The 144,179-nt window shown below is 39.7% G+C and overlaps 1 protein-coding gene and 1 long non-coding RNA gene across 3 annotated transcripts; one reads left to right on the forward strand and one right to left on the reverse strand.

Moving 5' to 3' along the window:
* Positions 1 to 16,274: 16,274 nt before the first annotated feature.
* On the reverse strand, positions 16,275 to 89,180 carry WDR11 (WD repeat domain 11). 2 transcript variants are annotated; one of them, XM_074959237.1, is made up of 29 exons: positions 88,967 to 89,180; positions 84,544 to 84,655; positions 76,468 to 76,621; positions 69,639 to 69,812; positions 67,912 to 68,098; positions 63,952 to 64,117; positions 60,902 to 61,016; positions 59,494 to 59,689; positions 58,137 to 58,240; positions 56,819 to 56,995; positions 53,909 to 53,993; positions 48,341 to 48,447; positions 41,984 to 42,059; positions 39,854 to 39,962; positions 39,412 to 39,536; positions 38,741 to 38,888; positions 32,719 to 32,825; positions 31,373 to 31,487; positions 30,473 to 30,644; positions 28,528 to 28,636; positions 25,837 to 25,899; positions 24,491 to 24,556; positions 23,346 to 23,517; positions 22,842 to 22,937; positions 21,319 to 21,484; positions 20,255 to 20,352; positions 18,468 to 18,613; positions 17,932 to 18,014; positions 16,275 to 16,709 (listed from the first exon to the last, which is right to left on the reverse strand). In XM_074959237.1, the coding sequence occupies exons 1-29, from the start codon at positions 89,050 to 89,052 to the stop codon at positions 16,555 to 16,557; spliced, it is 3,669 nt and encodes a 1,222-aa protein (XP_074815338.1). In that variant the 5' UTR covers positions 89,053 to 89,180; the 3' UTR covers positions 16,275 to 16,554. The 2 variants fall into 2 exon arrangements, with proteins under 2 accessions (XP_074815338.1, XP_074815336.1); XM_074959235.1 differs by having other exon boundaries at positions 56,819 to 56,998.
* Positions 89,181 to 89,279: 99 nt separating this feature from the next.
* On the forward strand, positions 89,280 to 92,137 carry LOC141991700 (uncharacterized). Its single transcript, XR_012640438.1, has 3 exons — positions 89,280 to 89,467; positions 90,694 to 90,791; positions 91,618 to 92,137. It is a non-coding gene; the product is annotated as an uncharacterized LOC141991700 (long non-coding RNA).
* Positions 92,138 to 144,179: the final 52,042 nt, after the last annotated feature.

The following is a 144,179-nucleotide window of genomic DNA, read 5'->3' on the forward strand; positions in this document are numbered from 1 at the left end:
ATGTGCACAACTTTGCGTTTATGAACATTGAAATTCATCTGCCAATATGTTACCCAATGACCCAGTTTAGTGAGATCCCTTTGTAACTCTTTGTAGTTAGCTTTGAACTTAATATATCTTGAATAATTTTGTACCATCTGCAAACTTTGCAACCTCACTGTTGACCCCTTTTTTCAAGCTCATGTATGAAAATGTTGAACAGCACCGGTTCCAGTGCTGAAAACAGGCAATTTATTCCTACCCTTTGTTTCCTGTCATTAACCAGTTACTGATCCAGAAACTACACCCTAATGACAACAAGAACTCTTGGCCTGTTTGGGATTAGACAAGGTATGTAGATTTCAAAGTAGCAGCCGTGTTAGTCTGTATTCGCAAAAAGAAAAGGAGGACTTGTGGCACCTTAGAGACTAACCAATTTATTTGAGCATAAGCTTTCGTGAGCTACAGCTCACTTCATCGAATGCATTATGCTTATGCTCAAATAAATTGGTTAGTCTCTAAGGTGCCACAAGTACTCCTTTTCTTTTTACAATGTATGTAGAAACTCTTTTTCTGCACACAGTTCTGTTTTGGGGGATCAGACCACTACTACGACCAATACAATTCCACAATCTTGATGGCTAGACACAAGGTCCTGTCAAGACAAATTCCCCTTCAGGCCAGGGAGCATGCAGAAATTGGGAGTGGCATGAAAAAAATGGCTAGAAGATTTGTGCTGATTCCTATCAATTTCATACTGGGGAGTCAAGCATTCTGGATGCAGTAATAGGGAGAGGTGCTAGGAACTGATGAACACTAATCAGAAAACACTGATTTATAGTGTTAGAAGGACTGGCTTAAAAAAAAAAATCCAGAAGCCATAAAATATGTTTGTGATTAATAGAAAAGATTGTCTCATCCTTGAAAAGTCAACTTGAATTTATGTTGACTTACAAATATTCGGAACCCTTCTCCTGTTACAAAGCTAATTTTGGCAGTACTGAATGTAGAAAGGGGAATAGAGTTGCTGTATTCATATTTGCATAACATTACCCAGAATACCTTTCTAAGTCACAGCTACCTGGTGTCTGAACTCTGGAGGAAAGGTTCAAGGTTTGTTATGATGACCTGTTTGCAAAGTTTTATCTAATGCAACTGGGTTTTATAAAAACTTTTAATATTTTACATTTAAACTGTTCTTTCTATCTCCAAAGCTCCGAAATAGCTTTACAAACCATGGGCATATGTCTTTCCTGAAATTCCCATTTGGCATGGGCATATGTCTTCTCTATGAAATTCCCATTTGGCACTCCGGCCATACCTCCTTCTGAGACAGAAAGTACCCAACTACCTAGAATATAGAACAAGAATATTTCTGGGGGCTGTGGAGGCAAGGATATTGAGCTAATCTCTATTTTTAACAAAAGCCCCAAAGGGAATTGTAAAGTAGCACAGAGCAAATAAGAGACTGAGACTGAAAAGTCTCATTTGAAAAACCTAGATGATGTAAATTGTATGGCACGCCTCTGCCTTGGAAAGATGAAGGAATAAATCCACCTGTGTTTCTTGGAAGTCTATGTATTTGATAACTGAAGTTTAGAATACAAGCCATCACCTGCATTCATGCTCAAACTGTTCCACAGGTGCTTTAAAAAGAATGGTCCAGATTCATCCCTGGTCATTAGACTGACAGATTTACACTGAGGATAAATTTGGTCCAATGCGTTGGACACTATTAGAGCAATGGCCTTGTAGATAAATATGGAAGCTATTATGAATTCAGCAGCAGTTCATAACTGTGCACATTGGAACTGACTGAGAGCTGGAGTACTAGTCAAAAGACCAGCGTCAGCTGCTGATTCTGAAAAGTGTCTTGGAATCTTTAACTCACACATGGAGAGTCTGGGATAAAAGTTTAAGTCGCCATCTAAATGAGACATTTTCTATTTTATGCTTTTTTCCTTTAAGGAGCAAAGTAAATACACAACCAAAAAGAGCACAAAAGAAAATTAAAATCAGAATTAACTGGAAAAAATACCATTAGTAGACATTTTTATAGGTTCTTGTAGAGGCTTTGAATACCTAGGTACATGACATTTTGTAACTGAGAAGTTGTTTTTAAATCACACAATATTCAGAATTTTTTTAAAAGGGTATTCTGAAAAACTGGCATCAGAAATTGCAATAATTTGCTTAAGTGTTAGGAATGCACAAATGAGCCGTCCAAGAATTTATTCAGCCTTGACCTTATGGAGGCTGCCAATTCCTTGGCAAAAACATAAATCAAAAACTCTTCTACTGCAACAGCATCTTTCAGTAACTCAGTCATTTGCCTGTCTCTAGGGTCTCTAGGATTTGCACTTCCATAAATATAGTTGGGGTGTGTTTTGTACAGAAAGCACAGATTTGACCAGGAGTAATTTTAGAACATGAAGTGCCAGATTATAAAACAATTCTTACTGGGGTGTGTATACCTCCCCATGGAACTTCCTGTCCTCCCTGAAATACACACCTCCCCTTCCCCCATTAAAAAACAAAAGGTTTATTGCTTCTGCTTCATGGAAGATAAACATAGTTTGGGCTGATCGAGCCTTAAAAAAAACTGTACATTTTTAACACTGTAATCAATAACGTAAGGCAGCGCTGGAATATTTTGGACCAAGCTCTTCTATTTCCTTGCTTATGTATAAAGGATGTTAAGATAATTAGGGTGTGGACTCTAGAGTAAACAATCACACTTTAAGTATCAGTATTAACTTTTTAATTGGTGACCATTTTAATAAATGGAATAGGTAAGGGAGTTCTAACTTCAAAATAAAAGGGTAACTGGACCCACTTAGCAAATGAAATTAGCCAGTGAGTCAAAAATGGCCAAGGCAATAACACCCTAATTTATATTCAGTTGAGATATCACATTATTAAATTGACTAAATATATGTACCTGGCATTCCTGTTGACATAAAATCGCTGAAGTGGTGTGTTTAATTGGATGACTGACCTACAAACTTGACCCATAGAAAGGAATTACTTTCCCTTTGGAAAGAACAACAGGGCTCAGGTCACTAAGCACCAAAATTCAGTCAAGTGGATTTGCTGCCAAAGATGAAAAACCAAGGAACTTATATAATATGGTCCACTTACTTCAGCAAAAAAAATCTGGTTTCTCATCTCTAAGACGAATGACTACATTATCACCGTGACAACATTATTCATAATTGAGATCTAGACAGGGGTGAAAGTAACTTAAAGGAAAGTAACGTACCGGTACTCGGAGTCCTGAATAGGGGGTGTGGCCTCAACCGGAAGAAGCAGGGCCTTTAAATACCCAGGCCCTTTAAATCCAGATTTAAAGGGCTCGGGGCTCTGGCTGTGAGCCCCAGGGCCTTTAAATCAGTCCGGAGCTACCAGCTGCAGAGGCGGCTGGGAGACCCGAGGCTCAGGGACGATTTAAAGGGCCCGGGACTCTGGCTGCTGCTACCGCAGTGAAGCTCCAGGCCCTTTAAATCACCACCGGAGCCCTGGGGTACACCGGAGCCCTGCCACTGCTACCCCAGGGCTCCGGCAGCTTGGCTCCAGTGGCACTTTAAAGGGCCCTGGGCTTCCCGCAGCGGCCGGAGCCCCTGGCCCTTTAAATCATCACCAGAGCCCTGCTGCCACTACCCTGGGGCTCCGTTGCTGCAGGGAGCCCCGTGCCCTGGGGAAGCCGGTCTGGTCCGGCACAGCGTACTGGCTCTTCCCGGTATGCCGTACCGGATCGGACCAGCTTACTTTCACCTCTGGATCTAGAGTACCTTGTTGCAAACCCCGTAGTGACAGAACTGTTCAGTTGCAGAGTGTACTCTCTGCAAAATGTGTCTCTGTGAAATACTTATTAATATGAATATGTCCTCAAGAGTGAAGACCATATGAAGCAGACTGGCTCTTCACAGTTAAGCCTTGGGATTTCAGTTTCACTCTGGTGAATTGTGGGAGTTCAGGAAACGTTACCGGCAATCTCTTCATTAAAAGTCTGTATTGCTATTAAAAAGTGTAATAAATAGGTTAAATCAAAACTCTGATACACATTGGCTTCTATTAGAACAGGCACATGCCCAGTGGTAAATTCATTAGTGGTCTTGTTCACTTCAAAAGAATTCAGACCAGCTTTTCTATACAGTTGGCACATTAGTTCCATGGTAAAATGTAAAGGATAAAGCAAATATCATTTTTCTTCAGTTGTGACCCCACTTAACACAAACATATAACTGAACCAAAATCCAACATATTTTGGAGTATGGGGAGGGAGGGAGGCAAGAATTTGAATAAAACAATTGTTTAAAGGGAACCATTTTATACTCTTCCAGGAGATTCAATTTCAATTTAGACATTGAGCACTACATTTTTATCAATACCCACAAGTAAGATATTATGAGACACAACTGCATAATGAGGAATGTATTAACAGAGCCATCTGAAATGCTAGTGGAAGCTAGAGACAAGGTGGGTGAGTAATACCATTTATTGGACAAACTGTTTCCCCAGCTGCAGACAGGAATCCGCTCCCCCTCCCCACCCAGAAGCAGATTTCTGCTGGCAGCTGGGGAAACGAAGTTGGTCCTGTAAAAGGTATTACCTCATCCACCATGTCTCGCTAATATCCTGGGACCAACACAGCTACAACAGTGGAGGCTAAGTCACACAACACAGGATTAATTTCCTGCTTGTATACAACACTGCGAGTGACAAACTAAAAGGTAAAAAACTAGATGGCAGACAGATGTGAGGAAGGAAATTTCAGAGAAAGCACAAGCACAAATACAGGATCATCATCCTCAATACGGAGAGCAACTAGGGAAAACGGTTATAAAATCCTGTCCTGGTGGCACACTCCACTAGATTCTGATGAGTCTATAAAACTGGTTTGGGGAAGTGCTAGAGCGTGTGGAGATTCTGTGTGTATTTAATGGGCATATCCAAACATTTGTAAGTATTGGCTGCTGTTAAGAGAGCAAGTGTGTTTGATAACTTCCTCTAATCTCCCAGATGGCCCAATAGCTATACTATCAGAGTACCCAGGAAATGATCCTACCTCTAGACTGCAGTCGAGTGATCTTACACCTGTAGTATTAATAGTGGGATGATTTAATTGGGGATTGGTCCTGCTTTGAGCAGGGGGCTGGACTAGATGACCTCCTGAGGCCCCTTCCAACCCTGATATTCTATGATTCTATGAATAGCAACAAGATTGGTCTTGCCATGCTGGAAACAAAATGATGTCTCAACAATTACCCATTGGTATGGCATGGTCTGGGCAATGGAAAAGTTTGCTCATGGGAGACAGATATGCAGAAAGTGGGTTGCCTTCTATTTCAGATTCAGATAAGGAGCTTAATGATGTGATAATTATGAGTATGAAACATTCCCCTCAAGTCCAGTGTATAATAAAAATGAATAATAATGTATAGTCTTTGCATCCTACCTCTAGACTATGAAAAAGGCATCTGAGACAATGATTGCTCTGGAAAAACAAACGATCATCAGAATTACTGTCAACTAAAATATGTTGTTTGTGGCTTGTTATTAGCGCTTGTAAGGGAACCAGAAGCTAGACTAGTCTAATACAGCATAACATCACCTCCTGTTGTGGTACAGAGAAAATAAAATGTCAACAAGATCATTTTTTTCTTTAAAAGCCCCTTTTTTTGGCACCTGGTTTCAACCATGCAGGATGCTAGTACTCTGAATAACTCTCTGTAAAACAGCTATGGAAATGGAGGGTATCAAACTTATAGGGAAATTACATTGAAATAAGAAAATGTTATTTGCCAAATGAAGCAAAGGCACCTATGAAATAGAATAAACACACCTTCATCTTATGGTATTTGACTCATAAAAAAGAAAACCTTTAACTGAGGTTGATTAAACCATTAGAAAAATTAAACTATTCGAAATATCATTGCCGTTGTCACTGTGCTCGTGTTACCCCAGAATTTGACATTCCTGCGTGTACCCCGGAATTTGATAGTGCCGCAGTCAGCCATCTTGTGTATTCAGCCACTTCCAGCTGAAAACCAAACATCACATAGCTAGGAAAATCTTAGGCTCTGAGAGGAAAGGCCAAATAACTGCATGTTTGGAGTTCTGCTATCAGAATGGGAGAATAAAACAAAAAAGTGAATGTATTGTAAGAATGAAAGGAATGTTTGGACGGCTGACCTTGGTCTTGAGTACCTCTGTCACCTTTGACATGTAAGTTTCATTATTATTATGACTAGAAATGCTTTAATAATAAGAGATTATTATTTGCTGAAAGTAAAAAAATTGGTAACACATTAGGGAGTCACTATATGTTATGTGCTTTGTTTAAAATTAGCTATACAAAATTAGGCAAAGCAATTTGCTTTAGAGCAGTCCAAAAAAACCTTTCCTCTGATCAAAAATTTAACACCTAAATTCCCCAGTAGCTAAACAAAAGGGAGGGCCCCCAAAAGCCTGGCTTCTAATTCCTCAAAACCATTTCAAACTTTTCAAATAACTACAAATATTTAAAATGCTCTAAACCTACCGCTACAGCATGTGTATACACACAATGCTTAAAACCTAATAAAAAAGTTTTATTTAAAAGCCTCTTGCTTGTGCCAATAATTTATCAAACAAATAAGCTGTGCCCCCATTAATTTATTCCTAACAGTGCTTAACAAGAAACAGTTAAATTACCTCTGCTGTGAGTTCTAAAAACTCTGGGTAACATTAGTTTTGAAACTTTTACAGCCACCACGCACTATATTTCTAGCATTTAGACCCTGTAATCTCAAGTCATTCCCACGTACCTGCCAATTATGGACACTTTACAATCCCTCCTGTCCCTCCAACTTTTGCTCCAAGGCCAGATATTGATCCTTTGTTCCAGTAAATAAAAAAATTAGGACCAAATATCCCTTTGAAAATAATGGAAATTCACTCACTGACATCATGACTCCAACTGACCCAAGATCTTGGACATAGCTATTGGAATTGACCTTTATATTCCCTATATTTAGGACAGCGACTATTTACCCCCTAAAAGTTTATGTTGGTTATTGCCTATTGGATATGACAGTTGTTTCCCCCCTTCAATATTTATTTTTTTCCTTTTCTCCAATTGGTATTGCCTAAGCCAGAAAGCCATTGGAATTGTTTAAGAAAATCCATTATAAAAATCAGAATTAAACTCAATGAAGATACATTCTGAAGGCTTCAATTAGGATAAGCTTATGATATTCCGAATACAATGCCAGACAAGTGATGGGATAAAAGATTGTACCCTTTTCTGTTCTGTATTGGATGGTAACCAGAAGTGAGCTGTAGCTCAGGAAAGCTTATGCTCAAATAAATTTGTTAGTCTCTAAGGTGCCACAAGTCCTCCTTTTCTTTTTTCAGAAGAATGTGGTATCAATTATAATGTATCATAATACACACTGTCCTACAACCTACAGTAATATGCTATATTTGGCCCTTTTCAGTATTTACATTTAAATTATCCGCTCATTTTATTTCATTACAGCTTAATTCACTGCTATGGATTGAAGGAACAGCATTGTACTATATCACACTGGAAGAATCAGGGTTCTCTATTATAGAATACAGGGACCATTCACATTTTGATACTTATTTCTTAAAAAACAGGTTGTGTTCATCCTGCACCAACCTCCCTTCGTATTCTTTGCTTTTGTCAAGATTTACAATATAGAAATTAATAATTTCCCTCTCAATTGTCAGAATGTACTTTTGTAGAGTCTCTTGAAATGAAGCAGACATACTAAGTTCTTGTCAAAAGCCAGGCAGAATAAAACAGGCAGAATCTGTCTTTGGATCACCCTTCCGAAATAGGAAGATGGACTCTATCCAGTCTGGTTAAACCTATCAAGTTCTGCATCTTGAATCTGGCACTGTTTAATGCTTTAGAGGAAGACAGCATAGGAGGAAAATATTTTGCAGAGGAATGGCAAGACAAGTCAAAAATACCCTGCATTTGCAGTAGCTGGGTTGTCCGTTAGAGAATTTAGGGATGAGATTTCAGATCAATTTAGGGAATTTAGACATATATCTTCCCTTAAAATTACGGGAAGATGTATATCTAAATCCCCTAAATCGCTTAGAAAATCTCACCCTAGGATATTAAAAGCGTTGAAGCCCTTGCTTAGGCTTTAGAGTCTGGAATACCCTTTTCTAGTATCAAATAGGCACCTTAAAAGGTAGGTATTTAAACCCTTTCAAAATTTTGGCATGTTAACAACGTAGGACAAGCCCAAGATGAAGATCCTGGCATCGTTCAGATAAAGAACAAACTTGTGTGTTCATACATACGGCACATACTGGAAAATGAAAAAGGAAGGACCCAGGATCATGAAGGGAAACACCATAAATGAGCCTGTTTATTTCTACTGGTACTATTTCTGTTGCGAAATACCCTAGGTGCTTTCCAAACAAAAGAACATTTTTTCAAATGTGCATTTTTAAGTTTCCCCAAACAGGAGTTTCCTTCCAACTTCACATTTTTAAGGCCTTTCCTGTGGTTCTCGTGCCATCGTAGATACAGTAATTAACGAACTCTAATTCACTGTGTGGGGATTTTTGCCAGCAGGGTGCCCCATTGACTTCAATAGGGCTGGGCTCTGGCACTGCCACGTACCCACATGCAGACAATTGCAGCATTGGGGACTAAATCTGAAATAATGTTTTAAAGAATTTATTTTACTTTTCACTATTTTTGCTGGGGTTTTTTGGACAATGAAAATAGATTAAGTTTGACTGCTTTTAGTCAGTTGTCTTTTTGGTTCCCATGCTTTAGCACATTTCAAAGAGGACTGTTTAACGACCCAGTTCCATGGAATTGTACTTTAAATTTATGATTTAAAAAAAAAAAAGCTAAGATTTCGCCCTTAAGTACATGCAAGTATCCCTTCAGAGTCTATTCATTAGTGTTCATTTACAATGTTCTTTTTGTTTTTGTTTTAGTATTTTAAAATATTTTGCCTTTTTTTTCTCCTGACAGTACATAAGAGCATCAAAAGGATTTTCTATTTTTTGCCCCAGTTTAATTAACCACTGTACATTCTGATCCTTTAACTGATTTGCTTCAGTACTACTCCTACTGGGAAATTCATTCTAATATTTGGCATCTGTTCCCAACTGTCCTTTCTGAACAGACAGGGAAAAGTTAATTTTCATTTGTAGCATCATTTCTCTCTTTTGCCAACAAATTACCTGTGGCATCTTTTACAGCCTTTTGGTCTCCCTAACTGTGTAATTGTTTCCCCTTTCCATAATGTCTTAACTAGGGTCACATTTTTACTTTACCAATGATCTCATTTAGGCCAGGATTATGCAAAGACACATTTAATTAAAAGCATTAGTAGTGAATAAAGTTAAATATATGAAAGTCTTTGAAGGATTGGGACCTTAACAAACCCAACTTGATTATTAGTCCCGTAAATTAACTTTCCTTACCTCTGCTTATATTTCACAGTTCCTTATTCACCTGTATTGACACAGAACATATGACCAGCTTACTCCTACTGAATAACTTATGCTGATGTAAAAGAAACTACTGTGGAGAAAGGTGCTACTTAGTGTGAGCAAAAGTTTCACAATCTGTCCCAAAGCTTGAAGAACAGTAGATTGCTAAGAGGCTTTCCCTGATGTAATTAAATTGATCCTCAAAAGCATAAATGAGTCCTAGTTATTGGACATTTGTTATTTTTTTTCCATAAAGACAAAATGTAAATATATTCCAAAGGGATTAGCCCGGTGGAAGCCACTTATAGTGCAATGCAGGGAAATTTCAATTTAAGTAGAAAGTCCTATTAAATGCACTGAAGAGAATCATCCTACTTCACTAATAACTGGAGTTTTGCTATATCCAAGTTCATTTTAAGTGGATTTCACTGAACTGTAGAAGCCATCTGATGCAAAGCAAAGCAAAAATAGTTTTCCATCCATTGCATTTGGAGATGCAACGCTAATACTACTGGAATAAGAAGTGAATCCTCGTGAAGGGTGAGGGCCTGAACAAAAACCCTGGATCCAATCACCTCCTTAAATTTGGGGAGATTTGTTTCTGGGTGCAGACTTTGGGTGCCATCTCTACCCATATGTGCAGAGCAGTCCCTTGGGTAGGGCGAATCAGGGTGACTGCTCAGGGCCTATGCAATTAGCGGGTGCAGTTGGTCCCAGAAGACATAGGCCTGGGAAGTAGGAGTTTGGGGGGTGCTGCTGCCCCGCATGCCTGGGGTCCTGGCTGCTGCAACTGCCAGCAGCAGCAGGTGGCCCAGAACCAGGCCGGATCCATCCCACCAGCCCAGAAGCTGATGCAGAGTGGGGCCCTCAAGCCGGTGTGGGGTGATTTGTCCCAGGCTCCGCACCCCGCTAAGGATGGCCCTGCATATGTGAATTAAGTTACATTGCCTAAACTACAGTTGAAAAGACATGAAACATTAAGGGCAGAAGATGTCAAACACATCAGTCAAGTACATAAGTGCTTTCCATCTTCTCATAGTATAGTGTCACTTGTGACCTATATAAACAAAAATCAAACTCAGGAGGGGCTAGAGGAGGAGCAAAGGAGAAACATCCATGAAAACTTAAAGACAATCACTCGATCAACAAAACGGTTACTAACTTTCTCGTAACTGTTGTTCTTTGAGATGTGTTGCTCATGTTCATTCCAATAGGTGATTCCCAATTAGATGTGTGCGTGCCTAATTGGAATGGACATGAGCAATCACTCGAAGAAAAAATGGTTACTAACCTTCTTGTAACTGTTGTTCTTCAAGATGTGTTGCTCATGTCCATTCCAGTTAGGCGCGTGCACATCTAATTGGAATCACCTCTTGGAATGGGCATGAACAATCACTTGAAGAACCTCACTTTCTCACATCTCCCACCTAGAGCCAGTTAGAACTCACTGCTATAGCAGCTCATAGAACCCACTCTAAAGGCAAATGAACTTTCTTAAATATTTAGACTAAGATACACTTGTTTTTGGAGATCATGTATAAATAAATTGGAAGAGCTCTTTCATTTTGATAACTGATACAAGAATCTATTCAAAACTCAGGATGCACACCCATAAAAGACAGACATTTTAAAAAAACCAACCACCTTAGTCTTGGACTTTAATTCTCTCAATATCATTGTTCTATTTGGTCAACTTGATCATGCATGCAAATAAGCAATGTTTCGATTAAGAAAGCTCCTTGCTTTGTTACTCTGATCCAGTAGACAAATAAAGGCAAAATTCTTCCGGATCTGCATACTGCAATTTTTGCACTTGCTCAGCACACAATGTTTACATTGTGAATTGGATGTGCTGTATGAGTGAACAATCATAGCAATTGAAAAAGAGCTATTAGCTCATTTGTCATCCTTCTACCAGTGCTGGATTGCTCCCAAGACTAATTTTTGTCAGAATTTTGTCCAGTCTCTTATGAAGTGTTCCAGTAAGCAGGACTCTCATCAGTTATAACTTGGTGGAGTATCCCAAAGTTTAAGATTGCCCTATGTCTTTAAAACAAAATGGAAATATCTTTTTTATTTTATTAGATATATTAACTGAAATTATCCACTTCAGAAATTAAATTGTTGATATATGACAGCTACAGATGAGATCCAATGAAGCTAAATTTAATAGATTTAGTAGTTTCTGGTTTGTATGTGATAACCGAGGTTTTGATGCTTTCATCAGATACAGACATGTCTTCCCCACACATTATTACATCATAAAAATATGGAAAATTCTTTGGATAAAAAATATAATTTGTGCATACAGCAGTATCAAGAAATCGAACAGCAAACTAGACCACATTTAAAAGGGCTGGCATGCAAACAGTTTTCTTCTGTGCCTTAGTTCTTTCCTTTTTGACTCTGCTTAAATAGGTGGCACTCTGCCTTCTGGCTGAGATAAAAATGGAATAACTGTTGCTCATATCAGACTAAAAAGCATTTAGTGCCTTGATATGAGTTCATAGGTGCTCCATGATACATGGGTGCCATAAGATTGATTACCTCCCATTCCAGACTCCTTAAAGGATTCCATTCTCAAGCAGGACTCATTCTAGTAACAGTATTTTCCTGAATTCTAGTTTAAAGATAAACATTTGTTAAAAAAACAAACAAACCCAAAATATTAAGTCTTTGCCAGATTGTAATTATTCTTTTATGCTCCAAATCAATTGCTAGCTGAATCCTTACTGAATTGCATTTAGCTTCAGCTAGTGATCATCCAAAATAAACAAATTCATTGTTCAAGGGTCATGAATGTTCTCTTCTCCCTGGCCCCAGGGTCAGCTCCTGCAAAAACAACTAAGATCCTAGACTAGTTACTCAGGCATTGATCACATCATCATCCTGGATTGGATTTTCTTGATGTACAATAATATGTCTTTATCTGGTTGCAAAGTCTCTAAATTGGCACACTCTCAAAGATGTTTTAAATTTCAATAAATTTAATGATTCATTTGCAATATAATACTAATCATTTTTATACTGCTATGCATCCTAACAGTTTGTCATTTTCCATAGATATATGCCCATCAAATATATATGTAGTATACACATCAAAGTATTTCAGATGCCTACCGAATTTTAGACACTTAATTCATATAATTAATTGTCAATTTACACAGACTACCTCTATTGCAACATAATATTTTATAATGCAACTCTAAAGGCTTGCTTATATTAAAACACAGTTGTTAGAGAGTACACTCTGGACATTTCATTTAATCTTAAAACAAGAACGTTATCATCGATGTAGGAGCCATTTTTTAAATAGTTTGAACTTCATTTGTTTTATCACACGATCAGGCGATCAAACAACAGTTTCAAATTAAAATCTTACTACAGCTGTCCCCCAACATTTATGCAAACTTTTCTCTGATTCCGAGAACGGTAGCTGGGACTGAATGAGCTTCAGACAACAGCTGCACAAATTTAAAAAAGCTTATGTAGTTATGTAGAGTCATACACAAGTAATTCAAAGAGCTAAAAAAATAGACAACTTTTCATCCAATGAGACTAAAGGCTGTCTTCAATGGGTGAAGAAGGGATCACTACTGTAAGTCTACTTGTGTTCTAAAAAGTGTATTTTGCAGGCTCCCCATCAAGACACTCAAACAGCTTGGTCAGACTCCTTAATTAGAGGCAGGGGTTTTGGTCCTTCTGAAGTAAATTTCAAAACTGGCAAAGGGCGCGTTCAGAAAACCAACAGGAAGCTTGATTTGATATAAAAAAGCTGCTAGTTATATAGATATTCAAAGAATTATGGAGCATATTTGTTTGCAAACTTAATTCCTATATGTTTCTTCACTGTTACTATGGTGCAGCAGCATCATACTTAAGGCTGTGTTAGAGAGTTCTGTTTTGATGGGTGCTTTAAATCTTTATTTTGTAAAAATTTCAATGAAATGACAAAAACCAAAACACACAGAATATAGATAGCAAACACCATTTGAAATTCTTCATGGAGGTTTGATAATAAAAGAAATACAAGAAACAAGATACAAAAAACAAGAGAGTTTAAAAATCACCCATTTTGGCAATTATTTGATTGGACAATCTCACTTTTATTTGTACCATTTTGCAAGAAATCTCACACGCTCTAGGACCTGTCCTTTGGCCACATTTTGCTGTACTGATTCTAGAATCTCAGTTATACATCAGGAATATCAGTCCACAACGTATTTTACAGTATTTAAGCCATAATGGCAAGTTTGTTCACCAAAATGAACTCAACGATTTTTAATTTGACAAAGAATCTGCTGTATTCAGAATGCTGTCACTCACTCGTAAGGGAGACACACAGCACACCAGAGTGAGAGTCCTTCACTCAATACCCCTGAAGCCTAGACAAAAGTTGAGCTGGGAAAGAAGAGACTAGGAGCTTAGTGACAGAGACCTCAGAGTGTTACAGCAAAATAACTTCCCAAATGCATGAAATGTGTGACAGCCAGATGTACTGATCTGTTGATATAATCGATATCAAGGCACATAGTCATCATTAAGCTTTCATGTTAGAGTGCAAATTTTGAGGAAGCTGAGGTACATAATGCTTTCTGATATTGGTTGGAGATGGAAGTGAAAGCCTTATGGAGTGTTTGAGTGTGTTACTGACAGTGTAGACAACAGAAAGGTGTAAAGGGATACACGTCTTTCCCCTAACTTCTTTCCATGCTTTTAAGGTTTTGAGTGGATGGGGTGTGTCTTACTGTAATTTTAACCAAAAAAGAAAAAGGAGATACAGGCAGCATTTGGCTAAGTATAGAGATTGCAATATTTTTGAATTAAATCAAACACACCACAGTGGTTGTCAGAGTATTTTTTAATTACATTCTGTGACTGTGTTCATATCCAAATGGATTTTAGGAATGATTTTTACACTGTCCATAATTTGTGCATAAAGATAACAAAAATCAGATAACCTTGTGCAAGATGTACAACCTTCATACTTAAAAACGAAGCACACAGAAACACATCCAGTAGGAGGAAGGCCTTTTCAATAAGTTTTTTTTCATAACATGAAATCACAGATTTAAAATTCAAACTGTACACTAAAGCATATGCAGAATTTTTTCAGAGACTTACTGAGAAATGCCTATAAGGATTTGCCTAAGGACAGATTCTGATATGCTTACTCACACTGAAAAGAACATGAGTAATTCTGGATACACTCAGTGTAAGTAAAGGTGCCAGAATTTAATCCTTAGTAGTTACATTAACTTTTTTTCAACTATGAGTTAGGCAAAATAAATGCTTAAGGCAAATTTTATTGTATATATTTTTCAAAGCTAACATAATTATATGTACTTTGTTTATAATACACTAAAGGAATGTACATTATGGTATGTGGAACATGTGGCAGGAAGAAGTCAGATACATTATAGTTAAAACATTCAGTTTCCTGTTTATAGAAATGTTTTTCTATTTATATAAAACCCACCATGTACTGAAATTTTATCATACATGCCACTTTGGCTTACAGTTAAAAACATTTCTGGAGTTAGAGATGTAAACAAATATGGAGACATGGGGAAATTTTATGTTCTGTTACTTTTAATGTGTAATGCATGAAGTCAAAACAACTGCTAAGCTACCACTCTGAAGATTTAAGGGCTTTGCTTCTTTACAGTATCACATATTCAATTAGTTAGTGACAGTAACTTAATTTTAAGTGATTAACGGTTCCTTAACTGAATAGTTTCAGTATCCTTTACCTTCATTTTGTGAGTCCAGTGTCACAATCCAGGCAAATCATATTTCAGCAGACTTCTTGTAAAATGCTTCTTAATCAATGCAATCACAAAATAGATATGTTTGCCACAAGCAACAGTAATGCAAAGAACATGGTCAAACAAGCAGCTAGGATGTTCTGGAAACTACCCTATGCTGAGGCTCAAATACTGTATGGCTGGCACAGCAATCAGGAGCAGAGATGCTGCCAGAGGCATTATCTGTTACGTTAAGTCCTGTCAACCAGGGGATCCCTCCTCACAGTAAGGTAGGGAATGACATACTGAAGTCTATAATTCGTTATTCCGTAAAATGCTTTCTCTACCAACTGATGATGGCAGCACATTCAACAGCGAACTATGCCACAATAGCTCCTGAACCACTGAAGAGGCGCAAGAGCATGCGTGTTAGCAGCCCTTTCTCCTAGTGATCTTGAATGCTGTGGAGAGATCCTGCCCTGCAGCTTGTGTGGTAGGATCTGTTCCTCTCCTTTTAATCTTAAGAACTGAACAGTACAGTGCACGGCAGCATTTAGTCCTTAAGGCATGGAGGAGGTTCACATTTAAAATAATATGGAATGGAATGTGTTAAAAATTATAACCACACTAATGCGCTGAAGAAAACACTTTTTGATGGGTTTTGAAAAGTTAAAAAGGAGAAATTTGTAAGTACTTTTTAAGGATTTCTTGTACTTAAAGTTTTCAAAGGTAATATGCACAGCTAACTTCGAGAATGTCAAAACACGCTGGACTTAGCCAAAATAATTATGGGGCTTGGGCAAAAATTATGGTTTTCATGGCAAGAAAACCACTGCATGTTTTTGTGATTTACATTTATTCCTTGACTAATTTTTCTTATTAATGTACAGAATCCATAATATATGCACATAAACTCACCTATGATCTATTCCAAATATCTATAAAGGTCTCTTAAAAAAGTAAAAGTAGCCCTCCCACAAATTTAACAAATCTTTTAGCAAATTCTGGAACCTTGATCTCTGTGCCTAGGATCAAAAAGTTAAAAGCATTTCCAGTTCTATGATTTTTCAGATGTTTCTATGCCTCTTCTCAGAAGTGAGAATAATTAAAAAAAAAAAATCTGAGATAACTTAAAAATAAATTCTGTCTTAACTAGTTCTTATCATTGTCTCCACATACATTTTTTAAAAAAAAGTCTCATCCAAATGAAACATCCTATATATATGATCCCTAATGTAATGGTCCAAGAGAAAGGATATTTTCATACAATGGAATCTCATTAACCTTGGAAATATAACTAACAAATACCCCATCGGATGGAAATCTTATATTTTTATGACAGACGAAGTTGTCACTCTTCAGTCACTTCCTCTTCAGGTTGTTTAAGCTCATTCAATAAATCTTTACCAGATGCTCCTGCTTTTGAAGCAAACAGAATAGCACCCTGTTTAAAACCCAATGTCTTCAAACTTCTGGCATAATCCGCAAATACTACATGGATTAGTTTATGTAAATGACGGTTAAGGAAAACAGAACTGAGAGATAATGGAGAAGGCTCAGAACCAGGCTTTTACCAACCCCTGTCTAAGCAGGAAACGCTGAACACTGCTGTTAATCACTTGTTCACTTCTGGAACAAGATACCAAATATCATCTAAATATAACCTCTAAGCACAAATTAAGGCAAAAGTCCTAATGCACATGATTTACAAATAGCTGCTCAGCACCATTTTTCCAGATCGTCTAATGGCAGCAAATTAAAAACAGCAAAATTTTGATGAGGATCTATGGAAATTAATTTGAACACCCAGATACAACAATACAAAATTTAATATCTTGTCTTGACATATATGAGTTTTCTTATGGTACACAGATCCCATTTTTAGCAAACAGACTGCAAGATATTGGCAATAAAATAATTTGGGATGATCTACAGGACTCACTTGTGGCTTTGTCAGCTGGGAGCACCCAGGTCATCCCAAAATTCATGTAAATAAAAATCTTTATAATGGCTACAATTTTCAAGATTCAACATGTTAGCAGAAGTATACACTGGAAGAAACAAGTTCTCAGGTGGATTTTTTATTGTTAAGCTTTCATCTTACACTACACTTCGATTTATAACTTACATAATTCTTACAAGCTCAAAACTGATGATCTTTTTAGTAAACTGATGATCCTTTAGCACACACTGCAGGGGAGTGTGCCAAAAGACCTGAAATTCAATGTACATTGTGGCATACAATTTTTAAAAAGATAACTGCCTTATCAGCCTAGCTAGCTCAACCTCGCTATGTGCCCAGCAGTAACCAGCAATTTAGCCGAAGTTCCATCCGCATCAACACTCTGCCATCTGCTCCCTTCTCCATTCCCAAATTTAAAGGTGTGAATTTAGGTAGTAGTATCCATAGGTTTGCTCTTATTCTTGCTCCCTTGTTTGTTTCCCAGAGCCACTGATTTAACAGAATACAGGAAGAGCCTGGTATTATGATTTGGGTGTATATTTTCTCTCCACGCATTTTCTTATTCTGTTATTCCTTCAAGAAGTGCAGTACACACCCTGGGGGACATAATTATTAGGAGTTTCTTTTCCTGTACAGACTAGCTGATTTTTTTTTAATATATATATAAATGTATATATATATATAAAATGTGTGCGTATGTGTGTGTATGTGTATATATATATACACACACACACACACACACCCCGTATATCTTTTGGAAAAGGATATTTGTATCTTCATTAACTTCAATTGTGCCATACTTCAGACACACCTCAACAAATAAGGCAGCTCTATCAAAATACCTCATGCTGTTGAAAAGAAAAAACAAACAAACTGTTAGGACAGGAAGATTTAAAAGTTCAAACCTTTTTGATCTGGCTTTTCTAACTCTATAATTCAAGAGTATTCAATGAGTTGATCTTTGATGCTAAAGTTTTGAAAGGACAAGGTTCAATTTACTAGCTCTGAGTAACAGCTGTTATAAAATGTTAGCACTCGTTTAGATGCTGGCACCTTTAAAAGCTGCTGAAAATTTAAAATGCCAACATGTTCCCTTGAAATTACAGAAAAAGCATCAGTACAAGCACATAGACAAGGATGACATGCTGTTGAAGTAACTGTCAACTAAATAAAACAGAACGAATTGTTCAAAAAATGAATTAAATGTAAGAAGTTCACAGAAAAACACATATTTCCTGATCATACGTTCAGCTGACAATTTTGGACAAAGCAGTGTAGAGAATGTGCTCATTCAGTTCTACCTGTGCAGCATCTCTGCAACTCTTGTAAAACACCCTAGCGATAAGAGGACAAGGATGGCCTTGGATTTCTGGTTAACTTGGGGAGAGCAAAGGTGATCAACCCAACGTTTCAAGACATCAGCACACTCCTCTGAATTCAAACGAACCTTTGGGAGATAAAGAAGACCCAAGTCTGAATGCACCAACTGCTATATAACTAAAGAAAACATTTCTATGACAAGCCACGTACAAGTTTACTACATTATTTTATCTGATTGTAACTTCATTACAACTCAGCAGATTCTTACTCAGAGTTTCTCTCAAGTTACCACTTCCCAAATGCACTGGTCCCTAGAATGGTAATAATGAGGAAAATGAGAAACACAAAAAAGTTCTCAGATTACTTAAACCTTGACATAGGAAATCAGGCTTGCTTGCTATGCATTCCATTACATGTACCCCTGATGGTATGCAGAAGTCTTCCAGGGGGTACATCAACTCATCTAGATATTTCCCTAGTTTTACAACCGGCTACATAAAGAGCACTTGTGAAGTCAGTACCAACTAAAATTTCATACAATGACTTGTTTATACTGCTCTGTATACTGTACACTGAAATGTAGAGTACAATATTTATATACCAATTGATGTATTTTATAAGTACATGGTAAAACCAAGAAAGTAAGCAATTTTTCAGTAATAGTGTGCTGTGACACCTTTGTATTTTTATGTCTGATTTTGTAAGCAAGTAGTTTTTAAGTGAGCTGAATCTTGGAGGTACGCAAGATAAATCAGCCTCCTGAAAGGGGTACACTAGTCTGGAAAGACAGAGCCACTGCACTAACAGGATTCACTGCAATCAAAAGTGTCAAGGAATTAAATACAATGGGAGAAATGTCAACTTCTCCTGAAGATCTAAAAAACCAAAACGGGCAAATAAAAATGGGACTCATCGATTTGGAAAAATCTATATTGCCCCACTCCCTTACCTCTTCCAGTGAAATAGCTAAACAGATTGAAATTTTTATTACTTTAGGATAGACACCCATGAAAGTGAAATATATTATCTTTTTATTATTTTAATTTTTTTCCAGACATTAAAATAAATCACATAAGGGATATACAATTTTACAAAAGAAAAATGTAGACAACAATCAGAACAGGTTATTAAAATGTCTTTGACAAATCTTTGGTGACAAACTCGAAAACTGGGAATTTTGACCATTGTTAGTCCCCAATCCTACAATCCGATCCATGCAGGTGGGCCTCTGTGCCCATGGGGAGACCTTCTGGGGCTCCCTATGGGAGAAGGTGTCTGCCGGCAATGATCCAGTTGCAGGGTTGGGACATTATAGCTTAATGCATTGGAAAGAACTCTTCTCATTGATATGTTTCTGAATTGATACTGAATGTTCTTCAAGTCTGACGGACCTCGAAATCCACACTAATCTCTATAAATATACATCTTGAGGCAGGCCTTTTATGTTCATAGTTTAATTTATACTTATTTTATTTCCAATGTTCTGCAAGCTGTTAAAGTAAAGAAAATTTCTTTTACGACTAAGTAAAAGATATAGAGATAGTTACAGGTGGCATTGTTGACTAGGTCATGGGAAAAAATGTAGACCGTAACCAATGAATATAATAACAATGAACAAAGTCATCAGTGTACTTTAGTTGCGAGCTAACTGAATCATTGACAGTATATAAACAAAACCAAATGCCACTGCAGTTTAAAATAAGCCAAAAATTGATGCAGGGCTTCTTTGTACTATCTGGGTAATAATCTGGATTGAGCAATTACATACTTTTGCAAGCCATGCTGCACGGTTCCATTCTCCATAGGTTTGCAAATAACGACACGCATCAGCAGCTTTATCTATTAGACTGAGCAACTGCACTCCCTCTGGAAAATAGAAGTAGATTACCTAAAACTTGACTCTCAACTAATGGGAAAAAAAAAAGTTGCTCTTTAAATGCAACAGATCCCCCCAGAAAGGGTCCCTTGCTGCCTCTTGGGATACAGGAGCTCCACAAAGTCTCCAGTTCTTAACACCCACCTCTTCATGCATTGTAGAGCTTTGGAGCTCTGAAGGTTATCCACGACACCATCTCCCTTTGCCTTACATGACATTTGCAGAGCTTAGAAATGCTCCACAAAGTTCTAACCTCTCCTCTGCTTCTCTTTGCCTCAAACAGACATGCTAAGGAGATCACTGGACCATGTAGACTTAATCGGTGTCACAGAATTATACCAAACAACAAGCCCGATTTCTGCAAATCATCCTTTAACTTTTTTTTTTTTTTTTTTCAAAAAGTAGCCTAGGCCCTAAAAAAAAAAATATTAACAAAACAGAGTAATATGCTTAAGAAATGTCTAATCACCTATAAACATAAGTAGTTCCACCACATGACTTCAGAAATTCCAGTCACCTTACAACAAGCATCTATTACATGAGGTAGAAAAACACAAAGATATAGTTCTAAGAGTCTGTTTATATATTAATGGGTTTGAAACAAACTGAAATATAGAAGGCCTTTCATTTCCAACCTGTGTGTTTTAATTTTATCCAATAAATATGCTTTTGTTTTCATTAGGAATGTGACAGCAACCTTCTTTGGGAATAGCAATAAATTGCAAACAGATTCATTTCTGGAATATGGTTTGCAATAAAAAAATAGACTGACTTGTTCAGCCTTCTTTTGAAGTACTTAAAATTATGTCTAATGCTTTTTGTACATCTGCAAACCCTATAAAACAAGCACCCTATACGGTTTACTGTAAAATGAGGCTGTCTGTCTAACCATATTAATTTCCATAATAATTATCAGTATTGATTGCTTACAAACAAAAGGAAAACACATATTTTACCTGCTAGCTTTCCATTTGCTATCATGTTGGTTGCTACCAGTTTAATGGTGCTTTGAGAAGGACCTGATGAAGTGACAGTAGTGACCAAACATGCCTTGAGTGAATCACAGTAGTAATGTGGGTTTTCTGCATTTGTCTCTAATAATAGTTGTACTGCTCTGTCAGTCTGGTGAGAAAAAATAAAATTACATCATCTTAAAAAAACCCCCACTTTTGTTTGGATGTTTTTTTTTTAAACAAAAACAAAAAAACAACAAACAGTTATAGTAACAGAGATAAAAGGAAAAAATCTATTTTTTCAAGTTTGTTTACTAACTTGACTATAGTCCCAATTCAAGATTGCACCTTATTTAGCACACATGCTCACTTAAGCACACTTAAGCACACTTAAGCACACATGCTCTGAATAGGGATAGGGTTAAAGCACAAGCTTAAGTGCTTTCCAGAAAGAGGGCCTACATAGGGGAAACAGTCAGTCTGGTGAGAAAAAATAAAATTACATCATCTTAAAAAAACCCCCACTTTTGTTTGGATGTTTTTTTTTTAAACAAAAACAAAAAAACAACAAACAGTTATAGTAACAGAGATAAAAGGAAAAAATCTATTTTTTCAAGTTTGTTTACTAACTTGACTATAGTCCCAATTCAAGATTGCACCTTATTTAGCACACATGCTCACTTAAGCACACTTAAGCACACTTAAGCACACATGCTCTGAATAGGGATAGGGTTAAAGCACAAGCTTAAGTGCTTTCCAGAAAGAGGGCCTACATAGGGGAAACAGTAAATTGCGTATGCAGTTTTCCCTGTTTGTGTGGTCTTTCACAGAGCAACAGAGGAAAGAAAAGCAACTTAAAAAGTAGGGGTGAAATAAGACTGTATAAGCAAAGAAACTGGTCAGGTACCCAAAGGGTGGTACCTGCAATAACCTAGCACATTTTTTTTGAAATTCACTGTATTTAAAGTTGATAGGTTAACGAATTATGGAGAGATATGAAAGGCATTATGTATACTTAGTAAAATCTGATTTTAGGCTGCACTGGTTGTGTTGGTATATTATCTCTTTATTCATGTCAAATCTTTTAGATCTGACAGGAGTCATTGACACCACTATGTCTTCTTGTAAACTTGCATACCAATACTAGCAGTTTTTCCCTGAAAATACTAAGCTATCTGAGCAGCTTGATTATTTTCTTTCAGAGAACTCAAAGGGTAGTATCTGTTTGGTCATCTGACTGAAGAAAGATCCACGTGGAGTTCCAAAAGAAGGATGGGTGTTGAGGTGATTTTCGTATGTGGATGACACTTAACTCTGTTTCCATTTCATTGGACCCAGATGGTGCAGTGGAACAACACACCCAGCTGTCTAGCCAAGACTGGGTCTTGCCTGCAGGCTAGGTTGAAGAAACTCAGCCTAGATAAGACAGACATAACGTTGTCTGGATAGAGGAAGTATTGAAAAGAACACACAAAACCCACAGAAACAGGTAAGGGACATTACAAACAAACAAGCCACCCACAAACCTGCCCCAGGAGAAGAAGTTGGTCAGCACATTTCCTGGTGTGGTCATAGGTTGATCTTTTAACCTCCTGTAGATGTACCCTTTCAAGCTGAAATTTCTGCAGAGAAAAATTAAAATGATTACAAATCTGAGAATAAACTAGCTAACATATGAAATTTTCCATAATATGAATTGGAAACACCTGCAAAAATATGTGATCTTAAAAATATATATAAATTTGAAGTACATACAAATGATCTTATAAGCCTAGAATACTATTTATTTATTAAACCACAAAAAAAGCCCAGCCTTTAAATAGCACTGAGTGCTTTAAGTTCACAATAACAAGTACACTGAGATAAGGGTAAAACTCCATTATTAACACACAGTCATGCACCTTTTACTTTGAAATAAAAGTGAGGCATTTATATGTAGGAGCTTTAAATTCAAAAGGGAAGAAATGCTCGTCATTTTGTTGATTTAGTCACACACCTACTAAATACTATTTATAAACGGTTTTCAATACCTGGAAGTAGGAATTTTCACACAGTATGTCATAGCATATATCCAACGGGTTGATTAATTTTTCTTGCAGACTATCTGTAGTTTTTGTAGTTTGTGCTTTTTCCTGAGAGAAACTGTACAAATAATGGGAAGCAACACTCCAAAAATGCAGTTCTGATTCATCCCCATAGAGTCTGAGAAGTCAAAAACCAAAATGAAGCAAACCCTACCATTATACGTTGTAGCTACAACATCAGACTAGTTTAAATTCCCAGCACCCCCCAATACAATCACTTGTAACCATAATACTTATTCATTGTAGATTTTTTTCCACATACTACTAGTAATTGTTCTGTATTTTAAAATAATTTCTTTATTCAGAGAATAAGGTACATTCTTTTCGGCATCACAAATATTGTGGGTTACCAATAAGACTTATATATGACATCACAAACAATGATCTCTTTGGAAATATGTTCGACAAACTAGGAAGTAGCAAGTTGGAGGAAAGACTTTTACAAGGCTAGTTAAAGCTCAGTAAATCCCTCCACAAACTAGTTTAGCGAAGGCATTCAGAACCTAATCTATCCTTAACTTAATTTTCTGGGTTGCTTTATGCTTCACCAGGAAAAAAATCAATCATAAAAGCTACGAAGCAACTAAAAATGCAGAACAGGTTAAAAATTATCATTTGAGCAGAACAACAACATGACAATGGTCATGGAATTAAAAAAGAGCCCCACTTTCTCTTTTCCTTTGCTTGCATATGGGCCTAGGTTTTAGGTTGTAAACTCTTTGGGAGAGAGATTGGATTCTATATTCTAGTAAAGTACCGAATACACTTTTGGGCATTGTACAAGTAACAACTACTATTCCACTGTGGGCACGGTCGTTTCTTATACCTTTCTAAAATGCAATTCTGTTCAATCACGTTAAAGGAGTCTTTTCACTGTAATATAAAACTCAGTGCAAATACAAATAATTCACTAAGATAATAACTTAGACCCCATCCTTGAAATACATACACATTCCTAACTTTATGCACATCATTAGTGTCATTCATTTTAATAATACTATATACATGCTTAAAGTTAAGCACATTTGTAAGTGCTGACAGGGTCAGGATTATTTAGAAAAACCTTTCGACTTTATCTGAATCTCTGTTACCTTGCAACCAGCAAACATCTCTGCAACAGAGTAAATTCAGGATCAAGCACAAGTTTCTTGACGTCACTGCAAAAGCAGAAAGTCATATCTGATCTGTATGTAATATGCTGTGCTGGATTTTTAAAAAACAAGTACTGTATATTACATCTAGGAATTAAAGTTTACAAATGAAAACAAGACTTTTATTTCTTCTTGTCAGACAAGGAAAGTAGAAGTTTATCTCATGCTGACCTGAACAAAGGCCTCTATCAAATAATATTTCATCACGGCAATAGGAACTATACCAAGTTTAAGTATGTCGAAATCTTTACAGGAGCAATTCACTGTTTATCAGTTTTAATAGTTAAAATCAGTCTGTCAAGAATGCCTTCCGACTTACATGTATTGCAATAAATGTGAACTACCAGAAGAGTATACCTGAAACTGTAATATTGGTTTGCAGCAATTCTAAATATTATAAAATTAAATTAATAACAATGTCATAATTATGTAAATATAATCTGGATGGTGTCACTGGACATCAAATACATCTATTATAAATCTATGAATTCAGGTTTTGCATGCATTTTTCTGCATACAAAAGAAAATTAGTCTTTTTTTTGGGTTGAGGGGAAGAGCTTCCAGTTTCTTGGCTGCAAAGACTGCCTTAATAGTTTAAATGAACGTACTGCCATCTGTTGGCTATGCAACCAGGGAGACTGATGTAATATCGTCAGAAGTATGAACTTCACCCATGAAGAGTAACTTATCTTGAAAGGGTAGGATTTTCAAAAGGACCAATGTGATATTTTTCTGGTTAGGGTTTAAAATTCTGCATAATGTTTCGAATGATACATTTTTTTTTAATAGGCTGCACCCATTTGGCCCAGACAGCACTCTGAGGAGCAGACATGTTGAGAAACAGGTGCTAATAAACTGTGAATGCCATCTGAATTTAAATGCTGAGTATTCTTGGGCCTCTGGCTGGCAGCCACCGTTGTCTGTGGCATCAACAATGTGACAACCTAAATGTCTCAAATTAGACATGAGTTTCATCCCACTTTAATGTTTAATACAGTAAATTATTCTGACTGTCAAGCCAATATTAAACAATTTGTTTTAAGAAAGAGCTCCGATTTGGTAAGAATGCTACCGTTAACTTTTCATTAGACAAAGCAGGTCATGAAGTAAGTTAAATTTCATTTATTGTAACAAGTACTTATCTTTAAGCACAATCAAATGTTTTAATACAAAAATAAAGTTATTCCACAGTGGCTGCTAAATGAAAAACCAATCATTACAACTTTTGCTGCTGCAATCTCATTCAAAGCAGTATTTTGTTAAAACATTAATAAAATGGTGCTTACTTGGACAATGAATTCAACTGTTTTTGAAGCAGATTTTTAATATTTTCATTCTCTGGATAATCACTGCAAATAAAACATTTGATTTAACAGGAATATATATTCTAAGAATTTTATATTTCCTCATAACTATATTGGCAATATTATCTGAAGTGGTGGAAGAGTGTTGGCTATGTACAACACGAAACATGGTGGAAGCCAATTTAATGTTCTCATGTCCTTAATAAAAAAACAGTTTAGACAGAAAATCTTGGACATCAGTTACTAGTTTCCAAGTACTATTCATGGCCTGTTCTTCATTCCTGCTCACCCTCATTACTCCCACATCTGTGTTATTGTCTCCTTTCTCTTCGCATTTCCTTCTTACCCACTTACCTTTAGGTCTCCCCCTTTTTATGTTGCTTGCCCATTCCTAATCCTCAATCCCGCTTGTCTCAAGTTTTTTTCCTATCTCCTCTTCTTTCTCTATTGCTTACTCCTGCTTATTTTCAGCAATAATAAATCCAATCTTGACCATCCTCTTATTCTTACCTTTTATGCCCAACGTACCCACTGTTACCATGGCTTTCCCACACTGGTCCCTCACTCATCAATCTCACCCCCATTTCCACCTCTTTTTCAACTACAGTAGAACCTCAGAGTTACGAACACCAGAGAGACGAACTGACCAGTCAACCACACACCTCATTTAGAATTGGAAGTATACAATCAGGCAGCAGACACAGGGAGAAAAAGCAAATACTGTACAGTACAGCATTAAATGTAAACTACAAAAATATAAAAGAAAAGTTAAAAAAACATTTGACAAGGTAAAGAAACTGTTTCTGTGCTTGTTTAATTTAAATTAAGATGGTTAAAAGCAGCATTTTTCTTCTGCATAGTAAAGTTTCAAAGCTGCTTTAAGTCAATGTTCAGCTGTAAACTTCTGAAAGAACAACCATGTTTTGTTCAGAGTTATGAACAACTTCCATTCCCGAGATGTTCAGAACTCGGAGGTTCTACTGTATTCTAGAATGCCCGCTTTCATAAAAAGACCATCCCCAATCTATTCACCTCTCACTCCCTTACATCTTGAACTCATAGAAACCTAGATTTCCCCGTACAACAATGTAGCCTTAATTTTCAAAAGTGGTTCATGAATTTGGGTGCCTTACTTTTTAGGTGCCCAACTTGAGAAACCCGAAAGGGACCTAGTTTTCAGAGGGTGGGTGCTCAGTACTTCTGAAAACCACTCCCTTTAAGGAGTCTCTGGTTAGGCACCCAAAAATAGAGGCCCTCAAAATCACTACTCACTTTGGAAAATGTAGGCCAGCATGCTTGCAGCTGTTCTTTCTTATGGCAGTCTTTACTTCTCTCACATCCTCCAAACTGAGGGCTTGCCCACACAAAAACTTAGTTGTCAGCAAGCTAGTGTGTGAATCTACCCCACACTGGCCTGCTGTACAATAAGTGTCCGAGTTGACCCTGCTGCTGTGCACTGAAATTCCCAACTGAGCTTTAATGTATTCTGTTTCAAGGCAGCATAGATCAAAGCATACAAGGGAATTTTTAGAGCATGGCAGCACAGTCCACCTGGACACTTAGAGCACGGCAGGCCAGTGAAAGGTATAGTCACACTCCAGCTAGCCATGAACTAAGTGTCCATGTAGACAAGCCCTGAGATGGCTCCCAAAGGCTGCAGTGGAAGTGTCTATCTTCTCTTCTCTTGCTGTTTGCATCCCCTTGCTCTTTCTCATTCCATTTCCATTTTTGATCAATACCCCATTCAACTCCCTATTCCCTTCCCTTCAAAGCTGAAATCATCTGCTCCCCAATGGACTCACTGCTCTCCATCTCATCACAAACCGTCATGCTTCTCTTTGAGGAGTTCAAGCTTCATGATGGCGTCCTGCCTAGCCCCTTTAGCTTCCACCTCCTTACCATCTCATTTGACTTATGTACTTCATAGAATCATAGAATATCAGGGTTGGAAGGGACCTCAGGAGGTCATTTAGTCCAACCCCCTGCTCAAAGCAGGACCAATCCCCAATTAAATCATATATATTTTCATTTGCATTAAGGCCATATTAATAATATATATCATGCAAATAAGTTTGCATATATTGACCATATCATTTTGCACATTGATTATCTTCTTAGATTGCAAACTCTTTAGGGCAAGGTGTGCATCTTCCTATGGTCTGTATGTTGCCCTGAACAATCCTCATGGGGTCTAAGCTACTTCCCTATAAATAATAAATGTTACATCCTGATAAGGTGCTCCATTCCGATAGGAATCTGCACCACTAAAGAGGAAACATGATCATTAGTGTAAGGGAAAGGGCACTTGGAATTACTCTCTAGTGGCCACCTCTAACTTTGAAATCACCTGCTTTTAGAATGAAAACATATTTTTGTTTTTTTGATGCAATATGTTGCATGAGTTTCTAATTCAGAGTACAGACAATTGCTATTGTCTTAAAAACGTAGGGGCTGTTTTCAAAGATGAAGGTAGGTTGGTGCCACTTGAAATAAAACAAACCTTTGACCTCACATCGCTCTGGTCTGATGAGAGGGAAGTATTGCCCCTCCATTCCGACTACTCGTTAAGTGCTGAAGTTCACTCATTTAACAACCTCCTCCCAAAGAATACACAGGGGACCTGCATGTGATAACAGTTAAAAGTTTGAACAGAAAATTAAAACAAAGCCTTACATGTGTAAAATATCTAGAGTACATTTATCATTCCATGGCTGATGCAGCAAGAAGGCTTTTAAAGCTAATGAGGCCCTTGGAACAAGGAGATAAGGGCACCACACAGGCTCTGAAATAGAAGAAAGAAAGTGAGGAGGGAAATGAGTCATATTCAAGATCTATGAGTAGCTAACCTCTAATGACATATCATTTAACAACTATAAAATATATAGGTAGCTGCCTGTAACAGAAGATAAAATATTAGATGTTAGGCCAGATTGTAATCCCAGATGTACAGCATGGATCATTGCACATGGAAGTCTGCTGCTACACATGAGCAAAAAGATTTTCTAGGAGATACAGTTAGTCACTAGACATTTACAATCAGAACCTGGTCTCCTCGGTCTTTGGCTTTTAGTTTAGTTAAAATCTGGTTGCAGATGAACTTGCAAAGTAAAAGTAAAATTTGAGTTAAGCAGAGATGTATGTGGCAGGATGCTTCTATAAAGCAGATGTGAAAGAAATTCATACAAGATATGCCAGAATGCCTCATCCTTACACATCACAATTACTATGGACTCCAGTGAAACTGAGTCTTTATCACAGTATTCAGGAATATCTGTACTGAAAACAGGAAGCATCAATATGGTTTTATAGGGAGGGAATTAAACTAAACGTATATCAATACTGAATGCCTCAAAAAGTCTGGTCAGTAGGGATACTTGTGCTTAACTCTTGCCATAATGAATAAGACTGGTGGTCCATCTAGTCTGGTATCTAGCCTCTGACACCAGTAAGATACTCCAGAAGAAGGGGTTAGATTCCCTGTCCTAGAAAATTACTGAATAATCTGCTCCTATGGGAAGTTTCTTTCTAACCTCCAACTATTAGTGGTTTGCTTAAACACAAAACTATGATGGCTTTTATTTCTTATATTTTCTATCTTATCTCATGTAACCTGAGAGTGTTTTCATTATTGCTATAAATGTCTAATCCTTTTTTGAATCACACTAAATTCTTGGACTCTGTGATACCCTGTTCTTTAAGCACGACAGGTTAATGAAATAAATATGCATTGACAGAGTTTAATTTTCAGGTCTCAAAAGATAATTTATGATAACTAAACTATCCTTCAATGATGCTGATCCCACTGTTACTTGTCTTTCGTCAAAACTATAGCCTTCATAGTGTCAGGAGAAAACAATCCATTTTTATTTTAGACAAAGTTAGCAAAGTATATTAAATCAGAATATCTATCAAACACAGCATCAAATGATGATACTCTTACTCTCATTAAGTAATACCTTACTCCACAAGTAGTCTCAAAGATTTTAATGGGATTGGCCACAATTTGAAAAAACTGGATCATCTTCAAGTGACGATTTTATGTATTAACCATTTTAGCTGCACAGTTCATCCCAAAGACAAAAGAATGTAAAAGCAATTTTTTGTAAGAACTTATGCTAGCTAAAAACATGTAAAAAGTCAGATAACAAGGCTGTCAGAAACTGATGCACTTCTACAATTTCATGGAAACATCCACGTTGGCCAGTCATTGAAACAGTCAATGAGCAGGATTCAAACTCTGGAAATATACAGCAGTATAACAAAAGCAATTTTTCATGTATCACAAACATGACTAAAACTCATGCTGTGTATGTGAATGACTGTTCTAATGCAATGAATTTATACATTCATTTGCTGCATATTTATGCAGATAAAACTAAAAAAGCAAAATATGAGTTATTTAGAAATATCAAAAGCTGTATATCCTATTATTATAAAACTGATCCATATTCCCAAAGTTTCTGGTGTTTGTAAGCTACCTCATCTTCTGTCTTAGACTGACAGTTTTAAATAGTAAAGACTATTTTGCACACCCTTCCAAATGAAATATACTGTGGTCTGTAGTAAAAGAGAAAATTCAACACACATGAGCATTAGGTGCTCTTGAGATCTCTCAGACCTGTTAATTCTTGTTCATCCATTCTAAAACATGTTGACTTCATAGTTGTCTCTAGAACTCTGATGCACCCATCATCTGATGCCAGGATCACTTTGTCTGAGGTACACCAATCCACATCCAGTATTCGGAAGTTGACATTTCTTCCACTTCTTAAACTGCTTACCATCTGCACCTTGAAACATTAAGACATTTTCGCTTTTAGTAATGCTGTTAATCACACTGGTCAAGATTCTGTGTTGTGCCTCCCAGAGGTGTTTCACAGAACTCGCAAGAACATTCCTCAGACATCATTCCTCGGGGAAAGGATTACAGGGTCATAGCCTACTCTGCCTGTGAAATCCATGGAATTCAAGTGTCTATGGACCTCTGGAGGGAGGAATGCAACTCCAACTACGTAAGATGAATCCCAGAATTTTTAAGAGCATTTTCCCTAATACAGATTTTTCTTGCAGGAGGAGAAGCATGGCCAATGTTAATATAAGTGTCTGGCCTTCTCATATCCTCAAGTGAGTTAAAACCAAGCTCTGAAGATAAGACAACTTTACAATTCCATAAATGTAGATGTTCATTAAACTTTGATAAAGTTTTTGGAAGGGAGATTTTTCTACTTCTAAGTGAGAGTTCAAAACAACATATACAACTCAAACTCACGGGAAGAGTGGTAAAATTGTATATTTCAATAGAGTGTCAGCTTTCATAATGAAAGGCACTTCTCAAGTGAAAACAGATTGAAAAAATTAAAAACGAGAAGTCCTTTGTGAAAGGCTGGGTAACTATTATACCAATGTCAGCAACAGATTAAGTATTATTTTAATCAGATTGCTTGGGCACCTGACAGTCTCTAATTCAAAGCAGCATATTTTGTACACACGGGAATACTGATAAGAAATAGATGTGCACCTCTTTTGTGTCCCAAACTTCAGCTCCATCAGTGTACATTGTTATCACTTTTTGATTTCCTTTCCCAGGGGCAAAGCGTATTTTTCTCACCCAGCTTCGGTGTGTGGGGATCCCCCTGGGGACAAAAGGACAACAGGTTCAATTTCATTCTCAGGAACAGATATGCCACAAGTTGTTAATATAAATTCTCCCTTAAGCATTTACACTTTAATCCTGTATAAATTTGTAGAACTAAACTTCCAAGGCTACCTAAATAGATTAGCAAAAGCCCCACAAAATATCAAAAATTGACAGCGCTATTAAAAAAAAGTGGTCATGGGAGTGGAGAACATTTAATACTATTAGTTATCAAAATTTATAATGAAATAAGATTTCTTGGATTAAACATAACAGGCAAGCTCTCTGCTTGGTGTGAATCATCATCAATTTCATTTAAGTCAATGGAACTATACCAGTTTACACTAGTGAGAACATTCTATATCACAGAACCAGAAATTAATGGTGAATTTGGTATAAGTGATCATGACTTGATCACATTTATAATGTCCGAACCAGTGATGTATATACTTGATGCTTTAAAATGGCCAATTTCACAAAGCTGAAACCAATTATGAGCCAGATCAGCTGGGAAGAAGAATTTAATCAGAAAAATGTGAATGATAATTGGGAATGGTCTAAGGAAACTTTACTAGATGCCCAAAAAGCCACAATCCCACACTGAGGAAGACAGTCATATTGGTTAAAAAACAAAGACCTGGTTTAGGGGGTAAGTGAAGGCAGCTATAAAAAAAAAAAAATCATATAACAGATAGAAGAAAGGAGTGAGTTGATTACAGTCTAGAAGTACCTATATGGGGAACAAATATTTGATAGTGGGCTCTTCACTCTAGCAGAGAAAGGCACAAGAAGATCCAAAAGCTAGATATTGAAGCGACACAAATACAGACTAGAAATAAGGAGTAAATTTTAAAGAGTGAGGGTAAATAAACAAAGGAGCAATTTACCAAGGATCATGGTGGATTCTCCATCACTGGCCATTTTAAAATCAAGATTGAATGTTTTTCTAAAAGATATGCTCTCAGAATTATTTTGGGGGAAGTTTTGTGGCCCGTGTTAGAGGTCAGACTAGATGATCACAATGGTACCTTCTGGCATGGGAGTTGTAAATCTATTAACATGGCCCAATATCTCTCTGGTTAATCACTCTCTGCTAGGACATGACTGAGAATTTTCATTTTAAAAATACAATCTTGAATCGTCTATTGCAGAGAAAAAATAAAAAAATAAAAAAGTTTTACCTTTCCTTCATTTCATATGAATAAGTAAGATTTTATCCACACTCATACCTGGATACTCTTGCTTTCAAATCCCAGAAGTTTAAGTTTCCATCAACATCTCCAAGAACCAACGTATCTCCTTTCCATGCAATACAAGTAACGCTACCCATGCTTCCCTGCAAGTATTTCAGAAGAAGAAGAAAACTGTAATTAATAGTAGCATACATCAGCATAAACGTATCAGTACGGATATTTCCTCTTTTTCCATAATAGATAAATCTAATGGGCCAAATTCTTCTCTGTTACAACAAAGCAATTCAGCTGAATTTAATGGAGTTGTTCTGGGTCAGAGGACAGAATCTGCCACATCATATTTTTGAAGACCTTTTGTCCTGAATGAAGTGTTTTGTATTTTCACCTTTGGGATTTTAAAGCAATGAAAGATTTGGGGTTTTAAAGCAATGAAAAGCTTTTGTGTCCCTAGCTGCATGTAAACCCCAAGCGACAGGACTGAACTATCAAACACTCACAGGACCAACAAACTATACTAGGAAATAGAAATAAGAAGATTCCAATTTGATAGATAAATTTATCTGAGCCTTCATGTTTGATGCCGGAAAGTGGCTGCACTTCAGAGAAGCAAAAGAATTGTTAAAAGGTCCCAAAAAGAGAGCTCTGACCCATTACAAATCTGTAGTGAACCAGAGCCCTTTCTGTTCAATTCACGATTTGAATGTCACTACAAAAGAAATTACAGCTGAACAAATGATTAACTTAAGAGAAACTCATACCAAGGTTAATTATTAGATGGCAACATTCAGTTTTTGAACACTGAAATACAACATGAAATTTTAATCTAAAATGACAAAAGCTGTAATTAGTCTGCACCTAGATATTAATATTTCTTGTTCTACAAATTGGTCTCAAGTTTTTTGTTTTTTTTTCAGGTCACAATGTAAAAACCATGATTGAAAAAGTGTTACGTGTAGCTCAGATAATGCATTTTCCAACCAATAATTCTGTTGTGCCCCAGAAGTAGGAAAAACGATGATCTAGTAGACAGGCTACCAGACTTGAACTCAGGAGACCTCAGTTCAATTCCTAGCTCAGTAAAGGCTTCCTGTGTGATCTTGAGCAAATCACTTAATCTGCCTATGTCTCAGATGGGAATTGCAGGGGTGATATGAAGACAAAATTCATTAGTGACTGTGAGGTGCTCAGATTCTATGGTGACGAGGTCCATGTAAGTATCTAGATGAATAGTTAGGTTTTCCACAAATTTACTGATATAAAAACAACCCATCATATAACATGAAAAGTGACATCCTCCCAACTTATGACTAAAAAGTGTCTGCAAACATTTTTCTCCTTGTTTGACAGGTTATAATGTATTATTTACCTGTAAAATTGTCTCTGAAGATAGGAGCTTACAAAAAAAATATCCGAGATCTTGGGTCACTAAATCCATTGGCACAGACAGTGCCAATGCTTAAAGACTCCTGCCTCACTGTGGGTAGCAGCCATAAGCAAGAGACACACAGAGCTATGCGTAGTGTGTTATAGTCTCCAATGAGCCTTTTTCACTGCAACCATACGAGAGTCAGGGAACCTATATTCTAATTTGATTGTTATAACCTCTGTAAAGTGAAAGTGAGAACTAACAGTCATTTAATCTTCTAAAATAGGGGTTGTCAAGCTTTTTCATAATTTGGACTGGTTTCAGAGTAACAGCCGTGTTAGTCTGTATTCGTAAAAAGAAAAAAGAAAAGGAGTACTTGTGGCACCTTAGAGACTAACCAGTTTATTTGAGCATGAGCTTTCGTGAGCTACAGCTCACTTCATCGGATGCATAGCATATCGTGGAAACTGCAGAAGACATTATATACACACAGAGACCATGAAACAAAACTTCCTCCCACCCCACTCTCCTGCTGGTAACAACTTATCTAAAGTGATCATCAAGGAGGGCCATTTCCAGCACAAATCCAGGTTTTCTCACCCTTCCTCCCCCCTCCCCCCCAGACACACATACAAACTCACTCTCCTGCTGGTAATAGCCCATCCCTCTTTGAAACCTCTCTTTATAATGCACATGATAATCAAGGTGGGTCACCTTGATTATCATGCGCATTATAAAGAGAGGTTTCAAAGAGGGATGGGCTATTACCAGCAGGAGAGTGAGTTTGTATGTGTGTCTGTGGGGGGGGGGGGGGAAGGGTGAGAAAACCTGGATTTGTGCTGGAAATGGCCCTCCTTGATGATCACTTTAGATAAGTTGTTACCAGCAGGAGAGTGGGGTGGGAGGAAGTTTTGTTTCATGGTCTCTGTGTGTATATAATGTCTTCTGCAGTTTCCACGATATGCTATGCATCCGATGAAGTGAGCTGTAGCTCACGAAAGCTCATGCTCAAATAATTTGGACTGCATCTTAAACTGTGTTATGGGCCCTCATTCTTTCCTCTGACAATGATATGGAAAAGTAATTTTAGAAAAATATTTGAAATAGTTATAGCTTCTTCTAATAAAATTTAGAAGCTGAAAACGAGGAGATTCAGCACTGTACATCCGGTCAACTCTGCATGGACCATCAGCAAGGGTTCCATTTACCACTGTGTCATGAACCAGAGCTTAGGGTCACTATTCAAAAATGATGAAGAGCTGGCCAAAACCAAGACCATGCATCTGAACTCTGGACTGTCTGAAACCCAGATTTTGTGGCTTTAGCACACCTCTAGAAATAGTGTGTATTTAAGTATCTTTATCCCAATATTTTGTATTTGCTTTACTCCTAAACATTTAATCTGTTGAGAGGTATTAATTAAGAGAAAAATAATTCTTAAGAGACATCTGGTCTGGAATACTTTAATTTTACTGGATTATGCTGAACAAACTTTTTAGACTTTCTAGTGAACTACTTTTGTCTTAAGCTAAAACTCAAAGTATATGAAGAACATCTATAAAATTGTTCTGTCCTAGTCAACTTGTAATGCTCAGATATATTTTAAAATTGCTGTCTAAGCTACCAGACATAAATATCATAAACTATCTGTATGATTATATGGGTAACTTTTGCATGTATTGTTATAGCTATATATACATGCACACAATATACATAAATTAAAAAAAAATATTTCAGTAGACCTCTGTCTTTAAAAATGCTTTGTTTATGTAATGGCAGGTAAAAACTCACCACCTATTTCCTAAATTCTGCAAATGTACTCTGCAAATACATAATTTTTCATTAAATCCCAAGGAAAAGAAATCACACAATAAAACAGCAATTTTTCCATTGTTTTTTTCTATCCCCGTGCCCAAGTCTGCTCTAAATTATTTACTAAAGCCATCAAAGACTGGATCTTTAATACCTGGTCTCTCTCTGTGAAAGCTGCCACTATCTCTGAAAACAGACAACCTGTCACATGGAACAGAATGATTTTTGCAATATTTTGACTGCTGGCCTAAACAAGGAGAATGGGATAATAAAATGAGTAACATTTAACAATGTTACTTAAATGTTTTGAAATGTATAGGATAAGAGGTGTCAAATGGAGAAATATTCGGGTTTCTAATGTTGCAACATGTATTTTTAAGAAGCAGTCTGAAGACAAACAGGTTTTTTAAATAGATAGGGTGTAAGTACCTGCAGGGCAAGCTGCATTAACTGTTCAACAAGGAAGACTTCATCTTTCCTAGAGCAACCCAATTACTTTAGGAGTCACAGGAGAGCGTGATCTTGGGTTTCAATCCTTTTCAGAGCCTATATTGCCAACTATACCATGAAACTTTTGCCTAGTAAGACTGACTACTAGCCATTGGGGGCTAACCTGAGAATGTCACATGTCACTTATAGTTATGAGGGGTTGTAGGGATCATTGGTTTAGCCACTAAATCACTGCATAAAGGTTGTACGTGAACTTTATTTTTTCTGTCCCATGAAGAAAAAAAATTAAAGACTTGGCTTTTGAACCATAGGATATTATTCTGTGTTCCTTACTAAGGCAAATTTGCATTCACTTCAGTAATAGGCCCTTAAGTAAGTAGTACTGCACATGCTATTAGCAAAAAGAACAATCCAACAGAACATCTGCAGCTTAAAATATCTTAAGAATGAAAATAAAAATAAATGGAAATTCATTGCCACTACATATCTCTGATTCAAATACATAACTATGACCAGTAACAACATTTTGTACTTAGGCATGCCACTATAAGCTAAATTCAATCAAGTCTTGGCTCAAGTTAAAGCTCAAATATTTTCCCTATCCTAAACCCCATCACATGCATTTAACATGCAGCACTGCACAATTGTTTAGCAGCATGTGATAGTGTTTTGGGCAAAAGGTAGGCTTCACTTTCTTGTGAAGGAATAGTTACTGGCCACTACCAGAGGCACGCTACCAGAACTGATCGACGAGTAATCTGATCTAGTGTTGCAAATCTTGTATTCCAGGGCTATGACTGATGTACCGGTCCCCACTGAAAATGAGAAAACAGACTTAGACCCAATCCCACAAACACTTACACAGGTGCTTAAATTTTTACATATGTGAATAATTCCCCTGAGCTAAATAGGGCTGTTAATACATGTAAAGTTATTCATATGTGTTTACAGAATCAAGGCTAAATATGTTCATATTAAATGCAATTAACCATTTAGTGAAATGTTAAGGATGAATGGTTAAATCACAAGTCACACAATGCACAAACTAAGGCTCCAACAGAAATATCAACCTGTTCATTTTGAACATCTTGTATGTTTACTGGCATTCATCTTATGACAAACATATAATGTACACATTTAAACAGAAAAATGGGAATACTACATGTCCAAGTTAACTTTGCTGTTGGAATATCAGAATCATAGTCAGGAAGTATAAAATTAACTGTGAAGCCTTTAATGTTGCATAAATATTTTTTTTAACCTTTATTTTCCTTGTGATTTTTAAAAGTAATAGAAAGAGATCTCATGCTTAAGAGTCAACTTTTCAAAGTTGACACATCATCACCCTGGTCAGGTCTTATGGGGGAAGTGTGCAATTATATCACAAAATGGGCAGGGCTTCATTAGGCTCGGTTTTAAAAAATCCAGATGACCAAAGATGCCCAACACCCGCTCCATACATCCCACTCTATCCAAAAAAAAAAATGTTCTCAGAAATGCTTTATAAATACAAACTATTTTAAAAGTGTCTCCACCCTCAAACGAAGCAAAGGCGCCAGTGCTCACTGAGGACCATGGTTACACCACATTTGAAATTTAATTTCAGCTGTTTTTGTTGTCTTGTCTGAAAGAATATGCCCCCATTTCCCCACAAAGCAGTGGAACAAAGTATCTGCAAAATCAAAATTAGCTAAAAGTATTTTGCTCAAAAATTAAAGAAAAAAATCTCTCATGTGAAAAACATGCATAGAATTTTCAAAACATGTGCTGCTTTTTTGGGTTATGTTAATTGGGCAAACAATGGAAATAGTTTTGTTATCTATAGCAGTTGCTATCAGATGCCTACTATATGATCAAATTGGTTAATGCCTGGTCTCATCATACTTAGGTGAAACTACTGTTTTCTTAAACCGAATATGATAGTGTATACCTGTACAGAAGTCTAAGACAGACACAAAACACATTCTACAGCTAGCATAAATGGAGTGTTTTCCTTTTTCCAAATGCTGTATTTACTATTTCCATAAGAATTCAGACACCTTCAACATCTGCATACAGCTTCCCTCATTTACGTACTATTATGCAAAACAGGGACACAATGAACAAAAATCCTCCATTGTTCTTTCCAAGTAAATATAGTGATCACATATATAACAAATTAATGTGCTCTTGTAAATAAGAGCACTGTTTGAATATTTACATAAAATCATATAGTCCTACAAAACTGTAAGTGTCCTTTTTTTAAAACCAGTAATTTTAGTTTATGTTTTACATCTTAGATTTTTGGTTTCATGTTTCCAATTATTGATTTCTGGTAAATATTTGCCATTAAAATGCATATCCCTATTAATATTAATGTCATGCTATTTTCTGCAACAGTAAATATGAAAACAAACGACAGCACTGATGAGACAAAAATATTGAACTCACATCAGGTGGAATTCTTGCACCATCTTTTACCGAGTTTCCCTCCACCGTGAGATGATAAACCTGCCCATCGGTATCTGTAAACACGAAGTGCTCTCTGGCAGAAATGTTCTGACTCAGCTCAGATTTACTTTCGGCCTCCTGTAATAAGCTTTAAGAGAAAGATAATAAGATAAAGGTGGCCTTTCTTTTTCTTGAAATGGATATAAGAGGTCGTGGCCCCAATCAACAAATACATAAAAATAGACAGTAGATTGGAAGAGAGTATTTTCCCTGGGAATTGTCTACATAAGCCCTGAAATAACAAATTGGTTTATACACTTATTACAGTGCACAAGTGGCAAATTAAAATTTGACTTCAAGAAGTAGGCCACTAAAGGATGTTGTTAAAGTCTGTTGAGATAACTTTTCTTGCTCAGCAGTCAAATCAAGGGACCATGTTCAAGTGCTAGACTCTGGCCCATTCTTTGGCTCCTTTGTGCTGTTCAAATGGCACAAAAGAGCCTGCAAAGTTGCTTTAATGGGACAGCTCAAGGTACCTCCCTCATGGGAGAGCATTTGGATGGCATGTACCAAACAGCACTATTAACAAGTGACAATCTGTAGAGTAAGAGAACTTGTCTGAAGAATAACTGATGTATTACCATATCATATGAGACAGTGATGGGCAATACCTGATCACAGAAGATTCTACACTGCTAAGTTCTGTATCAGACACAACCGTCTGTCGGGCCATGGCTTCACGGGCTGCAAGCTGTTTCTTTTTCAAGCTCTTCAAGTTATGAGTAGGTGACCATTCCTGTGAGAATTTTTAATTAGGAAAATGGAAAATATGTCCCTTTTACTTCCTAGTTTTATTGATTAATAATTATGATGCCAATTACAGATTTACTTTTATGAAAAAAAAACCCAAACCTATGTTTTAGGAGGGCATCTTTTCAAAATAGGGTTCCCTCCTTAATAGCCTAGTTTGTGAGAGAAGAGTAGGGGTGGGGAGATAGGTCAGACTGTGTTTGTAGACTAGAGAAATACAAAAAACAATCATATTATTTCAAGATATACAAATTTAATAACCATTTACATTTCAAATGAGAAGCAATAGATTGGATTCCTTACCAAAGCAGTCACGGTAGGGAAGTTTTTTGACATTTCTCTAAGAAGAGTACATGTCCTGACATCCCAGAGTTCCAGAGGCTTGTCTTTAAACACTACAGCTAAGTACTGCCTGAAATAAATGAGACCTTTATTACATTCCAGTTTATTTTTTAAGTATTTTATTTTCTACCTTTTCTTACTGGCATCATGTTGCTGATGTGTGCGTCTGTGTGGGGTTTTTTATTATTATTATTATTTTTTTATTTTATTTTTTAAGTAGAGGGCGAAAACACACTGAACAAATTTAGACTTGCCCCGATCTCGCAACAAGTTCTGTGGAACCGGACTGCTGCACCCATTCAGAACCCCTCTGACTTTTCTCATGGGAACAAACGTCTAGATTTCATTACAGAATTAGAAACTAAATGATCTAAAACTTCTGGTCACTATCATAGTTTAGTAGTGCATGGTATGTGTGGAATTACTTTTGAAAACTGTTGCCAAAACTGATACATAAACTTATATTACCATTTCCTGATATATATACATCCATAAACCACAATTAATTTTAAAACATTGTTATCATAAGGTTCCTGACATATATGGAGACAAATGAGAAGAAGAAAATTTGAATTAAAATGTGAATTTGTTAAACTTGATGCTGTTGCAACAATCTCTTACCCAGCCAATCCAGGATCTATACTACACAGTAAATATTGGTTTTTTTAGATTTAAATGAAAGAACTTTTCATTTCTAAATCTGTGTGCTAAAGCAAAGAAGAGCTGTAGTACTATATACTAATTTGACAAAAACTCATTTACCTGAGATAAATGCTTAGCAGACTCTCATTGTACAAATATTAATACAAGAAAACATAACTGTGTTTACAGATTAGCTACCTAAATGGGCTTTTAAAAATACTTATTCTGCTATTCTGATTTTGTTCTAGCATAATAAAATGAGGATAATCTGATCTCAAGACTGCCTAGCTATAGAATTTATGCTCTCTCCCCCTACTGAAGATAATATTCTGCTGAGAACAAGGCTAGATTGTAAGCTCTTCATATTTGAATGCTTATTATATAACGAAAGCTGTCTGCTATATTAAACAAAAAATCTACAATAAAACATTTTATAGAATTATACTGAATCCAATATTGTTTAAATTATATTTACAAAGAAACAAAAAAATCAGAAGACTTCACACCATAGTCCTGCAGTAAATGGATATGGAATCTTCTAACTACTAATTCATTTGCCACTTTTGCCTTCCAAAACGTTATTCTTAAGGAATTTCCTGCCTTCATCCTGTGGAGAATTACAAGTCTCTTGTCCAGGATCTTTGCCTTCCCATAAGGGCATGTGCAGGTGCAGAGAACCCCCTCTAGAGTTAACTCCCTGTTTTCTGTCACACCACAGTTTGCAATTGACTTTTGCAAAGTAACTTTTTATGACTTGGATACACGCTGCTTCCTTGTTTTTTCACATTGTACATTTTAAAAGTAAAATTCACACTTTAATATTCTGTAAGCTATCAACTCTACCTTCTCCCTCAAACTGAAGGTATTATAGTCTCTTTCCTAACCCATCTTAATCTCTTGCCAGTCTAACTGTTCCTTTTTGTTCTCACCTAATAATCGTCTACATCTTCAGACTGAACCTGCTAATTTGTAATTGTGGTGGCAATTTCAGGGCCTAACTGTGTTAAACGCTGTGCAAAACACAGGAAGATATCGATGTGCAACCCTGACCTTCTTGATTTTATTTAAGGTTTAGATTCTAAAAAGACCTTGAAACTCATGGAGAAACCCAAACTCTGCAAAAAATATTTCATAACAACCATTCTCTAGTGGCCCTGGACATCAAAATACAACTATTAGACGAAAATCCTCCTTAATTATTCTAGCCACCCAGTGGGATTTTGAAGTTTGTGAAAACATCCATTACATAAACAGTCACATTTTAATAAAAGCCTACAGTAACAAACATATGTGAAAAATAGATTATTTCCTTTGATTAATTTGCATATTCTTTTCCACCTTCTCCTTATGCAGAGTCTTTCCTCATCCCAGTTTACTTCTGTCTGTTACAAGCATCTCCTGAAAATTCAATACTAGATAACACGAGCTTTACAAGGCTAATCTACTTACTTCAAATGAGACACCTTTATCATTTCAATGGCTGGTTCATCATTGCCTCGTTCCCCACGAAATGCAATGCTCCTGCCTAGAATACAGAAGTTATATGGGGAAAAAAAAACAGAGGGGAATAAACAATAGTAACCCCAAAGAAGTAAAACCCCTGTAATTGACCTGTCACATCCCCTGCTTCTCTATTCACATTGTTATTCATCTTTTATTTGCCTTCAAGACACTAAAACATAATATACTCTCTATTGCCTGAGAAAATACCCCACAACAATCTCACTTCCAGAGTGGAACAACTGGAATTAATTCATGATTGGCGTTATGCAAATACTGACATCTCAGCGAGTAAACTGAGTTGTGGCCCATAGACAATATTTCATATCTATTTAATGACTGCTCCACGAGGAAACCTTGAATGGATTTCAATTTTCATACCAAAAACATATTCTCCCCTTGTATTTTTTTAACTCCTTTTGAATATAAGAAGTGTATAAGTAAGTATTAACTCATTTGCACTCAGTGAATCACTGCATTCCTGATGGCTTGTACTTGTAACTTTCAGAACGAAGTGATCACTGCTGAATACCAATAATGAAACTTGCTGTCCTTTCTCAGCAAAGCTTTATATTACCTATACAACTGTTTAGTGTCATAGACTTAAAGGTGTTTTAAACAAAAGTGGCCCAGCCAACTCACAGTGCCCTACCCATAGGGTCAGATGAGGAGGCATGGGATATTGGGGGAGGAGGGGGGCGCATAGGATGGACAGAGTGGGGCACACAGGGCTGCTGGGGATCACACAGACTGAGGTTCAGAAGGGCTAGTGTGGGGGACAGATTGGGGCAGAGGCACAGGAGCTTGTGAGGTGACAACATTGAGCCAGGGGCTAAATGGGAGTGGGGGTGCAGGGTCACATGGAGACAGGAGGGAGTGGGGGTGCAGGGACATACAGGGGCAGATGTACCCGACTGAATGGGAGAGGCTCCCCAACTCCCTAACAATCCCTCACCCTGAAAAAAAAACACCTGTTCCATACTTCTTCTACCCACACCCAACAACCCTCCAGGTTCATTCCCAGGCTCCTGTCCAGCAATTACTTCCCTCTCTGTTGGCTCCTCTCTTATCCCTGACTCCGCCAAGCCTTTGCACTGAGGGGTGCAGAAAATATGTTTCTGTATTGTAGTTTAAATGAATTATTACTCAAAGTTCCATATTAAATATGCCCAGTAAGGAATCTGTCAAAAAAAAACATTTCCTGAATCTTTTTTGTTGTCTGTATTGTTACAGACATACTTGCTGACAGGTATTTTGAAATAAAATTTCCAAAATAATTGAAACTGGCATGATTATATTGTGTTATTTTGACAAATAAAATATGCAGAATTTTAAAATATTGTGTGCAGAATTTTTAATTTTTTGGTGCACAATTCCCCTCAGGAGTACTTTTCCTATGGCTGCAGACTTCCTCCTTAGTTAAAATAGCCAAGCATGTATGGGGTATATGAAGTCAGCAGTGAATCATCAGCAGTAGAGCAAAAAGTCTGCCTGTGTGGAATATTAAAGTTTGTTTTCTTCATAACTGAAAAAATACCTTCAGGTTCTCTAAACATTCATTATTAATATACTAAAGATATAATGGCAACTTTAGCAAAAGGCACAACTGGGCTACATTTTTTCAACCCTCCATGCAGACTCTTTTTCTAGTGCTTACAGGTCTATTGATAAAATAGTAAATTGGGAAGTCCATGACTGCTACTCTAGGAAGCTACTAAAGGGACAAAAGGGGAAGGTTAGTCATTGTCAGCATCTGATAAAATCACAGCTAATTCAGTTTACTTGAGAACATAGCTGCTTATGGAAAGCTTGAGTCTTTTTATTACTTTTTTTTTTTTTTTGAAGTTGATGTTACTATTTAGGAATTTCTGTAGAATAAAAAGTTTAGTGGAAACCAAATTTCTTTTAGCTATAATGTCACAAATATATTTTCCACTTCTTTTCTCCCTACTGCTCATTTGGTTTTATAAAAGATTAAAAAAAAATGCAATAGCAAAGTTAGATAAACAGCTATTTTGTGCAATGCCTTAGAAGTGCTTATAAAATTAGAAAAGTACTTTTATATCATTTTAAAAGTTGTTGCATGCTACATAAAGTAATTCAGAATTATTGGTGTGTTACAAAACTGAGGGTCTTCAATCAGAAATTAAATGGTTCTAGGTTTATACATTTTAAAACAATTTAAAATTAGTGAAAGTGCTTCCCATTCCTAGAAACTCTCTAATCTTCCAAATTAAATTTCTCTGTATTGTGCAACCATTAAACTCAAAGATCACAGATGCATTTTTCACCCACCTTAGCCCTCGGTGTTTGATAGTTTGACAACTAGGCCAAAGAGCTTTCAACAGACAATTTACTAACAAGCTGATTAGAAAGAACTTGCAATGCATTGTTTTAAAAACTGTCTCAACTCTCCACAACTTATTGCTAAAATATCTATTACATATATACAGCAAGTTTATTTTCAAAAAGTATTTTTAAATAATAATCTTATATAAAAAACAAGAATGAACATTAATTTCAGTAGAATATCAGCTTATAATGTAGCATCATACATGTGTCACAAACTAGATTTTTACTTTAAAGTATAGCTATACCATAAACCATCACATTTTGGGGTATCATTTGTTTCCCCAGTAACTTTGATATCAAACATGCTTATTTTGTAAGTAGGGAGCTAATGGCAGAGGGATCTTCAATGGACTGAAGGGGATGTTCACAGTGCCCAGGGGAGGGGCAGATACAAGAGCCCATGCATGGTTGGAGTGGCTGCCCTCTCCACTCCCAGCTCCACTGTCTTCCCACTGGCTGACAAACCAACTAGCCAGTTGGCTCTTGTGGGCCACCACTTGCCTATTTTAAGCCTCTTGTGCCTGCCAGCAACCATGTTCATTGCTGGCCTGAATGGATAAGGTAAAAGGGACCAACTTTCAGAGTTAAAGGAGATCCAGGATTTTTCTGGTGGTCCTTTTGCCTGTGGGAAAAAGGAGAGACCTGAAGTGTTTGCAGACTGAGGCCCTCTCTTGGTAACCTCTACTGCCCCACATGTGGCAGGAGGTAGAAGAGATTCAGAAGTGAGCTCAGTCCTAAGGGTGAGCCTAAGTGGGTCTACTCTGAGTCACTGGTTATATGTAGGGCTGTTAATTAATCACAGTTAACTCACGCGATTAACTACAAAAAATTAACTGTGATTAAAAAAATTAATCGTGATTATTCGCACTGTTAAACAATAGCATACCAATTGAAATGTATTAAATATTTTGGATGTTTTTCTACATTTTCAAATATATTGATTTCCATTACAATACAGAATACAAAGTGTACAGTGCTCACTTTATATTATTATTTTTATTACAAATATTTGCACGGTAAAAATGATAAATAAAAGAAATAATATTTTTCAATTCACCTCACACAAGTACGGTAGTGCAATCTCTATCGTGAAAGTGTAACTTACAAATGTAGATTTTTTTGGTACATAACTTCACTCAAAAACAAAACAATGTAAAACTTTAGAGCCTACAAGTCCACTCAGTCCTACTTCTTGTTCAGCCAATTGCTAAGACAAACAAGTTTGTTTATATTTACAAACCTGGCTGCTTCTTATTTACAATTTCACCTGAAAGCAAGAAAAGGCGTTCTCACGGCACTTTTGTAGCCGGTGTTTCAAGGTATTTACGAGCCAGATGTGCTAAACAGTCATATGTCCCTTTACGCCTCGGCCACCATTCCAGAGGACATGCTTCCATGCTCATGAAGCTCATTAATTAAATTTGTGACTGAACTCCTTAGGGGGAGAATTGTATGTCTCCTGTTCTGTTTTACACACATTCTGCCATATATTTCATGTTATAGCAGTCTCGGATGACGACCCAGCACATGTTTGTGGTAAGAACACTTTCACAGCAGATTTGACAAAACGCAAAGAAGGTACCAGTGTGAGATTTCTAAGGATAGCTACAGCACTCTACCTAAGATTTAAGAATCTGAAGTGCCTTCCAAAATCTGAGAGGGATGAGGGGTGGAAAATGCTTTCAGATTCTTAAGAGCAACACTCCGATGCAGAAACTACAGAACCCGAACCACCAAAAAAGAAAATCAACCTTCTGCTGGTGGCATCTGACTCCGATGATGAAAATGAACACGTGTCAGTCCGCTCTGCTTTGGATTGTTATCGAGCGGAACCCATCATCAGCATGGACGGATATCTTCTGGAATGGTGGTTGAGGCATGAAGGGACATATGAATCTTTAGTGCATCTGGCACGTAAATATCTTGTGGTGCCAGCTACAACAGTGCCATGTGAATGCTCTTTCTCACTTTCAGGTGACATTGTAAACAAGACGTGGACAGCATTATCTCCTGCAAATTGTAACCAAACTTGTTTGTCTGAGCGATTGGCTGAAGTAGGACTGAGTGGACTTGTACGTTCTAAAGTTTTGTATTGTTTTATTTTTGAATGCAGTTATTTTTCTCCATAATTCTACATTTGCAAGTTCAGCTTTCATTATAAAGACATTGTACTACAGTACTTGTATTAGGTGAATTGAAACATACTATTTCTTTTGTTTTTTACAGTGCAAATATTTGTAATCTAAAACAAATATAAAGTGAGCACTGTACACTTTGTATTCTGTGTTATAATTGAAATAAATATATTTGAAAATATAGAAAACATCCAAAAATATTTAAATAAATTGTATTCTATTATTGTTTAACAATGCGATTAACCACGATTAATTTTTTTAATTGTGAAAAAATTTTTAATTGCTTGACAGCCCTAGTTATATGGTATGGGAATCATTAAGAAAGGGATTAATAATAAGACAGAAAATATCACGTTGCCTCTACATAAATCCATGGTATGCCCACATCTTGAATACTGAATGCAGATGCCGTCACCCCATCTCAAAAAAGACATATTGGAATTGGAAAAGGTTCAGAAAAGGGCAACAAAAATTATTAGGGGTATGGAATGGCTACTATCTGAAGAGAGATTAATACGACGGGGACTTTTCAGCTTGAAAAAGAGATGACTAAGGGAGGATACGATAGATGCCCATAAAATCATGACTGGTGTGGAGAAAGTAAATAAGGAAGTGTTATTTACTCCTCTCATAACACAAGAACTAGGGGCCACCAAATGAAATTAATTGGCAGCAGAAAAGGAAATATTTTTTTTCACACAGCGTACAGTCAACCTGTGGAACTCCTTGCCAGAGGATGTTGTGAATGCCAAGACTATATAACAGGGTTCAAAAAAGAACTAGATAAATTCATGAAGGATAGGTCCATCAATGGCTATTAGCCATGATGAGCAAGGTGGTGACCCTAGCCTCTGTTTGCCAGAAGCTGAGAATGGGTGACAGAGGGCAGATCACTTGATGATTGCCTGTTTTGTTCATTCTTTCTGGGGCACCTGGCATTGGTCACTGTTGGAAGACAGGATACTGCGCTAGATGGACCTTTGGTCTGACCCAGTACGGCAGATCTTATGTATGGTAGGAGCCCTGTAACCCTCCACCAGACTCAGTTAAATGTCTGATATGTGACAGCAGGGGTTGGGGATACATAACACCTCTTCCCACTGTTAAAATAACAAAGTTGTGGCTTGCTGTTTAAAATCTATTCTGCGTGTCTGTCGTTCATGTGCCTGTGTGTCCTGATCAAAGAACCTTTTCTTGTTTATAAACCAATAGCTCTATAAACTCAGATTGGGATCTGAAAGTTGAGTTCTGCTCTTTCAAATAAGGTCACAGGCTCGTTACGCCAAATTCTGCTCTCAATGACCTGGCATGTAGTACAATAATTATGCATTCACTGATGTGTATCATTAAAGGGTTCAGCACCATTTCAGCTGCACATGGCATAAATGCAAGTTTAGATCAAGACAAACCACTTTCAGCACCATTTCAGAAATCCATGGATAAAATACATCTGGAGACACTCTTATCCATGGCTACATAACAACTGGTGCTCAACATGTTTTGTCTTGGCTGAAACAGTGCTGACTCTGTTGCTGAGAAGTGGTAATTCTTCTAGGTTGGACCAAACCAGAGATATTTGTGCAAACCTCCTACCTTCAGTAAGTTTGCACAGATCTGACAGGCACTTACCCCTGTGGTTGGACAAGGAAGAACAGAATCAGCTCAATTCCTTTTACTTATGTTATCTCTGCCATGACAACAGGATAAAGCATAATTTGTCAGTGAAGTCAGATACAAATCTGGGTATGCCCCAACAAGCAATTCTGTCACAGCCACTTTCCCAAGCATAATCTATACAGATGTCTCACGAGAGACTAACCTGTTGGAAGATCAACCAGCTGCAGTTCATTCCTTACCAATCCCAAATTGTTGGGCGTTGATGTGGCAAAGGAAAGAAAACCAGTCAAGCTTGTCCACTCAATGCCCCTGTCACCAGAATAGAATACATGGAGCATATTAGCAGAAATTTTTGAGAGCCTAGAAAATGTTCTAGATTAGTGTAGAATTACTCTATAGCTTATTCTACACTTTAAAACAAATACATAGCTAATTTTCTATATTTTACAGAAACTTTTTTATTTAAACAAAATGTGAAAAGCAGGATACATGTGCATTTACATGTATGATAAAAATAAAAAAATGCAGTTATCAAGTGATATTAATGCAAGATCTTTATTTTCAAACTGCATTAGACACAATTTTCTTGACACAGTCTCTTGTTGGGTCAAGAAGACGTTTTGATCGAGGAACAGTAGGAAAGTTTTGCCCAAAATCTCAAGCTATGTCTGTCCCTACAGGGAGCAGAACATATTCACCACAGTGTAGAAGTGGGCCATAAATGTAGGCCATATGAAACCCAGACGTTTGATATGAGAACATCCTGTTCTATCTGGCACACAAAGTTGTGTGGGTAAACAGATCAGTCCAGGACAGCCAGGATGGATTTGCATGCTTCTAAGCAGCCGGGAATTAGTAGAGGTGGTAATTAGTAGAGGTGGTAACATTCCCTTCCTATCAACATCAAGGACACAGAAAGAGGGAGGAGAGAGTGAATAACCAAACAGATTTGAAAATGCCCCATACAACAAGTATGATGACCTGACAAACTCCAGTCTCATGTAAACATGTAACATTTTGTGTTTGCATATCAGCAGTTAGTATATTATAGGGAATATCCTGAAACGGTTGGGAGGTGGATTACGAGGCCCAACAAATCTTTGTTGTTGCCAAATTCTATTCTATGATTTAATTTAACTGTATTATTTCTTCAAAGTTGTTGTACATTATAGAAACACCACAGAGTAATTATAATTCATTATTATTCCCAGTGGCCATTTTCAGTCATCTTTAAAAGAACAGAAGCATGTTCTAGATTTTTAGTCATCAGCTCAGACTTATCAAATAAGGATTAGTTTTACTGCTGTTCCCTTTTATGCCATTTGGCCATCTGTCCATGTTAATAATGATCTATTGCATCCCATGACACCCAGATTAACTAAGAATTTCCCTCCCTTTATAAATGCTTGCACTGCCGAAGCAATATAATTATTTGTTATTGTCATATGCATATATTAACCAATCTGGAAGAAACTAATAATTCATTGCACTAATTAAGACAACTGTTCTAGTTTTAATACAGCAAATCAGTAATGACGTCTCATTTGCTGGAATATTTCCTTTCTACAAAACTGTCATAAAACTACTATCCATTTATCTGATGCAATTAAGAGTTACACTAAGCTGGTTTTGTAGACTACATCTATTTGTTAAAATGTAAGGTTCATGGATTTTATATACATAGCACTTTTTAGAAGCTATTTTACCATTAAAGTCTATAGCTCTGATCAATGCGCACTTTCAAGGGAAATGAAGATTTTGATCACTGGAGTTATAAGTTCTTACAGTTTTTAAATCCTTAGGTGGATAACAAGCTGAATCTAGCCAGGGAAGGAATACTGTCACTTTACAGTAGACTTACTATCACAAAGGAAAAAAGCCAAAATTAATGTGATTTTCAACACCAAATTATTATTTTTTCCACACACTTTGATTTTAATGCAGAAGTACTTTAGATGTATTTGAAGAAAAATCAGTTTGTGCATCTAAGGTGCCAACATGTAAGAATCTCAATAATGGTAACAAAATATTTCCTTTGAGGAAGGTTAATAAAGAGAAGCTGAAAAGGTGCTGAATTTAATATGCCCCAGACAACACTTTCAGCAGAACTGTATCCATTGCCTTGTATATAGACAAGGCGTCTTCCTGCCTTTTTTCATAGGTATTTGACCATTATGAGAGAGAATGGACCCAATGTGTGGATTTTTTTTTTATTAATGGGTATCTAAAATTAAATTATCATCAATTTTGCATCAGAACATAATTAAAGCATTTAATCAATTTAATCTTTATATCATTTAAAAATAAATTCTTCACTAAAATTCAACATTTATGAGTTCCGAATTAGTATTGTTACCCAGAGTAATAGAACGCTAATGCATTAACTCAAAATTGATTTATAGTATATCATATATTACATATAAATGAATCATTGGAAAGGACGGCTCTTGCTTTTCTAAACTGAAATATGGCGAAGTGAAAGCTTCATATTGGTACTTGAATCCAATACATATTATGCCAATTCTGGTCATTCGGAGCATAACTGTCCAACACAAAACTAGCAGTTTGACATTGTCCAACAGCAGCTCAGCAAAATATTTCTAGAAATCCGTGGACAAGCTATTGGAAATTAATTTTCATAATTGTGACAGAATTCTCTCTTCTGAAATGTGTCAAACACCTGAAGAGAATACTAGTTAGGCTTCAATGCCATCAGGAACCAGGAAAGAACACAGTATGCTTCTACGTAGTACATTTTCATGCGATGTAAGCTGGGAGTAGAGAGAGGAGTAAAATACCATTCTCAAATGACAAGCAGACTATCACTATACAAGTTGTTTGCCCACACCAGTATAAGTTGCCCTCCATTTTATTCTCTAATCCAACATTAAAAACCCAGTATACAATAGTGCCATGTTTGAGGAAGCAGTATCATCTTTTTGCTTCGTCTGACTGTGGAAGGTTTAGTAATATGAATAATAAATAACTGTTCAACACAGATAAGTTTAATTACATGCCTTGAATAAAATACATTCAGAGATTTTAGCAGTCTTTCCACAAAAACATATATATTTGCAAAATTAAAACCCAAAGGGTATTTACATGCATATCTTCTACAAGAACACTTCCATTCTCCAGAAAATTTAACCATTATTATTTGTATTGCAGTAGCACCTAGAGACCAGAGTTGGCATCAGGCCCCCATCACGTTAGCACAGTACAGACGTAAAAGAAAGACAGTTCCTATGCCAAAGTGCTCCAAACTTTAATTCAGCTATTGTTCTAGAGGGCACTGTAAGCTAGGTTGGCGCTTCGCTGCATGCTAATATGCTATCTATTATAAGTGGAGTGCATGGGATGTCTTTCTCTAAATTGTACATTTTCAGTGAAAATAAAAAAAATCAGAAACCTTTACCTATTTTAGAGATTAAATAAGAGTTCATACTAGAGGAAAATTTACTGTATTCCAGGCATTTTAATTCACTGCAAAGATTAGTGTGCAAAATCTTACATTGCTTAATCATTCCCTTGAAGTTGTTAGAATTGGATAGGAAACATCTCCTACATTATTAAGAATAAAATCAAGAGATCGAAGCTAGTCTCTTAGAGCTCTGCCTACACAATAAATGATGCCTATCACCATTAAGTAACATTTATGATAGTTTTAGTTTAGTTCAAAAACATACCGAGCAATAAGCAGTTAACAGAAAAATGTTACGTTATCAAACTTCTAAAATGGGTATAAGAAGTTTGAGGAGTTAAAAGCCCTTGCCAGTGATCTTTTAAGTCTCCATAAAATTAAAACAATTTAAATCAAAATAAAACACACATTGATGTAATATATAAAAAATAATTCTAAAAAAAAAAAAAAAAAAAAGTTTAATTCCCCTGCCATCCATCGCCATATCTTCAGTAGTCCAATGTGGATTCATGGTTTCTTTATCTTTTACATTAAATTTTCCCAACTAGGAATCTCTCATTATGTTGTTTACTTTATAAATATGATGAAATATATTTTCAGAAGATGCAATATTAATCATACCCATGTCTGAATCTTTTATAACTATAACAGAAGCACTTCCAATTTTCTAATGCTTCTACTAACCCTTTTAAGAATATTTTTGTAGGTCCACATTTTATTGATGCGTCATTCAAACAAATACAACTAAAGTTTAAGTGGTAGTATAAAATTTCATATTAGATGGATAAATTGATTTTTTCTATTTATGATACAAAAGCACTAAGGATTAAAAAAAAACCCAGCACTAGTATCCATTATTAATGGAAGAAAAGATGAAAATAACTTTTCTGAAAGTTATGCTTTCAACATGCATACAAAATTGTATAATACAGTGGTTTAGCTTTAATGAGAAGCCTTTTAAAATGTTTTTAAAAACCATATATGTACTATGTTAGCAATGGTTTTTAATTTTAAATGCTATAATCATGTTAATGAAAACTAAAAGAGCAGGATTTAGTAACCTCTTGGGTTTCCTAACAGAATACAAAATGATGATAATTTCAAAACCAGTTGTTAGTAGGAAAAGAAGAAAAATCAAATGAAGATTAAACCAGATATCAAGTCCCTATAATGTCTATTAATCACACCACAAGTTCACTGGTGGAAGAGCCAAAGCAGGGTTATTGAATAGCAGTTAGTATTAATTCTGTTACTCATATATTTCTTATGTGTTTGTACAATGCAGGGGCCAATCCTAATCAGAGCCTCTGAGCACTACTGAAATCTAAATCAGTGGTTTTCAACTTGGGGTCTGCAGACTAAGCTTTCCCAAGGGGTCTGCACATCCATTTTAAAATTTTTAGGGGTCCTCAAATGTGATCTAAATAATCAATAGTAGTAATAAATATTTTATTCCCTCTACTAGTATAGATCCTGAATTTGGTATTCAGACACATCTTCCTGATTATGGTCTCAAATTGCAGTGGGGGAGGTCTTGGCTGGATATTAGGAAAAACTATTTCAGCAGGAGGGTCCTTAACCACTGGAATGGGATACCTAGGGAAGTGGTGGAATCTCCATCCTTAGAGGTTTTTAAGGCCTGGCTTGACAAAGCCCTGGCTGGAATGATTTAGTTGGGGTTGGGTCCCGCTTTGAGCAGGGGGTTGGACTAGATGACCTCCTGAGGCCTCTTCCAACTCTAATCTTCTATGATGATTCTATGATTACTCTTCATGTGCCATATATTTATATGGCATTATATATCTATAAATAAATGATGTCAGCTCTTTATGCTCCTTATTAAAAATATCTAAATATTACATGCATTGTGTCTTACAATTTTTTAAGATCAACTGCTTTTAATTCAGTTTGTACTAAAATTCTATCATCAGCAGTTTCAGCTTAATATGAATGAAAAAACAAACAAAATAAACTTTAACAAATGGAGTGGAATTAGTTCCAATGAGAAAAGGAACATGAATTGTAAAAGCCATATAAATCAGACATTGTAATAAAGTTTATCATGTTAGAAAGAATTCTCTGTCCTACAATGTTCTAGAGAAAATGCAAACAGCCAATGTTCATCCTAGAATAACAAGCACATTAGTTACCAATTCAAATATTTATAGTTCAATGCAGTGTCCAATCTAATTTTCACAAAGAGGTATTGGTTTTGCAGAGCAAAGATACTAGGGCAGAAAATTCAACGGGGTAATTTTCTTGTGTGTCAAAATGACTGCATTGCTTATGGAATACTATAAATAATTCTTATCCCCCCAAAGGATTAGCAAGAATTAAAAACAAACTCACTTGACTTCGCAGGAATGGATGCTTAACTCCTTGTGTAAAAGTCCACTGGTAAGATTATACACTAAAACTGAGCCATTGCTTGTACCTATAAAAAGTCATTTGTATTTTAGAAAAAAATATATATGCAGAGCAGCTTTTGCAGTAATTTTTAAAAATGAAAACACAAGAGTCACAGATACTCCAAATGATTTAATCTATAAATAATTCACATTCCCAGCACGAAGTGGGCACTTTGATTTTTAAGGGGCTAAAGTTTAAATCCTACTTCAAAAATTGTAAGGTTTATGCCAGGAAACATTAGGGTTTCCAACTTTTAGAAATTGCTGAAGATTTGGGAACAAAGGTGGAGGGTTTTTTTTATTACATAAAAGCATGTTCACTAGATACGAAAGTACCAGGTACTTTTACTTTTATTACAAAGGAGAGTTGCTGAATCATATGCAAAGATAAATTGGTTTCCTCAATAATCCAGAAGGAGCAACATGGCAAATTTTCATAAATCAGTATTTACAATTCTGCTTTCTCTTCTTTGAAAAAAACATTTCTGTTTTAAACTACAAATCAATAAATGTATTAAGAGCTTCTAGCTTAAACCAATTAGATCAAAAAACTTCATGGAAAATGAAGTTTATAATTTTCTACTTGGTGTAGTTGACAGACTCTCTGGGTTTTTTTCTTAATAGTAAACCCAGTAGAAATATTGCCTTTTTCTCCTCTAACAGGGTTGCTATGGGTATAGATACGGAAAAGATGGTCTAAAGCCGTGGTTCTCAACATGTACCCCAGGGGATATGCAGAGGTCTTCCAGTGGGTATGTCTTCTTATTTAGATCAGAATTTCTCAACCTGGAAGCCACAGGCCCCATCAGTCTCACAAGATGGGTTTAGGGAAATGGTTGGCAACCTGCAGGCCACACGCGGCCTGTCAGGGTAATCAGTGGGTAATCCGCGGGTAATCCGCATGCGGCCTGTCAATACAAACAAACTGTCTCACGGCCCGCCAGCAGATTACCCTGACCGGCTGCGTGAGGCCCGCAGGTTGCCCACCATTGGTTTAGGGGGATTGCAAGTGCAGGGTAATTGTCTAAGACCCCACGCCACAGGGGCTCCCATGAAGCTAAATTACTTGCTTCAGACCCGTTGCTTGGGCTCAGGCTTCAGAGAAGGCTCAAAAGTGAAAAACAGGCTCAAGTATCACACTGAAATATAAGTACAATATTTATATTCCAATTGATTTATAATCATACGGTAAAAATGAGAAAGTAAGCAATTTTTCAACAACAGTGACACTTTTTTATTTTCTGATGTCTGATTTTGTAAGCAAGTAGTTTTTAACTGAGGTGAAACTTGAGGTACGCAAGATACATCAGACTGCTGAAAGGGGTACAGTAGTCTGGAAAGGTTAAGAACCACTGGTCTAAAGAACAGGATGAAAGACTGGTGCTTAAAGAACACACTCTTGGTGTACAGCAAATATTATCCTATACTGCTGAATGCATTTTATAGCTACATATTGGTTTCTTATATATTTCACTCTTGGAACAAATACTAAGGCAAAGCTATAGTGGAAGGATTAGATATTTGTCAGTAAACGCTGATTTGCTATATACACATAAATCAACGAAAAAATATTTCCATCAATAATAGAAATTTACAGGTAGGAAAAGAAAAAATGCTGCTTGAGAACTCAGAGTTTGATTTAAGGATATTTACAATACATATTTTTGACATGTGATGTTGATAATTTGGTGTTTTAATGGTAATAAAGCTTTAACTTTTTTAATCTCAAAAAGTCTACTGTCATTACATAATTATTGCATGACATTATTTGCAATTGTACTAACGGACTAAAACAGGATTTATTAGGAGGAGGATTTACAAATTTCCAGAGTGAAATCCTGTGTCAGAGAACTGGAATGGTATAAATGGCCCCCAAAACGCCCAGTTGTGGCCACAGGAGGATTCCCCAGCACAGACGTTGTGACAGACAACCATAAGCTGCCTTCTGAAGGTCCCTTTGCAATCCCTGGGAAAGGAAGTAGAATGGGAACGTTGGGGGCTGGACTCCAGCATACCATGTTGCAGACACTCCAGGCAGTGCTGAAGCCCATAGGGCAGCCTGGGGAGGTTGCTGTAATTTAGCCAGGCCCCAAGGGTTTTCTAAATTATGCTGGGAGTTACTTCAGCCACAGAAGAAGTCAAGAATCAGGGTCCAGTCTTGCAAACATTACAGTGTTTCAATCCTGCCAATCCTGCAACTGGCTCCACTCAGGCAGATGCCTGAGCCTGCCTGGAACCCCAGTGAAGTCACTGGTGCTATGCACTAGCACAGGTGTCTTGCCAACATGGAGCCTGTTGAAGGATTAGAGTCTAAATAGCAAGGGTTTGCAAGATCAGGCCTTCGATGCCAATCACAGCAGTATCAAGATGCTTTAGGTCAGAACCAGATATGGCAAGGAAAAATGGCCTGGTTAAAATTAAGTATATGCTTAGTTACTCAGTTGAATCAGGGCCTTAAGGCATGTATTAAGCTCATTAATTCATTTTGGACAAATGGCATACAGAAATGAATTTTTAGGAGGGTTTGGAATGAGGAGCAATCACTGCCTTACAGAACAGGTTTTGGTAAAGTATCCATGAACAGAAGGCAACATGGAAGACAGAAATACCACCAAAATACCTGTTTCTAAGCACAAGATAGCCAAACCACCTACATTTACAAGCTGCACCACATATGCCCAAAGCTGCTGGCAGCAAAACTATGCAAAAAATATTTCTAATGAAAGTTACTAAAACGGCCACTGCTTTGGACTGGATACACAGTATTAAAAATAGACTGAAATTATCCTTGGTTTTGTACATCCTTCACACGTAAGTACAAAACATCAAGCACACCATTCACAGTACTTACCAACAGCTAAGAGAGGCTGATACTGTTTTATGTTTTTTGTGGTTAGAGGTGGACACATACGGATAGCAAATGGAGGCAAAGGAAGTCCTGAGAGAAGCCCTGTCAGCAGGAATTTGAGGTGCACTTCTTGAATGAAATAATTTTTTAGCTGTTCTTCACCAGTAACTGCACCTTGTCCTGCTTTATATATATTAAAAAAAAAAAAAAAAAAAAAAAAAGAAGGTTCTGTAAGCATTGCATTTTAATCTGACAGTGGATACATACTTACCAGCTGCTTACAAAATAAGGCAATTAATTACCAATAAATGTATGCAGTAGTAACTTTTATTTAAAGAGGCATTCAATATTGTTGCAATAGACACAGGCAGAACTATCTTCAGGAGACTTACATTTCAGCTGATAATTTCTTAAGTCTCAAACCTCTTACCTCCACCTGCCCCCATTTTTATCTTTAGGAATTCAAATATGTACATTTTGTAGATTCTGATCTATTTCCATAAACTCAGAAACGGCTTCATTTTTGTCTTTTAGAGTTCAAAGGTGTTTTGCACATGATTAGTCCATTTGGAGAGAAAAAGAAGAGCCAATTCTGGAAAGTTGCTACCGTATATATTCCACTTCTAGACATTAAGTGCACTTGCACAGTAGTTATGTTAAAGACAGAAGAAAAATAGAGCTTGATTCTCTGTTGCCCTATGCTTTGCACAGCCATTTACGCCAATGCAAAGCAGTTGTAAGAAAGGTACCAAATCAGAATGGCACTGATGTAAATGACTACACAATATGCAGATAATGGAGAATCAGGTCCTAAGTGTCCATCCTTAATGCTCCAAATCATATCAAGTTATCGAAAAGAAGGGTTTTTTGAACAGTGGTCTGCTGAGGGTGAAAATTCATTCAAGTGCAGTATATCTTTACACCATGTCGGGAATGGGTGCACAGGTCACATCTCACAGTCAGGGTATCTCTGCACTGGATTTGAATAGGGCTATTCCAGTGAATCCAAATTCTCACACACATGATTCATAGGAGCTGTAACCATTATTTCCATATATACAAAGGTTCTCCTGCTACTGAAATGTTGTTTATTTTCCCAACATTACATTTTTAAGAGGAGCACACACAAGGTATGTTGTCTTCACGTCATAGAAAGATTAACTGAATATTTTCTTTAAAAAACAGAAATGCTGTTCAGTTTTTCAACATTACAACTCAAACTCTGAATCTAGCTTCAGTATTTACATATAATCCATAAACCATAAGATTTTCTCTTTAGTTTTAAAAGACTACCTCTAAAATTATTGTTTGTAACGCTTACCTATCATGTTATCCAATGAAAGATCTGGAAGTTTATTCTGGAATGCTCCTACAGGAATTCCACAGAAAGCGACTGGCGAATACAAAGGTGATACACTTGAATTGCTTTAAAGGAAGAAAAGAAGTTGTGAATGCAAAATGGCATGGCTGCTTGCTTGATGCACTTGGTTCTGTTTTTTGCTGACCTGTTCTTTCAAATGTCACTTAAATGCCCTGCTACTTATTATCTGCAACATTATTTTGGTGATTTTCTATATACAATCTCACCAATATATGACAATTATCCAGAGATAATTGCTTTGAGTTAGCATGTCTCATCTTCCATATACACATTTTCTAACCAATCCTCTTTGCTTAGTATTTGTGACTAGTTACCCCAATGTAGTTCTTGTTCTGAACTGACATCCAAAATTTTATACATGCATTTTTCCTGTACTATTCCTATTTTAACACTAAGTTAATCAGTGCAGTAGCCACAGACCTCAGATCTAGAAAAGGTATTAATACACAGTTTAGAGCATTGTAGCAACATAATTTTAGAACATGGTTACATCAGAATATTCCCTGTCCCAACCCCTTTTTAACTGACTCAGTACTCAAATGCCTTATAGCAATGGATCAAATTCAGGAAAGTAGATGAACAGTGGTGTAAAAACCACCCTCCTTAAGCCATCTAAGGACTTGTCTATGCAAACATTTAGTTTGCAACAACCTGGAGCATGAAACTACCACTAGCCTGAGTGGATTAATAAACCAGACCTAAGGAGGGCTCTTGTTACCGGATTTATGAAAGCCTCTTTTTTGAGTTTAATGAGGAACCAAGAGGGGAACTATGGGGAGGGGTGCTTATAGGGCTGCCCCAAGGCCATGAGGGGGCTCCCGGGAAAAGGACGTTCCCTGACACCTACTAAAAAGTGTTCTAATTTCCCGAGTATTTTGGCAGTCCTTTCTTCATCCAATCAAAACACATAGGTCTTTTCTTCAGGAAAATGGTTTTGTCTAAAGAAAGCTGAATGACAGTGTTCAGGGTAGGAAGGAGGGATAAAGCTGAAGGAAAATTTTCCTTGAAAAAAATGTTAATGTTGGTCTCCACAGTATTTTTGGATACCTTCCCATTTGCAAGACAATTTTTAAAAAAAAAAAAAGAAAGGGGGGAGGGAGGAGGGAAAAAAATCCCTCAAAACACAAATGAAATCTAAAGCCCTTTAGTTAATTATAACTATTTTAATCCTCCTACTGCACATAAATTTTCAAGAAGCATGACTCAGTGTTACCTTTATATCACATCACATAATGTGATTAAGTGCTTCGTGTAAATACAATTAAACAACAATGTAACGGAAACATAATACAATTACCTGTTACGTAAATTTCTGCCAGAAATGGTAGACTTCAGTTCCCATATCATCACCCTGCCATCACTCACTATGAGAGCAGTAGAGTTCTCATTCACTGGGCAGCACACCATACTGAATGGGCGAACTGTCTTTGTCACCCTGATTGCATCAGACTGGCTTCGTAAGTCATAAATCAGCTCCTGAACTGGATCTGGATCTGTAATATCAATGTACCAAGTATAAGCTACATAACATTCAGACCCCAAAACAGGATACTATTCTTGGAGGGTAATATGTTTAAGTGGGAAGAACAATTTACTTTTTTGTTAAGATTTACAGAATGTTCATAGGAAAACAAGTTTTTATGAAAGAAAATTAGAAATTAAACACATTTTCACTTCTAACATATACAATGGGTGGTCTTAAATTCTATCCTTTTACCTTGAAAATGGGTAATTCCATCAAAATTTTTCAAACGTTATAAACATGACTTCTCTATTTCCAAAACTTCTCTTCAAAATAAGTAAAAGAAAGGTGTCCTCTAGATTAGTAAGCAGATAATGAAATAAGATCTCTAAAATACGCTAACTCAAAAGCCAATTTGCCTTGGGACATCCTCCTCTCTCCCTAATCTAAAATACATTTCTGACATGCTTGTAAAATTGGAACAAGGGAATGTGATGCCAATAGCAGCTCACTAAAAAGACACAAACTACAAAAGCCTATCAAAAGACCTTATCAGAAACACCACTTACTCACCACGGATTTTAAAATTTACAGCATTAAGCATGTATATAGAGTTAGCTTATGTCCTTTATTCCCTGTTTAATTTAATTAAAACATTTAACTGAGTAATATTCTGTTACACAACCAATGACAGAAGTTTAGTAACTTAGAACTGGAATTACGGTATTATATTAGTTGATCCCAATTTACATTAAACTGTAATAAACTCTTCAGAGCAAATTGCTTCCAAAAACTTGTGTATACACATAATAATGCATTTAGAAACATAAGCATCTTTTGCTTTGTCCACAGACACGGTAAAGCAAATTAAATATCATTTATTGGGACTTTCCCTACAGATTTGATTATTAAGATGATTCATAATTTTAAAAGATTATTTATTCAGCAATTAAAGGATTTTCAGGATATTCAGGCTCTTATCTTGCATTAAAAGCCAAGGGAATTTAGAATTAAGTTGGAGAAAACAGTGGAAATTCAATTAATTTGAAGAAAAAAAGACAAGAAAACTCATGACCAACCATCACAAAAAAAAAAAAGGCAAATACAATTTATTGTAAGACCCAGGTTTTAATGTTTTTCAGAAAAAGTGCTTGTATTTGAAAAAAATAAATTGAAATTTAGGCCAGAGGAGCTGATTTTGACATCATACTCAGTTTTGATCATTTGTTGGCACCAAACTCACCTGGATCCTCATTTGATGTACCAGTTATACTAATATTAGATCTGCGAACTCTTAAAGTTATACAACCATTCTCGTGTAGACAAAACAAACCATCACGCTGAAAGCATGGAATTACCTATATGAACAGATGTCAAAAAGCATTGAATTAAACACAAGATCACTTAGTGTGCAATTTATGTTAATATGCATCAGAAGGTGCTCACTCATTTATATTGAAGGAGTTACTAAAGAACATATCACTAAGAAACTATTTAAATCAATTTATCTAGTTATATTACCTGTAAAAAAGCACTGTAATGGAGATTTCAGTCCCCTGTGCAAAAAGTCCAGGACCTCATTTAAGCAAACTCAGTGGCAGTCTTTAGTTTAAAAAAATATATAAAAAATCCACACTTCAACAATGAGATTTTCAGCATAGATTTTCTTTTAAACCGTGTTATAAAATTATTCAGCATAGGAACTTTATTTTTAGAGTTATTTGAATAATTATATTATAAATATTTGTGAATAAAGCCTCAGTTCCTTGTAATTTGGGATTACATATTATTCATGAGTAGCCAGACAACTGCTGGGTATTCACAGAAATGTCTGCAATTCCTAAGAATTCCAAGAGTTTAAGCACCAGGAACTATCATCCAAATGGAGTAATTGGAATGCCTTTTAATATAAACTTAGCAATTTAAAATAAGGAGTCATCATGTGAACAAACTTCTCTTTTATAGCATCATCAATATCTTTGGAACTAAACTGGGAAAATCAATCGATGGTTCAAATGATACTGGTACAGGTGAAATCAGTCGGCTTATGAGGAATTCTATGCTTTTTTGGGGGGGGGGGGGTTGGAGGGAGGGCATTCTTTCCACATGTACATACACAATTGCACTCACATTTGTTGTAGCTGTGATATTTTGCTCTACTTTTTCTCTAGTCCCAGGAATTCATGATTCCATAAGAACAAACAGGCTTCGATAAGACCATAGACTTGATTTAGCTACCTAATCAAGCAAGCCAGATGCTCAGAAAAGTGCACGTCACCTTGTGTATAAAAAGCTAAACACACAGAAAATGAAATTTCTTTTCTCCACAGGATTGTTTCCACACTGGTAGTTTTTATGCCACCACAAAAAGATTGGATTTGCAGTAGACCTCTGTGAGCTTAATTAAACAATGCCTGCTGCATCGGGGCCAGCTTTTTCCCTATCTAGTTTATTTCTTTTCACTGTCTGTTACTCATCAAAAGAAACTGTCAAGTGGGTAAGGAACTTATGGCTGCCACATTGCTTCTAAAGGCCATGCACTTCTCCCACTCTTGCCCAACTAGCCTGCCCACCCTTCACCAGGAAGCACTTAAAAATTCATTTTAAAATGGAACTTACAAATATTTTCACACTGACATGAGTTTAGAGTGAACATAATTCACAGTTTTCAATCTTTTAATTTTCTCCCTGCCCACACAAATGTAAACTATTTGGAAAATGCAACTATTATGTTGAATGATTAGATTCTGCTGTATGAATATCTCAACAGCATGTCAGTATTCCAAATGGAATCTTGATCAGACAAACTAAATGACTAAGGATTCACAAAAAATAGGAAAGATTAATGTGGAGATAGCTTATGAAAAAGCCAGTTTACTTGCCTAAAGCTACTGACCTAGGCCCTGCTCCAAGTTACACTGGTGTAAGCGAGAACAAAACTTAACCATTGCAATTGAGATACCATAGCTTCATGATTTTTCACAATCATGTTTTAGAAATAACAAATAAAATCAGTTTCCATACTTATCTCCAGAAACTAAGCTACATCATATTTAAAAAAAAAAATGAGCAGGGCATGCAGGAGAATGAAACAGATGCAGAGATGGATTTTAAATTGGCAGACTGCAACTTTATTAATTTTAATGGGGAGAGGTACCTCAGTCTGTGAAGATATGGTCTCCCCTCCTTCCTAAAGCTAAATCCATCTCCCAGCTTGCTTATTCATGTTTACATTTGGGAGTTGATTTCTTTGAGCTTCCCATCTGCACTGGGCACAGGCTGTGATGAAGTTACCAACTTCACTTATTAAACTTACAGCTTTTAAATACCTTTCCTTATTAGCCTCTAATCAGGTCCCCAGGATGCTATGGGAAAGTAAACTCCCCCAGGCACTACATGAATCTTCCCCTGAGGGAAAAATTCTTTCTGGATTCCAAAACTAGTGATCTGGTCAGATGCACAGAATCTTGGAAATGCAGTTCAAATTATATCTCCATTTTTCCAATAGGGATAGCACAGCAGTAATCACGCCAGAATGGCTTATGCATGCATGCCAGTGAAGCTTTATATACAGCAAGGAGATGGGAGGGATGGGAGAGCTAATCATCTTTCTCTCCGTCTTCCAAGGGCCAATGGGTGGCAGAGGCACCTCTTCTCTACCCCTGCCCAGGACAAATCTTCACTTGCAATGGGGTTGGGGTGGAAGAGAAAGGCTGTGGAGCACTCAAGCCTATTCCACCCAGTCTATTCCCTGCCAAGCTGATCAACAACTGTTCTTGCTGAGATGAAGGGGGCAATTTTGTGATCATATCACAGTTTGAACAAACCATTCTACATGTCATGGGACCCTAGTTCTAAATTCAAGATTCCTTTATAGGTTATAACTGAGAAATCAGAATTGTCACATGTTAAAACATTTTCTTTCAATAGATGTAAAAAGCAGCTTTTCCTCATAGCACATGGTAAAATAATTTACGTGATACAGTGTTATGCAGTACAGAATATATGGTTGCTCAGTAGTATTTCTCAGATATTAGCGCACAATAAGAACCTTTGCTCTTCACACTAAATTAAAGTTTTCCTTGGGTTTTACAGACTAAAAACCCCAGCCTAAACATCTCTTTGACAGCCACACAGGAAACATAACTTTAGAAAGAAAGAATCATATATTTGATATTTATAAAAATCAAATTTATCTAGTTATATTACCTACAATTCAGTAAGGGCTGGTATTATTATTGCAAAGAATGTTAAATGAAATAAGCGTAGGCAGAAACAAACTGGATTTGTTACCTGTACAAAAGGTATGCCTGTTCTTTCAATAGCTATTACACCTACTGTCTGGTTCACTTCAAGGTCAAGAATCAAAATTTCTCTGGGATAGAGTAACAACATGTAGTTTCTTTTGGAAGGTAGATATGACAACTGAAGACACTCATTCAGTGTTACAGATTCAGCACTGAAATACACCAAATGCACATCTATTAAGCAGTTTTTACATAGTTCAGAAAGTAGGAGCAGCTTTAAAGAGGTTTTGATATTAGCATATTTCAAACTCAGAATACAATTAATAGCAGCATGGTAATATTTTGCATGCAGCCACAAAAGCCAATTTCCAAGGACTGCCCACTTCAACAGATAAGACAGTTGTAGTTAACCCATTTGATCCATCACAATTCAAAATACACCTCTGGAAAGTAAAGTCAAACTGAAAAGCCTTGGAAAATGAATAAGTTTATGATGCTAGCGAAATAAATGTAATGTAATGGTTTCACATTTCAAGAGAAAGGCTGTCCAACTGTGAATAGCGTTAGCAGTTGAAGCATCTATTGGTATTCATGAGAAATCAGCCTCACCCATGGGGCTCATTGCAATTTGCATATCACTGTGCATAATTTTTTATTTTGTAATTAACTAAAACTAGCCTCACAGCCAGAAAGTATGTTAAAGTTGAGAATGCACAAACAGTATTTCAGCATGTTGCTGACTACAACATTATTAACAAACAAATGCAATGTATCTAAACAAGAGAGGGGCTGTGAAACAGAGGACATTCTTGAGACTATACATTTAATCTAATAATTAGTCTGTAAATCTGCGATAGAGTCATAAAGGGCATCTGTATCTTATGTAAACTCTTCATACTATTGAAAATTCTGAGCAATTTATCATCTATCTCGCAGCTCACTTCTTTTTGCTCTCCCTTTCTCTCTTGTTTTGCCCAACCCATACAACTAACTCCCCCTTCATAACTAAAGGACAACTAAAACAAATCCAAACCAATCACTGCTGTACCACTTACTTTTTGTTCTCTCATTCCCTTTGACTATTTATATTGTTTTGGGTGTGAAGGTAACTAGCAAACATGAAGTTTAAGAATGCATTCAGAAGAACACAGAAACAAATTCCACATTTGTTAATGTATTGTTACTATACCTGTGTGCGTATATCTATAGACGGATATACACACACACACCCCACGTTGCAGCAGCACATTCGATCTCCTTGATATTTTTTTTAAATCAAGTATTCCATCTGATGTAGCACAAGCAGATCATGATAGAATAATATAAAAAGAATGTCACACACTTTAACTTAAAAGTGTAAAGATCACAATTACTTAAACGATTACAAAATGAGATGCCATTAAATCTTCTGTTCTATTTGCAATTTAAACAGCTTATTAAAATGAAGTCCAAATTTTTAATCTGCACTAAAATTTGGCGTTAAGCGCTGACTGACAATACAGTCTGATTAGTTTGTTCACACAATCACTGGCAGATTGGAAGGTATTTTTAACAAGTAAAAACGTACAAAAAGAAAAAAAATCACAACATATAAAAATGGAAGTTAGCTGATTTCTAGAATAACTTAAAATGAAGTAATTTTAGCTTTTAAAATACTGAAATTTAACATACAGGTTTAAATTCTGATTTTATTTATGTTATTTATTTATTTATTTATAAATCATCTATCATTAATTGCTAGGTGCAGGATAAAAAGAAATTAAGAGTTACTCTTAAACACAAAAATAATGTCTCTCTTTACTGCTGCTATTATTTAGGGTTTTCTGATTTTCCTCTAATACTCGCCCCCCCAATCTCATATTCCATGGGAAATGATATCAGGCCCTTCTCAGCTTTCATTATTAAAGGAAGGCTTTTCCAAAAAAGTGGGGCTTGGTTTGAAAATAGTCAGACTTGGACTTATGCTAATCTCCTTTAATAAGTTGTTCAACTGTCATAGATCGCTCACTTAGCACACTATGCCATCTACCCCGCCATAATATGCTTGTCACAGAGATTCTAAGGCTCTGTCCACACTATGGTGGCCTGTAGAGTACAGACACTACATGCCCCCCAAGACCGAGTAAAAAGAGCAGTGTAGATGGTGAGGCATTGCTCAGGTGAGTAAAGACACACCAGAACCTTAGGGTATGTGCTGTGCACAGCTCCCTACACACCCAAGCAGTGCCTGCCTCATCTACACTGCTATTCCTAGCAGTGTAGTATCCTGCTGCTGAAGCCTTTCCCAGCCCCAGTGAAAGACTCCAGAAGCAGAAGGGGGAAAGCTTTTCCCTGCCACATGTAACTATCACTGCAGTTTGGATGCAGCCAGTTTTTCCACTGTGGCGTGTAGCTACATGTACTCTATACACCCGTGCAGACAACACTCTGAGTGGGATTGGAGAGGTAATCTCAGATAGTCTTTACAGATTTCAGACTGGGACTAGAACCTCAAACCAAATAGGGAAAATGGGTATGATATGCTTGCCACTGTTTTTCTTACTCAGAAAGCAGATGAGTCAATGCGGCTTTTACTTGGACAGTTGCACCTCACATTAAGTTGGAGGTAACAGCAGCATTGTTCACAGTTAAATCTTTAAAGAGGTACAGTCTCCTGGCAAACTGGAGACAGGAAAAGGTATGAATAATTGGTATTTTCTTAAATGCATTATACTTCAGTTTTAGAATGAGTACAATGCAATCCTAATCAGATTTTACAAACCAAAATTAAGAAATGCACATAACTAGGTACACATCATCTTCCAAAGTTTGAAGAAATACATTTAAAAACCGAGACTGCCTCATTTCAGAAGATACTGACAATTATTAAAAATACTAATACTAAAAATTATTAGATATTTGAAAAATAATCATACATTATATGCACCCTTTGAGCAAGTTCCTTGAAGGAATGCAGATAAAGGCAAGCAGTTGTACGTATTAGGGTTAGCAGATCACTAATAAAAGTGCAATCTATTTACTATGTGGTAAATTCTGATAATGATTGAAGTAATTTTTGCTCAAATGCTGAAACAAAGTGCAATTTATTAAGGAAAAGTTACTCTAAAAATGGCATTGCGGTTCAGTATTCATTGTTTGAATGTTTTCTATATAATTTTGCTCATTTGCTCACCTTAGAAATAAAAAGATTTGTTCCTATCTACCAGGCTTACAAACTCAGCTGAGATCTGAAAGTTAAGCTGTGTTCTTTTCTGTTTCTTCAACATCACTATTCATCAGAATGCAGACCTTTACTATGCCATTTTGATGCCACTGAAGACCATAGATTTCTACAGTTGTAAATTAGGACAAAATTGGGCCCTTCAATTGGGATATATTTAACAACTCAGCTGATGATGCAGGAGAAGGAATAAAATCCAACTCCGTCTTTCAGGATTATTGGATCTGTAAGAATAGGGTGGGAGTTAGCAAAACTTATTTGTCCATAATGTAAGCACGTCTCCAAAAACACACAGAGAGCAGATTTGTTGAATGGGAAAGTGCTCTTTGTTCACAAACTTTTTAGAATGTATCTACTATAAGAATTCCCTCTCTTCCCTTCAACAATCAGAAGTAATTACTAAAAAAGGGTTCAATTAAACCTTATCCAGGGAATCAAAATTAAAAGGAAACAGATGCCTGCAGGATTTAATAAAAGTAGATGCCTGACATCAGGTTCTTCACATTTCATAATCACAGGGCCAGATGCCCTTTAGTTTCACTGCTACAGTGGAGAAGATTAGAGATGCTAGGACATGGAGAAAAAAATAATTCTGCAATTTCCCTGTCCTTCAAAGATTTTTTAGCAAATATTATATCATAAATTAATCCAAGTAAAATTTACAGGATTTATAATATGACATATATATATATATATATATATATATATATATATATATATATATATATATATATATAGTTCCAGAGAAAAAGTTCTGTGTGGACAGAAGAAACACTCGCAACTTACCTTGGTTTTTCATTTGTGATTAAAATTTTGACTTTATCAAGGGCCTTTTTGGCCCCTGTAGCAGCAACCAGCTTGTTATGAGAAGGACTAGAATGTGGACTGGAGATGTAAACTTTTTTCCCTGAGCTGGCAGGAGCCTTGGAAGGAGAGAAGTCTGAGATGAACACAATGCCCTCACTGGTGAGCACTGTATCAAGAAAAACATTTTTTTATTATAGCAAACTATGATGTGCAATTTTCTTATGGTGTTTTATTTTTAATATAGCTTTTGGGCGGAAAAATTATAATAGTTTTAATGATATTGAACTGGCTGGGAAATTCATAATTCTAGCTAACAGGAATCTTCTAGTGAAAGAGCAGCAAATGGTCTATTACAATTCATTAGAGGCCACAAAACTCAGTTTTTCAAAATTAAGTCTGTATATTACAAAATACTGTACAGATTATTGGCAGAAAGTTCTTGTTTGTCCTTTTACATTAGTTCCGTACGCTGATTTTCAGTCATCAATTATTCCTCATTAAGTTTTACAATGCAAAAGGAAAGCATGGTTACTCACAAGAATAAGTCCCCATTGCCATTCTCACGCAGAATTGTTCTCTCAGAACCTCTAATTATAACATTTACAAGATTGCATAACCCAACTCAGCCTTAACTATGAAGCCATGATGGACATCTCCATAATTTTATATTATGTATGTATACATAGATACACCCAAAAGCGCCTTCCTTCAGTTTGATTTGCATGGAGGGAAGCAAGAAAAATGCAGAAACTATACCCAATCTCATTATGGAGAAAAGAGTAGTGATGGAGCTAAATTCAGAAATGGAAATGGTAATTTCTTTTTTTTTTTTTTTGCTATTTCAACTAAATTGTGCACAGATATCCTTTGACATCTTGGCTGCTTTTGACACTGCTGATCAGATGCTCCCCTTCTTGAAAACCTGCCTTTCCAAGGCCCCATTCATTCCTGGTTTCCTTCTACTTCTCTAGTCAGTCCCTCAGCAGCTCTTCTAGTGGGCCTTCTTCCCCATCACCCCACCTCACTTTCAGAAGGGATCCCACAAGGCTCTGACGTTAGATCACTCTTGCTCTTCAGCCTTTCTTGAAGTAATTCAATTACTGCTTAAGGCTATTGTTTGCAAATTCAGGAACAATGCTGGATCCTTCATCTCACAACCTGGACACTTGTTCCCTTTCTCATACACAGTTAAGTAGCGTACATATGGAATGACCTCCTAATATGCCAGGTCACCACCCACACAATCAAATCCTCTTCAGATTCACTTCCACAATGCTCGTGAGTTAGTAAGAAATGATACTAGACAAACGTCTATGGTAGTGGTTCCCAAACTTGTTCCACCACTTGTGCGGGGAAAGCCCCTGGCAGGCAGGCCGGGCCAGTTTGTTTACCTGCCACGTCCGCAGGTTCGGCCGATCGCAGCTCCCAGTGGCCACAGTTCGCTGCTCCGGGCCAATGGGAGCTGCGGGAAGCGGCGTGGGCTGTAGCTCACGAAAGCTTATACTCAAATAAATTTGTTAGTCTCTAAGGTGCCACAAGTACTCCTCTTCTTTTTGCGGATACAGACTAACACAGCTGCTACTCTGAAACCAGAGATTCTAAACTTCTTCTTCTAAACTACCTGTATTTTCTACTATACCAAGTATACTGTCAGCACAAAACAAACATCATAAAAATAAGAAATTCCTTTTGTATAACAAGCTTACAAGTTAAATGTGAAGGATCAAAGGGGTCAAATGAAAAAGAAAGGATGTTTTCTGCATAACTCTTCTTCCAAAGTTTAGTGCCTGTATCTGCATTCCACAGTACAATGTAGTTTGGTGGATGAACTGCAAGTAATAAGTCTCGAGAAGCATCTTGATTCCACAGCCACTGCATGTCTGTCAAAAGAAAGAAGCAACAACTAGCCAAACTTGAAGTTAGTGTTAAAAATATTCATTTTGTTTTAAACCTACTTTGCTTCCAAGTACTTGGCCTTATTAGGCTGAAAAAGTGACTTATTAGGAACACCACACTAAATATTTCATGATTTCAAAAAAATTCCTTTTATTACTTCAAGTTTTTATTTACAGTATACGTTGATGACATGTTCTCTTAGTCCTGATCAACTGAAGTATACATATTTGAAACTATTTATTTTAGTTTATAACATACCCTAGACATTGGTTTGACAATGAATGAGTTCAAACAACCAAGAAATGTATAAAACAATTTACTAATGCATGCACTGCTATTAGAAAACCTAAAATAGTGGAAGTACCATATATTAAAATAAAACAAAGGACTTCTGTGTTTCAAATTCTCCTTTTGGAATAGAGTCCTGAGTTTAGGAATAACTTCAAATTATCATTCTATACAATGTATCCAAAAGAATAACTATACTGCTAAAGTGATATGATTAGTCACGAGAGAGGATGCCAACCATATTATTCTTTGACATAATGTACCAAATTATTCAAGGTACATGGTCTTGTAACAGTAGGTGAAGTTAGCTAGCAGGGATGGGAGAAGGGAATGGGCCACAGAACAATGGAGTGGGCAAATGTTTATACATGACTGTAAAATGCGAATCTCCCTTCAGTAGAAGCTGCATTTGTTTGTTTTCACCCCGCTCTCTTTCACCCATTTCCATTCAAATGTTCTTTTCAGATCTAAATAAAATCCTATTGCTCAACCACCCTTGGAAAAAAAAAAAATCCTAGTCCAGACAACTAAAAATAAGAGGGAAAATCTGCACTGCCAAACCAAAATGGAATCTGCAGACTACTCTGAAGTTCTGTAAAATAGTACCTAAATCCCTCAGAACACAAATGCAATGTCTCTACTATCAAAAGTAGGATGAAAATAACAAAAAGTTCTGAGCTCTCAATTTTTCTTTCCATTAATTTTTAATTTGATAGCTCACTTTAACAAATGATACTTTTTTATGTGCCAGATCCAACATAAAAGTTAATACAAAAATGCTGTAAGAATGTGCACAAATCATTCGTGTGAAATATTAAATTACTTTGATGTGTTTCTAAGCTGGCAAGAAGAGCTCATTACCCAAATCTTTTCAAAGGATGGTTTTCAATATATAATTTCCCTTTATTCTTTAAAAAAATAAATAAATAATTAAAAAAGATGAATGACTTCCAATGACATTGAGAATATACTTTGAATCTATCCTGCTGAAGAATGCAGTGTGTCATTACCTACTCAGCTGAGCGAGAAGGACATTTTAAAAAAGCCAGGTATCAATATACAGACTCAGCTAAAATAATGTAATGTATGTGTATGTGTATAATGTGCTTGAATTTTCAAACACTCAGCACTGACCTAACTCTGCTCCCACTGAAGTCAATGGTAAGATTTCACTGACCTCAGTAATAATGTAAAAAGAAAAGGAGGACTTGTGGCACCTTAGAGACTAACAAATTTATTTGAGCATAAGCTTTTGTGAGCTACAGCTCACTTCTTCTCAAATAAATGTGTTAGTCTCTAAGGTGCCACAAGTACTCCTTTTCTTTTTGCGAATACAGACTAACACAGCTGCTACTCTGAAACTAGTAATAATGTAGTTAAAGCCAACTCAGAGTGCTTTTTTAAACAATTGCACTGGAAGTACACAGAGATCATGAAATGAAAGATATTGTGTATATATACACACACGGGAAGAAAATTAAGGTTAACACGGGGAGGGATGTCACGTGACTGGACTGAGACTCTGGAGATCTGGACTTAATACCTTGCTTTGCCACAGATGGGTGTGACCCTGGCAAGTCACAATTTCTCTCTACCTCAGTTCCCTATTCATAAAATGGGGCTAATACTTCCTACTCCCCTTCCTTTGTGTTTTGCCTATTCAAGTTCTTCAGGGAAGAAGGGTTAATTGGAGAATGCCGTGCCCAGCTCCCATCAGGCTGACATGGTTTACTCTTCCCCAGGCCGAAAGCCCAGGATCAAAGAAAATCCTAAACCTTAAAGAAGATAGGCTGAATGGGCTGTCAGCAACAGTGGCAAGTGATGGGTCTCTGGCAGACAGACATATGAACTGCAATAAGTAGGCTGGCTTTCCCAACAAGAGATGGGAATACGCTGGGTCTAACTAACCTCTGGATAGAGAGGTGAAGCTTTAAAGAAATACGCATACAGAACTCAGCTGTTTTATTAATCCATTTTATAGACACTATGTTTCTTTTGGCTAACAAATGCCACTTTGTTTGAAGATACTATTTTTCAGTTACTTCAATGAGCTGATTTAAAAAAAAAAAGGATAATACTCTTGTTACACTAAAAGACTGAAAATTACAATAAACTTTCTCAATATTATTTTTCTATGTAAGTAATTGATGTAACTGCCAAAGGAATGTTATGTGATGGTAGGAGGGAGATGAACTGTGAGATAATCTCTTTAATAAGATGTGGTTCACACTATGAAAACTTTGTGAGTACCTTGTTCTAGATGGTGGCTTGGAGATGTGTTTTACTACAATGGAGACTATATTCAGGAGTGCTGGTGGGAGGTGCTTGTAGTGCAAAACATTTTAAAATATGGATAAAAAGTTAATCAAATCTTAAAAATAACTCCACCAGTTTCACACCTTAAACAGAAAAAGAATGGATAACCTTGCTTACAAACCACAGCAATGTAAAGCAGGATGATGTTCTAAAAATACATTTAAATATGAATTTAAGGTGAGGAAAGGAATGACAATTTTGTTATTTTGTCCCCCACTAACTTTTCTTCCATTCATCAAAACAACAGGGATAATGATTTCCTTGAGTGAGAAGGTACAAGATACACACTACTGGGAGTAGATGGCAGATTGGTGCTAAACAATCAGAAAATGGCTTTAAGCAACACGTAAAAAGCCACACTAATCGTTCAGTAACTCAGTATCATTATCTTAGAAAAAACCCCGTAACTCTAGAGAAAAAAACAAAGCTAACTGAATTAACTGAAGCCAACAAAAGCATGTTTAAGCTTTGCTGTATTTTATCCACTTTATTTTATGCTTCTGTTTTATAAACCTTGCTAAAGAAACAAAAATCTAATTTGTTAAGTGGCTTTTCAGATAATACAGTTAAAGATAAACACAGGATTCAGGATGATGTCACAGAGAGAGTTTGGAAGAGGGGGGGAAAAAAAAAAAAAAAAAAGCTTGGAGCCCAAATGAACTATCAACTATTCTCGGAAATGTACCATGAAAATTTCATTGCACAACAAAACTTCATTTCTGAGTTTTACTTCAGAAATAAAACAACCTATAAAGTGTGATGCTAATAAGGACGTGGGTAGCTGTAAAATAAAGAGATTTACTTGGAGTTTGGTTTGATTTTAAAATTACAGGAGAGCTTAAAAGATGCCAAAATGTGTTTGCACAGAAACTTGTTTACTGAAAAATTCCCAAGAAAATAGAACTGCATGTTTCTTTTAGCAACCAGAATCTCATACACAAGAGGAGATCTTGTAAGTCCCTACTACCAATAATAATAAAGTAGTTTTTACCCAAGATCCTCAATGTCATGCATTGTGTGAGTGTGTGAGTGAGTGAGTGTCAGAGAGAGGATGTGTGAGTGAGTGAGTGTCAGAGAGAGAGAGATGTATCTAAGGTCATTCAGCGAATCTGGTTGAGGCAGAATGGTTTAATGTTTAAGCCCCTGTTCTAACCATCAGACTAAGACTTCTCCACTGGAGGCATTTGCTGGATGGTAACCTGTTGACTGAAGCCAGGTAAAAGGAAGATTGTTTACTACTCCCCCTCTCCTGCTGCTCTTTGTTCCACTCCACTACTAAGTCCTAGAGCAGCTCTTCAGTCCTCCCACCAATTCACCATACCTACTAGTATGACAATGAGCTCTGGGGCAAGCAGCACTTCTAGAGACTATCGGGCTGGCTTCCACAACCTCCAGAGCTAAGTAGTTTGCTGAAGGAAGATGGGATGAGGTAAAGCATCCCACCAGACATCACCAGTAATTGCCACTACACCCAGCCCAACTAGCATTAGGAGCCTGCTATCCAGCACAATCAAGCACAGACCCTCCACAAGTCCCAGCACCAAACACACCTACAGTTTCATACTGATTAGAGCCCACAAATTTTTGCGGCCGGAAAGGCCTGTGAAATTTAGGTATTTTGCATTAAAAAACTGGGTGGTTTCTAGGTTGTGGGTGGAAAAAGATTGAAAACCACTGTCTTAATCTATGCTCCTTTTTTATTTTTTAATAGGGGCACAATAAAGAACATTCCAACTCCTAAGCAAGGAGGATTATTTACACATGGCTTTGTGGGTATTTTCTATAGCTTCCCGTTGAAGAGTTGCAACATGCAGATGTATACAGATACGACAACGTAAAAAGCAAATGCCTCCTTGACATATCTTGTCAACTGTAACCAAAAATCAATGATCATCCAGAAATTCCTTCCTTTCCTGAATGTTCTATCACAGGGGCGGGCAAACTGTTTGGCCTGAGGGCCACATCGAGTTTCCAAAACTGTATGGAGGGCCAGTTAGGGGAGGCTGTGCCTCCCCAAACAGCCAGACATGGCCTGCCCCCCACCCCCATCTGAACCCCCCTGCTTCTCACCCCCTGACGCCCCCCGGGACTCCTGCCCCATCCAACCCCCCCGTTCCCTGTCCCCTGATGGCCCCCCCCAGGACCCCTGCATCATCCACCCCCCCGCCACTCCCTGTCCCCTGACCACCCACAGACCCCGTGCCCCTGACTGCCCCGCCGCCGCCCCATCCAACCCCTCCTCTCATTCCTGACTGCCCCCCAGGAACCCCTGCCCCATCCAACCACCCCTTCTCCCTGTCTCCTGACCGCCCCAGACCCTGACTGCCCCAGGCCACCCCATCAAACCCCCCTCCTCCTTCCTGACTGCCCCCCCAGAACCCCTGCCCCCATTCAACCCCCCTGTTCCCACTCTCTGACAGCCCCGACCCCTCTCCACATCCCAGCCCCCAACCACCACCCTGAACTCCCCTGCCCTCTATCCAACCCCCCCGCCCTGCCCCCTTACCGCGCTGCCAGGAGCACTGGTGACTGGCGATGTTACAGCCGTGCCGCCCAGAGCACCAGGACAGGCAGCCATGCTGCCCAGCTGGAGCCAGCCATGCCACTGTGCAGCACAGAGCACTGGGTCAGGCCAGGGCTCTGCAGCTGTGCTGCCCGGCAGGAGCTCACAGCCCCGCCACCCAGAGCATTGCGCCAGCAGCGCAGTGAGCTGAGGCTGCGGGGGAGGGGGGACAGCAGGGGAAGGGCTGGGGGCTAGCCTCCCAGGCCAGAAGCTCAGGGGCAGGGCAGGAGGGTTCCGCGGGCTTTAGTTTGCCCACCTCTGTTCTATCATGTCAAGCCCTCTCCCATCTGTCTCTTCACTGACTCCTTCTACATCTGACTCCTTCTACACTGATTCCTTCTACTCCTTCTACTGACTCCTTCTACATTCAAACACTGCAGCCTCAACTTAGATTTGTGGATTCATAGATATTAAGGTCAGAAGGGACCATTATGATCACCTAGTCTGACCTCCTGCACAACGCAGGCCATAGAATCTTACCCACCCACTCCTGCGAAAAACCTCTCACCTATATCTGAGCTATTGAAGTCCTCAAATTGTGGTTTAAAGACTTCAAGGAGCAGAGAATCCCCCAGCAAGTGACCTGTGCCCCATGCTATAGAGGAAGGCGAAAAACCTCCAGGGCCTCTGCCAATCTGTCCTGGAGGAAAATTCCTTCCCGACCCCAAATATCGCAATCAGCTAAACCCTGAGCATATGGGCAAGATTCACCAGCCAGATACCCAGGAAAGACTCTGCCCAGTTAAACCCAAGCACATATCAGCTCTAGTTTCATCTTACATCTCACTCATTTGCTGCCATTTGCCTGCTCCTTAATGCTCCCTTTTCCAATCCATCTTATTGCCTTTTCTATACCAGTTCCTATGCATGAAATAGTCTTCCTGTTCCTGTGTGCCAAGGAAGACAGATATAGATATTCAAAGGAATCTAGGGCATACTGGTTTAAAATAACAAAGAAACCTTTATTCCTTATGAATATACAATCTAATTTTAATTTGTCATATTAGTATGCTTGGACTGTAATGGCTATATAAAATGCACTTTAAATAAGAATACAGTCAAATCCATGATTAACAGCACTGTAATGCTGTACAAGTATTATTACAATGTGGACTGCAAACTGCATTAAATCCCCAACTCAAAAACAAGGAGGTTTATTTAGTGTATTGTATGAACATTTATCAATAATAAAATACTTCTTAACTTATAGCACTTTCCATCAGAAGATCTCAGAACATTTTATAGGCATTAAACAAACCCCATAGCAGCAGTGCTGGGAGATCAGCATTATACCTATGTTAAAGGTGGGTAAACAGGCATACAGAGTGATGTACCCAAGGTCAGATAGTAAGTCAATGGCAGGCCTGTGAATAGAATTCATGAGTCCTAGCCTCCAGTCACCACTATAACTTGTAGATAATACTGCCTCTTACAATACAACTCATTATACAAATAGCATACACCTTCCTTACCTTGGATTGGTTTTGTATGCTCCTGTATTTCACAGCGAACTGTTCCCGTTGCCACATCCCAAACAATTATCTTTCCAGAGGCATCAGCAGAAGCTAAGCGCAAAGAATAGGGAGAACCAATATTGTGATGGTAGTTTTCTTTAGCCCATTTAACCTGAAGGTATGAATGAAACAGGTTAAAATAGATAGTTATGTATAATAAAGACAAGTATTTAATACTTTTTAGTTTGACCCCAGTAAATGGGATATAAACTATATGAACACAGACACCAGAAGATTATGCAACAGTTAGTGACATACATGTGAAATGACTACTGTCTAATAAATAGAGACTTAAACTGGAAACTGTTGTGCAAGTTTAATTATTTTAGTTTATCCTAAATATATTACCACTGTGCACAGGTGCATGCACAATACTAAAATTACACAATAAATCAATAATTTTCCCTGCATTCACGGTTTATAATAATTCTATATACAAATATTGATAACTTTAAGGTTCCACAGTTAAGGAAAGTCAAAAAATGCCAAAATTAAGATGGCATGTGCACCTGTCTTTTTACATGTACACATTAGAAGATATACAAGTGCAGTTTTTATTGCCATCAAACATTGTATACAAAGTAATACACATTTTCCTAAAACCTTAAATGTGTGAGACAGAATATAGCATTTTTTAATTCTTATACTAATTGCCATAATGGCCAATATATGATTTAAACTTTTTATATGATAAAAAGTATACATTTTAAAAATGGTCAGCACCCAGGCATAACCCTCCCTCCAAACCTCTCTTTCTCTCAAGACTTCAAAGCCCTGCTGGTTTGTAAGAAGACGGCAATCTGCGTGCATAAATTAATCATCTGTAACAAAGGGACTGTACTACACTAGAACACACATGCACCTTCAGAGACTTAATGGAGACTGCTCCTTCCCTGCAAGACTTAGCAGGTGCCCTCTTAAGTTTGTCAAATCAAAATCAAATTTCACCAGAACAACCAAAAGGCACTTTTTGAAGAAGGGCCATGCCAGGCCAAATTTCAGTTTTGTAATTTCATCTGGCCAGCTGTTCAAAAAGGTCACAATATTGTGAAAAGAAAAGGAGTACTTGTGGCACTTTAGAGACTAACAAATTTATCTGAGCATAAGCTTTCGTGAGCTACAGCTCACTTCATCGGATCTCCCCACTGTATTTTCCACTGCATGCATCCGATGAAGTGAGCTGTAGCTCACGAAAGCTTATGCTCAAATAAATTGGTTAGTCTCTAAGGTGCCACAAGTACTCCTTTCATTCTTTTTTGAACCCAGTTATATTTTTGGCCTTCCTAACATCCCACAACACTGAGTTCCACAGGTTGACTGTGTGTTGTGTGAAGCGTTTCCTTTTGTTTGTTTTAAACCTGCTGCCTACTAATTAACTGGGTGACCCCCTGGATCTTCTGTTATGTAAAACGGGCAAATAACACTTCCCTATTCACTTTCTTCATACCATTCATTATTTTACAGACCACTATCATACTCCCCACTTAGTCCTGTCTTTTCTCAGTTAAACAGTCTCAGTCTTTTTAATCTCTCCTCCTAAGGAAACCATTCCATACACTTACTAATTGGTGTAGCCCTTCTCTGTACTTTTTCCAATTCCAATATATTTGTTTGAGATGGGGTGAACAGAACTGCACAGTATTCAAAGTTTGGGCACACCATGGATTTATGTAGTTGTATTATGTTTCCTGTTATATTATCTATTCCCTTCTTAATGGTTCCTAACATTTTGTTCGGTTTTTTGACTGCTGCTGCACGATGAGCCGATGTTTTCTGAGAACTATCCATGGCGACTCCAAGATCTCTTTCTTGATGTGGTTTAAATTAGCTGTTACCACTCATTTTGTATGTATAGTTAGGATTATGTTTTCTCTTTCTTGATGTGGTTTAAATTAGCTGTTACCACTCATTTTGTATGTATAGTTAGGATTATGTTTTCCAATGTGCATTACTTTGCACTTATGAACATTGAAATTCATCTGCATTTTGGTGCCTAGTCTAGTGAGATCCCTTTGTAACTCTTCACAGTTAGCTTTGAACTTAACTATCTTGAGTAATTTTGTATCATCTGCCAACTTTGCCACCTCACTGTTTATTCATAAATTATCTGCAAAAAGGAATATGTTGAACAGCACTGGTGCCAGTACAAATCCTTTGGGGACCCCACTTATCACCTCTCTCCACTGTGAAAACTGACCATTTATTCCTACCTTTGTTTCCTATCTTTTAACCAGTTACTGATCCATGAGAGGATCTTCCCTCATTCCATGACTGCTTATGGGGACAGTTATAATCTCCCTTATTATTGTATTTTCTGTTTATGTAGCCTCTCTAATCTCCATGAACATTTCACAATCACTGTCACCATCCTGGTCAGGGGCTTGATGGTGTATTACTACTGCTATACTCTTATCATTCAAGCATGGAATTTCTATCCATTAAGATTTTATGATACTGTTTGAGTCAGTTAAGACTCTTACTACATGGGATTATGTTTGCTTTCACATATAGTGCCACTTCCCCACCAGTGTGACCTATTCTATCATCCCTATATACTTTGTATCCTGGTATTACCATGTCCCATTGATTATGATCATTCCAGCAAGTTTCTGGGATGCCTACTACATAATATCCTCATTTAATACCAGGAACGCAGGTTCACCCATGTTTGTATTTAGACTTCTTGCATTTGTATACAAGCACTTTTAAAATTTCTCAATATTTAGCTGTCTGCCTTCATGTGACATAACTGAACAGGACTTTTTTTGTTTGACTGTTTCTCTTCAGTTCCTACATATACTTTCGTCAAAAAAATGTATCAGGTGATGCTTCTTCACCTATGCTAGCGTCGTCTAGAATCTCTCTTTCCATCCAAAGAATCACCACCCTGTACACACAAACCCTAGCCCCTTTTAGCTGTCTCTGACCATTGTTTTTGAAACTTTAGCACTCTAGTTGGGTTGATTTCACGGATCAGGTGGGTAGTTTGACCAGTATGACCAAAGAGATCAATATGATAAGTTTCCAGACCAGATCACCATAACCAGATTCCAAACTCTGGTTGTTCCAATAGCTGCATTTGTTCCAAGGTCATTCAAATATCACTGTTACACTTAGCACTTATTATACAGGACATTTCTCTTCAAAACACTTTACAAGCAACTATTAATGAAAAGTTAGAGTTTCATTTTTGCTGTGGGGTTCAAAGATTAATATTCTCATCCAACAAAATGTAAGTTGTGTGGTGTCCGGTATCTATGTATTGGATGACACAATTCTAAGCTACAGACAGTCTAAGCCTAAGTCATTTATTTTCACTAGGCATGTGTAGCATGTCTAACTCACTACCTGGCAGACTCAGCAGCAAGGTTATGGAGGCAGGCTCTGGAGTGGGAGCAGAGCAGGTCTGGGGAAGATGAGAGGCTGAATAAATCTTTTTTTTTTTTTTGGGGGGGGGGGGGGGAAATGGGGAACAGTGATGTTTAAGCAGACGCATGAGGTGTCTGGATGGCCAAGAAGGTAGTGTATGCGTGAGCGAGTCCAGTGCTTTTGCACAAAGGCATTGGCACATCAAGGGCTCCTTGGCATTCTGATTTCAAATCCTGGGGTGCATCAAAACAGTAGACCTTGGGCTCCACCATCGCAAGTTCCCAGCCACATCCCTGTGTCCCTCCAACCAAAACCCTCTTAGCACTTCCTCAGTCATTCCCTGTACCTCCGCCACTACATCCCTGCTCACCTTTTCTCAGTTCTGCCAGAACATTGAGCTGAACTGGGGAAGGGAGGTGAAAGATCTTTGCAACATCAGTTACTTCTTTCCACCATCCACAGCCTACACATATCACCCTCACCTTAACAACTAAAAGGGCAAGCTTGACTGTGAACAATTATATAATACGTGAATGCATACTCAAATGTAGATTTCAAACTTGTAATTACTATATAAAAAAGCCACATGAACTTCAGAACTATCACTAGCTACATTGATCACCCATGCATAACTGTTTAAACATTACAGACAAACATCTGGCAATCACTATTTGCAATCTGACATTACACACCAATAAAAAAAACCCTAAATATAGATACACTACAGATAATATTATTAAAGCCACACAAAATCTATATTACTCATTAGGACAAAGGGGGTAAATATATAAAGTAAACGTGGTTGGACTTTAAGGATACCCATTAATAGTTCAACATGAAGGTAGAGAGATGTGTGCAAAAGATAGAAGGTTCTTAAGGTTAAAAAGAGGCTATGTTTAATGGATTGCAGATAGTGTGTTGAAATACTTAATTGCTTATTTCTTGGCTTTTAACAGTGTTAACTGCTGGGGTATGCAGTCCAGTAACATAATGTCCAACAAGTTTTTTAGGTGAAAGTTCCTTGTAAATGGAGCCTATGTTATTTTCTTTGTAACAATGGACTCAGAATATGTTTCTTATGTCACTTGCAACTGTAATAGTTTTTTTAAAAAGGAATGTGCTAAGTAGACTTCTTAAATATTAAGTTCAGGAATGGAAGAAAATTATTTATGAATACATCTAGAGAAGTGTAGAAAGATCTTGGCCAGTATAATAATTTCTTATATGATGTCCACTGATCTTTAAAGCAGAAAAGAAAAGAATTCCACTCCTCTCTTTTTCCTCATAAATTAGTCATTTTCCTGGGTCTGCTCCAGTTAATAAAAGAGATGGTGGTTTTGAAAAATGATCTAATAAATTATATAAAGACTGCAGGGACTTTAACATTTAGCTTACTGTTGAAATAGTATAACATCAAAAAAATTTGCTGGAAAATACGGCTATCCTGATGCAGTTATAATGCTATCATTATAAGGCAGAAGAGTTGATATAATATATAATTATATCGGTTATAATTTATTAACTAACCTATGTTTAACTTTTAAACTAAGCTATTAATATTGCCACTGTCCTGTTCCACTGTGTGTTTAATTTGCTGTTTGGACACTATTTTAGGTTTTGGTATTTACCTATATCTCATGACCAGTTCTGAGGACAGTCCAGCACATATCAGGGGTGTAGGAGGCTAAGACGACAATCTGCTGCTCATCCAGACTGAGTGTCATTCATTGTAATGTCAGAGTATATAATTTTAAAACATGTTGTAAAGAATGATTTGATATATTTTCTTATACAGTATCTTGCCTTAAGAGAGTAAAGTCATTAAAAAGTGTTTTAATATACTTCATAATATACAGGTCCCCAAAATATCCATGTGGATTGGCCAATAGGTATGTTTTTGTTACCTTTCTCATCAGTCTCCATTTTCATTTTGTGACCAACTGCAGGACGATCTCTAACCAACAGAAGTAATACCTAAATATTATGTTCAATTTAGAACAGTTATGATGCTGACTAACTATTTGTATGGTTATTTGCCAACCTCTTGCATGTGTCCATATCACTTATTGCTCCATCCACTATCGAGGATAATATAATTTATTGTTCAAATTTTGACCACATATTTCTTTGACAATCTCCACACACGTAATAAAACAGAAAAGCTTTAATCAAAGCGTTTGCGGCATAGAAATGTGTTGTCATATATGGAGATACGACATGGCACACAACTTATATAGCAGTTCCAGATGTTTACATTTGAAAAATACTCCTATCAACAGAAACAAAAATCTATCTATCTATCTATCAATAGGCAAGTCAGAGACACAGCCTGGCAGTAACAGAAAAATGGTAGATCTAAACTTATGTAGAAAATTCAGTTGCTCTCTGGCATGTTATTGCTCCAAATGCGGAGACTAAATTCAGTCATTAAAATGTGACTAGAGGGATTCTTGTCCTTATTTAGATGCTAATCCTAACTATTCAGTAGGTACCAATGTTTCCATAGCAATGTAAACAGGTTTAATTTTATAATATAAAACACCCAAAAAAACCCCAAAGCATTAAAAAGAAAAGGAGTACTTGTGGCATCTTAGAGACTAACAAATTTATTAGAGCATAAGCTTTTGTGAGCTACAGCTCACTTCATTGTAGCTCACGAAAGGTTATGCTCTAATAAATTTGTTAGTCTCTAAGATGCCACAAGTCCTCCTTTTCTTTTTATGGATACAGACTAACACGGCTGCTACTATGAAATAAAGCACTGTATTTGAAGAAACATCAATATTACAACATGGTAGATTGCTGTCACCCCACCAAAATAAAAAGTACTCTTATGCAGTTATCAACTTTTAAATACACAAAGTTTCAGCCACCTGCAATATCTTGATAGATTTTACCTCTGAAGACAGCTGCTTTCAGGATTTGGTGATGCTATTTTAATTTATTTGGGTTGATATGTATCCAAGTGCAGAAGATCAACTATAAATGAACCTCTTGAACACTGCAAGATGGTATTCTGCACCTCACTCAAAAATATGGCAGTCTACAGCGTCAAAACAGACCACTTTTTCTTATACAGCCCAATCTCCACTATACAAGAACTGCAGAGGAGGTGTGACCACCATTCCAGTCGATAGACTGGAGCATAAGCCAAGGAGGACCTGCGCTGCAGCTCCCAAACCTGCCCTCTGCTTGGTTGATAGGGCAGAACCTGGGGAATTGAACTGCACTGTCCCTCAAGAAGTGCCCCACACAAATCCTTATTAAAGTTTTTCAGGGGAGGAATATTAAATTTAATCTCCAGTCCTGATTTATATCTGGAAGATCTACTCTATGAGTTATTTTGGGGATCTTCTATGCTATGTGTTGTATTGGACGTCAGACTAGCTAATCACAATGATCCTTTTTGGACTTGGAATTTATTAATTTGTTATATATCTATTGTTGCAGCATCTGGATAGAACAGATTCAATATTATCAGACATGAAATCTAACTGTCCACCAAACAGCCCTCAGCCATGCAATGCACCAATCATTCACTAATAATCCACCAATACCCAATGGTCTAAGAAAAGATCAAATTGATGTGCCTTGTACCATGTTCTGAAGGCTGGCAAGGTCAAGCCCTGACAAACTATTTGATGGAGTTCTGAGCTGAGGAATCTCCACAGAAAACATGCGTCACCCCTTCCCCAAGACTAGACAATCCACAGATAAGCAGATTATCGCTAAAAAGAGCTCAGAATTTGTCATCTTTTTAAGGTTGTCATAATTATTGATAATCATGATGAACTGATGACTTAAGAATGTCAGCACAGTTTCATTTTCTCAGAAAAATAGGAATCCAACAAGAAAATACTAAGGAATTAAACACACACAAATACGCACAAGCAGTATTTCCTAGGAGATAAATGTTGCAAGATGAAATTGAGGGCACTTAACTCAGCCAGTTAGCGCGTTAACTAAGGAATGCTGCTGCACAACCAGCTGTCACATGGTTGCCAAAAGTAGCACTATAAGAACACCAATGACAGATGCAGACTGAACACTGAGCCAGACTTAGCTCAAAAACAATCGGGTGGTGCTTGATCTGCGTCTCTTTGGCAGGTGCCATGATAATGAACTCAGCTACCTAACTATCAGGAAAAGCCTTCCCGGTGACTCATTACTGCTATTACGTTAAGCCACAAAAATATTTGTAAGATTCAAAAATAATAGGAAAACTGCAAAAATATTTTTATGGATTGTGAAGTTAGTAGAACTGTATGTTGCCATGCATATATCTTGTTTACAATGTTGGCCTTTTTCTAATACGGAAAGATCAGTTAAGTCAAAAGCAAAGGAGAATTTCAATGTGTATTAGGTGTATAATAATTGGTTTTTTTAAGATGTGTTTCTGTTTTGGCCACATCTGTATCATTAACACACATACAGATGTTTCTCCATACATCCGAAAATATAATGGTACATAGATGCCTGTTCAATTTCAACAAATGATTGGATCTTAGCCATCAAAGAGGTCATTTTATTCCTTAAAGATTAGTTATATACCAGATTTGATGTGAAAGTCAAATTAGATAAAATGGTAGTTATTTACACTGAAATTTAGAAAAAACAACACACACAAAAGAATCACATGAAACAACATGAAACAAATAAACTCACCTTGACAACAGTAGTTTTGTGTCTTTCCAAAACCTGTACAGTCTGGGCAGTGTTGGAATCAATAACTAGCACCAGGGCCTGACACCCATATGCAATCAAACCTTGCCAGCCCCTGGAAAAATAGCAATGTTACTATCAAACAAGGAAAGAAATAAATGTGCAGACCATCAGTAGGTGTACTTGGATTTCATGAGATTTTTTTTAGCTGTAAAGTCAAACTGTAGTAGCAATGATCTATACTTCATTAGAATTTCTGTAGCTGGATTTTCAACAAAACTGATACTGTGTATAATAAGTAATAAAATAAAGCTGAACTGCAACTACAGTAGCATGGTTGATTTATTTGTGATTGCTTCTATATCATATGTTTTTAAAAAATCATTGTATCACTAAAGCATTGTGTTTATTATGAAGAGAGGGCTTGTGTTAACTGTCATCTCCCTCTCCCCTACACTCTGCCTCTGTTTGATCATTTTTAACATTAAAATCACTTGGGGGCAAGAAGTGTGCCACTTGTTTGTACAACATCAAGCATGTTGTGTGCGTGCTACTGGAAACAAATAAAAATAGTAAAACCTACCCAACAAAATAAAACTTGAAAACATACAAAACTCAATACCAGCACTCTACAGGGAGCAATTTTTCAATGCAAGGCTAATGTATGTCAGAGGCTGTTTAAATGCTAAAAGGGTAGGCTAAAACTTACATAGTATGGCATGCTCCTTTATACGATATGAGATAATTCATAATTGTTGGGATATTGGTTGGTTGGTTTTTGCAGAGAAGGGGAGAACTGACAGAGAAAAGGGGCATATTTTAAGTGAGTTTAGTAGTAGTCAAAAGTTTCGGCTATTTGACCTCAGAGAAGAGGTTGACTGCCACATATGAGGACCACAAAAATATGAGGTTCAGCTAAATGGTTGGGGACAAACAAGAATAGGATTGGAGTCAAGGAGTTGAAGCAAAGAATCCAAAAGGGAACCAAGCACAGAACCCCAGATAATGTCCACTACTCTGAGTAAATATTGAGGGAATCAGTGGAGGGGAAGGTGTTGTCTTGACTTGACAGATATGGAAGCAGAAGTCCTCAGACAGAAGGTTGGTTCAGTTATTTAAGCATGGGACTGAAAAATCAGGCAGCCTGTTCAGTTTCACCAGCTGCAAAATGGGTATAATTTTAACCTCCCTGACAGAGTAGTTGTTTGGATTAGTTGGAGGACATACAAGGCATTGAATATATAATATTGCTTTTTATCTGCCATTTCATAGGTAGATAGGTGTATCATCTCTACAACACATAGCAGAAGGTTTCTACCATTTATGTTTGTCAACACTTACACCACATGTGGCTTGTCACACCAATAAAGGAGGCTGCAGAGAGCGAAGCCCAGCCAGTCCCACAGCACAGGTGATGGATGAGTGCTGGGTAGGACCCGACCAAAACTACCCCAGGGCCTCCACCCCCAGACAATTTACTGGGTCACAACAGGCCATAAACATTTATAAATGGGTCCTGAGCCAAAAAAGGTTGAGAACCACTGCTTTTGACCCTACACCAATATAAATATTTGACAGACAAAAACAGAAACAGTCATCGATGCACGGAAATTTAACAAAACTGAATTTGTCAAGAGCATGTTTATGATAAGTTTTCATTTGCAGGAAGTGAAACTGATCAGATCCTCCAAACTCAGTGCTGACAATTTTCACAATTATATAGCAAGTCCATAGGCGCCGACTCCGTGGGTGCTCCGGGGCTGGAGCACCCACGGAAAAAAAAAATAGGGGGTGCTCATCACCCACTGGGATGACCAGCTGTTGGCAGCCAGGGATCAACTGTTTTGCGGGTGCCTCGGCAGATGAGCCGTTTCCTGCGGGTAGCCAGCGCGCAGCTGCGATCAACTGTTTGGCGGGCAGGCTCAGATCAGCTTTTTCCCACCTCCCTGCTCTGGCAAGGGCTGAGTGAGTCTCACGCACACACGAAAAATCGTTAGGGTTAGGCATGGGCAGGAGTGCAGGGCTATCAGCAGCAGCACAGCCAGCCCCTGCTCACCTAGGGACGCCCCACACCTCTTGGGCTGTTGACCATGGCGTCCATATGTTTGGTTACTCCCTGGCAGCCAGGCTCGACTCCGGCCACAGCAGGCATCAGGTGACCCAAAGGAGCCCAGCTAGGCTAGGGCTGGTGCAGTGGTGGATTACAGGGAGGAGAAGCCCTGGACCCTGTCAGGAGCTGCATTGGGGGGAGAGGGAGGGAGGAAAAGCTTTGACCCCGGCAGGAGCCACGCTGCGGGGGGAGAAGCTCCGACCCCAGCAGAAGCCACGTGGGGAGAGGGAGAAGAAGCCCCGGACCCTGGCAGGAGTCATGCTGGGTGGGAGGGGGCGGTCAAGAGGCCCTGGACCCTGGCAGAACATTTGGGGCTGAAGTCCCTGGCACAGGAGCCCCAGCCACCCTAGTGGCAGAAGTTACAGGGCTGAAGCCCCAACCCCACTCTGTGCAGAGCTGGCCTGAGCCCCCCTCTCTCCCGTCTCCCCACACTCTCCGGCTGTGGAGAAATTCAGCCCAAATCTACCCACACTGGTATCTCCATTTCCACCATCATTACACAGCCATGAATGGATTTAGCCTAGCAGGCAGGGTCAGCATTAGCCCCATTTGGCAGGTGGGATCTACGGCACACAAAGGAGAAGTGACTTTCCCGAGGCTAAGCAGGGAGTCTGTGGCAGAGCAGAGAATCAAACCCAGAACTTCTAAGCCCGAGACCTGTGCCTTAGCCACTAGGCAACCCTCCCACCCAAGGAGAGGGAACCTCCTCTGCCACTTTGAGTGTGTGGGTGGGAACAGGCACTAGACAGGGCCACCAGGAGGTGGGGAGCTTAGAGAGATGGGAAAAGGGACATGGGTGGGAAGCAAGAAGGGGGAAACATCAAGAAGGGGCGCAAGGGCTTAGAGAAGAAACAAGAGAAAGGGAAAGGGGCAGGGAGAGCGAAAGGAAGGAAGGGAGAGGAGAAAGGGGCAGGAGAGGGGAAAAACTCCCCAATGCTTGTCCCTCCCGTCCACCTTCTTCCCACAGCCATCAGTGGCCTCAGCTCCCAAACAGGCCCGAGGCTGGTGTGAAGCCCAGAGCAAACGTAATGTCTTTACACTGGGATGTTAGTGAAGACAGCTTATAGCTGAATGTAATGAATTTAATATACAGACGCCCCCCGACTTACACAATCGTTCCGTCCCGGAAAGTCTTGCCTAACTAGAATTTTGCATAAGTTGGAAACATATACCTGTACATTACACAAAAATTTCCGCAACTCGAAAATCCTATTTCTAGCTTATGGAACTTTTTCCTTAAGTGCGAATTTGCATAAATCAGGTTTTGCATAACCTGGGGCGTGTCTGTACTGTAATTCATGATAATGTAATGATATATTTCATTACTATTTTAATAATGATTACATTGTTCAGATGCCAATGATAGACACACATTCAATAACAGACTATGAAAAGTGTATAAATATGCTGAAAATTGCCAGTTTTGGGAGGAGGCTAAGCCCCCCCCCGCCCCCCCAAACACACACCCTTCACCTTCAAGGCAGGAAGGGGCAGAAAGGAGTGAGCAGCGGGCAGGAGATGCTCAGGGGATAGGACCTAGGGGAGGGGGCAGAGCGGGGGCAGGAAGAGGTGGAGTGGGGAAGAGTGAGGGCAGGGCCTTGGAGAAGGGGGCAGAGCCGGGATGGGGCATCCACCAGCAAAACCAAAAGTCAGCACCTATGAGCAAGTCCCATGATATTTGGTGTCTGATTTAATGTTTCAGCTCCTGCAGACAAGTGATTATGTGGGAATCTCAACTTTATATTTTCCTAGTCCTTCCGTTTGTGGAAAGAAACTGAAAACATGACTATAGTGTACCCTATACCAAGCAAAGGCTCAGAAACCTAAGAAGTCAAATAAAAGAACCTGTTTTTTTTAAAACATGTTTAAAACTCATGTTTTCAGTGTTTGAGGCTGCCCATGCTGTACTCTTAGAAAAGTGAGTAACAACCTTCCCAGTCACAGAGAAAGTGGGTCAGGCACAGCCCCTCGTTGACAACTGTCTCTGAAAGGCTGGAGGAGGAGGGAGGGCATAGTTCGCTCCCCCACTCCAAAGACTCTAGTCCTCTATCTCTCTAGCGCCCAGCCTCTCCCCGAAAGGCCTCTCCCCCCTGCACCCCTAGGCCAGGGCTTCCTATTCTCTCTCCCCCACCTTCCTCCTCCGGGGATCCAAGGCCTCCTTTCCTATTGGTTCATCAACCGACTCTACACCAGAAGCCGCCCCCCTCCCGCCCTCCATCCCCAGCCAGGGCCCTTCACTCTCACTCACCCCCACCCACCAAGCCCGGGCCCTTCACGCCCCCAAGCGAGGGCTCCCCTGCCCGGCCGCGCACTCACCAGTCCACCGCCCCCTTGTTCTGCGCGCTCAGGGCTCCGGTGAGGGTCCGGGCCGACAGCCGGATGTTCACCGTGTAGGGCAACATACTGTGCAGGGGGAGCCCGGCAGCGGCGCGTTGAACCCCGGGGGCGGCGGCGGCGGCCCCCCCTGGCTCTGCGCGGGGCGGGGGTAGCCGGGCTCTGCGCAGCAGCGGGGAAGCCTCAGCCCGGCGCCTCAGCAGGAAGCGTCCTGGCAGTCCGCCGCCGATCCCGTTCCCCAGCTGTCCGGGCCGCCCCAGCGCCTGGAGCACTTTGGTTCCGCCGCGGCAGGGAGTCGCTGAGCGGCGGAGCCCGAGCCACCACCTCGTGCCGCTTCTGCCTCCCCAGCCCAGCCACAGCGCGGCCCCGGAGTCAGCGCCTCCAAGCAGCACCACACCGGGGAGCCGCTTGCGCCGCCCCAGACACCCAACCTCCCCTCTCCGCGCAGCGCTGCAAAGCAGCCGCATCCAGCCGCTGCATCCGGTCAGGTTTTCCTACATTTTTGGCAGCAGTCACCCAGAGGCCACGCAATGAACCCGTTCTCCTGGCTGGACAACACCAAAAAACACGGATCCAGCACCAGGAGCCGTCCGATTATTGACAAATTGGGCGGGGGGGCAACCTCAGAGTGTACAATCTAAATAGGAAACAAATGTGGCCACTCCTATTTCAGTGGGAATATCTGGATCTTGATCCATCCTGGCCCAGACTTATCTGTGATTTGGATCTTGCCATTTTTTAAAGCCCAATGCCCCAACTCTATTGTTTCAGCACCTACTACGCCACAACACCCAGCCTCTGTTGCAAACTGATAGAGCAGCACTATAAAAAAATAGTTATCTGGCAGCTGAATCGAACCATTTTTGGATTTTTTTAATCCTCATCCCCAAAATTTTACCAGCTACATGGCAGCTATTCCAATTACACTACAATAATCCAGATCCCCACACATCCCTCCTCACAAAGAGCGCAAAAGCAGGTATCCTGCACTTGTTTACTGTTATTAGCCCCAACCCTGGCTCCCTTTGCCACCCTGTTTGTACTTAGGTAAAAACCTATTGCCATTCCTACTTAGCCATTACAACCCAAGTTCTGAGTACTGAGACATCCTAGTGCAAGAGCAACTCAAAAGCACACGTTGTGTGTTTTTGCAGTGGTACTGCACCAGTTTGCAAAATAATACAGGGAGGGTCCAGGTTTTCCTACTGACATAGAAGAAGCTACACTTGTTTGGTTGTTTTATTTAGATTTCTATTTGAGTGATTGCTACTAAAAATAGGCTCCATTTGCTATAGTCAGGTTTTTCAGTGCTGGGACACACAGGGATCCAGATTATTTTGGTGGAGTAGGGACAGCTGCTATTCTCTATTCATGCCATGGAATTTGTGAGGCAGCGGCAAGGATCAGATAGATCCAGATGTCAGTTTTTTGTGGTGAAGTTGTATGGGGTTGTATGGGCGTTCCGGTTTTTTTTGGTGCAGTGGGATTGACTAAATATTGCCTCTGGTTGCAAAGGAATTTGGGAACTGGGGGCCAAAAATTGGCCATCTCCAGGTATTGGAGTATTGTTATACCAGTTTGCAGCAGGGCCTACACTTTGGGGTATATTAGGTGCTACTACACTTTTTCTTATTTATGTAATAAAGGGTTGTTGGGCTTCCGTTCAAATAGCCATCTGCAGCTTATGGTTTCTTCTATCTGCTCCTTAGGACCCTGCTCTTGGAACAAATACATGGCTGTATAAAATTGTCAGCTAAAACACTACAATGGAGAATAGAACTCAAGATCTTCAGATCCCAAAACACTGGTATTTATTCTTTGAGATGAAGTTTCTGTTTACTAGTAGTACTAACAGGACTTTTTTCTTTTTATAATCCACCAGTGGGGGCAACATAATTGTACACACCTACAGCTCAATCTGCCAAAGTGCTGAGCACACTGAATTCTCACTAATTGTAATTGTCCCTTTGTTGCCGGCACCCAGTGCCGAGAGGCAAAACAACAGCAGGGGTTGGTTCGCTACCCGGTCTGCTTCACCCAATAATCACAACGGGGTGGAGAAGCAGAAAAGTTTATTTGCAGCTGCAAAAAGGTACAGGGAGAATAGAATCTCAAATCCTGCACCCAGAGCAGGAAGCTACACAGGCTTTTATACATCCTTTTTCCCAGCATACTTATCCAATAGCAAGCTGCCCTAAGTATCCATATAGCCAGCCAATCCAGTTACCAGCTAGTTCCCTTGTTTTTTGTATCATTTGTTAAACTATACATAAAGCTGCTTTATTCAGCTTTGTTCTTCTATATCTGCCCTGTTTGGCCTTGTTTTGTTTCAGGCAGTCTGACTCTGCAACATATTGTTGCAGATCCTCAGCATAACTGCTGCGAGTGCCTCCAGGAGGGGGGGCCAAGGACACTTGGGCCTAGTACGCATAGCTGCTGCGAGTGCCTCCAAGCAGGGGGGGCCAAGGACACTTGGGCCTAGTGCGAGGGGGCTTCATCGACACTCGGGAACTTCCATCCCCTCGAGTTACCTAGTGGCCATGCCCCAGTGTCCCCAACACCTTTGCTAATATGGTACATTAGACTTTGTGTCCTTGAGTGTGCTGCTGTTGCTTCTCTCCCTATCCTCACAGAGTGGAAAGGAATTCCCTAGTCACGTTTCTATCCGGTTTCTTCAACTGGAGTTGAAGGAGTGAAAGAGTCATCTGATCAGATACTGGGCTGAAAAAGAACATCACACAGCAGGAGGGAAGTAGAGGAAAGTGAAAGCTCTTTCCAGGTTGCATCATTTGTCTCACTGAAGAAATTAACAAGATCCTCAACAGAGAGAAAGAGGAAGCATGTGAAAGATTTTGAGGGGATATGCTAAGGAGAAGTGGTACTGGCCACTCCTCCCTGACTCAAACAGGTTGAAGAAGTCAGAGATTCAGTGCTGAACGAAAAGGAAAAGCTGCAGTGAGAGAACCTTGGGTTTTATCTAAAGGTGTTTAGCAGTAGGGAAAAAAAAAAAAAAAGAGGAAAAGGATGTAAGTTGCCAGCCAATGTTGGGGAAACAAATAGTTTGCTAAAGAGAGAGGGGGGAGCTGAAGGAGGACATCGACCTCTTGGAGGTTAGCGAGGGAAGGAGGGGCAGCAAGAAGGCGATGATGTTAATGCACATGGTGGGAAGTACTGGGTCAGTGAACAGTATTAAAGGAGATAATGTGATCAGCGAGATGGCCTCTTCATAATAATTACTCTTGAGAAATGTCTTTCACTGCTGCAAATGTAAAACTAACTCTGTTTCTGCAGTTGGTTATCGTCTTCTAATGAGAAGTACTTCTGATGTCGGAACAGAACTTGTCATATTCTTGTGTGACTCCGTTCCATGGATGCAATGCCAGTAATTAGACTATAATTGTATTATCCAATATATAGCAGTGCAGTCAGGCCCAGACCCTAAAGAATATTTAGGCAGCTAGTTCCCATTGCAGTCAGTGGTGTTAGGCCCCTAAATACCTTTGCAGATCTGGGTCTTAGTTCCGACACTAATAATATAGCCGTGAAACCTCAGAGAGAAAAACAGCAGCCTGTCTTGAGACTGCAGCCTGTCTTGAGAAAATGAGTCAAAAAATGACCCTCTGGAAAATATGGGGTAAGCTCAGTGACTATCCAGTCTCTAGCATGTTGCTGCTCATCCCCCATTTCTTTATCTGTAAATGTAGTGAATTTTTAAGCAAGCTCCATTTGGGCAGAATAAGGAAGGGCAGTACATAGGAAGCTTTGGTCAAGGGCAGCTGGCCTTTAGTGGCCGTATTCAGGAGTGATAGGTTCTAGGTGGCTTAGGTCCAGGCTGGCAGCTTTCAGGTAATATTTATCAAAATTTTGGAGCATATGATATTTACGTGCTGTGTTCATAAGCTTTTCAGAAGGAACTTTGAAGCCCAAGAGATGGAAGCATCTTCATTTAAACTTTTTCCTTCTAAAACCACAGAAAATAAAATGCAAAAATCTACATTAAGGTTGCACAGCTAGGCCCTAATTCAGAAAAGCAGTTAAGCACATGCTTGACTTTAAACACATGAGTAATCGCATTCATGTTCAGCAGAGCACCTGCTTCACTTTAAGCATTGCAGTCAATTGGAGTTTACACCCCAGTTCAGCAAAATGTGTAAGCACATGATGAATTCCATCCATATTCAGTAAAACACTTAGGGATTGGTCAGCAAATTAAGCTACATTATGTAGATCAGAAAATGCTGGGATAAAGTGAGAACTGCCAAAAGTCAAGCTGAGTTAGAATTGCGAAGCCAATTAAAACCAATAGTGAAAGGTTCTTTAGTTACATAAATAAAAAGAGAACAAGAAAAGAAGTGGAGCTGCTATGTAGTCAGGGTGGGGGAGAAATTAAAAATTATGTAGGTATGGCCCAAACACTAAATGCAAACTTTGCCTCAGGGTTTCAATAAGGATGATAATTTATAACATGGATGGAAAAGGCAGGATAGCTAATGGGAAAGTGTATATAGAAATGAAAATTACCACAACTAAGGTGGAAGCCACATGCAAAGAGATGAATGTGCTCTAACCAGGGGGACCATCACAGGATACTTAAAGAACGGGCAAATGAAATTGCAAGTCTGGTAACAAGGATTCTTAATAAATCTATCAAATCAGGGGTGATATTGTATGACTAGAGAATAGCTAATATTGTACCTACAGGGAAACCTTCCTAACTGTAGGAACAGTTGGACAATGTAAAAAGCTGCCTAGGGAAGCTCCTTCATTGAAGGTTTTCAAAAAGAGGCTGGATAGCCATCTGTGTAGGATGGTTTAGACTCAACAAATCCTGCATCTTGGCAGGAGGTTAGACTAGAAGACCCTTGCAGTCCCTTCTAACCCTGTGAGTCTATGATTTAAGAAAAAAGGGCGGGGGGGGAGATGACCCAGGCATATACAGATCTGTTAATCTGGCCTCAATAGTATACAAGGCTTTAGAATAAATTCTGAAGAAAAGAATAGTAAAAGACATGAAGGTAATGGATGTAATGGGATAAGATGCAACATGGATTTAGCAAAATTAGAATATGGCAGGCCAACCTGGTATCTTTCTTTGGTGAGATAATGGATTTTTTTTAGACAAGGAAAATGTGATTGATCTAATCTATCTGGACTTTAGTGAAGCATTTGACATAGTGCCATATGGGAAAATATTCATTAAACAGGAGAAAATGGGGATCAGTACAAGAACTGTAAGGTGGGTAAGGAACTGGCTAAAAGTGAAACTACAACAGTTGGTGTTGAAAGAACAACTATCGGACTAAAGGGGGTTGCTAGTGGAGTTCTTCAAGGTTCAGGCTTGGGACTGATCTTATTGAATATTTTAATTAATGACCTAGGCACAAAGTCCTACAAAAAGTGGGGATGTACTAATGGAATTTGCTGATGACAAAGGTGGGAGGCACTGTGAATACAGAGAAGGACGGGAATATTTTACAGGAAGAATTGGATGACCTTGATGACTGGAGTAATAGAAATGGAATGAAATTTAATAGTACAAAGTGAAAGGTGTTGCGTGTAGGACTAAAAGAATTTCTGCTCTAAACTAGGGGCTCATCTCTTGGAAATGAGAGAGGAGAAGAAAGAGTTGGGTGTATTAATCAACCAGTGATTAACTATGAGCCACCAATCTGATGTGGCCATGAAAAAGGCAAATGCAATCCTCATATATCAGGTGAGGTATTTCTGGTAGAGATAGTGAAGTATCAATGCCATTGCATATGGTACTGGTGAGACCTGATCTGGAATACTATGTACAGTTCTGGTCACCCATGTTCAAGAAAGATGAATACATACTGGAACAGGTTCAGAGAAGAGATATGACTGCTCTCTGTAAATACATGGTGGGGGGGCGGGGGGTAAACACTAGGGAGGTAGAAGAGCTATTTAAAATAAAGGACAAAATTGACACAAGAAAAAAGCGGTATAAATTGGCCATGAATACATTTAGGCTAGAAATGAGAATTAGGTTTCTAACCATCAGAAGAGTGATGTTCTGGAACAGCCTTCCAATAGGAGCAGTGGGGGCTAAATAGCCTTACTAGTCTTAAGATGGAGCTTGATACATTTGTGAATAGTATTACATGATAAGATTGCCTGTGATAGGAGGAGACTGGACTCAATGACCTCGTCAGTCCCATCCAGCCCTATGTCCTATGTCAGGGGAGTGCAAACTACGGCCCACCAGCTGTTTTAATCCGGCCCTCGAGCTCCCACTGGGGAGCAGGGTCTGGGGCTTGCCCTGCTCTGGCGCTCCAGCCGGGGAGCAGGATCGGGGACTGCTCCACATGGCTCCCGGAAGCAGCGGCAAGCCCCCCTCCGGCTCCTACGCATGGGGCAGCCAGGGGGCTCCACTCTGCATGCTGCCCCCGTCCCAAGTGCTGCCCCCGCAGCTCCCATTGGCCAGGAACTGCAGCCAATGGGAGCTGCAGAGACGGTGCCTGCGGACGGGGCAGCATGCAGAGCCACCTGGATGCACCTCTGCCTAGGAGCTGGAGAAGGGACATGCTGCTGCTTCCGGGAGCCGCTTGAGGTAAGCGCTGCCTGGAGCCTGCACCCCTGAGCCTCTCCCCATGCCCCAAGCCCCTGCCCCATCCCTGATCCCCCTCCTGCTCTCCAAACCTCTCATCCTTAGCCCCTCCCCAGAGCCCGCACCCCCAGCCAGAGCCCTCACCCACCCCCCCACCTCCCCTGCACCTCACTCCCCCGTCCCAGACCAGAGCCCCCTCCCGCAACTTGAACTCCTCATTTCTGGCTCCCAGTACGGAGCCCGCATCCCCAGCCAGAGCCCTCACCCTCTCCCTCATCCCAACCCCAATTTTGTGAGCATTCATGGCCCGCCATACAATTTCTATTCCCAGATGTGGCCCTCAGACCAAAAAGTTTGCCCACCCCGTCCTATGTGCTTAAATTCCATTGACTTCAATGGAATTTAAACATGTGCTTAAGTGCTTTACTGAATAGGTGCGCTTTGCTAACCTGGGGCGTATGGCTTTGCTGAATAAGAATGTGATTATTCATGTTGCTGAACTGGGGATTCAAAAGTCAGGAAATGCCAATGATCAGGTTGGAAATGCAGATATAACTCCACCCACTTGTACATATGCATTACGATAGTTGTATACATAATCTCATACTGTTTCTCACATAATACAATAGACTATCATACCATCATATTAACAGTTTATCTTGGTAGTTCGTGTCCAGATTTTGTGAGATGCTGAGCTCCCTGAACTCACCCTGAACTTCAGGGAAGTTGAGGTCTCTTAGCACATTCTGAAGGCTTGCAGCCTCTCACAAGCCTTATTTTAAAATTGAACCAAAGGAAGGAAGATTGAGTCTGCGAAATATCAGTTCTTTCTCTTCCTAAAACTGAAACTCTTGAGACCTGCTGTCACTTTGCCTTGCACACCTAAAAGAATCTTGCTGAGAAAGGCAAAGGGAAGGAAAATGAAAAAAAAAAAAAAAAGAAGTGGAAGAAATAATCACCCTCTCCCTTAACATCGCTCTAGCTGAGTGTGAATCGTGGCTCACCCGAAGGTTTTTGTGGATGGTGAGTCACTGCCAGTAAAATAACATTCTGAATAGCTCACTAGCCTTGGGTTAGGATGGCACTGAAAATCCCACCTACGTCAGATTTAAAAGAACCTATCCAGCTTTGTTAACTGATAGCAGTGTCTGTTATTGAGAGCTTTCTTTGTTGAACAGATGTTCATCTTGCTGCAGCCTAGGCAAAGCCAGATTTATAAATGTTAATGCCTTGTCATATTCAAACTAAGGGCAAAGGCCTACAAGCAAATTCCAAATAGAAAGTTGGAAGTGAAAAGCATCAATACCTTTCCCAGATCTGAAGAAGAGCTCTGGGTATTTCGAAAGCTGGTCTCTTTCGCCAACAGAAGGTGTCCAGTAAAAGGTATTACCTCACCCAACTTGTCTTTCTGATATCCTGGGACCAAGACATCTACAACAACACTGCAAACATAAAAGTAACTTAGTTAGATTCAATTAAAACAGGAAATGAGAAGTCCTTGCTCTCCTTTTAAAGTGCATGAAAACCAGTTCAAAATGACTAATACAATGTCATTTTCTCTATAGCCTCTTTCATGGATGAACCACAAGATAGTTCCCATCCTTTTGCAAACAGAACATAAGAATGGCCATACTGGGTCAGACCAAAGGCCCATCCAGCCCAGTATCCTGTCTACCAACAGTGGGCAATGTCAGGTGCCGCAAAGGGAGTGACCCTAACAGGTAATGATCAAGTGATCTCGCTCCTGCCATCCATCTCCACCCTCTGACAAACAGAGGCTAGGGACACCATTCCTTACCCATTCTGGCTAATAGCCATTAATGGACTTAACCTCCATTAACAAACTGCTGGGAGTAGTTATATAGGATTTTTGAGTAACAGCAAGGACAGGATCACATTTGTTTTATAAAACACAGATGATTATCAATTTCTATTCTATACTTCTTGCATGTGGAGGCTTCTATTTAGGAAAATTATTACAATGTTCACAGTCTATATGATCTTTACCATTACCTTTATTCTGTGACTTTTTCTGACCCTATTTCTTTGCAACAAACTCTCTACCCTCTTTTACAAATAGATACAGAAATAGAATATTCAAGGCATTGTGATATGGTGTTGCTTGCCATTCAGTCTGCACAATGCTGGAGATTGGCCCAGTCCCATGTCTGCCATGAAGAGTAACAAAAACAATGAGCCTCAGTGCAAATGTCCTAGCTTTCCCCGGATAGCCCAATTTCCATAGGATTTCCCCATTGACCTTGGAATAGCTGCAGGAATGGAGGGGTCATGCACCCTGTCAAGTAGGCAGGGTGGTAAAGCCACTTCTACTTCCTAAAAGTAACCTTTGGTTGAAAGTGCATACCCTTAAGGTTACAGAGTTTTTACTTACCCTCAGCCTTCAGGCAGCTTTTTTTCACAGAAGGGTATCCTAGAAGTGTAGGACTGGAAGAGAGCTCAATAGGTCATCTAGTCCAGTGCCCTGCACTCAAGGCAGGACTAAGTAATAACTAGACCATTCCTGACAGGTGTTTGTCTAACCTGTTCTTAAAAACCTCCAATGACGGAGATTCCACAACCTCCCTATGCAGTTTGTTCCACTGGTTGACTATCCTGACAGCTAGGAAGTTTTTCCTAATGTCCAACCTAAACCTCCCTTGCTGCAATTTAAGCCTCTTGCTTCTTGTCCTATCCTCAGAGATTAAAGAGAACAAACTTTCACCCTCCTCCTTGTATCAACCTTTCATGTACCTGAAAACTATTATGTTTTTTCTCAGTCGTCTCTTGTCCAGACTAAACAAACCCATTTCTTTCCAATCTTTCCTCCTATGTCATGTTTTCTACACCTTTAATCATTTTTGTTGCTCTCTTCTGGACTTTCTCCAATTTGTCCACATCTTTCCTGAAATGTAGCACCCAGAACTGGGCACAGTACTCCAGATGAGGCCTTATCAGTGTGGAGTAGACTGAAAGAATGACTTCTCATGTTTTGCTTACGACATTCCTGCTGATACATCCCAGAATGATGTTTACCTTTTTTGCAGCACTGTTACTCTGTTGACTCATATTTGGCTTGTGATACACAATAACCCCCATATCCCTTTCCACAGTACTCCTCCTTTTTGTATGTGTGCAGTGGTAGTTCCTTCCTAAGTGGTGTACTTTGCATTTGTCCTTACTGAATTTCATCCTATTTACTTCAGACCATTTCTCCAGTTTTTCCAGATTATTTTAAATTATAATCCTATCCTCCAAAGCACTTGCAAAACCCCACCCCTCAGCTTGGTATCATCCATAAAATTTATAAGTGTACTCTCTATGCCATTATCTAAATCATTTATGAAGGTATTGAACAGAATCGGGCTCAGGACCAGTCTCTGCAGGATCCCATTCGATATGCCCATCCAGCTTGATTGTGAACCACTGATGATTACTTGCTGCAAACAGTTTTTCAACCAGTTATGCACCCAACTACTTGTAGCTCCATCCAGGCTATATTTCCCTAGTTTGTTTATGAGAAGGTCATGCAAGACAGTATCAAAAGCCTTACTAAAGTCAAGAAATACCACATCTACCACTTGCTCCTTTCCACAAGGCTTGTTACCCTGTCAGAGAAAGCTCAGAGGAAAACTGTAATCTTGCAGTTCCTCACTGTGCATGTGCCTAATTATTCCACTGGGCAGAGAGATCAGATTAATGTGTGTCTGAAGAAAACTGGAACAAGGCTGGGCCCTGGTCAATATGAGAGCAGCACAGTATAACAGAGCAGAGAATGAGTTTTCTCCTGCTTTATTGCTCTTGGCTGTGTGTGACCTGTGCTGTCTATAATAACTGGAGGTTTGCAGTTATGAACAGTGCATTGTGCCTATAACCCCTTTAAAAAAAGATGGACATATTTTCTGTTCTATCGGGCTTGGACAGACTTCTGTGGAGGAAAAGTCAACTTACTACTGAGGATTTGGAGTCATATGCTATGATGATGTTGGACAGACTGCAATAATGGGTCAGTTTAATCTTGTGGATGAGGGATAAAACTAACCATAAAAAAGATTAAAAGCTTTTGAAAAGAGAATAATCCTGTTTCCCAGGCAACATATTCTCTTTCAGCTAATACTGTGATGAAATAATTAACAATATAGATATATTTGCAGAAGTAAATTACTGCCGCATCTACTCTGTAGGTACTAAATAGGATGTATTAGTCTGTTAAACATTCAAATACAGTGGCAGAAAAGTCAAAAATGAGATGAAGAGGGGTCTTGTGGATAAAATTATGGGGCTGGGACTCTGGATAATTGGGTTCAATTACTGGCTCTGCTACAAACTTCCTGTGTGACTTTGGGCAAATTACTTAATCCCTTTAGGTCAAGTTCTACAATCCTTACTCATACTAAATAGTGGCTCCCAGCCCTAAACAACCCATTTTGCACACACACACACCCTCCCCCACACACCCAGCCCTCCTCTCTATGCCAGGGTTTGTGATGGGTTCTCGGAAGGCAGCCTGACATCTGTCTTTCCCAGAGCCTGCACCAGGGAGATCATCCCCTAGCTTGAAAGCGGGCATTTCAGTACCTTTTATAACACTTCCATCCTTCTACCTAGCATAAGGAGGCCAGAGTGGGGATTGAGGACCTCACCTGAGCTGTTTGTAGACCCCCTAATCTTATTCTTACCAGCTTAGGTTAAAAACTTCCTCAAGATACAAACTTTGCCTTGTCCTTGAACCCTATGTGGCCACCACCAAGTGTGTTTAACAAAGAACAGGGAAAGAGCCCACTTGGAGACATCTTCCCCCCCCCAAATATCCCCCCAAGCCTTACACCCCCTTTCCTGGGGAAGGCTTGATAAAAATCGTCACCAATTTGCATAGGTGAACACAGACCCAAACTCTTGGATCTTAAGAACAATGAAAAAACAATCAGGTTCTTAAATGAAGAATTTTAATTAAAGAAAAGGTAAAAGAATCACTTCTGTAAAATCAGGATGGTAAATACCTTACAGGGTAATCAGATTCAAAACATAGAGAATCCCTCTAGGCAAAACCTTAAGTTACAAAAAGACACAAAACCAGGAATATACATTCCATTCAGCACAGCTATTTTACCAGCCATTAAACAAAAGAAATTAACACATTTCTAGCTAGATTACTTACTAACTTTTTATAGGAGTTCTGAGCTGCATTCCTGATCTGTTCCCGGCAAAAGCATCACACAGACAGACCCTTTGTTTGCCCCCCTCCACCTTGAAAGTATCTTGTCTCCTCATTGGTCATTTGGGTCAGGTGCCAGCGAGGTTATCTTAGCTTCTTAACCCTTTACAGGTGAAAGGGTTTTGCCTCTGACCAGGAGGGATTTTATAGCAGTGTATACAGAAGGGTAGGTACCCTTCCCTTTATATTTATGACAGCCCATTATTAAATATTTGTTCCCCATGTAGATACTTGTAGATTGTAATCAAGTCACCCCTTTACCTTCTCTTTCTTAAATTATATAGATTCAGCTCTTTGAGTGTATCACTAGAAGGAACATTTTCTAATCTCTTAATCATTCTCATGGCTCTTCCCTGAACCCTCATCTGGACCTGTTGATTTAGAATTGTCTAACTTTTGTAGCTTCTGTTTAACATCCTTCAGAGATGCTAGTAGAATGAAAAAAGTGTTATCCCCACATGATATGATATATGGGTATATCATCTGTTTTTTCCCCAAATACAGCATAAAATTATGTAATTCTTCTGTCTTTTCTGCATTATTATTAATAATTCTACCATTTCCATCTAGTAATGGACCAATATCATTGTCAGGATTTTTTTTGTTTCTAATGTATTTTAAAAACCTCCTTTTTTTTTGTCCTTAAGTCTGCTGTCCATAGATTTTGCCTTGTGTCCCTTTGCTTCCCTTATCAATTTTCTGCAATCCCTACCATCTGATTTATATTAATTTCAACCAAATTCCCCTTTCTTCTGTTGTTTTATATGTTGACAGCTACCTTTACTTCTCTTCTAAACTAGGTTGTTTTTTTTAATCAGCACAGCCTTCTTCCTCAGTTGTGGGATTGTAGGCTTTGGAGAATCTAGTAAGGTGTTCTTAAATTATTCCTAATTATCTTTCACTGTTTTCTATTAAGTTCTTCCTCCCAACTGATTTGGCCCATAATTGTTTTCAGCTTTGTGAAACTGGCCCTATTAAAGCACCAAGTATATACATTACTGATATGGACTTTATTCTGCTTGCACATTATACATGTGATCAAGTCATGATCATGTGTACCTAAGCTACCATTAATTTTTAGTTCTGTTATCAGTCCCTCTTTATCTGTTAAGACCAGTTATAAGAAAAAATTCCCCCATGTTGGCTGCAATACTTTTTGAGTTAGGAAGTTGTCAACTGTAATGCTTAGGAGTTCCAAGGATGTTTCTGTACCGGCAACATGGGACCTCCAGCATGTGTCATTCAACTTGAAGTCCCCTATGATCATGCAGCTTTTTTCTCCCTACACATTATAGATATGTGCATAAGGAGGTGGTTATCCTGTTCCCCGGTGTAATTTGGTGGTCTGTAGCAGACATCAACTAATAGCCCATATTGTGCTTTATCTGTTAGAACATTGATCCATAAGCATTCAAGATCATTTTCTTCTAAATTATCAGTGACTCAGGAACAAGTAAGGGAATTTTTGACATAGAGGGCCACTCCCTCCCTTTTTGCCCACTCAATCCTCCCTAAAAATCAATGGTTATAACTTATTTAACATTCCAATCATGCAAATCATCCCATGAGGTTTCAGTAATACTAACTAGATTGAATTTATGCATGAACAATTGCAAATGAGCAATTCCAATTCTTCTTGTTTGTTACCCAGACTCCTAGCACTAGATGCAGTGCAAGTTTGTTTGGGGGTTTTTTAAGTGTGTTTATAATTGTCTAAAAGAGGAAAATCATGTTTTTGTCACCCCTGACTAATCTGGAAATAAACTGAGACTGTTTCTCTCTTTGTATGACATTAAAGTTTCATGTTGTGATTTAAAATGGTTTGCACTTGTCCTGAACTTTTCCCATTTATTCAGTGATGTTCTGTTGTATGATTTGCACATTGTTTACTTATTGGCTCCATTCATCTAATCATGTCCAATGGCCCTGACGTATATAATATCAAAAGTGCACTATGGAGGTGGTATAGGTCCATCTCTAATTCTTCTGTTCATAAGGTAACGTTAAGTAATATCCACAGTTTAAAAAAAAACAAATGATGTTCTCTTACTGCAGCTTAGAGTCACTGATCTTTTAATGTACACAATGACTTCTGTTGTGGATAGATTAATCTTAGTGCAGATTCTATATTGCTAATAAAATATCTGACATGAACTCTTACCCAAGAAGATTTTATTTATGTGTCCCATAAAGTAGGAAGCCAGTGCTTTCTTGAATCATAGATTAATGTCATAGATAATGACTGCCAGATTGGCCTTTACAGTCACCATACCCAGCAATTGCTCAGATTCATCAGTTTGGGACTATCTTAAGTATGAAAGGAGGTGTATAAAAACAAAATCTGTGGTATTCTACTCGTGCCTACTGTAACTCTGCCATCAGTCAAAACAATTCCTACCCGGGAAAAAATGCTGGTTATAATTTTTCACTAGATACTAAACTAGACCAACAATCAAATGGGAAAGAAATTTCTCCCAGTCTCACTGAGGTTTTCATTTTAAATTGTTTTTAATGATATTTCATTAATTCCACTAAATGATTATCTCAAAATGTTCCAGTATAAAGACTGCTTCTAGAAGGAAAAGTAATCTGGTGGCTAAGTCACTGGACTGGGATATGGGGAACCTGCATTCAGTTCCTCCCGTAGCCACAAGCTTCTCGTGTGACTTTGGACAAATCCTTTAACCGACATTGTACCTCAGTTCCCGATCTGTAAAATGGGGATAATACTTAATCCTTTTGTGCAGTGCTCTGATACTATGGTGATGAGGGCCATATAAATACCTATCTAGATAGATGGATTTCTACTCTTATCAGTTGGGGACAATTTCTCCTTATTTAGTACAGTGTAGTCACCCTGGTATGACTTAAAAGAGAATCTGCCCCTCCACACATCTGTAATACTTGACCTGTATGTAGTGCTTTACATCTAGGCATACTACAGCTCGTGAACTGCTTTGAGGGACACCATCACTGAAAAAAAACAACCAAACAAAAAACCCACAATGGACTTCTGTCAGAAGTTCTTTTATCTACTATTGCTACAGGTAACTGTTAAGATTAGAGAAAAAACTTTTTACTGCACAATTTCTTGTATTATCGGTTTCTTAGTTTCCCCTGGTGCTTGAGTGGGTCTTTAAAACAATTTTTAATATGTGGAAATGTGATTTTAAATAGAAATCAGCCAGGGGAATCAAGGGCAAGGGAAGTACTTGAAATTACTTTGAGGTTGTTTTTTTTTTAATTCAGGCATTTTTAAATTGACAGTCCTAATACTACTCCTATGACATCAGAATAATCAGTCCCATTTTACAGATGAGAATACAGATAATTTAAGTGACTTGGCCAAGGAAACATAAGTCAGTGGTGAGATGGATTTCAGGCGGTGTGGGTATGACAGACATGAATTGTTATGTATGGCTGTTGGTCACGTGAATTTTTTCAAGTTGTTTAATATGTCTGCAGTAAACTATCCATGTTTCACACCCCTATAAAAAAGGGAGGCTACCTCTCCTTCAACACTGAGACACCCTCTGATTATGTAACAATGTGAATACTGAGATTAACCATTTTGTGAACATTGTATGTGACATGGGAAGTGAGGTAAAGTTACTGTATAACTAGAATGGGTTATTAGAATTTCCTATATTGATCTGACTTATGTTGAGGGTAGTAAAATGTTTATTATAAGCCTTTAATGCTCAAATTCAATAGGGTCTGCACTGGGAAGGTGACACAATGGCTTCCCAGATAAAAAACACTCAAGGACACAGTTGAAAGACAATGGCTCTAGGCTAAAGTGACAATTGTTATTCCAGGCTGAGAGGCTAGAGATCAAAAGGGACATAAACAGTTAAAAAAGTGTCTTGTTCCCTACAAAGGGGGAGGGAGGGTGTGAGTAAGCAGGGGATGTTGTGCTGTCAGTAAACTCTGACAGGGAGACAAGCTGACAGAGAGGGGATCTGCAGAAGAGTCTATCAGGAGCTGGTCCTACTAGGGCCACCAGGTGAAAGATGGTTAGACACCTAAAGCGCGTGGCCATACAACAGCACAGCTCAGGAGTGCGGTAGGGAGAAATGCCTCTGCCCCAGCACAGACCTGAAGGGGTGGGGAGAGGCACCCCTCCCTGCTGGCCCCAGCACGGACCTGCCCCGGACTTGCCATGGCCGGGAGAGACTTGCCCCTCCCTTGGCCCAGCCTAGCCCCACCAGGCCCTGCCGTAGCTGCCACAGCCGGGGAAAGGCGCTTCTCCTCTGGCCCTGAGCTGCTTCAGTGAGAGAGAGGGCTGGGGGGAGTCCTCCCACCACAGTCCCAGGGCAGCCTGCACCCCAAGCCCCTCATCTCCAGCCCCACCCCAGAGCCTGACCCCCCCCCGCACTCCAACCCCCTGCCCCAGCCCTGAGCCCCATCCCACACCCCAAACCCCTCATCCCCAACCTGACCCCAGAGCCTGTACCCCCAGCCAGACCCCTCATCTGCCCACACCCCAACCCTCTGCCTCTGGCCTAAGGCACCTCCCACACTCCAAACCCCTTAGCCCCACCCCTACCACATGAATTTTATGTGTACCAATATGAAGGTGATGTGTCACACATCACCTCCATATTGGTGCACATAAAATTGATTCCACACATGGACATAAAAAATTAGAGGGAACATTGGTTAGATACCTCATAAGCTAGTCATGTGTAGTGTGATATGTTGATTTTTTTAAAGATCTGCTTTCTCTGAAATGCTTTTGTTCTAAATAATAAATGAGCCTCCTAAAAACAAAGCATGATTGGTTACAGCATTAACCACTGTCATTGCTCCTGGAGGAGCAGAACTGCAAGGTCTGAGCTTAAATCAGACCTGCTGAGGTATTCAGTTAGTACCAGGGGACTGCAACCCAGAGTGCATGAATTACATGATACTGCCTGGAGCCAGGTGACAGTTAGAGGCCTGAGACCTAGAGGTGGTACTTTCAGAGAGATAAGGATGGGTCAGAGTTACAGTTGGCCCATCAACTGAGACAGCGAGCTACTTCACTTAGGCCCTGATCCTAAAATGAGCTCTGGATTAGTGGACCCCTGCATTTGTGCAGCATTCACTGAAGGATCAGAGCTGTAGAAATGTCATTTGATGGCAATTTTAGGAACTTTAACTCACTTGAGCCCAATCTTGACTCATCCCTGTTCCTGCAAAGTAGTCCTAACTCTTGTGAGTGGTCTCATTCATGTGACTCTTCAGGAAATTCTAACACACTCTAGTTATACAGACAAACACTACCTGTTTGGGGTTGATCACTCCCTCAGCAGCACACAAGTAATTGTTAAAGTCATTTGGCCTCTGGCTTCCCTACCCCACAGCTCGATCAAGGAGGGTGAGCAGGGAAGAGGCTCATGCACTGGCCCTCCACACCACTGGTTAATATCACCAGTAATGCATACAGAACTCCTATTGATGTCCATGGTAGTTTTGTGCCTGGGTCTCTTAAAAAAATATAAAATGCACATTCATGGTGTTAAATGACCCATAGAGTCAAGAGGAAAAGAGATCTTTTCCTAAGTGAGCTTCTGTCAGTGTATCAGAGCTGCGAAATGGACCTTTAGCTGTAATTCAAGAAAGCATTTATTTTCTACTTTATTAGACATGTACAGAAAGCAAAAATTGCTGTGGCTAATAAGCTACCAGCAGATATTTTATTAGCATTGGAGCATTTTCCTTTAGAGTCATTTCTCTCGAGAAGTACTTACTTGAGTGATTCAAAGAGGCTGCTTCAAAACATCTATTTTTTAACATTGGGGATTTGAGATCTATATGAAGTAATGTAGGATACTAAGAAATTTGTTAAATTAGTTAGTGTTTTTGACAAGCCAGTTTTTCCTTGGCATAGATGTTTAAGGGAAAAGCAATCACTAAAAAAAAAGCTGTTTCGTGAAATAATAATGTAAAACAAATCTGAGCCAAGACTGATTTAAAGAACCATATTCAATTTCATGGTTATAGCTAAGGAAAATGCAAGCACATATTAACTTACTGAGCTTGATAAAGTGCAGATTAAAAAATAAAATGCTTTCATATATACTGTATATTAAAAGTTTTTTCCTTCATTTAATCTACATTGTAAAGATTTTTCTATAAACTAAAATCAGGAAATTCAGAATTATGGAAGCCCTGGTAACAATATTTCTACTCCTCTGCACATACCTAGTAAAGTACTTTCTGTTGCTGCAGGTGATAACTTTTATGCCTTTAATATATAGGTGGAATGTAGCCAAAAAAAGCATTAACCTTGAACTACCTGAACTATTTGTGCCTTCAAAACTTTAACCATAAGTGTTGTGTTAATGGGTTGTTTCCACTTAGTGTCTTCATTTTTAAGGAAAAAATGAATGAAGATTTTGATTACCATGGTTTATTGGATTTGGCAAACTGACTCAATGGAATTACACAAGTAAAACTAGATTAAGATGGGGTGAATCAGGTCCCTTTGTTTATTTCAATGTTATGCATACCATTTGTGAGATCTCACAAGCTAAGTAGGGTCCTACTTAACCAGTAGCTAGAGAGGAGACTTCCAGGGAATACTCCAGGGTGGTGCAGAAAATAGTAATGACGATAATTCAGAAAGTGACAGTCTTTCCTGTGAATAATAAGGCAAGACATATCCTTGCATATCTTATAACAATACACAATTTTTCCTTTCCTGACCTGAAACGAGGGGGATCTGTATTATTGAACTTCCCTTAAGCCAAGGGGAAATGAGGTTTATAAACAGCTCACAGGACAATGCTCCGAGTACTCCGCCACTTCAAATAGTAGGTTAAGGTGGGCTGTGAGGGAGAAAGCTTTGGTGAAGAGATATTTGAATGTGTTTGGACAATGGGACTCCCACTCCTTGCTGGGCTTCTGGGTGCTGTGGCAATACAAAAACTTAACATTAATGAGACAAATTCCACTGTGAGTTAGACATAATGTTCTAGATTTAAATCAACAGGGTTAAGTACCAAGGCAAATTCCTCTGACTGGTATTGATGGCTCGAAACCACAGTTTTAAGTGGCACTACTGCTACACTATAACCCTTCTCAGCTGTTGGGAGGTTCCTCATATACATCTTATGACAAGGTCACTGTGGAATGCCACTAAGTGCTCTGCTACAACTGTTGTGTTTCTTCAATGATTTTTCAGGTGCCCTCGGTAGAATCCTGCTGCTCTTTTTGACCCCCCTAGTAGAAATCAACCTGAACAGTCAGACTGAAGCTGCCACTCATGATTCTGTTATCTGAAGGACCAAGGCCTTGGACCACAAACAAGAGCAACCACAGGAGAGTTTCAGAGGGAGGTAAAAGAAGAGAGGGTCTGAGGTTCTCAGTTCTACAGTCAATACCCTGATGGCCAGCAATAGAACAGCAATTATGACCTGCAGCCGATGTGCCATGTTTTCTTTCCTGCCTGAGACTTCTGTCTGAAGTTCAAGTCAGTAATAATGCTGGAAGAAAGACTTGTGATTTGGAAGGACAAGTACTTACACTACAGAACAGAGAGGCTGAAGAGTTTTTGGACAACCAGACTTAGGAAGCATCTCCAACCCCAATTCAAGAAAGAAAGGAACTAGTAACAAAAGGAAAAACAGAGTGAGTGGAAACTAGACAAGAATTGTCAGTTCAGAAACTGAAGCAAGAGGTTGAGGTGGCATTCTACATGAAGAGAAGCAGATGAGCATGGGCTGGTTATGACTCAGAGTAGAGGATCAGGAATAATTCACAAAGCTAGAAGTTTCCAATAGATACCAGGTCCTCAGCATGAAAACTGCAGACAAATCTCTAAAAGGCCAGCTCAAATGGAATGGAGAACTGTATGGGACATACCTGTGGATGGCTGCTCAGCCCAGCCTACAAGACAATCAAGTGTGTCCACAGAGGGATCTCCAGAAATCTAAGGTGGACAATCACTGCTACAGATTCTATACTAAGAACAGAAAGAACTTTCTGCAAGGGACAGCTGGACAAAAGGTCTATGTTCTGTCTTTCTGAAACTAAGGTAGAAGATGTAACTGTAGGATTGGACAGGCTTCTGGCCAAGGATACACTGGTGAAGAACATACTAATGACACTACATCATGGGACACCTCACAGCTTACAGACAACTTCAGGAAACTCAGCAGGATGATTGAGAAATATGTCCAAGTGATCTTTTCAGATATTGTTCCGGATGTGAACTGCTCGTGTAAGGTAGGTGGTTTTGTGGAGAAGTGATCTACTGTCTCTGGAGAGGGAGTGGTACAGTTTGGAATACTCCATCTCAGTAGAAAGAAGCTTCTCTGGGTCAGACTGGCTAAACTACTTAGGAGTAGAGCTGGACAGAAACAATTTTCACATCTCACAAAACTTTCAAGATGTCAAATATTTTTCCTGTTCTATATGAGCAAAAATTCAAACGAATTGGTTTTACTGAAACCTGGAGAAAAGGTTTGTATGACTGGAATGTTTTAAAAAAATCTAATAAAATGGTTACAACCTATTTAAGGATTGGGTGGGCAAAAAGGAAGGGGGACTAGCACCGTATATCAAATATGACAACCTGTTTGAGCTGCTGAAAGATGATCTTGAATTCCTCTAGGTTAATATTCTAACAGATAAAACAAGAGATGGTAAAAGCTGGTGTCTGCTACAGATCACTAAATGACACAAGCAGACAGTTGCCTAAGGAGCTGCTCCTCCTATCTATAACATGTAGGGGGAAAAAAGGCTCCGTTATCAGTCTGAGTAATACATCGAGGTGTTATGCTGCAATACTAAAATGTCCTTGGAATTTCTAAACATGACAATTTTCTAACTCAAAGCGTTAATGTGGGAGAATTTGATGTTGGATCTGAAAAGAAATTGTATCCAGAACTAAAATTTTGTTGTTGCTTTTGTACAAGCGGCCATGATTATTATTTTGTATGCATACAAAAAAGTTTAATCAAGTCCAAACTAGTAATATATATAGGGCTTTAAAAAAGGGTCAGTTTCACAAAGTTGAGCTTTGAGCCAAAGCATCGGGGGGGGTGGGGGGAGAATTTTAACATGAAAAAGTGAACACTTTGGAAATACTTAAGAACCTTTTACTATATGCTCAAAAAGTAACAATCCCACAATTGAGAAAGACAGCTATACTAGCTGAAAAAAAGCCTTGCAGAGAGGGGAAGTGAAAGCAGCTATAAAAATAATAAATCAAGCATAGCAAAAGGAAAGAGGGAAAAGGGGAAGTTGATACTTACAATATAAATTCAAAACTAGCAACTGTACAAAAATTGATAAAGATAGCAAAAGCACACAAGGAGAAATCTATGGACAGCAGAATTAAGGCCAATAAGGAGATTTAAAAATAGTATATATGGAACAAAATGAGTCCTAATATTGGTCCATTACTAGAAAGAAATGGTAGAACTGTCAGTAATGCAGAAGAGGTAGAAGTGTTCAATAAATATATCTTTTTTATTTGGGGAAAAAGGGAGAGGACATCATGAGATAAAATACTTTCCATTCCAACAAGTTTCAGAGTGGTAGCTGTTAGTCTGTATCAGCAAAAAAACAACCCAAAACACTATGAGGAGTACTTGTGGCACCTTAGAGACTAAAAGATATCTGGGCATAAGCTTTTGTGGGCTAAATCCCACTTAGACTAAGGTGCCACAAGCACTCTCTTTTTTTCCCCCATTCCAACAGTAATTTAGGAAGACGTTAAACAGTAACTTCTGAAGTTAGATATTCTTAAGTCAGGAGGTTTGGATAACTTGCACCTAAGAGTTTAAATGAGATGGCCAAAGAGCTCTCAGGACCATTAGTGTTGATTTTGAATAAGTGTTGGAACACTGAAGAGGTTCCAGAGGACTGGAAGAAAGCTAATGTGAAAATATTTTAAGAGGATAAATAGCTTGACCCAGATAATTCTAGGCCTGTCAGCTTAAAATTGATGCCAGGCAAAATTGAACAGCTGATATGGGACTTTCATGAATAAAGAATTAGAGGGTGGTGTAATTAGTGCCACTCAACATATATTTATGGAAAATAGATCCTATCAAGCTAAACATTGTTTGATGAGATTACAAGTTTGGTTCATAAAGGTAATAGTGTTGATGTAATATACTTAGACTTGTGTAAGGCATTTGCCTTAGTATGGCATCACATTTTGATTAAGGAACTAGAATGATACAAAAATCAACATTACACACACAAATGGATTAAAAGTTGGTTAACAGATTTGTCTCAAAATGTAATATTAAGTAGGGAAGCTTCACCAAGCAGCTGTGTTTTTTGTGGCATTGCCCACAGATCAGTTATTGGTCCAACACTATTTAACATTAACTTGGAAGAAAATATAAAGTCACTGATCAAGTTTACAGATGACACAAAAATTGAGGCTGATGGTAAATACAGAGTGATCTGGATTGCTCCGTAAACTAGGTACAAGCAATAGATGTTTCCATATGGCCAAATGCTAAGTCATACATCTAGGAACAAAGGATGCAGCCAAGAGAGCTGACCTGATCATTGGATATATAAACAGGCAAATTTCAAGTAGAAATGAAATGCAAATATACTTATTTTGATTTTCTTCATTTTTCTGAATGAGAGTCAATGCCCAAATTTCAAATCCATGTGACCCACCACCAAGTGTTATTGCTTAACTTACAGTTCAGGGATTTTTAATTTATGTACCATTGCATAGTTACAGCCAATAGATGAGTGGTACAATGGTGCCAGTTCAATATAAAACTCATAAAAAGTAGTCTTTAAATGTTGGAGAATGGTGGTTGACCTTCAGTATTCTTAATTGAGCACCTAGCAACACTGTGTTACAGGACTTCTTGACAAAATACTCCAACCAATTGTCAAGAGGGCCTTAGAAATTTGAGGTAATTTATCTAGTAATAGACAGCTGCCATTTATAGTAGAATTAAAGCAAATCTTGTTGCCCTAGTAACTATTCTCCACCTCATAATGGTGGATCTGTCTCACCATTGTGGTATCACTAGAGCAGGCCAAGTTCTCTCATATTGCCTGTCAGAGAAAGAAGAGGTAGATAAAGAAACAGAAGTGGTAATTGGAAGCAGCACTGTTAGAGAGGGGCCTATACAGGAAATAAGAATCCAAATCCCACTGAACTTTTGGAAAGCCTGGAGCTGAACTTCACTGGTTGGGTCCATTTCTGGTGCTTCTACAGCAAAGCCCTTCCCCAGAGCAGAGTACAGAGCAAAAAAAAGAGTTAGCTATGCCCTAGGAGAAAGTTTTGCTCTTTACTTTTTCATACTTTTGTGGTGACTGTGACGTGTATGTATAAGCTCCCCATCTCTTCTGGCCAGCGGTTCCTCCCTTTTCTTTCTTCACTCTGCTTGTTGCTGCCTGACCTGTGTGCTGCACTTACATCTGGGTGAGTGATGAACCACCATTATATTAGATCCTTTATCTCAGTTTCTATTTACAACCTTTGCCCCTGCTACTTGGATCCAGGAATGACTGAGGACATCTGTTGCTGTCCTCAGCAACTACAGAGGCTGCCCGATTGGGCCACTGCTGTAAATAAATTACATTTCCTTTTTCTTACCCATATCCTCCACTGTGTCTCCTTACCCTGGTGATGTAAGCTTCATGGCCATAGTTCTAGTGCAGATAAGGTTTCTTCATCTTTAAGAGGATAAGAGTTCTCCACTTCAAAGAGGTATTAGGTTTAATCCATTAAACATTTGTGAAGCATGAGAGATTCTTGGCTTCTAGGCATTATAGAAGTTCAAAGTTGTCACCAGTATTGGTTTCCAGTCAGCAGGGCCAAATGAGCTTGGCTTTAAAAAGCTGTTTCAGAGTATGCTTTGGAGAGAACCTGCTGGTTCATCAAGTTGCAATGCTGAGCTTTGCACCCTCCCCCAAAGTCTTCAGGGCCCTTTAAGAACTCAACTGAAACAATACCCACAAGGGTTCCATTTATTTAATCCACTAGGTACACCCAAACCCTCGAGGCCCCAACCCTGGTTCAGTGCCACTTGCACAGTACTCAAAAAACAGTCTTTGAAAATAAAACAAGTTCTCAACCATTATCCCAGTTTTAGCTGGGTACAGCCCCTCCATCCTGAGGGTCTGCGCTTCCCTGTACCTTCTGCTGGGTGTTTGACTTTCTCCACAGTCCTTTCCAGTCTCTCCCTTGTTTGGGCAGGGTCTCTCCAAGTCCCCTTGCCTGGAGAGCTCTGTCTCCTGCTGGCTTTTCAGGTCCTGCAGGAGCCTTCTTGCTCCCTGCTGTATCTACAGCCATAGCTGCAGTCTCCTGGGCTTCCTTTTTAATCCTGGGGCTATGTGATTCAACGCTGCTGTAATCAGGGCTGTTTTAGCCCCAGGAGCTCCAGACTACATTCAAGCCACCCTTTTACTGAACTTCAGCAAAGTTCTTGTATCTACTAATAGATACAAAGAAAATATTATCCTTCATCAAGAAGGCAGCTGAAAAAAGTTAGAGCTCAGGCACCTGCACCATTGGTTATGGATTTCTTCAGGGAGTCTTGTTGGAGTTGTGTATTTCATCTCTCCATTCTATGTCATCAGCGCTGTTCAATTTTTCTCCCTCTTCAGTGAAAGTACTGGAGAGAGAATTGGCTGTTTTAGAGGTTTTTCCCTAAAATAATCACATCTTGTTTAAAGGAAGTTCTTGGAAGGGCAGTAGAATTCTCCCAAGGTACAATGGATGTCCTATCAACAGTTGCAGTATACTCACAGCTACGTGCAGTGGTTCTAATGTCAGTGTGATAAATTGACTAGTACCTAGACACAGTGCTAGTACTCCTATTCTTAGTTTTATTTACAATGTTTCCATTTTTGATCATTCCCTTTTTCAGCATAAAGTAAAAGCAGATATCAAAGACTGGCCTTCAGGGGTGGGCCCTAAGAGTTTCAGCAGTTGGAGACATCTCCTTTCCTCCATCAAAGTGTTGTCTCCTTGGCTTGGGAATTATAATGTGTGAAGTGTTCTCGGAAATTGAGGACTCCCACAAGGAAACATGCTGGCCTTTCACTCTTAATAAGTTTCCCCACAATGACCCACTCTGCCTTGAAGAAGTGCTTTCAAACAAAATTCTGTAGGGGGAAAAAAGTTAAGAGCTGGGTGAAAAGAACAGAAGTACAATATATTGAATTTATCCTGGAAATCTGCTAATACGTGTGTAAATTAGTGCCAGCTAGGTGAATGGACATACAAGTATATTATACATATAGTACAGGTTGACTAACAAAAATGCAGATGTTAATTAAAAAAGCCTTTATTTTGTTATTTTCCTCTTTTCGTTCACTGTGTTACTAGTTATCTTAAATTCTGAGATCTTATGTTTTTGGTTAACACCTGTAGCAATGAGGACCTACTCTTGACAGGGGCTTCTGGAAAATGCCACTCTGTGCACGCACATTTTCCAGCTCCCCTCACCTTTGATTTTAGCAGATTGGGAAAGACATTGGTATTTATCAGAAGGGGATTAGACTGGAAGATGTATAGCGCTCTAAATGCAGCCAACATGGAAAACATGACATGATGTGTTCACACTGCAAGCCAGCCTGTGAGAGTAACTTCATGTTTTCCCATTGTGATTCCACAACCTCAATATATTTCCATAGAAGGCATAATAAGGCTATTTTTGTTCTAATTTTAGATATTAGGTAGAAGTATTGGCAAGACCTGAGCACACTGTAGCTGTTGTACAGATGTAATTACAATAGCAACTCAGAGTATACCTTTGATAACAGTTGCTTCTTTAAGGCAATCTAAATAGGAAAATGAAATTTCAATGTTAATCAAATCTACACCCATTACAAAAAAGCCACAATGCATCACAGCAAGTTACTGTACACCCTTACTACAGTCACATAGAACTAGTCTCACTCAACAGGTTTTCACTTCAAGTTCTTCTAGTCCACCAGCTAAATCAGAGGCCAAGTGGTATTATACTACCAGCTCTTCTCCAGTCTGCCAAAGAACATCCTGAAATGTTTTATTCAGGCTTATCAACCTGGGAAAGCCATTCATAGAGCGTCTGTATTTACCTGGAAGTTTCCTTTCGTCTGGCAATAAGATCTACCAATCTGTTACAATGGATATTTCAGCCTGCCTGCAGCTTGCAGGTAGAACCAGACTAATTCAGTGCTCCTCCCCCACCCCATCCCCAGCACCCGTCACTAGCTAATATATCCATCCAGCATCTTGACAGATGACAGGAAACACAGCAAAGTCAGCCTGTCAATGGTGCTTGACAGTAGTGTGGGAGAAGACCCTGATGTGCGAGTGGCAGACCTTGCCACAGTGGCTACAGGTCCACTCACCAGATGAAGCATACTTGCAATGACTGCACTAACCTTGACCTGGCTTTTACAGACTGAGCAATTGCAGGCAGGGTCCTCCCAGTTGTCAGTGGGAATGCTGAATTTCTTGAGACCTTGCTTGACCTTGTTGCTGTGTTGGAGCTTCGGCCTTCCTCTGTGTTGCGGGCAGTTCTTGAGTTGGTTATAGAGCACAGCCTTTGGCAGACAGAATCTTTATGCACATGTAACCCACATACCTTCTGGGTGTGGTGTTGTGTCCCCTCTACTGGCACCGAGACCACTTAGAGAGAGATAAAATGAGTCTGCTCTACAGACTTAGCTAACAGCCAATTGGCTTTTCACTCATATGGTAGAGACTCATGCACTAAGCTCCAGAAGTCCCCAGTTCAATCCTGCCTGCTGACGACCGGGGTCTGTTGGCGTTACACATACATACACTCCACGTGCCCTAGCCAGCGAAGTTTGTGAGCATCCAGCATAGTCTGCATAGACTGTAAGGCTGGTTCTCTCAAGGATCTTGTTGTTAATGAGCTGTTGGTGCCAAGTGAGAAGGATTTTTCTGAGACAGCCAAAGTGGAAGTTGTTCAATCTCTGCTTCTGCGTGGAGTACATGACTCATCTTTCACAGCCATAAAAGAGGGTACTTAAGACACAAGCCTGAAAAATGGACACCTTTGTGTTCAGGGTTAGCATCTTGTTCCAGAAATGTGACATAAGTTTATCAAAGGTGACAGAGGCTTTGGCGATTCTTACATCAAGTTCTCTAACAAGGCTAGGTGGACTGGTTAGAATTGAGTCAAGATAGCAAAAGCAATCCATATTGTCCAGCGCTTCATTGATGTAGATTTCAGGTTGGATGTTGGTGCCCTGTGACCTGACACCTGTTCTCAATACTGATTAGCATGTCAGACTTAATACAATGCATCAGGGAAACATTCGTCCTGATCTGCAGTTTATCAGGTTAGAGACATATGCAGCATCATGTGCTAAAGATCAGATCCTGAATAGCGAGCTGGTGACATGCCTTTTGCTTGAAATCGTCTGATGTTGAACAAGCTGCCATCTGTCCTCGACTCAGTATGCCAGATTGAGTCCAAAAGCATACTTAAGATGCCAAAGCCGGTAGGTGCTAAGATGTAGTCTTGCTTCATACCAGTATCGATGCTAAACTCTGATGTTTCATTTTCATACTGGATAGTTGCCTTCATTCCCTCATGGAACTCCTTAAATAGGGAGAGCACTTTTTGTGGACAGCCAATTTGACAGGATCTTGTCTATGCTATTCCTGCTAATCATCAAAAACCTTTTGTAGGTCAAATGAATGCTACATAGAGGTGCCTGTTGTTCATGGCTTTTTTCTTGCAACAAGCACATTGTGAAGGATGTCAATCATGGAGCGTGCAGCTCTGAACCTGCATTGGCTCTCAGGATAAAATTCTCTCAGCAAGGATTGAGTCCTTTCAGCAGAACCTTGCTGACCAGAGATATCCCTCAGAAGTTGTTGCAGTCTGCTCTGTCCCCTTTATTCTTGTAAAAAGTAATTATGTTTAAGTCTATCAGATCCTGGCTTTCTTCCCAATGGGTGCAGAGAAGCATGTGGATGTCACTTGCCAGCTCTCCAACCCATGCCTTTAGGGTATCTGATTTGCTGGCTGCTTTCCCAGGCACAATCTCTTCAATAGCTTTCTCTACATCCTCACGAGTTCATGGTCCAGCGCTTGTATTGTTGGAAGCTGGGAAATGGCAGCTAAGACAATATCAAACATAATGGCATCCTTTGAAGAGAGGTTTTTGCAATACTCAGTGCACCAGCTTGTCTGTCAGTCAGGATGGTAGTATCTTTTGCTTTCAGTCTTCCTACAAATTGGACCAAGTGCCTCTTTGTTTCCATCATTGTGGTACCACAAAGGTCCCCTCTTTCAAAGCAAGTCTGAATCATTTTGCACAGGTTTTGCCAATACTTCTGAGTACATTTTGTGATGGCTTTCTGGACTTTCCTTAGCCTCTTTGAAATTAAGAGTTCTGGACTTAGGTGAGTAGTAAAGTTGCTTTTTCTTTTCTATGAGTGGGAACAGCAGATGTTCAGATGCTGCAAACCAGTCAGGTTGTTTTTCCTTTGTTGTTCCAAAGACATCCTTGGCAGTAGTGAGTATATTATTCTTTAAATTTTCCCATAAGGTGTCAGAATCAGGGGAATCAAGTTAATCATTTTCAGAGACATGCTCAAGCGCACATTAAAACTTTTCACAAGTGTCAGAGTCCTTCATGTTAGTGATGTTGAGGTGAGGGTTGTCTTTTGGCTTCACATGATGGATCTTTAAGATGTAATCAGAGCTTGGCCCTGACAAGGGCATGGTCAGTGTTGCAATCTAAACTAGGCATTGATCGAGCATGCAGTACATCACAAATGTTTCTGTGACAGATCAGGATGAGGTCAAGCTGATGCCAGTGTTTTGGGTAGGGGAGCCTCCATGTGACCTTGCTACTGCTGCTACCAGCAAAATAGGTATTCAAGACTATCAGGTCACAAGAGGTGCAAAGCTCAAGGACATGCTGGCCATTTTCATAGAGGCTACCTATGCTGTGTTGGCCAATGATGTGTCCAAAATGCTCCCAGTCCTTCCCCACACTTATACAAATCACCAAGAACCACAAGAATGTTCCTTATGGGGGCATTCTTGATTTGTTCCAGTTGAGAATAGAACCCTTTTTTTTTTGTGCTGTTTGGAGTAGTCAAGTGTTGGTTGGTAAATGGACAGAAGAATCAGGGTTCCTGAATTTGTATTCACATCCAGCCACATGATGATCTCATTGATAAATACCAGAGGGGTACATGCATTGAGGATAAACTTCCTGACAGCAAATCTGACACCATATACCCTTTCTTCATTTTCAGGTTTCCCACACTAGCAGAAGTGGTGGTTTATTTCATGTAGCGATCCAGTTTCTGAAAGTCATCTCACTGAGAGCCGCAGCATCGACACCCATTTAATGGAGTTCTGTCAGTTATGGCTGTTTTTTGAAGTTCATGGTCTTTCAGTTCAAGTCCAGTTAATACAATGTGAACATTCCAACAGGTAAAAAGAAGTTGGAAGGGAGCTGTTTTATCCCACCTTTGAGGTCCTTCCCCAAATTGGGGGCAAACAGGCAACCCCTTAATAGGGCTGCTTGGACAACTGAGCAGGTTGCCAAATGCCTGGGTTCTTCCCCACCAGACAAGCAACCAACGAGCACAGATCTTTGATGTGTATGCCTGTAGATTGTGTATATACTGGAGTGGAGGACTGAAAGTTTACTTGGTGTGAAACTCCCCAAATCTCTAGAGCATAGGAGCAAATATTTCCCGGTGGGTCAGGTGGGGAAGTAATATCAAGAGTAAGCTTCTTCATCTGAAGATTAGCCAGCCCAGCCTCCAGGCAGATTAATGGGCTGAGTTGGGCTGTAGTAGGCCACCTGGTTGGCTGGACCACCTGATTGGCTGAAGGAAATCAGGTCATTGGCTGTTGCATGATTATGCCTGTAGCTGTGATTACTCTTGTGACTGTCTTATTCCTCTCCATCTCCAGACCCACTTGCTCATGACTCCAGGTTCATGACTGTAGCCATTATGCATGACCACCCATGCCCTGGTTGTGACATTGAAAGCCTGGTGGCCACCTGAGCCACAAACATCCACACTGCTGTTTTTATTGTGCTAGCTCAAGTCTGTCTACCCACAGGGAGTGAGCCTCCCAGCCTGCAGTGTAGATATACTCCCCAGAAGTCACTGGATTAAGTTCTTCAGCTTCTTAGCCTGAAGCCCTGTCTACACTAGTGGTCTTGTCACTGTTCCGCTCCATTGCTTGAAGCGGTGTAAGTTTGACAAAATAAATAAAAGGCTATTCTAGATACAACCTAAGAATGTCTTTCCCCAGTCAGGAGAGCGACTTCTCTTGCTCTCTACCAATAAGGTGATAATTCCCAGGCCTTTGGGAGCCACTTTCCTCAAGTATAACATTCCTTGATCATCGATTATATGTCAATAGTGCCTAGTAACCCCAGTTAAGGATCAGGACCCTATTGTGCTAGGTGCTTTTCAAATACAGGACAAAATAGTCCCTGCCCCAGAAATCTTGCAATTTAAGTAAAAGACAAGAGGGGAATACAGAGAAATGGGGAAGCACAAGAAAACAATGGTACAATACTGGTCAGCATGACAGGCAGCTGGTGTGCTGAGATCACTATCTAAGCAGTGTCAAATTTTTCTAAGACATTTTTTGAAGGCTAACAGGTTAGTGGCTCTTGGAAGCCTGCTTCCTCCCTTTTTCCCCCCCACCAAGGTCCCCTCCAGCTGGAACATTTTTGACAGGCTTTTGGGTGTAGCCAACTGCTTCCCTTGTCTGTAGACTATTTCACACAGTTATAGACCCTATGATTAGAGAGAAAGCATGCACCAAAGTCCGCTTCAGTTTGAGTTAAACAGCCATAATGGAACTAAGATCAACTGAGTTACAACAGTGAATCCACACCATAGTTAAGATCTTTCCCTCACTATCCTTGTGTCTACATGTTTCTTCTCCTTCAAGCAGCATGATGCACTTACATAGGGGAACAGAGATAGCTACAGCTGTAAATTACATATTAAAGCCGTGTTTTCCATGATGAAAGCTTTCTGGCTCTACTTTCTCTGTAGCAATTTAAATAAAATATTCTGTTTTTGAATACTCTGGAAATATAGATTTGCATGTATCAGAAGAAAAATATTGAAAATTTAGGCTGAAGAAGGCATTCAGAGTGGCATCTCCAACCCTTTGATGGCCATTTGGTGACCACCACATCTAGATATTGCAGACTGTTTTTGCATGATGCAGATTAAACTCAGTATCCTTGTGACTAGCTTTAGTCGTTCTATTTTTCCATAGGCCTGGGGCAAGAGCATTTGTTCACAGGAACAAGTGGGATTTCTCCCCCCACCCCCAGCAAAGGTACTGCTGCTCTCAAATAGCTCATCTTGGGAATTCCACTGTTTAACTCAGCAGTAGAATGAAAGTTTCAGGGACAGCCATGGCTTCCTAGCTTTTGTGCCAGGACTGGAGAAGAGATCCCTTGTCCAGACTGTTTTCTTTGGTCTGGTGAAGAATGAAATCAAGCCCAGGGAGAAGCTACCTCTACTGTATCTAGACCATCTTCTTCCCAGGAGGTGACTAGGAAAGTGAGTGTTTTGTCAATGAGCTTGTGGACAGTGACTGTGGCAGAGTCACAAGTGGTGACAGAAGTGATGAGGGCAAGCAACAGGGTGGGTAGATGAGTAAAAGGATCTGGCTAGTTTGGTCAGGACTAGTGCATAGGTTTTTGCCTCTCGGGTAAGCTTTGACAGTTTTGAAGGGCTTCTTGTCACCACTGTTATGTGAACCCAAGACTACCAGCAAACAGCTTCAGATTTCAGACAATCTAAAAACAGTGTTCTTGTCAGGTTTTTTCTTGGACCTGAAAAAGGGCTTACAAAAAGTGTTGCATTCCTTTAAACAGGAGGAACAGGCTTAAATTTGAGCGTAAACTAAATACATTGATTTAACTAGCCCTTATGGGATCTGATCTTGTATATTTAATATGGCTACTCTGTCTATTCCTATCATATCAAGTTCCATCCTACAGAAACACATAGGTTAAGTTACTGAACAGCAGAAGTATAAAATTCTAATTTAATGATACAGGTCTCTGATGTGTATTTGCTCATTATGTGAAAGAATATTAATTATGAATTATCCTATTTCTCACCATGTAGATTTACACTGAGAGTCAACTGTTAATACTCTGCTGGAAGTTAATGATATTCTGTCTTTCTAAAAGAAGATAATCTGGTTGATTTATTAAAAGCATTTATTATCCATTTTATTTTAGACAAATTGCTAAACTCTTTGCTTCTGGGGTGGATACATGCATAGTTAATTGGCTTGTGTTATATTAAATGTACTGCTGTTAGGCAAACTTATCCTCTCATACACATGGTGGATAGTGATTCTGATCTTCTGTCCCCAGTGTACACATGGAAAAACTTCCACTAAGATCTATGCATTTAAGAGAAGATCAACACTGAGATCCTCTGTGCAGATTGGATGAATCATTTTACTCCTATATTTACAAAGATAATGTCCACCATTGGCCATTCTAAATGGCATTTCAGTTAAAACTCAAACTCTGCACTGTATATTGTCAGATTTTTTGAAGTGAACCAATAACTCTGAACCTAATTCTCATGCATGTTATGCATGGATGGTTGTGATAGTGCATGTATAATTTTACAAATTAAACCTGAATATTCACAGTATTAAACTTCAGTCAAATGACCTCCAAAGCCTGCAACTCCACTTATCCCCACCCCAAAAAAAAACACCTTTCAGAGTTGTTTGTGTAACCCTTCTGCCTGTCAGAGTTGGCAGCAACGAGGGCCGGGTTCAGTATCTAGGGGTTCGATTCCAATAACACATTGCAAAACCAGCTCGAGCCCCCACCCAAGTGACCTGGGACAAATATATATCACCCCCACTGGGTGCCTCTAAGAGGTAATACTTCCCCTCTTGCAAGCACAGAGTCTGAGTGTAGCAAAAAGCCTTTTAATAACAAAGAGAAACAATGTGGCATTATGTTGGGGAACCACCACCAACAGGATTCATAACACAACCCATGAGCAAAAAACCTACCCCAAACAAATTGGGGTGTGTCCTTTCCCTTTGGTTCTTGAGTCCAGCAACCCAAAATCACCCAAAGTCCCAAAAGTCTAACAACCCAAGTGTCTGTCCCTGGTCAGGGCAGCCCCAGAGTTTGAAAGTTTATCTGCAGAGTTTTACCTCCCAACCTGGGTGGAGATGGGGGGTTAAGGGGCACCTTACGTGGTCCAAAGCTGATTGCCCCACCTCTCCATGGGGCTCTGCTCTGCCAGCCACCCCCATGAGCTGCTCCAGGCATCTGACAAACTGCTCTGCTCCACAAGCCACTCTGCCCTGCCTGCCATCCCGCAAACTGCGCCACAATATATTTTCAGGCTCCCCCACTACTTAAAACTCAGTGATTTCAGCTTTTAGTAAGTTTAGCTCTTGTGATTTCAGCTTGTAGTAGGGGAGCCTCAGTGCTGGTGCACCATTAGCCCAAAGTGAATTCAGCTCAGCAGCCTGTAACTAGACTCCTAAAGGAATCAAAATGAGCTCTGATATTCCACAGTGGAGAGAGGAGGAAGTGCAATTAGCACCAGGGTGCGCATACCACCAAGTATTAATACCTGTCCCCAGCCTCTCTCCATTCACTGGGTTTTGGAATCCATGACCCTTGTCTAGCAAGTGCTGCATAGTTGATGGCAAGTCCCTCCATCATAACAAGAGACCAAGTACAGTTCCACTGTCCTTGATTCACACAATCAGGATAACAACAGTTTATTCCTGCCCCAGTAACAGAGAAACTGGGGCTCCTACAGCCGCCAAAGTGACTATCTAGGCTGGGTGGGTGTGCCTATGCAAATGAGATCAGCCACTGAAGTTTTTCCACAACCAACCATGACTCACCACCAGATGTCAGGGTAGAGTTCATCCTGACTCTGCTTACATTTGTAAACTTATTTGCAATTGGAAAACCTACACCTGTGAGTGCAAATTAGGTACACAGAGGCACAGTATGACATGTAAGCCCAGATACAGGGATTGCATGAACAGTTTTGTGGCAGTAGACCATTTTTGAACATTGTTTTGCAATCATTTTTAAAGTTAATTAAAAACATACTGCATTTAATTGTGGGACTTGATTTTCATGTGAACTCACCAAGCAACACTAGTCCATTGCTTTAGGCTCTAAAGGAGATTTGCTGATTAAACAAGAAAAGCAAAGCTATGTACCTAGTCTTTTTCCCCTTCTCTTCAGTAGTTTGTTCCATTTCCCTCTGTTCTTGTGCTTTTAAATCTCTGGAATGATAGCTGCACTCCTCTCTGGTAGTCACTTTTACAACAGACTAGATCAGTGGTTCTCAACCTGTGGGCCAGTTGTGGCCCAAACACATTGCAAGTGACATGGGCTGCAGCTAATATTTAAACTGCTTGTGACTGTCAAAGTTCCCTCCCCACTCTGAACTCTAGGGTACAGATGTGGGGACCCACCTGAAAGACCCCCTAAGCTTATTTCTACCAGCTTAGGTTAAACTTCCCCAAGGTACAAATCCTTCCTTGTTCTTGGATGGGTACTGCTGCCACCACCAAATGAGAGATAGATTTGGGAAGAGGCCCACTTGGTGTTCCTGTTTCCCTAAACTATCCCCCCCGCCCCCAGCCCTTCACCCCCTTTCCTAGGGAGGCTTGAGAATAGCCTACCAACCAAATAGGTAAACCAGGTGAACACAGACCAGACCCTGGTTTTTAGTGTCCTAAAAACCAAATCAGATTCTTAAAACACAGAACTTTATTATAAAGAAAAGAAACCCCTCTGTAAATCAGGATGGAAAGTAATTTTACAGGGTAATAAGATTCAAAACAGAGGATTCCCCTCTAGGCAAAACTTTAAAGTTACAAAAAACAGGGATAAACCTGCCTCTTAGCACAGGGAAAAGTCACAAGCTAAAACAAAAGATCCTCTAATGCATTTCCTTGCTACTAACTATTTCTGTAAATTAGATGCATCATTTAGTAGGAGCGAGATTACTTGCTTGGTCTCTGTCTCAGAGAGCACACACAAACAAAAACCTTCCACTGCACAGATTTGAAAGTATCTTCCCTTATTGGTCCTTTTGATCAGGTGCCAATCAGGTTATCTGAGCTTCTTAACCCTTTACAGATAAAGGAGGGATTTTATGCTACCATTATCTGTATGTTTAGGACAGTGACTATTTGGGGAATCTGTGTAAAGCTATGAATTCTGGTTGAAACTAGCTTTGTTTTTATCAGGGAATGCCTCTGTTTCTGGATCTTTGATTGTGTTGCAAAAAATCTCAATTTTTAAACATGGTCTGTACTTAGCATCATGGAGTCAAGGTCTCTTCTACCCATCTAACAGCTCTGGTATAACAATATCTAGTAACAAACAATGGTTATGATTGTAAAGAGATTTAAAAGCCATTGTGGATGTGGATGGTGGAAAGATGAAGGGGTGAAACATCTGATGGGTTTCTTTGAAGGTTTTTAAAGGAGCTGATCATGAAATGCAAGCCACCACTCTTAACATTCACACAGGTATATTTGTTGCAGAAATGGAAAAAAAGGGTTAGCTGCAGATGGTATATTTCAGTTACCTAAGACTAGCCTACAGTGATTACCTGAGTCCACATTTACCAGACACTGGTTTCCAAATACTGAAGTATTCCCCATTTTGAGAGTAGGAGGTAACCATTGCTCCTTTAGATAGTCTGCTATGGTAACTGTTGGTAAGTTGATTTTGTTAGCTTGAGTTTTGTAGTTTGTTCATCAGCACATGCAAGTATGGAGCAGACTGCAAGAACTATTGCAGTCCATTGTTTTTGCCACAATTGTCACATTTAACTGTTAGAAACAGAAATCCTACAGGCAATCCAAGGTCTAGGCTTGTTACTTCACCACACTCCAGAAAAACTGAAACCATAACCTTACACAAGTAAAAGCCATCTGGCTTACTGAATGGCAAAAAGGAAAATGGGAGAGCCCAGTTTCCATAAGTATTTATAGCCTTTGTGCAGGAGTTCAGAACTCGTCAGCAGATGGGGTAGAATTTCTTTGAGTAATTCATGTTTAATCACTCCAGATGTTTCACACAAAGTGGGGGAGGAGAATCAGCAAAATACATGTGCCTTTACCAAAAAACCCTATATTCTAAAGTTTGAAATAAATATCTAGGTTTTTGGTACTTTTCATTCATAGATCTCAACTTTTTTATATAAACAAAGGAGGCAAGTCTCACTATTATTTTACAGAATAGTCATACAAAGATTTGTCTGAAACCCTACAGCAGGTCAGTGGCAGAACTGGAAATAGAACTCAGGTCAGCCTAGTGTCCATCCACTCTGCCTCCCAAATAAAAGAAATAAAGTCCATGGAGGAAACTGCAGGAAAGCTTTGCCTTAGCTTATGTCGGTCATTCATGTGGATTTTATATGATTTTTTTCTGTGAATGTTAATGTTGAGTTATAAAAAACTCTGAACATTTTCCATAAAAACACCATTGTAAAAATCATGCAGCCACTGGGATACAAAGCTCATTTGTGAGAGAAAGTCCTCATGACCACAGATTGAGAACTTTGGCTCTACTACAGGGTCTCTTAAAATCTAATGTACAAAACACTTGTCACTTTGTGACAACTTCACCTCTCTCAAAACAAACTGGAGCAAGTATCCTTGGTATAATGCTTCTGAATTCAATGCTATTACATCAGCTATATATTGGGTCCATTATTTCATCTTTCAACATGTCCTTGAAGAAAAAGCAGTTGACTTATCACATGAAACACAAACAGTTGCACAGGACACCTGAAAGCAAAATGCTGGTATATTTCCTGCCTGTGCTTTGCTGCTGTCATGGAAATGAAGCCAATGCCTTGCATTTAATGTAACATGAGCCATCCAGTTGTGAACATCTGGCCAATCACTGTTAGCAAGAGGGATGCAGCCTGTAAGCTATACTTTGATTCACTTGTGCACTAACAGCTGGCATGGCAAAATTTTTGCCATGCATGTCAAACCTTCCACATTTCTACAACAATTAGTATTAAATTTGAAGCATTCACATTTTATTTCCTCTTGCCATGACTGTTGGTAATGAACAAAGACCACAGTTGCAGTGATTGGCACAGATGGAGACTACAACTAAAGAGTAGTTAGATTTAAAATGTAGATTTAAGAAGAGACTCTAAAGATCAGTCACCCCTTAAAAATAGAACTGATTACACCAAAGATGACCTGTCTCCAACTCACTTAAAAGGAAGTCGAGTGCCTTTGCAAGAGGTAGCCTACCATGCTAATGCAAATATTCCCTGAAGGCTCAGGTGTGGTCCATGGGGACTTTCAGTTCCTGTTTTTCTCAGCAATTTAATGACTTAGTGATGTTGGCTGGTTTTATGTATCTTTAAACATTTGGTCATTGTGGGGTACATTTTAAAAGCAGTACAGAAAACATATGCAGTAATCACAGTACTACTTTTGAAGTTTCATAGCAGCATTGAGGTTCTCTCAAAGACTTGAAAATTGATAACTAATGAAAGGAACTGAGTTAAGAAATACATCTCCCCACCCCCTAACTGGGAAAATGGATCTGGGAATATACCCTGGAATAGATATGGCCACAGAGACTTAAAGGCTAGTCTTATGGAGGAAGGTTGGTATTCTACTCAAGGTACTGGCCTGGAGCACAGAAGATACAGGGTCAGTTCCTGGCTTCCTGTGAACCTTTGGCAAATCATTTAGTCTGTGTCTCAGTTACCAATGTATAATACTAGCATAATACTTCCCAGAAGGGTTGTGAGGATAAATCCATTTATGTTTGAGAGACATTTAGATACTATGATGCCAGTGGACATAAATCTTTAAATTAAAAGAACAACATAAGCTTGTTATTTGTAGGATTGAAAAAAAGTGGGGGGCAATCCTTCAAAAGGACCAATCCTTTGGATCACAGACAGCATAGAAATAAAATATAAATTAAATAATGACAGATGCTCACTGAATGGTTTGGTTCAAGGTCTTGTCCAAACAGTTTGTCCATTTATATTTTTCCCAACCTCCCATGAAATTAATGTTTTCATATTTATTAAAATGGTCAGAATTTCAGGTTTTAGTCAAAAAACACAAAAACCAAAAATCTGTTGGTTTCAGTACCCAAAAGCCAAGTTATAATGGTTTAAAACTTTTTTAAAAGTTTGTCTTTAAACAAAATACCCACACCACACATGGATTTCCAAAACTTGAAGTATTTATGAAAATGCAAAATTCTGAAAAAGATTTGCCTTTAATTGAAAAGGCTATTTTCCCATCAAAAAACATTGCAATGGAAAATAGCTCTCTACTGCCCATTGTGGTAATTTTTGCAATATTTTTAATGCATGTGTGACTCAATTTACCCATTCAATTTGTATTGCTACCTACTGGGTGAAAAGGGGTTAATTGCTACCTGAGGACAGAGATGCAGAGCATGGCTGTATGCCATATAGACCTATCTAGAACTGATTGGAATTAGCACAGATGAATGGAGGGCTCTGGAGAGTCAATGGAAGTCTCAGCGATTGGCACCCCAGAGTGGAGAACATGAGGACACAGCAGGACTGCAACTTGGGACAAAGAGCAGGTGTGAACATGCTGAGTTTTAAGTTTGCTGCAGGCCAGGACAGAGACACAGGGTAAGCCTCTCCTGCCCAGACAGACTAGCGTCAATGTGGTAAAAACGTGTTGATGTTGCAGCAGTGGGGAGGATCAGGCTAGTCACCTGAGCTTGGACCCAGTGGTTAGGGTGGGACTAGGCTTGGGTGGCTAGCCCAAGCCTCTGCTGGTGCCACAACATCCACTCAGCTATTTTTAGTGCTCTGGTATGAGGTGACTTTCTGGGCTGGAGCTGCAGGATAGATGTACTCTCAGGGTTCTGAGAGAGCTGCAGGGAGATAGTTAAATCTTAAGAGGCTCTGGGAAAGTGGGCAGGTAATTCTGTTCCCATGGACTCTGACTTCAGTTTCATGGCTATTGTTCTAACCTGGACTCTTAAATACTGGACTCTAGTTGACTAATAAATGGTGGCTTGTTTTGAAAGGATTGCCCTGTGTTGCTGCAGAGGTTTACTGGACACACTGCTCCCTGAAAGGGAAAAGTCTCCAATCGGTGGCTGAACTCATTTGGACTTGCTGTACAGCCAGGGTGAGAAGGGAGCTGGAGCCAAAGGCTCAGTCTTGGAGTTGCAGAGCCATGGGGCACATCCTTGTAGAAAAGCTAAGCCTGGCAAATAGGAGTACTCCCAAAGAGACTGTTTAATGGGTGGGGACATTGAACACCTTGGTAAATCTGGGACACCCTGATTTGAGGAGTGGGTGAATATTCCCAAAGAGGGGCTTTTGAACCTCCTGAACTGAACCTGACTTTCATGAGACTGGATGGGCAGACAGTCTTACTGCCTCCATGATGATAGTATATTGTAAAGCAGTTGCGCTCCACAAGGTGACAGCTGGTTGCTCTTGTGTGGCCAGCCTAGAAGATCCCTGCATACCAGAACACACTGCTGAAACAAGAAGGATGAGGCAAAGGATATTAAGTCATTTGAGTGGATGGATATTAGATTCTCCCATCCCTAACTTTATTAGGGAATTACATAATGCAAGCTATGTTTCCATTCCTTCCTCTTTTATGCAATTAACTATTGTAATTGAATGCAATTAAGGCCTACGTGATGCCACAGACAGCATGAAAGTCACAGCAACATGCATCCCTTATCAAGAATTTGAAAAGGGATCACCTGCTCTGGGATTTTCATAATGAAAAAAGTTAATTACAAATGATGCTATTCTAAGTAAGCAGCTAGAAACTAAATATTAGCTTAGAGACTAACACATTTATTAGAGCATAAGCTTTCGTGGACTGTGTATAATATACACAAAGTTGGAAGTTGCCATACAAACTGTGAGAGCCTAATTAGTTATGAGCTATTATCAGCAGGAGAAAAAAACTTTAGTGATCATCAAGATGGCCCACTTGATCACTACAAAAGTTCTCTCCTGCTGATCATAGCTCAACTAATGAACTTTTGTAGTGATGATCAAGTGGGCCATCTTGATGATCACTAAAGTTTTTTTTCTCCTGCTGATAATAGCTCATAACTAATTAGGCTCTCACAGTTTGTATGGCAACTTCCAACTTTGTGTGTTTATGTTTATATTATATATACATACACAGATTTCTTATTCATATGTTCCATTCTATGCATCCAATGAAGTGGGCTGTAGCCCACGAAAGCTTATGCTCTAATAAATGTGTTAGACTAAGTTGTCACAAGTACTCCTGTTCTTTTTGTGGATACAGACTAACACGGCTGCTACTCTGAAACCTAAATATTAGCTTGGGGCACTTGAGCTAGGTGATTATATTTTTAATCAATTTGTGCATAATTTGTCACTAGAAGTTTAAGCCAATCCTTAGCAGCTGAACATGGCCTTCAACACGGAACCCTGAATATGGCTGGGAGGAGAGGAGGAAATGAGGATGTAACTAATTTACAATGGTAGCATAACACTGCAGGTTTGTATACAGACAATAACAGTACATGTCTCTGGTAAATCTTTTTACAAAGATTATCCACTTGTGTTGTCTGGAAGGAACCAGAAATGGGAGCTTGATGGCTTTTCATCACTGCATTAACAATTGCACTGCATTCTAAAGATAAAAGTAACAACACATTTAATCTGATGCATTAGCTATCTTGAAAATGATCAATTTACACCATTTAAAAGGACTGTGTGAAGAGGGATAAAAATCCACTCCTTCAAACTGCTGTGTACTCACTAAAATAGGACGACAATGCCAAGAGATAATCTAATAATCAGAATTGCACACCAACAGCAATACCTTATATTTAACCTTTCAGTTTGATCAGTACAATGCCTGCACATGAATATCACAATTTGTTTTTCAGAATTTCAATTTCTTAGAACTCTTTGAAGTAAAATAATATCCTTGAAAATAAAGTGTTTGAAGAGTTTCCTGGTGAATTCATATAGCTCTGAGAATTGTCGTCAGAAACAATAAACGCTGTTGCCAAATCAAATTTATTGCCAGCCACAACATTTAGTATTTTTCTTAGAGTCCCAGCTCTCAGTCTCAGCTTAAATTAAAATAATTTCTAGTCTGCACATGGGAAAGGTTACCCAAGTGTACCCTACAGCCTCAAAAACCAAAAGGTAAATACCACCTCCAATATTTATTTGGTTTTAAATCTTAGTTGCTTGTGGCCTGACTGGTGATTTTTGAACAGTTGGGGTTGGCAATGGGTCTATTAAAGCTCCCCCAAGGCACACCTATTTCACTTAGACAGGTTAACAACCAATGTTGGGAGAGGATCACCCCAATTTCATTTTAATTAGTATAACCTGGCCCTGATTATAGTAATCATGGTCTGACTGGGTCACTGAACTACAAGAGATTTGATATCTCTTATTGTTTACTTTATTATTTATGTACCAGAGATTTTACTTACCAAATCAAAGCAGGAACAGTCTCAGGACACTTGAGAGTCCTCTTACTTCTGCACTGACAGCCTCCTTGCAATGCCAGCATGGCTTCTCCAGAGAGTTATTTTGTCCATTAGAGTTCAGCATTATCTTACTCAGCAAAGACATGTGGATTTGAAGGGAGGTATGATTCTATGGACAGCAGCCATCCTCACAACTTCCAGACATGCTCCCAGGGCTTCTGTCAGGGGAACAATGTTACAGAACTAGTCCTTGCCAATGCCCTACTCCAGTTCTACCCATCTAGACCCAGATCCACAAAAATACTTAGGTGCCTAAGTCCAGGATTCAGGCCCAGTTTTGACTCCCCTGCAATCCACAAATCTTTTACTGAACCCAGTGGGCATCTATACTTGCTTGGCTCTTAAGTTTTCAGGGTAAAATTTCCTTCAGACCTATATGTCTGCCTCTGGTTATGTACACTGGTGCCTCACTCAAGACTTCCAAATGCTCATTTCCTTCCCAAGCTGCAGAGCAATTCACAAACCAGGGAGACAGATAGGCATTTGTCCACATAAGTAACATGCAAGGCCTGATCCAGTAGATCTACTCAGAGCTGCCGACTGGATTAGGTCCCATTCAAAATCCAGCTGCCACCAGAGAAGGAGGTGGTGGTGCCTACCTTATAACTTTTAGCCCAGAGGTTAGAGAACTCAGCTGGGATGTGCCAATAACTGACCCAATGACTGTTCTGCTAGGTATTGTGGCAAGGTACCTTCTCTGTCTCACCAGCCTCAGCTGTTTTTAGCCTTGGTGAGACAGGCTTGGGTAAACAGTCCTTCTAGGATGCACAGGGGAAGTCCATTCCTTCCCTCAGCTAGTCTCCTGAGCTTGTTTTTCTTCCCTTCTGGGAGGGAATGCAGCCTCCCCACCTGGTGAGGCTCACTGTCTTCCTGCACCTAGCCTACTAGCAGCTTGACCTCTCTCTCTCCCTACCTACAGGGGAGGGTTTAAAAAGGTCTCAGGCAGCTCTTAGTTGGAATCAGCTGATCCTAATTGACCTCAGGTAACCCCCTCTCAGCTGATCCTAATTGATTCTCTGGTAACCCATTCTCAGCTGAACCTGATTGACCTGTAGTTACCCCTACTCAGTTGATAGGGAGGAGGGCCTTTTAACCTTCTGGGACTGTTTTCTACCCCCCATTTGCAGCTGTCTGTCCTGAGTTTATCACAGTATCAACACTCAGAGAGTCATTGGGAGAGAAAGGGAGCGAGTGAATGATACTGTAGTCCAGGGGTTGGGGCACCCACCTGAGAGGTGGGAGACCACAGGTCCAGTCCCCCTGCTACAGTCACCCTTTTATTATTTATCCACAGTGGAACAGCTTTAACAGAAGGGACTGAGGGTGCCCCAAATCAGAATATCCCATAACTCAGTGGTTAGAGAATGTACTTATTGGGAATGCACCCGCCCACAGGTAAAGGTCCCTCTCCTCAACCTAAGGGGAGGAGCTACCAGACCCAGATCCCAAGCAATTCCGGGGGAACAACTAATGATAAAACAAGGACAGGAGGGAGAGTTACAGGGTCAAAAGTAGGGAACCAGAGGACGACACTGAACAGAGAACCCCGAACAGCACCCGCTGCTCCTCGAAAGTGTCTAGGTAGAGAGCTAGTGCATTCAGCCTAGAGGAACTCCTCATTGATGTATGATGGAGGAGCAGAAACAGGCCTCACAGTCACAGAGCATCTCCCCATCCAGCATCCTCCTCCTGGTATGGTGGATGGCAACATTGGCCAACACCAGGAGGAGGTTGACAAGGAGGTCTCATGACTTCATGGGGCCATGGATGGGATGTGCATAAATCAGGAGGTATGGGGGAAAGTGAAGCCAGAACCTAAGGAGAAGGTTCTGGAGGAGCTAGAAAAGAGGCTTCCTCACCCTGCAGAAAGGGCAGGTGTCAGGAAGGGGAGTGAACAGTGCCAAGTACACACCTGTGCTCACGGTTCCATGAAGGAGCCGCAACCAATATCTCCAGGGATCCATGGGACTTGGGTGGAATACAGACTGGCCCACTGGGGTTCCTCACCCTCCACAGGTGATAAGAGATCCCACCACTTGCTGTTGGGGCAAGACAAGGGGGTGAGGAAATTAAAGGTGTGGCACACAAGTGTGTACAGTTGTTTCCTGGGCATGGTTTGGAAATGGACCAGCTACAGATCATGCAGTTGGCTTGGGGTATGTGGAGGGGACAGCTGGGGGAGCTTGTGAGTCAGGGGCCTGATGACAAGGTCTGGAAGGCCAGGGGTTAGGGCCAGGCGAGGAGCACTGTCCCACAGGGCCTGCTTAAGGAAAGTCCAAGAGGTGGGCAATAAGGCTGCCCTCACCTCCTGGAGTACGTATCAAGGGCTTGTGGAGGAACCCCATACTGCGGCCAAGTTCCAGGGGATCCATCCAGGCCCCCGGTCATAGTCCATGATTTTAGAGAATGTATCCAAGCAGTAAGAGATCCCTGTTCAAATCCTCTCCCCCCTCTGGCAGAGAGGGGAATTGAACCAGGGTCTCCCACATCCTGGATGAATTCTCCAGCCCCTAGGTTAAAAGATGAGCATCACCATCTCCTCTAGCTGTTTTGTGGGGAGTGAGGCAGAGAAAGGTGTCCATCTCCAGGAGCTCTAAGCACACATCCCTGTAATCAGCATCTCCCATTGGCTATTTTAGAGGGCTCCCCACCTTGCCTGATGGCTTTTGTGGATTGCATCCTTTGGTGCCTATTTTTTCCCTATTTATTGTATAGTGAGCCTCCGTGCCTAACTCAGGCTTTTGTGGACCATAGTGTTGTTCCTTTGATTTTGTAAGTGCCTGTCACAGGGTGTTCTATTCACCATCAGAGCACCTCCTTCTGGCCGTGTCTAGGGATTAGCTCTGCCAGTCTAACTCTCCCCTGCAATTGCTCACTCCATCACTCTCCCTGCGTCACTCACTTGGGACTCAACTGCTCCTGCTTCATGGCTTGGTCCTCCCCTTCCAGGGTATTAAAATCTCCCAAGACCCACTGTCTCAGGCATCCTTCCAGTGGCTGGTAGAGGAAATCAGCTGAATCCTCAAACCCGGGTCCCAGCCAAGGGATCCTACAATAAGCATAGTCCCAAATCTTACTTCTATATCCTTAGGCTGGCAGTCAGGCTGGCTTGCTTCCCTCACACTGAGAAGGAATGCACTTTCTCTCTCTAGCCCCCTACTATTTTCAGCTGCTGGGCTTTATAGGAACCCCTCCTGTCCCCATGCAGCTGAGCCTCATCTCTAATTAGTCCTTGATCCCTGGCTCCTCCTCAAGATGCAGCCTAGGCAGTTAATTGGCCCACCTGGCTCTTAACTCCTTCAGCCCTTCTGTGAGGTGGACACCCCATCACAGTGCTGCAACACTGAGCGCTGCAATGCCTTAGTACCTTTGTAGATCTGGGCCTGAGATGCTTCTCCCTATCTAGCCACAGACTTCACTGTAAAGTCTCAGCACTTCACAGTGGCATTATTCTCTCCATTTTAGAGATTGGAAATTGAGGCACAGACTTACTAAATGTTTCAGAGTAGCAGCCGTGTTAGTCTGTATCTGCAAAGAAAACCAGGAGTACTTGTGGCACCTTAGAGACTAACAAAATTATTTGAGCATAAACTTTCGTGGGCTACAGCTCACTTCATCGGATGCGTAGAATGGAATATATAGTAAGAAGATATATATATATATACACATATAGAGAACATGAAAAGGTGGAGTAAGAGGCTAATTAATTAAGTTGAGCTATTATCAGCAGGAGAAAAAAACTTTTGTAGTGATAATCAAGATGGCCCATTTAGACAGTTGACAAGAAGGTGTGAGGATACTTAACTTAAGGAAATAGATTCAATATTTCCAATCCAGCCACTCCCAGTCTCTATTCAAACCCAAGTTAATGGTATCTAGTTTGCATATTAATTCAAGCTCAGCAGTTTCTCATTGGAGTCTGTTTTTGAAGCTTTTCTGTTGCAAAATTACTACCTTTAAGTCTGTTACTGAGTGGCCAGAGAGGTTGAAGTGTTCTCCTACTGGTTTTTGAATGTTATGATTCCTGATGTCAGATTTGTGTCCATTTATTCTTTTGCGCAGAGACTATCCAGGTTGGCCAATGTACATGGCAGAGGGGCATTGCTGGCACATGATGGTATATATCACATTGGTAGATGTGCAGGTGAACAAGCCCCTGATGGTGTGGTTAATGTGATTAGGTCCTATGATGGTGTCACTTAAATAAATATGTGGACAGAGTTGGCATCAGGCTTTGTTGCAAGGATAGGTTCCTGGGTTGGTGTTTTTGTTGTATGGTGTGTGGTTGCTGGTAAGTATTTGCTTCAGGTTGGGGGGCTGTCTGTAAGCGAGGACTGGTCTGTCTCCCAAGATCTGTGAGAGTGAGGGATCATTTTTCAGGATAGGCTGTAAATCTTTGATGATGTGCTGGAGAGGTTTTAGTTGGGGGCTGAAGGTGATGGCTAGTGGCATTCTGTTATTTTCTTTGTTGGGCCTGTCCTGTAGTAGGTGACTTCTGGGTACTCTTCTGGCTCTGTCAATCTGTTTTTTCACATCAGCAGGTAGGTATTGTAGTTTTAAGAATTCTTGATAGAGATCTTGTAGGTGTTTGTCTCTGTCTGAGGGATTGGAGCAAATGCAGTTGTATCTTAGAGCTTGGCTGTTGACAATGGATCATGTGGTGTGTCCTGGATGGAAGCTGGAGGCATGTAGGTAAGTATAGCAGTCAGTAGGTTTCCGGTATAGGGTGGTGTTTATGTGACCATCGCTTATTAGCACAGTAGTGTCCAGGAAATGGACCGCTTGTGTGGATTGGTCTAGGCTGAGGTTGATGGTGGGATGAAAATTGTTGAAATCATGGTGGAATTCCTCAAGGGCTTCTTTTCCATGGGTCCAGATGATGAAGATGTCATCAGTGTAGCGGAAGTAGACTAGGGGTGTTAGGGGACCAGAGCTAAGGAAGCGTTGTTTTAAGTCAGCCATAAATATGTTGGCATACTGTGGGGCCATGGGGGTCCCATAGCAGTGAAGAAATTCATTGCCAAGCCAGGAACTAAACCTAGAACTCCTAAGCCTCAGGCCAGTGCCTTAGACACACAACAATCCTTCCTTCTTGCCTCTCTGCTCTCATGGAAATAGAAGGGATGACAGGTCCCCTGGGGATTTGGCTTGGCTTGTATTAAGTAACTATGGCCATTTGTAGTTCAACTTTTCTTTTGATCTGGAAATCACTTTTCTGTTCAGAATTAGTGTCCTTAAGTATGCTGGGCTCAGTGAGAGCTAAAGGGCAGACCTGTTCTGTTTAATATTATTCAGCCAATCAGCTGTAGCTATATCCAGTGGTGAGCTGGAGCCAGTTCGCACCGGCTTGCTAGAACGGGTTGTTAAATTTAGAAGCCCTTTTAGAACCGGCTGTTCCGCGAGAGACAACTGGTTGTTCTGCGAGGGACAACCGGTTCTAAAAGGGCTTCTAAATTTAACTGGCCAAAAGTGGCGCCTTAAGCGCCGACTCCATGGGTGCTCCGGGGCTAGAGCACCCACGGGGAAAATTTGGTGGGTGCAGAGCACCCACCGGCAGCTCCCCGCCCCGCGCCCGGCCCCAGCGCACCTCACCTCCGCTCCACCTCCTCCCCTGAATGCACCATCCCGCTCTGCTTCTCCGCCCCCTTCCCCGGCTTCCCGCAAATCAACTGTTTGGCGGGAAGCCGGGGAGGGCTGAGAAGCAGGCCGCGGCTTCCCGCTCAGGCCCAGAGAGGCGGAGGTGAGCTGGGGCAGGGGAGGAGGGCCGCCCGCGCTGCAGCAGGTAACCTGGGGGGGAGGGGCGCGGAGGGAAACCGCTCCCTGCCCCAGCTCACCTCCACCACCCTCAGCCTGAGCGGGAAGCCGCGGCCTGCTTCTCAGCCCTCCCCGGCTTCCCGCCAAACAGCTGATTTGCGGGAAGCCGGGGGAGGGGGCGGAGAAGCAGAGCGGGACGGTGTGTTCAGGGGAGGAGGCGGAGCAGAGGTGAGGTAAGCTGGGGCTGGGCGCGGGGCGGGGAGCTGCCAGAGGGTGCTCTGCACCCACCAAATTTTCCCCGTGGCTGCTCTAGCCCCGGAGCACCTAGGGAGTCGGCGCCTAAGGCGCCACTTTTGATGTGATTAGTGGGGAAGCGGCCACTCCCCCTGCTCCCCCCAGCTATGCTCCCCCGCCCCTAGGAGCCAGAGAGACCTGCCGGATGCTTCCTGGGAGCTGCCCGAGGTAAGCACCTCCGGGAGTCCCCACCTCGCCCCCCAGCAGGTGCCTCTGGCTCTTAGGGGTGAGGTGGGCACCCACTACGGTGGCCCACGAGACCCTTCTGCCCAGTTCTGGGGGCAGTCAGTGGACAGGGGAGGGGGGTGGATGGGGCAAGGGTCCTGGGGGGGGGCGTCAAGGAACGCGGGGGGGTTGGATGGGGCAGGAGTCCTGGGGGGGTGGGGGTGGGCAACGACCCCCTCTTGGGGTGAGGAGGGAACCCGTTCTTAAGATTTTGGCAGCTCATCACTGGCTATATCTATTTTAAACTGAACTCAAAGGTATTAAGTCGACAGCAGAACACATCATGCTATTTCAACATGAAGTACACACAGCTCTGCTAGCCACAACTCCTCAACTTTCTTTCCCACAAACTGCACCTTGTCTGACTTTACGCCAAGGCTTTTTGCACTGAATTCATCTTGTAGGATTTCTCAGCTGCAAAACTACTCTCCTGATATGACAAGGATTGCTATCTGGATCACAAGAGCTATTAACTCCAACCAAAAGTTCTGTATTCCCCATTTAGCTTTCTTTGCCAATTGTCTTTGACAACTTTATTAACTGGCAAATTGACAGCAGTTCCACAATAAACTTCTCTGCTAAAATTCCTCGCACAGCCTAAACACTGACAAAACTGCAACCCCACAGATCCCTGCAATCCAGAGATAATATTGTCCTGAAAACTGCATTACTGAATTTAAATGGGGATGCTATTGTTCTACTGCAAATGGGCTTAACAGGCACACACAGCTCTGTGGTTCTGTCTTTTCCCCTTCACAAGTGACTTGATGTTTCATGATATGCAACAGACAGTTCAAAATACCAAGTCTGAAAGGAATGTCATCTTCAGCTTTTCAGAGCCCTCGTCAATTTATGGGTGCCTCTGTTGTATAATACAATTGCGATGTTGGCTTTTAGTGCTAGCATTACAATCGATACAATGCACGTTCCTTATCTCTTTGCAAATGGCATCGGTAGCAGATGCTCCTGAGTGGAAGCTCCAAACGGCATCCAAGCACGAGGGAGCAGTGCACCCTATCCAGCGACCAAACTGTCTAGTGTCAGTAGCATCCCCTATCCCCTTTCAACTGGATCTTGCTCCCACAAGTGGCTCTGTTTCAACCCAACTGGCTCCTGCTCCCTCCAGCATTGGCTAAAGGGAGGCTGGGATTTTTAAACTCAGTTTTTAAAAAGAAGGCTGGATTGACCACCCTAATTGCTAACATAGGTTTGTATAGTAACTCGCAAAATGAGATGCTACTCTTGATTGAAGCCACTGGGCAGAGCTGTAATATAAATATAAGAATAACTGAGTCTCCAATCCCCTAGGCCCTAGAGTCAGCTGGTGACTGCCCTTCTGTTTGATTAAAGCAAGGTAACTAACTCCCATGGTAGGACCAGCATGCAAGTCCTAAAATGCACCCCTTATGGAGTATAATGGTTATACAAGGCAAAGCTATTCTGGGTAAATATATACTCTTACTTTTACCTGTAGCACTTCACCTTCAATAGGAAAACATATCCACCTCTTCAGGTTCCCGGAACAACTCTATAGCTGTTGACTTGCTTAATCATCAACTTCCTAAACGTGAATGGACTTACTGGCCTTAACACAACCCCATCCGTGCAAGGGGTGCAAATTGCAATTCCCTTTGCAAGAGGGGAGAGGGAATTCACTTCCAAAACTAGTGCCCTCCCTGGGGGTGCTGCCAGAAAAGGGCCTGTCCATGTCCTTTCCCCGCTAGTATTGATCAATGATTGGCTGTCTCTGGGTCCTGAAGGAATAGGAGTAGCAGGTGGTATGTGTTCATGCACATGCTTATCCCCGTCTTTGTCTGGGGCCCAGTGCTAGCACAGACACATACGGTCTGCATGTGGACTGGGATAGACAAAACACTCCCTCTAATGAAAAAGATGCACAGCCCCACAGTGTGGACTATGGGGGTGTGAATTGCTGTGGGCACTAAAGCGTTCCACTGTAACTGTCCCATGTAGGCTCTACTAGTGCAAACTAAAAGGTACCTTAAAGGTACATGTAGGCAAGCCCTATATCCATCTATTGTCTCATAGCTTATACTTAGATTGTAAGTCCCTTGGGGCAGGGACTGTCTTTTTGTTTTGTGTTTGTACAGCACCCAACACATTGGGGTCCTGGTCCATGAGAAATAAATAAATAAATAAATAAATAAATAATGTTAGTTAGGTAACTAGTAGACAAATTTTGAAAAAGTGTTGACCTACAGCTTTGTCCTCAAGTGTTACTGGGAACCAAATATCCACCACGATCAGCTTCTGATAAACTAGAAAACAGCAGTGCTCTCATTACTGCACCTTGAATATGACAGGGAGAAAATGGACCAAGAGGGAGAAATCTTCATCCTTGCCAACATTTGCAAACAAACAAAAAAAACTAGTGGATTCTATTTCATATAAACGTGCAGACACTTTGTCTGTGTATCTCACTCACAACCACTCCATGCATTCATTCCATACATTTCAATTTGCATTCATTCCACACCAACTTTCACTCCATCCTGGCATTCCACCCACACACTCAATATGCCCATACACCTCCTCCACCACCTACTCCCATTCATTCCCCACTCACCTGTCCACTCATTCTACACACACACACACAGTCTGTGAATACATATAGACGTTCTGTACACTTATCCCCACACCTACCCATTCTGCATACACCCATACTCACTCCACACACTCATCACCGCAGGTTCTGTTCAGCAATCACCATCAGCAAGTCCACCCCTAAGCTACTCAAGGGAAGGGAAAGCACAGCCATAAGCCCTACCTTTAATAAGTAAAGCCCAGGGGGATCATAGAGTTTCCATGTGGTAGGTAGAAATCATACAATCATAGAATCATAGGCTTAGAAGGGACCGCAAGGATCATCTAATCTAACCCCCACGCCAAGATGCAGGATTTGTTGTGTCTAAACCATCCAAGATAGCCTTGGTCCAGTCTCATGCTTTCCAATAAGCACCACATGGCCATGCCTCCCTGCACTTGCCCATGTTTCTCCTTTGCCTGGGCAAGAAATTGCCACCGCCATAGTCCCCATTAGCTGTTCCCAGTGACTGGTCTCTCAAGTCTTATGTTTGACTCCCCTTTCTCTGGCCAAAAAAATCACCACTCCCATAGTCCCAATTCTCCACTGTATCCTCTAATCAACACACCAGCTCAGTCTGGTTTCCCTAAAATCCCCCACACCTGCACCCCCGCTCCACCCAAACTCCTAGCTACATCAGGAAATAGTTCCCTGCTACATACCTACTGGAGGGCTCTGGATTTTGCCAATGAGGCCCCGAGAGTCCACAAACCCTACTGTCAGGCCATTGCTGCCAAGGTTCCCTAACCTATGATCCCCTCCATGTGCCTCTCACCCCTAGTGCTTTTATGTGCCTCCACCACCCTCCCATGAACCTCTGACCCACACACTGCCAGTCCCCTCTTATGTACCCTTGATCCCTAACCCACCATGTGACAATCAGAGGTGCGGGGATTTCCCTCTAGTCCCATAGAGTTACAGAAAACTCAAAGAGTTGGCAGAGCTGAATAATTTTCCATGGTAGAGCCGTCCTAATCTAAATTCTGTGTGGTAGATTGGGAATTTGGGCTGGAGTCCACTGGGAACTGAACTGAGACATCACAGTTGTTTGATTCATAAAATGGCTCGGAAAAGTAAAAGAGACTGATGATTTATTTAATAAGCTTGACCTTCCCTCACTCTGTATCTGCAGCTGTAAAAATAGCAATTTATTATTGGAAAGAAGATTTAAAAAAAGGAAAAGAGTCTTCATCACAATAAGACATTTAAGCAAAGGCCAATTTATTTCTGGGGGGTGTTTAGGTGGATATTAAAGATCCCATGGCATTATTTGAAAGGATAGAAGATAATCCCAGTAAGCTGGTTAACATTTCCTCATTGTGTTAATACCACCCCCCAGATTAAATGAAACCAGTACAGTGTACATGAAAATGCTCTATGTTGGCTGCAAGTACAGTACATTTGCTTAGCATTTCAACTCCTGCACACTGTGTCAAAAACCAGAGCCAGGGCCAGATTCTCACTTATTCCATTCTGGAGCCTACGGCAGGAATAGGAATAGTGAGGCAAAAAGTGTCTTTAAGCCACCTTTATTTTCCCCATATACAGGAGCCAGCGTCAGGAAGAGGGGGGTCAGGGAGGGCAATATCCCACATTGCCTCCTTGCAAACTCTATGTGCTATTTGTGTATGTTAATGCTCTCACAACACTGTGCAGGGCTGGGGAGTATATAAGCAAAGCCCAGGGGAACCATGGAGTTTCCATGTGTTAAGTGGAAGTCTCATCCTTTCCAATAAGCACCACATGGCCATGCCTCCCTGAACTATGAACATAGCAAGCATATGAACCCCAACAGGTCTGGTCAGTTGTGAGTTTCCACTTGAGAGTGCATTTGCCCATTCAGAGCCACTCTCTCTTCAAGACTGTGGCTAGGTTTTAGGCTATATCTTGCTATGAAGACAAGCCACAATATGGGGTGGGTGGGGCAGGATTGCAACTCGTGAAAAGGGCAAGGTACTTTCTTAAATTTACCTTTCCCTTTGGTGGGGAAAATTCCAACCGTGTATTTATAATGACAACAAGAAGAAGTGTAAAATAGCTTTGTTTGACCTATCCATGCTGACTATTGTAGGGTAGATCCTCATCTAGCATAAATTGTCATAGCTCCATTGAAGTCATTCCCACCCCATGCTACAGGGCCGGGTGAGCAGGGCAGTGACCCTGGGACCCAGGGGGCAGGAAACTTTTTTCCCCCGCTGATTGGTTGGCATGGGGGTTTTTTTGGTTGGTTTAGTTTTGGCTTGGCTGCTTGAAGGGTGGGGGAGAGGCACCAAAAACATTTTCCACCCTGACCAGGAAAATGGGTTAGGGTCTCATCTGTCACCCCACTCCACACTGTGACTTTTATGGACTTTTGTAACTTTTATGGAGTTCGGAAGAGTTACACCAGCTGAGGATCTGCATCTTTGTACAGAAGTCTAGTGCACAGTGTGTTTTCATATGGACCCAATACACCAGGGAAGCAAAAATACCTCAACAAACACAAACTCTCATGTAATGATTTGTGGTACGGTACTTACTACCTTCTGAATACCATGATGTTTACTTTTAAGAGATGAGCAACATTTTGTAAATGAGTATGAGCTGCTGTAGAGGTGTTATATAGTCTAGTAGCAAGAGTCCATTTGACACCTGCAACTAGCCTAAGGGTTCTTTTCTTAAGTTGTGTGTTAAAGTTGTTTAGGATCAAAGTATTGCTTGTGAAAGATGCTATACCGACAGGCCTAGCAGTTGAACCAGTAAACTTCTCTACTCTGCCCAGCTAATATGCCTCAGGTTTGTTCTGGAAGGGCTATTTTTTAGAATGAGAGAGTAGCTCAGTTAGATTTCAGCATCCACAGAGCAACAGATACTCATAGCAAATATGGGGCACATTGCTAGAATCAGCTATATACTATGGTTAGATCTTCAGATAATAGGAGGTCCAGAGTAATTTACAAACTAATGGCTTCATCCAAAGCCCAATTAAGTCAATGAAAAGACTCCTATTTTATTCAATCATCTGTGAAACAGGTTCTAAATGTTCTTCAAGTAGCAGATTATTGGGAACCACTTGCAAATGTTTTAAAACCAAGAATGCTTCAGTGCTAGGACACCTTCAATAAATATGTATTCTAAATCATGAAGCCTTTCAGAGGAGGACCAGCAGCAGTGAAGAAATGAACAGGTGAAAGACTAGCTCAAAAAAATCACCTGGAAGACCACGGAGAAGGGACAACCCAAAATATCCTTACATTCTTGCCCTTTAGAGAGACAAGGTGGGTCAGGTAGTATCTTGTACTGCACCAACTTCTGTTGGTGAGAGAGACAAGCTTTCGAGATTACACAGAGCTCTTCAGATCTGGGAAACGTACTCAGAGTGTCCCCGCTAAATGCAAGGTGGAACAGATTGTTTAGCATAAGTAGGGAACACTTATTTTAAGGGACAATTCAAGGTGAAGTACCTCACCCACCTTGTCTAATGATGGAATCTGCTTGATCAGTGGGGAACCACAGACAGATTAATTTTTGACAGAAATTTTCCTGTCTCAATACTTCAGGCAAAATTATGGTTGGTGGGAAAGAATATCCATCTGGGTGAAATTAGAGCTATTTTGCACCATCAAGAAAACATATGCTGTTAGGTCACTGATTGACACTGATGAAGGTTTGTTGCAAAGTAGATGACTCTGGCATCATTTTAATCACATCTGTTATCCAAGGGTATAAATGTTTAGTCTAACAAATCATATCCAATAGCTGTGTGAATGTTTCCTGAAAGTCTTCATTAACTGATGACATTACGCTAATGGTAAAATAATGGCCTGTGCAGGACTAATGCTTTTTTTTAAATAATGCAATAACCCGAGTATGGCGTATTTTGGATCATTTAAATAGTTTCTAAAACTGATTTGATTTTACTAGTCTTTTAATTCCCCAGAACTTCCAGCTGAAATGATACTTCTGTAAGTTGCCCTTTGCCACAGGCAATATATTACACTTTGATAAATAGCCTTTTTTGATGGCATTTATGATGGCAGAGCTAGTTCACTGAGTCTCAATTATCTACAAGCCTTAGAAGTTATAGTGAAATAGACCCACTAGATGAAGCTGAGCTGCCAGCAGTCCTGCCTTAGTTCAGAGAATCCTCCTGGGTGCTTAATACCCACCCCATAAATGACTCAACCAATGCCCTAAAGCTGTAGACAGGTGTAGGAACCTACTACTGCCGCTCCAGGAAACCTGACTCAAGCTACTCAAGGGGCAGGGTAAGCCAAGGAGCAGAGTTGCTTAAGCTGCTAATTGTTTTCCTGGAGGGAAGGAAGCTGCTGCTATAGAGCAGCTCCACTCCAAATTTCCACCAGGCCTTACCTGGACCAGGACCAGCTGACCTGTCCTCTAGCCTCCTCAAACCACTCAAACCTGGCAACTCTCCTTCACCTTCTCCCAGTCCTCTGACAGCCTAGCAAACCACCTATTACTTCTTACCGACTCAGCAACCACATTAGGCCCTTTCAGTCCTCCTACCCCAGCGTGCGCATACACACACACCTGCCGTCCTCAGGCTGTCTCTCAAATACACCAAACCCCCTAAGAGTGGATCCTCACTGAGATTTCCTCCTACCATTTTCTCCATCCTATTGGTTTTCCCATGGCAGGGCGTGATCTGGCCTAAGCTTAATATCTCTTTATTCTGCACATCCAGATTTGGCTTGCTGTAGGCTCAACTTGTCTTCATTAGGGGTTTCCACCAAAATGCTTCCTTTCTAGTGTTGAGGAAATAACCTTAGCCTTGGTTTGGCTAACAGTGAACCTCTAACATTAGACTCAGTCATTAATTAATAGAGCCAGAGAGCACAACATGAGTAAATTGGTTCCATTTTTGATACAATGCATAAACAACAGCAACTGGGTGTAGCATCCTTCAGAAGAGTCCCAGAGCACTGTACAATTTAAACACTAAAATAATCAGCAATTAAGAACAGCTAAAAGCAGCAGCAGCAGACTTATGTTTCTTAAATCTTGACACAGACTG

This window comes from Natator depressus, chromosome 7 (assembly GCF_965152275.1).
Source record: "Natator depressus isolate rNatDep1 chromosome 7, rNatDep2.hap1, whole genome shotgun sequence".
NCBI classification, from domain to species: domain Eukaryota; kingdom Metazoa; phylum Chordata; order Testudines; family Cheloniidae; genus Natator; species Natator depressus.

Bases quoted from the DNA above. Each gene is read 5' to 3' on its own strand.
- WDR11 (XM_074959235.1), bottom strand. From the start codon at position 89,052: ATGTTGCCCTACACGGTGAACATCCGGCTGTCGGCCCGGACCCTCACC. The intron at 53,994-56,818 runs GTAAGTACTGTG...GACTTTTTATAG, and splicing joins TCAGCCTCTCTTAGCTGTTG to GTACAAGCAATGGCTCAGTT. The intron at 24,557-25,836 runs GTAAGCACCATT...CTGCTTTTGCAG, and splicing joins CAGTTGAATTCATTGTCCAA to TGACGTCAAGAAACTTGTGC.